Raw genomic sequence first — 110,000 nt, forward strand, 5'->3', positions numbered from 1 at the left:
TTTCTCTAATTTTAATTTAATTTCTAGTTTACTTTTTTGGTAAATTATCTATTATAGTATGTTATTGGGTTACCCGAGTTTATTATAAGCAAATACCCCGTATAGCTAAAATTATTCATGGTTAATCAATGGGTAGAATTATTATAAAAATTCATAAAAATTGAATTATTATTGATAATTTTTTCTAAATCAAATCATGCTATTTAATCAAATTAAATTGGGACACATAGGAATATATATTGACCATGTTTTTCGAATACCAACTAACATTTCCCTCCAAATAACCGTAATTTTCCCCGGACATTCCTTCCTCAGTTTTTTCTGTACCTTTTTCACCAACACAAAGGAGTTGGTCTGTGGATCATGATTCTTCAAAAAACCCGAGGATGAGAAATGCTGTTGAATGCACCTTAAATCTCACTCGAAACAATTTCATTCACAAACTAGATTTCAGGGCATTAGCCAACAACTACGCTAAACAACTCCAACTATGCTGCCCACCAAACCCCGATTCCCATTCTCTTGCTCGAGTCATCCATGCCAACATGATCACTTTTGGGTTCAAACCTCGTGGCCATATTTTGGATCGTTTGATTGATATTTACTGTAAATCCAACAATCTTGTTTACGCACACCATCTGTTCGACGAAATTCCCCAACCAGATATTGTAGCAAGAACAACTATGATCTCTGCATATCGCAAGTTGGGTAATTTGAAGGAAGCAAGGAGGATTTTTGATGAAACCCCACTTCATATTCGTGATGTGGTGAGCTATAACGCGATGATTACAGGGTACAATCATGGTGGTGATGGTATTTCAGGGGTTAAATTGTTTGTAGAGATGTTGAGGAGTAGTTTTAAGCCTGATCATTTTACTTATACTAGTGTTCTTAGTTCTCTTAGTTTGATTGCTGATGATTCGAGGCAGTGTTATCAGTTGCATTGTGCGGTGGTTAAGTCTGGAACTGGGTGTTCTACATCGGTGTTGAATTCACTTATATCTCTTTATGTGAAGTGTTCGTCTTCGGCTTTTGTTGAGTCGAATGATATGTTGGGTGTTGCTCGTATTCTCTTTGATGAGATGGCAACAAAGGATGAGTTGACATGGACGACAATGATTACTGGGTATGCAAGGAATGATGACCTTGATTCAGCTCTAAACGTTTTTAACTCAGCAATGGAGAAGGTTGTGGCGGTATGGAATGCCATGATTTCAGGCTATGTGCACCATGGTTTATACTCAGAGGCATTGGAGCTGTTTAGAAGAATGAATGTCGAAGGTGTTCAGCATGATGAATATACATATACGAATGTTCTTGGTGCTTGTGCTGATTCGGGTATGCTTTCGTTTGGACGGGAGATACATGCTCGTATTTTGCGCAAAGAATCAAAAGTAAAACACAGTGATGATGTGAAATCGTCTATAAGCAATGCACTAGTCACATTGTATTCTAAATGTGGCAGAATGCATGAAGCTCGGAAAATTTTTGATGAGATGCCTGTAAGAGACATAGTTTCTTGGAATGCTATTTTGTCAGGTTACGTGACTTCTGGACTGATCTCTGAGGCGAAAGTTTTCTTCAACAAAATGCCTGAGAAGAACCTTCTATCGTGGGCTGTAATTATAGCCGCACATGCACAAAGTGGCTCGGCAGAAGAAGGCTTCAAGTTACTGAATCAGATGCGGATTGACGGGTTCAAGCCTTGTGATTATACATTTGCTGGAGCAATCACGGCTTGTTCGAACCTTGGAGTACTAGATCAGGGAAGGCAGCTTCATGCTCAGGTCACTCGGCTTGGATACGAATCAAGCCTTTCAGTGAGCAATGCTCTGATTACAATGTATGGAAGATGTGGTGTAGTTGAGGATGCTGAATTAATATTCAACACCATGTCTTCTGTAGATTCTGTCTCATGGAATGCCTTGATTGGAGCTTTCGGGCAGCATGGGCATGGTAGCCAAGCATTGACACTCTTTGATCAGATGGTTGAAGTCGGGATACTACCAGACCGGATCACGTATCTTACTATTCTTACTGCATGTACCCACTCTGGATTAGTCAATGAAGGGGAGAAATTTTTTCATTCTATGCATCAATACCATATTTCTCCCGGGGAAGATCATTTTGCCCGGATGATTGACTTGTTTTGTCGAGCAGGAAAGTTCCAGGAAGCCGAAGATCTGATTAACAAGATGCCTTTCGAGCCAAGAGCACCCGTTTGGCAAGCTTTGCTTGCTGGGTGTCGTATTCACGGGAACTTAGACCTTGGTATTAAAGCTGCCGAAAAGCTCTTGGAGTTAATCCCTCAATATGATGGTACCTACATACTTTTGTCGAACATGTACGCAGCAGCAGGCCAGTGGGTAGATGTAGCAAGGGTGAGGAAGTTGATGCGAGAGAGAGGGGTGAAAAAAGAGCCTGCGTGTAGTTGGATAGATATCGAAAATAAGGTCAACGTATTCTTAGTTGACGATACTTTACACCCAGAAGTACAACAAGTGTATGATTATCTAGAGCAATTGGGACCGAAATTGAGGGAACTGGGATACGTTCCTGATACTAAACACGTGCTGCACGATATGGAATCAGAACAAAAAGAGCACAGTTTGTCTACTCACAGTGAGAAGCTTGCAGTTGCTTATGGTCTCTTGAAACTTCCTGTTGGAGCCACAATTAGGGTGTTTAAGAACCTTAGAATATGTGGGGATTGCCATAATGCAATCAAGTACATATCTAAACTAGTACAGAGAGTAATAGTTGTGAGAGATCTCAAGCGATTTCATCATTTTAAAAATGGTGAATGCTCTTGTGGGGATTACTGGTAAAATATGTTTTGTGCGATTGAGTTTAAGGATGAATGTTATCGAATTTGGGGATGTCGTGGTGGCTTCCTGTTGTAACTATCCTAGTGCTACTCCACTAGCCGGGTTTTTAGAAATCCTCCAAAAATGGATTTCGTATCAGATTGGTGTAGGAAAAGCATCAACGGGACTGTACACTACAATCAGCGTTCGTGCTATTCTTTGGATTTGTCTGACCCACAATTTCTTCACATTATACACCACCTCAAGGCCTAGTCATATGAAGACTATATGATGGTGAGACGGCTTCTTGTTCACTTTCACAACATACAAGTGCACCACTTAATGGCGGCAAGTTCATAACTAGGTGGTGATCTTTCTTCCACCACCCTGATCTTCTTGTTGCTGATGGTATGAAATTGCTTCTTGTAATTTCTTTGCCAGAGTTTTACCGAAAGGCAGATTGGGTTAGTTTCTTTTATCATCATACAATAAGAGCTGGAGTTGGTTTAGGCACTTTAGGCTCTTAGATTATTTGCCAGAGTTACCAAAAGGCAGATTTATAGTTCTCTTTTATTCATTTTCTCCAGAATACTATTCAAGTGATGGTATTGTTTGGAAATTTTGACCCGAGTTCATTAATTTTGTTTCCTTGAAAAAAATTTATTCCAAAGATATATAGATTTTTAGTTTTGAATTATAATGGATTGTATTAAAATAGTTGTACTAAAAGGAGACAATGTAGGCAGAAATATGCTTTAATACAGGTTGTAGCATTTTGTCCAATGATAGCTGAACAATAAATGATGGAAATCTAGTTTTGAAGCATGTTGAACTGGTTTTAGGTTTTCTTTAGAGCCCCAAGTGAAAGATCTATCACAATGTCATTAAGTGGCACTTGATCGTGATTTGAAGTTTGTTGTATGCAAACTTACCCTTGTTAGTAATAACAAAAACTTGAATTCGGTTGACTCTAGTAACAATCATCGGTAACTTTATATGTTAACAAGTGCATATGATTAGTCTTCTAATATGTTATTTTATAGAAAATTTCATAAGAACCTTACTAATGCTGAAAACTCCAACTAATCAATAGTGTCATTGCAAGAATGAAATCTTTTTGGTCCCATATGTTCCTTCTTCAAAGCGACTATTTTTCGATTCTTTATTCTAAGAGGGTGAACATTGTTAAAAAATAATCTAAAAAATCTTATTAGAACATATCTCTAGAAAAATCTAAGAAAATAAAGTTTAGATATGTTGTGCGACAGCGGAAGCAAGTTCGTTGAACAATAATGAAACAATAAGAAAATTCAATGCAAAATAAGAAATTAACACGAGAGATTTAACGTGGTTCACTATCAATGTGATAGCCACATCCACCGGCACCAAGATCAAATAATTTCACTATTATCGCAAAGAATTACAAGATGAATCTCAATCAAACTCATAAATTAATGGCTCTCTTGTGATCTCTCTCAATTTTGTGAATCATCATATATTAATCTTAAAATGGGAGTTTATATACTAATGCCCAATAAAAGGAAGTTATTACATAATAAACACAAAGTAACCATCCCAAATGACACCTCCCGTGAAAAAAAACCGCCATTTTGCGAGCCGTGTACAACTACGCGAGCCGCGAAATGGAGACAGAACGCACTCCGCGCCCCGCAGACCTCCTCTTTGACCCATACTCATCTTCTTTAATGGTGCTTGCTAGTTTGAGTCACCATTAACAACAAGATAGTCCTAAAATGTATTCTTAAATAAGAAAAAAATGAAGTAGAATACTCCGGATACATTCCTTTTTGTGTAACCCACATAATTCTAGCTATAAATACAAGCTACAGCTATGATTAAAGATGTAGTTGTACGGAAACAATTTAAAAAAAAATAATTACATATTACTCTTTTGTTATTACTATTACTTTCTCTAAATATTAAAAAACCATAAATTTGTATTTCTTAGTTTCCAACAAATGACTAGGCTGTCCACAAGATTATGGTTTGACTAAGTAACATTTACACTTGATGCCATCACATTCTAATTTGGGCATTAATTACAAAAATTTTAAAGCAAGGACTAAGATTATTACTAAATAAATACCTTGGATATTATAAGTAGACTCAATAAGGAAGTTGGTGAGACAAAAACAACAGTCACAAAGCCAAAGTGTACGATTTGTTAAATGCTTTACCTCTTGTGTGGGCATGGAATCTCCCAACTTCAGGGCAGCACCTCATGTGTTTGGATTATTGTTAGAGTATATAATATATTTTTGAAATTCAATTAAAAACTTATGTACTCTAACACGTCCTATAGATACAACACTAATCTTCCTCATACTTACTCATTTTAATATTATGTTAAGAAATCAACTGAACAAAAAACTTAAGCAGATGGTTGAGACCTCAAGATATGTTACACACTCAAATACGTCCACGCATGGATAATGTTGATGTAGCACAGTAGCTCCTCATATTTCGTGCAAAATGCATCACTTGAATTTGAGGAATAATTAAGATTTGAACTCGTAACCTTTTTGTCACATTAGCTTCAAATATCATGTCACGAAATCAACTTAACCAAATGATTAAGGTGATGTTGAGTTACTAAAATATGTTATATATTCTAAATCAAAGATCAATTGAATGAAAATAAAATTCGCACCATGAACGTTAGAAATTTCTTCTCTTCTACTGGTACTATCACCCTCTATTCTCTTTGCCAATGTTCCTATCCATCACATAACTACACTCCTCCCGTAGTACCTTTAATTTTGCAACATTACGTAAATTAAAGTGAATTTTTGGTATATTGTATAACAAAATCAAAAGAATTCATTAATATTTAACAAAGAAAAATTATATATCAGAATATATTACTAAGTACTGAATCTCACTTTTCCCTCTTGAACACTCGGCTTTTGTGTGCATTTGAACGGGACGACAAAGATACTACTTTTATATACTTTGACTGCCCTGATTCTTCTATGTGGCGTCTGAAGACCACATCAGATCCACCTATTGACCTATATCTTTTTCGTTTTCTACTTCCCCGCCTTTGCTTTCACCCGACTAAAAATTAATCTGATCTGATCTGTAATTTGTTTGTTCGACCGTTTGATATGTAGATTTATATGTCATATTAAGCTATCTTACTTGTCTTATTTGGGATGTTTTTTTTCATCAATTTGATTATAGTGGTTACCTCATGTATATGCATATATGAACTGCAATTACAAATTAATAAATAAATCGGACTAATAATCTAAGAATTAATATTCTGTATAATTCGTAGGTGTACATATTTATTTTGGAATTGGTATCGCAATATCAATATCCGACCTTTGTGTTTACTTTTCTTGTGTTTGATTTATTCAATTTTTCCAGTGTGTTTACAAAGCGATTATTGTAATATCGCAAAAAAAATTATAGACATGCAATTTATTTATTACCGCTACTATTACACATTTAAATTTCTTGTTAACGAACACTACCAAAGTCTAGAAGTGTAATAGATATAGATTTTGAACTCATGAAAAGAAATGAAAAGTGGATGTAGTCAAAGAAATAGCAAAAAAGATGTGGGAGTAAGAAAAAAAAATAGTATACTTCTATATATAAACGTTATAAGCCTATGACAAAAGAGCAAAACCAAAAGAAGAAAAAGAAGCCTTGCTCAAAAAGTAAGATCTAGTCTAACTACTAAAATTGAGTACAATTATCCTTTTGCACCCTAGCTATTCTAATTAAAGTAATTTAAAGTAGAATATCAATTAATTTTTTTTAAAATATTAGAAAATAAAAAAATAATAATAAAGAAAAAAAATTGAATTTTTGTTGGATAATCCTAAAGTTATGAGGTTGGAAAATCACAACATCAGAATCAAATTCGCCAACAAAAATTAACAAACACACATTTTTTACTTGATGTTGTAGATAGATGTAGCTAAGCTGTATCTTTAATCTCGTCTCTTAATTTCTATGATCGATTGATTTGATTTACCGGGTGAAATCATGAACAAGACTAGTAGGTCTATCATGATTTAACCATGAGAGGAACTGAACACCAGGATCTGACCCATGGTCGTCTTCGATGAATCGGAACTCGTTCGGAGCTCCGTAAAATTGCGTCTTTTGTTGGGTGGTTTGAGTGTATTGGTTACCCCATGAATAAGATCCATTGTAGTATCCATATTGTGGGTCCATCATTCCGTTATTTGTGACTCCATTATTGGCCACGCTCGTGTTTGTCGTTGTCGCTGCCGCTGCTTTTGCTGCCCTTCTCTCTTCTTTCTTGTATCTTATCCCACAAGCATTACATAATGACTGCAAACCAAACATAAAAATCATAAATTTTCTATGAAATTTGATCTTATTGAAAATTCATATGTTTTAGCTTTTACACGTGGTAAAGGTACTTTTTTAATTAGCGTGATGAAATCGAGTTTTAAACTTTTTCATTTGGTAAACACAATGTTATATTTTTTGTTATTTTACGTACTTATTTCAAATATATTTTTAAAAAGTACCTCTAAAGATGATCAAGAATACATTTGTTTTTTAGGTAAAAAAGTTATAATTGATACTATCTTCGTTCCTATAAAAATGCACCTAAATTATTTTGAGCAAAATTTAGTAGAAACTGTAATTAGTTTGCAGAAAATAAGACAAAAAAAGAAACAGGTGGATAATAGAAATAAGTAGTTAAAATGAAAAAAATAATAATTTTGTGAATGAAATTTAACGAAAGAAAATAGGGTCATTGTGAAAAAGAAAAATGATGCAAAATGAGTGAGATAAACTAAAATGAAAAATGGTACAAATTGAAAGGTACAAAGATTAAAATATAAATCATGTAAATTTAATTAACAAAACCTTAATAAATTAAAAGAAAAACGTTTGGTCACTATGCGAAAAGGCAAAAAATTAAGATGATTTTCACTAATTTATAAATTAGTAAAAAGTATACCTTGGGACCGCGAGGACCATTACGCCATAGAGGGGTAGAAGTGGTATCACAATTAGCACAACGGCGAACGAACATAGGATCAGAAGAATGAGTATTAGCGGCGGTACGAATAGTTTTATTGGTAGAATTAGAATTAAGCAAATCCCAACAGAAAGAAGAGACACTATTACGTCGAGGAGTAGGTTTAGAATTATGATCATTATTACCACTTAAACGAGTGGAAGGAGTAGCAAGAGAAAGTGTACAATCAACCACAGATGAGTAAGAAGATGATGATGAAGATGAGTATATGTAATCATTTTCATCATCATTGTAATAATAATTTGGATACTCATTAAATGGACCAACCATTGTTGTTTAAGTTGGGTGATTAGCTATCAGAATTATCTTAATGGAAATACTTTGGGGTTTTGAGTGGAAACTAATTAAGGAAGGTGAAGAGGAGAAGAGGAGTATTTATAGATACTCCGAAGGTAAGGGAGAAAGAGAGAGAAAGAAAAGGGTAGTCAAAAGAAGGCACGTGACAAATGGGAACAGTCTCTTAGGGATATGCCTTCTCTAATCACGAGGATTTATTACACTTCTCCTCACAGACTCAAAAGCATATTCACTCTTAAGTATTTTTCATTTTTTTTCAAATTGGGTCTTATGACTTAAATTCAATAAGAGTAACCTAAAGTATTGTTTTACTTGGATAAGGTCTTTTTCATTTTCTTTCAATTTATCATATCATTTAAAAATACAATTTTTTTTCTCATTTTAAAACAATAGATTTATATTTAAAACTCAAATTAATATTAATTATTACTATTTTGAAATTGTTTAAACTGGGTTTATCTTGATTTTTTGATATGAAACTTGACACACAATATTAATTAATATATATTAGTATTTTAAAATGATTAGACTTCAAAAAAAAGATATATCTGCAAAATTTTGTTTTAAATTGGCTTTTTAAAGCCTTTTAAGCCACTAACTTACTTAAATTAGTTTAAACTGTATTTGTTTGACATGATATTTGAATAATATTTTAAAAAAAATGGACATCGCGATTATTCTTATGGGGTAACTTTTTCAAAAATCTTGTCGAAATAAGTACTTATTTGCCTATTTTTCGGAACGTAGACCGAAAAATGATGAGTAAAAAACAACGTCCGTTATTAAAAAAAATTATCATTCGGATCGGTAAAATATATTTTTCGTCTTACGTGCCAAAAAATAGGCGAATAAGTTTGTTTTGACCAGATTTTCAAAAGAGTTACCCAATGAGGATAATCGCGACGTCTTTTTTTAAAAAAAAGTAATCGTTATGATGGGTAAAAATGACGTTAAATATCTTTTTTCGGTTTACGTGTCAGAAAATAGGCGAATAATTACTTGTTTCGCTGGATTTTTGAAAAAGTTACCCCGGATAATCGCGACGTCTTTTTTTTGAAGACATATCGTTATAATGGATATGAATAATGTTAAAGTGCTAAAATACAAGGATACTATTGGTAATTAGAAAAGTCAAAGGTGATTAAGGATGGTTAACAAAAGTCAGAAGTGATTAGTGATGGTCAACCGTGATTTAGGCTGGTCAACGGTCACTTCGCCTGAATGGTATAGACTTCGATATTTTGGTGATAGTAATTCACATTAAAAAATGAATTTTGAGGCTGTAATTTCAAAAACTCTAAACTTAAAATTGTTATTGGCAATTACTCAATATAAATTAGATTTTTAAAAAATATAAATTTATACTTCCTTCGTTCCATAATACCCGCTACATTTTCTATTTTTGGCAATTTCATATTACTTGTTACATTTCCGTTTTTAGTAATAAAACAATCATTCAAAGTTCTACTTACTCCTATTTTTATCCTACTCTATACTCTATATTTTATAATAAAATATTATACGATACTCTATAAAGTAACCTAACAACCTATTTTTCCTTTTTCTTTTTCAATCAACGATAATAAAATACTATATTCTATAAAGTAAACAATCAGCTACAGTGTAGGTCAATCACTTTTCTTAATCCCCGTGCCCATGCAAATGTAGCGATTAAAACGGAACGGAGGAAGTATAAAAATAAAAACGAACTGTTATGATTGGTGTGACTTGAGTGGACATTTTGTGTGTGCATTCATGTGGTGACTCTTGGGATGGAATCCCATAAGTATGTCATGAATGGGTGTATTAAGATGAGTCTTGATGATTGTGGTTTATGATGATGATTAAAGTATGAATTAATGAGTTATTCATGGGAGTTATGGGACTTAACGAAGAAGTGCAAAGGTTTAGTTCAAGATGCTCTACAATGTAAGGTCGAGCAACTCTGTCAGAAGCTCTCTGAAGTACCGCTCGCCAGCTCACTCGACCAAGCGAGCTTCAAGATGGGTCGAGCGAGCAGACAGAATGCAGACAGAAACTTCCTATAGCTCGCTCGACCAGGCCGCTCGACCGAGCGAGCCTCTGCTTTGGTCGAGCGATGTTTCTGATACTCCTAAGATGCTGTTTTTTGACTCTTCAAGTTCTTGGAGATGTTTTATTATCATTTATTCATAGCTTTAATATACTTAATGTAACTTAGTATAACCTCTCCTATAAATAGAGAGCTCTCAATCACATTGTAATAATCCACAAAATACACCCCAAGTCAAACACTAGCCTATATCTCTTTTCTATTGTAAATCTCCATATTTGAGAGTTCTTTGAACTCCTTTGATAATATAAGAGATACTACACACCGGAGGACGTAGCCTAAGTTGGGTGAACCTCGTTAAATCTTTGTGGCGTTTTATTGCTTTACTTTCTCGTACAAACATCAATATCATTGATAGCGTAATTTGTTTCTCACAAAACCTCATACACTCGGTCTTGGCAATATTGAAGTTTAAAACACATCGTTCGAATTATTATACATCGTCGTTTCACGAACAAATTAATATCCAACTAACTTAAAACAAGTGTAATCTCTGCGAAAGAGATGGAGTACATAGGAGTAGTGGTAGGAGTAATGAGCTCTCAAATCCTAGAAAGAATCTAAGTAACCTGTGATGCTGTGTTTTGATAGCTTTTTCAAAAGTAATGATATTTAATGGGTTATTTAGATTTTAGAAGCAAGCAATAGAAGATCCCTTAGATCGGTTTTGATCCCATCGAGAAACAACAGACACAAATGATTAGAAAAAGAAAAATTGGATTCTCTGCAATCATCACCAAAGCAGAGTGATATTGACACCCTTCGATATTGCATAAACATTATACTTTTTATGTGAATTATACTTGTATTTAATTTATGGTACTTTTTTCGTGGACTGTACTTGTTATATTTGATTTTTTACCCTATTTAATGTATTATTTTGATAATTTATATATTGAACTATTCATATCTAAAAATTATAAAAAGTTAATATTATGAAAAGACGATGTAAACAAGATTCCACTTAACTATACTTTTTGTTATACATTAGCCGCAATATATAAAATAAGTTTGGACGATCAATAGTGTCAAAATCCGTTATGTAGCGAGTATTTCAGAACGGAGGAAGTAAAACGTGTGGATGAAAGTAAAAAGAAAGGATAAAAATAATTTTATACTTCATTTGTTCTAAAATACTTGTTATATTGGAGTTATAGGAATTATTTATCGTTCAATCTTATTTTATATGTTACAGTTAATGTGTAAGAAAAAATATAATTAAATATGATCGTATTTGAATTATAACAAAATAAAAATATTAGAAAAAATGTGACAAACTCATAAGGAGATAATAATTACTTTAGATATATATATATATATATATATATATATATATATATATATATTTATTTATTTATTTATTTATTTATTTATTTATATGAGTAATTGGAAGAAGTACCTTTTTTGAGTCGAACGACTCTTTGACTGCAGTCTTCTTATGGGTATAAGTTATCGTCTTCCTTCTTCCTCAGGCCCTGCTAATAGCTCCTATGAGCGGGATACATTGTGTATTCAATTTTGTTTTATGCTTATTCTACTTGGTGACTCCTTTCTTTTTTTTTGCTTTTTCTTTTTCTCTTATTATTTCCATTTGTTTATTGAGTCAAAGTTAACATAGTTCAAGATTAGAATAAGTGGTAATTGGATCATATCTATGCTAACTATTTGGAAAAGCAAAAAGGCTCACTATAATTTTTTTGTTACAATATGGAGTAATAGAACTATGAAGGAGTACTTTCATGCAAGTAATCCTCACTTCACACTTCACATTTAACTAGTGGATAAGCTTTTTTCTACATTAAGATTCAAATTTGATGGTACGATTTACTTAAGAGCTAGTTTTCTTTTGATGGAATTAAATTGCATTTATAAGTTTAGTTTTCCTATTTTTTGAAAAAAAAATGTTTCAAGACTGTTAGGTTTTATATATTTTCTTTGTTTTTTTTTTTTTTTACTTGAACATCTTTTATGCAGTCCAATGCGTTTGTCAGGTTGGTTATAAAATCCAGAATTATACTACCTCCTATTCAGCTGAATTGTCCCATTTTTTTTTGGCACTATTCACTTATCACTCTTAATTTGTATTTTACTCTTAATCTATAAGTTAAAACATAGTCATATGGGATCTTGTTTGATTTGTCTCAATACAAGGATTATTAATATCAACTTTTTATAATTTTTAATTAAGCATAATTTGAGATATTAAGAGTTAAAATGTTGCCTCGGCAAGTGTGAAAAGTCAAATGGGACAGTTCAGCTGAATAGGAGGGAGTACTAAACTAAAAATTATAAAAGTTATATAATAAAAATATCCGATAAGACGAATAAAACAAAATCCCATATGACGATGTTTTATTTTCTCATTTTATAGTCATAATATGTAAAATACTATCGAATGATGAATAGTGTAAAAAATGGTTTTTGTGCAACTAAAAAAACAGAGAAAATACTTGATTAGTAATTATAAAGTAACTAATAACATACTCCCTCTATCCCTACGATTTTACTTTGGTAAATATTTCTATATTATTTAATGCACTGATGTTATTGTTAACATTTTTTTTAATATAATAAAATATTATTCTCTCTTTTTTCATTTGTTTTTATCATTCACTTTATTGTGGATCCCAATGCAAATTTAATAGTTAAACAATTAATTGTTAATTTTTAGAAATTCTAAAAAGTTAATATTAAGAAAGTAATATATATTAAAACTAATATATCAAGATCCCACATGAATATTTTTTCTTATATATTGATGAAAAATCATAGTCAAATTTTGACACTAAAATTCGTAAATTCTATTTGAGAAGAACATATGAAAACGGAGGAAGTATAAAGAATTGATATTAATAATTCTTACATAGAGACTAATCAAATAAGATTTTATTTGACTATGTTTTAACTTATATATGAAAATAAAATAAAAATTAAAGTCAATAAATAAAAATGTTAAGGAAGGAGAGAGAGTAAAAAAACTAGTCAAATACAACCTCAAAAATTTATTAGGTCCCAAACAATATCCTTTCTATGTAAAACCCGTCTTGTATGAGACCATCTCACGGTGAGACGACCTTAAAACAAGAAGCCTATGAGTTAAAAGTTTATTATTGGGTTATTTAAGCCAAGTATGAGGCATGTCTCACGGTGAGACCGTCTCATATAAGAATTTGTGTTCTATGTATATAACATATTCTAGGGCATAAATCATTCATTAAAATTTTGATTTAGTTGGTTCTTTAACATAGTATCAAAACCAGCGAGACAAAAGGTCATAAGTTCTAATCTCAACTAGCTACCCCTCATTTAATACGGAATATTTAGCACCATGTATGAAGAATGTTTGTGTTGTACTCATATTTCTAGACAAAAGGACTCTCGTGTAAGGGACCATATATATATATATATATACATATATATATATATACATATATATATATATATACATATATATATATATATATATATATATATACATATATATATATATATATATATATATATATATATATAATTTGGCGCTACTCATTAACTTAAATTTTTAATTGAATTGTTTCTAATTGCCAAACTGCTTTTAACAACGAAGATTCAAAGTGTACAATTTACGTATGCACTTAAGGCATGTGAGAGAGATGTTGAGTCACATTAACATACAAGTAGGAAAATTAAGTTTTGTTTTACTTGAGCATGTACCAATTTTTCAATGTATAAAATTATATAGTTTTATTTAGTTTACCTTAAAAAAACTTATCATTAAAATTAATTTTTAATAAGTATAAATTAATTTATTATGCAAAAATTAGTCGTAATTAGTAAATATCAATTGTAATTAATTTTAATTAATCAATAAAAGTCAGTTTTAATCAGTAAAACTTAATTATAGTTCATAACTAAAAATCGGTTACAATCAATAAAAATCAATTTCAATAAGTAAAAATCAGTTACAATTTAATAAATTATATTTTAATCAGTAAAAATCAGTTACATTCATTATAAAAAATTAAATAGTAAAATTAAATGAACTAAACGAGACTTAAGTTTAATTGTCGATGTCTCTAATGTTACCTTGTATTAATATGATGTATTAATATAATGTATTAAAATAAAATAAAATAAAAACAGTAGTATAATCGGATCATCTTGATATTTGTGTTGTTTGCGATTTTACTCTACAAACGGGACGACCATCACCGCTTTCCAAAAGATGCTCTCTTCATCTCATTATTCCTTTACAAATGCTATCCTTAGCATCATTATGCCCAACAACACATCATTATTGAGCTTATAAAGCTCGGATTACTACCTCCATTCGGAGTTGAATAATACATACACTAATTTTGCTCCGATCGACTTGATTGTCAGACTTTGACGGAGTTTGAATTATTATCAAAATTTATTTTTAATAATATTATATTAATAATATAAAAGCATTAAAAAATTAATAAAGTTGTCTTTCAAATACAAGTTAACATAGAAAATATAACCTTGAAATTCAACTTAGGACATGTTTGGATTGGGTGTAAATATTTAAAGGGTAAAAAAGTCAAAATAAGAAAACAAAGTTAATAAATGAGAAATTAGTGAAATTTAATTGTTTTAGAGGTGAAAGAATGGTTGCAAAGTAATGAAAAATAAATGGAGCTCTCAATTTTGTGGGGCAAATATTTATCCTAGGGGAGGGTGGAGGAATATATTGCCTCCATAATAGGGGAAATCATCTTTTTTTTCTTTCATTATTTATATTTCATGCTCATTTTACCTTCTTCACAACTATCTCAACTACTTCAAATGTATCTCTATTTACTTTCATTTTATTAGTTTGACCTTATTTTCCCCCTTAAATATTTACCTTCAATTCAAGGATGCCCTTAAAAAGAAAAGAATAGTCCTACAATTATTATTAAACAAATTGTCCATCAAAAATAACTTCCCAAAGAAAAGACTCTAAAGTCTTATTAACAAGCATAAAAACTACATAGTTGATCAACTGGATTTAAGATAATTTAAATTTATTTCAATGTAAATTTTTTACAATTTAACTAGTTATATAAGTATATAGATAATTTGCTATAATATCTGCTATTTGGTCCTAGTTTAAAATCCTAGACTTTGTTCACTGTAAATCAGTAATTATAGTTGTCTGAATGCATGATGCTATACATACTAGTGGCGGACCACCCACCTTAAATAATAAAAAATTTTTGCTATACCCTAAGTTCGAACACGCAATCACATAGCCACAAATATTTACTCCAAGCGCTGCTACCGCTGAGCCAAATACTAATCGGATACAACAATTTATGATCAGTTGTTCTACGTGCATTCTAATCGGATACAACAATTAAGTTTCAAACCCTGATTCATTGATCATCCCCTCTCACGATAATTGAATAATTCTTTTTTACATGACTCTTAGTTAAATTTTTTAAGGGCATATGTGCATATGTATTTGTTTATTTATTGATTTCTGAACACTTGATAATAATGATTTTAAGTTGATAACACAATTAAGTTCATAAATTTGTGGATTAATTGACTTGATAATACTATCAATTTCACAAATTCGTTCGAGTTAAGATGTTTTCTTTAATTTGAGATACGGTAACAACTAATAAGTTAATGTAGTTTTATTTATTTTTTTGTATTTTATAATATGCATCATTCTATCTCATCTTGTGTGGAGTAATAAAAAAAATTATATTATGATTAAATTAGACTTTAAATTACATATGTAAAAATATTGTGCGGCCTTATTCCTAAAACTCTGAGTCAGCCTTTGTATACATCACGTTGGAGCCTTGATTATATTTTAATAAAATAAAATGGTAAATAAAACTACAAGGCACGTGCGGTACGTATAGGCATTAGATTGCATGCATGCAAGATTTAGGTTGGAAATGGTTAGCGTCTTGAAAAATGGTTGGTGATGATGATGATGTTACATTAAACCACTCCTGAAAAGAAACAATCCACGATTCCCAACTGTATGTTGATGGAATCTCCTCCTCTGTCTACTTTTATTGTTTCCTTCTAGAAAGGGAATTAGAGGGTTTGGTCTACTAGGCATTGATCTTGGTGTACGTTCAAGGATCTTCTTTGCCCACCTATATTCATTCTTCTAAGTTACTTGTTCTTGGTTTGAGGTAAAGTTGTGAAACATTCTAATCCATACATTCAAATTTAAAATGATGCAAGTGTTATATTGTGTTAAAATTTGTGAGATATTCGAGGCGATTACGAGAATGCATGTATGCGTTTGGCTATAGTAAAAATCGTAATTTTTTGTGTTTTAATTTTTTGAATTTTAATTTTGAAATATTACTGTTAAAAAATTCTAACTTTTGAAGACATCTAATCCTATAAATCTTAATTTTTAAATATTATTTAAAAATTCTAACTTTTTAGAAAAAAATTACAGAAAAGTTTTAATAGACCGATAAATGATGTCATATATTTGTTTTAGCTCTTATAATGATCACCAATAGCCAAATTTAGCTTGAAAAAGATTTGATAGACTACTCATTTCAACAAGATGTATCTTCTTTTCATAGGAGCCTATTTGCTAAGAACTCCACAGTTAAGCGTGCTTGGCGGGGAGTAATTTTAGGATGGGTGACCTCCTAAAAAGTTTTTCTAGGTCTGCACAAGTGAGGTCAAAGTGCGTGTGTTGGTCTATGGAACCGGTCTACGATGTCCATGAGTATTCACCAGTGATACGAGAAGCCGGGGTGTTACAAATAGAGCCTAACTATTGTACATTTTTATATATACCTCCTAATATATACTCAAGATTTCAATTTCTCTCCGTTTATCACTTAATGATTTTAAGAAGGTATGTCTCTAATTGTGTATTACTTTTTCAAACGTTTTGGACTATGTTTTAAATTTTGACCTAATTTGATAATATTTTGGACTAAATAAATCTTCAACACAAGGTTGAAAAATATGACAAAAATTTTCAAACGTTCCATATTTTATGGAAATTAAAGTTAATTATAAAAATTGTGTTATATCAACATCGCCTAACTTTAAAATCTAAATTTTGACCAATTTTAAAGTAAAATGAACATCGAACTGTATAGGAATAGTAACATGTCTTAATTAGAAATGATAGACTATATAGCATCATAAATTGTTGTGAGAGACATATTAGATATAAGAGTTCAATAGCAGAATTAATACAAATCAAAGAGAAAATAAAAATATGGGCTTTTGTTTTGAGGTCGTTTCTTTGTGAGCGGTCTCTCATAAGATAGCTGATATAACATTGAAGAATTGATGATTGAGTTTTTGTTCATGAAAATACAATTGTTTTCTCTTATTATTATTATAGAGTAACATCTCCTATTTATGCATTAGCATTCTTCTATATTGAAAACTAAAAGTATAAAATAACTACTTAATTTTAAGTAACTGTATATTAAGTAACTGCTATTTCAATAATAAGTAACTGATATTTCCTATACTCCCCCTCAAGTTAGATAGTGGGATCACCGATGCCTAACTTGTATAAAGAGCTATTGAAGACCTCTGATGAAACAGCTTTTGTGAGAATGTCAGCTAGTTGGTCTTTAGATCTAATAAACGGGAGACGAATGACTTTGCTTTCTAGTTTCTCCTTAATAAAATGTCGATCAATCTCTACATGTTTCGTTCGATCATGTTGGACTGGATTTTCAGAGATGCTTATCGCTGCTTTGTTATCACAATATAGAAGGCTTGCCTGTGTCTGGTGAAAGCCTAGCTGTCCTAGAAGTTTTCTGATCCACAGAATCTTTGTAACCCCTTTTGCTATCCCTCTGAATTCTGCTTCAGCACTAGACAGAGCAACCACCTTCTGTTTCTTACTCTTCCAAGTGACTAAATTACCTCCTACTAGAGTGAAGTAACCCGAGGTAGACTTCCTGTCGTCCCGATCACCAGCCCAATCTGCATTTGTGTCACCAATAAGATCAAGATTATCATTATTTGAGTAGAAAACTCCTTTATTACTGGTTCCCTTTAAGTATCTTAGGATCCTCAGGACTGCTGCCATGTGTTCCACTTGAGGTCGATGCATGAACTTACTTACAATTTCCACTGCGTAGGCAATATCTGGTCTCGTGTGGGATAAGTAGATCAGTTTTCCCACCATCCTTCTATAACGATCTTGATCTTCCGCTTCTGCCCCTTCAACGATTTGTAGACCATGATTAGCTACCATAGGAGTATTTGCTGGCTTGCAGTCTAACATGCCTGCTTCCGCTAGGAGATCTAAAATGTACTTTCTCTGATTGATGAATATCCCTTTCCTTGATCTTAGAACTTCTTTTCCAAGGAAGTATTTCAGTTGTCCCAAGTCCTTCATCTCAAACTCTTGGAATAATTTACTCCTGAGTCGATCAATCTCCTTGGAGTCGTTTCCGGTAATCACCATATCATCTACATAGATCACGAGGCATGTAATTTGGTTTCCACTTCTCTTGAGAAATAGAGTATGGTCTGAGTTACTCTGTTTGTAGCTAAATCTCTTCATTGCTGCAGTGAATCTCCCAAACCACGCCCTAGTGGATTGTTTCAAGCCGTAGAGTGCCCTTTTAAGTCGACACCCCTCTCCTTGGCTATACTTATTTGAGTACCCGAGTGGTGGCTTCATGTATACCTCTTCTTCAATCTCTTCATGTAGGAAGGCATTTTTTACATCAAATTAAAACAGAGGCCATTCTTTATTTGCTGCTATTGAAAAGAGAACTCGAATGGTATCGATTTTAGCCACAGGTGAGAATGTTTCCGAGTAGTCTACCCCATAAGTCTGTGTGTATCCTTTTGCAAAGAGCCTGGCTTTATACTTCCCAATGGTTCCATCAGCATGATACTTGACTGAAAAGACCCATTTACAGCCAACCGCCTTCTTATCACCTGGTAATCTACACTTCTCCCACGTTCCGTTTTTCTGGAGAGCCATGATCTCTTCGTCCATAGCTTGCTTCCACTTTGGTTCTTGGAGAGCTTCTTCAGTGGTTTTTGGGATAGTACTGGAATAAAGAGATGCATTAAAGGCAACAGCTTCTTGTGATAGTTATTCATCATCCGGTCTACCAATAGGATATCAGGATCTCTGGGATTCATACTCAGGGTCATACCTCTTAGGAGGCATACCTCTTGTACTTCGAGAGGGCAAGTTATATTTCCTGGGGACAACAACACTACTTGGCACAATGTAGTCAGTGGATATATCAATGAAAGGAGCAGTATGACTCGGTGTTACCTCTTGTTCGGCTGGATGCTCAGGGGCTGGAGTAGTAGTCTGAGGAGATGATTCAGTAACAATGTCAGTGGTAATATCGGTGGTAGTGCCTACTTGCTCTTTGGGAGCTCGATTGTCAGCCAAGGGATGAATCAACCAGCTGAGATCCTCACTCATAATCTCTCCCTGAGATTGAGGTTGGGTGTAGTAGGAAGATTGTTCAAAGAAGTCACAGTCCATGGTGGTATAAAGTTTATTATGGACAGGGTCATAACATCGATAGGCCTTTTGTGTAGTGCCATACCCAAGAAACACACATTTGACTGCCCGTGGTTCAAACTTTGTTCGGACTCTAGATGGAAGATGGACATACACAACGCACCCAAAGATGCGAGGAGGAAGGGAGTGAGAAGAGGGAACAGGAGTAAATGTATTGAGTGTGGCAAGAGGAGTCTGGAATTTGAGTATTGTCGTGGGGAGTCGGTTTGTGAGATAGGTAGCAATAGCAATGGCCTCAGGCCAAAAACGGACTGGGACATGAGTGTCAAACATGAGGGCTCGTGCTATTTCAAGGAGGATACGGTTTTTGCGTTCAGCAACCCCATTTTGTTGTGGAGTGTCGGGATAGGATGTTTGATGAATAAGACCATGGTCAAGTCAAAACTGTTCATTGCAAGGGAGATATATTCACCACCATCATTTGAACGAAGGATTTTAGGTTTTGCATGGAACTGAGTGAGAATCATGTTATAGTATTTTACAAAGACATCAAAAACCTCAGATTTGTGTTTCAAAAAATAAACCCAACACATTCGAGAATAATCATCAATAAATAACACAAAGTATGAAAAACCATGAGAGTCAGTATGTGGGGCTGGGCCCCATACATCAGAATGTACTACATCAAATGGTTTTGGAGCACGAGTATTACTGGGATAATAAGAATTTTTATGACTCTTAGCTAGTACACAAGTTTCACAATCTAGGGATTTATTACAACTATTAAGAGAAGGAAAAAGCTGTTTTAGATAACCTTAAGATGAATGACCTAAATGACGATGCCAGGTCCTCAATTGGTGAGCAGGAGATCCATGAGCAAGCATTGCACCACTATTTTGAATCACCTCATCGACATAGTATAATCCACCTCGTTCAGTACCACGCCCAATGATCGTCCCCATCTGAGCATCCTGTACAATACAATTTTCAGAGGTTAAAAGCACAGCACAGTTCAAGTCCTTGGTTAACTGACTATCGGACAATAATTTATGAGACAAATTGGGAATTAACAAGCAATTGTTAAGATGAAGAGAAGGAGAAATGTTGACTGCTCCAGCTTGGGCAACTGGTACACACTCCCCATTAGCCTTCTGGATATGAGTTCGGTTAGTAGGATATGTGGATGAAAAATCACTGGGGTCAAAGGTCATCGTATCGGTCGCCCCACAGTCAAATATCCATTGAGATTTAGTGTTATGACTAAGAAGGCTTTGGGAAGTAGTGTTTTGCGGGCTAGAAGAGGCATTGGGCTTGGAGGGTGATATTGGGCCGGAATAGTGTGGGTTGGGGTTTTGTGAGGTGGGTTTTAGGGTTTTTGTATTATAAAAAGGGGTGTTAGGGTATTCAATGGGTTCCATCCCTTTCCCTTCCCCCTGTTTGACGGCTGTGGTGTCTCTCTCTCTTTGTTTCTGTTTCTCACCATTTCTGTCTCCCTGTTCAATGGTGACTGTTGCCTTTTCTTCCTCTTTGCTCCGGCATCCTATTCCTCCTGATCTCTGACATGATGTTGACTGATCGGCAGTGCTGAGGTTAGCCTTGCCGCCGGTCCGGCTTGCCGGTGCCTTGGTGGCGGCTTTCCTTTTCTGTAGATCATCCCACCACTCGGGGTATCCCACAAGTTTGAAGCATCCCTCCTTTGTATGCCTGGATCCACCACAGTTGTGCACCGAAGTTTTCTCCGGTCATCCTCTTCTCGGCTTCTCTGGAAAGGTTTGTTTCTCGTGGCTAACCCCGATCCAATCTCTGAGGGACTGGTTCCCGGTGATGAGACGCCGTTCATAATTCTCCGGCGTGTGATTTCTCGCCTGATTGAGGCATAGGCCGTCTCTACCATTGGTAATGGTTCACTGTTAAGGATGTCCCTTCTTTCTTTGTCTAGGTTGTCGTTAATCCCAGTGAGGAATTGGTACAGTCTCTGTCTTTCAATGTATTTGTTGAACTCTGTTATATCCTTTGAACATGTCATTGGATTCGGCATTCTTCGATCAATTTCTTTCCATAGAATGTTTAGTTTACTGTAATACATTTTGATGGTGTCGTTTTCTTGCTTTAATGTGGCTGCCTTTGAACTGAGATCATATACTTGCAGTTCGTCTCTGCCACATCCTAAGAGACTTTCGATTCCTTGCCATAGGCTATGTGCAGTTGTGTAGTCTAAGAATTGATTGACAATGTCCCCATCTATGTTCTCAATTATCCATGATATGACCATGGCATCTCTTTGCTCCCATTGATTCAAGTTGGGATCTGATAGAGGTGGGGGTCCGGCAGTGATGTGGCTGAGCCGCCCCCAACCTCCAATTGCGACGTGCATTAACTTGCACCATTTTGTATAGTTGTGGTATGTGAGTTTTTCTGAAATTTTTATTGATGTTGGGTTTTCTGTGTGATCGTTCACTTTGTTGAGTTTCTGGAACATTTGGAACATCTGTTCCATCTGTTCTTTGGACATGAGGGTTTGCTGTGTTTGTTCCTCTGATACATCGGTCATTTGCAGGGTAAGATACGGTAGATGATGAGTTCTTCCCGGATCTAAACCCTAAAGCTCTGATACCATGAAGAATTGATGATTGAGTTTTTGTTCATGAAAATACAATTGTTTTCTCTTATTATTATTACAGAGTAACATCTCCTATTTATGCATTAGCACTCTTCTATATTGAAAACTGAAAGTATAAAATAACTACTTAATTTTAAGTAACTGTATATTAAGTAACTGCTATTTCAATAATAAGTAACTGATATTTCCTATAAACATATCCTACAATATCAACTATCAGTTTAAGCTTTCAATTGAGTTAATTTCTTGACATAGTATCAGATTCAACGTGACATAAAGGTCATAGGTTTGAATCACATTCACGATTGATTTCAAGTAGAAATTTAACACAGTGTATGAGCGAAGCTAAATGGAAGCCGTCAAGGGCTTGCGACCTACTTTCGCAGTTTATTCTCGCTTCCTATTTTCAATTCGACCCATGTAGGTTTTTCGATTATATATTGCTAATATTACTTTATATTTACGGACTTTATTACCTTAAAAGGTTCTCATATTAAAGCTTAATGACAAAGTATATAATATAATGAGATGTCAAATCAACTTAACTGTTTTGTTGAGAGAAATCCAATAAAATCATTACAAAAATTTATGGATACTACTTGCTAGAGATCATTTTCTCTCATCATTTTGATATAAATCATATTGATTTTAATACATTTTTATTTTTATGTGCAACATAAAATACATACATGATTTAACTATTGTATTCTCATTATTACTTTATTAGAATGTCATGTAAGATAAAAACTAGAAATTTTACTTATTTATTCTATTTATTTCACATTATTTTAAAATAAATGTAAATGACCGTGGACCAGCAATAAAGAAAAGAGATAGACAACGAGCAATACCTTGGACTTGTCCCCAATGAAATGAGTTTCCCAAAATAGTTTAGGTCTCACTTTTGTAGTACAATTGGTTATGGAAAGCAATACAAAATCAAACAATTTAAGCACCAAAAACAGAAAAAAGTGGTCAAGTCGACGGCACCTCGCAAGTAGTGCTCCAACTTCCTTGCGTATCTTGGTTTGGCTCATTCCCCAATGGCCTAATACTATGCCTAATTTGCCTAATTGCCTAATTCGATCTCCAAGCTGCTGGCTTTACACGTCTTACTACCTCAGTCGCATTACACACAATCATTGTCTATGCCTTTAACTTTACCTCTTTCCTTATACTTCTTCTGTTTTAACTTGTAACATTCGTTTTTCACTTTTGTATGGTAAAAAATTATAAAAATTAAATATTAGTAATTTTGCATTGAGCCATTAGAATTAAATAAAAGAGACAGTGAAAGATTTTTAAGAAAAGTGGTTAATGATAATAAATGAAGAGAGAAAATTAATTGTGTGGATGAAATTAAAAGAGAGTTAAAATTTATGAATGAGATTAAATGATATGGTGGACTATTGTCCGAAAATTGAAATGATATAAATTTACGTGGGATAGATCAAATGGCAAATAATGCAAATTGAATGGGACATAGAAAATGTGTTTTAACTTATAAATTAAAAACCAATCACAAATCACAGGTGATAAATGAATAGTGCAATATTTCTTGTTGTGTGACAGCGGAAGCAAAGATCGAAAACATAATATGGGCTTTAAATGGGCCAGGCCATGCCAGGCTTAAGTAAATATGGGTGGGGTTAGATAAGGGACCTTTAAACATAATATGGGCTTTAAATGGGCCGGACATTTTATCAATTTATAACAATCAAATATCATTTATAAAATTAAATTGAAAAAAATATTAATAACCCCCATTGACATTGTTATTTATAATATTTAAATTATATATTACTTATGCTATTTCCAAAGGCTCGTTTCTGACCCTTATTTAGCCCTTTTATAGCCCACTTCATTTTACTTATTGTAGATCCCGTTTTCGGACCGACCCATTTTCGCCCCGGCTCTTACAAAGCCCTTCTTAAAACGGACCGAATAAAGATTTAAAATGAGGCCCAGCCCATTAAACACCCCTACCGATAACGCATGGAAATAAGAAAATAACAAGGTGTACTTACAAAATAATTAGCCAAACTTTGGAGATTTAGGTACTGGTTGTCCCACGCCCACTTTCTAGTCTTCAAGCTGTACAACGTAACTGTTGTTTCAATGTGATCATAATGGATACGGTGTTTGTTTGTTTGTTTGATTTGAAATTTTTTTAGTTTATGTAGTTTGAAATATTATTGTTATAATTATACTTTAAAAATTAAAAAACTTATTAATATTTTGTTTTAATAACTTAAATGATGGAAAAATTTGTATATTTGATTTCTTATGTCGTACTCCAAAATATTATAAAATTCTTTTTAATTGAAAATGTTTAAATAATATTATATGAATGGAAAAAATTACATAAAATTTTTATTTTAAAAAATTTTTTAGAAAAAAAATGCTTTGGATCCAGATCTAAATCCTAGACTCTTCAAACCTAAGATTATGGGTTTGGATTTGAAATTTTCAGATCCTATAGATCTATGTTCGAATCTAAATCCAATTAAAAAATAGAGTCTAGATTTAGGTCAAGGTGGACTCGACCTAGATCCAATCCATGCACTTCCTTACCTTCATGCAATTGTAGTTCCTTAAAAATTTGATTGTAAATCCAATTCTATATAAACTTAGCAATGTAATAAGATAAAATTAATCCTTAAATTTTTGTCACCAATTTTTAATTAAAATATACAAAATTAATATAAAGTGTTTGATAAATGACTTCTAAACCAACTAAAAAAACTTGCTTTTAAGCTAATTAAAACCAATAATCTACTCTTTGAAGCTTTTTTGTTTGCCGTTTAACTTTAAGTTTACTTTTTCTTTAATAATTTACAAACATCTAACAAATAATTTTTATATAATATCTACATAATAACCAACTTAAATTATTAATTTATTCAACTAACTTATCACCCTTAACTGGTTAAATCAGTGAAGAACTTCGGTACTCACCTCTAACTAATGATCATTTTCCAAATATACCAAGAAATTGATAACATGTGCGCTTCCCACTAGCTAGGATATAATCGAATTTGCATAATTATGTGAGTAAATTCACTGTTGCGGTATTTTTTTTTCCCTTCAAATTTATTATTAATGATAGAGAAAATTATTGAAAATTACCTTAAAAAATATTATTTTTTGAAAAACTATCTAGAATAATTTCTTTTTGTCAAAAAGTACCTAGAATATTTATTTTGTTTGCCAAAAGGTACCTACTAACAGAACAATTGAGAGTTCCATTAGTTTTCAATGTACTGGTCACGTGGCTTTGTAAGAACACCAATAAAGCAGCTTTTTTATCCTCTTTCTCATTCAACAAACAAAAACCCTAGGTTTGGAAAGTACTTGTCCTTCACCATTAAAGTACGTCATTATTATAGGAGTCTTTGAAAATCAAGCCTTCAACATAAATAGTAAATCAAAATTTCAAAACAAATCAAAACTTATCTGAGAAATGAAAATTAATGGAATGGAAAGAGGATGGAATTCATGACAGCTTTGGGAAGATGAAGAACAGTTTCTTTTCTCTAATTGATTTGAGGAAAGTGGGTATTTGAGAACCCTAGTGCTATATTCTAACGTTTGCATTTATATATTTTTGTTAAAATTTGAAAAGCTAATAACGGAAATCATAACGGTTTTGTTAGTAGGTACTTTTTCACAAACACAATAAATTTTGTAGGTATTTTTGACAAAAGAATTTATTTTAGGTAGTTTTTCACAAAAGTGATATTTTTCTAAGTAGTTTTCAACAATTTTCCTTTAATAATAATATATTATGAAGAATCTCATTGGTGTGAAAAATTTTTGAGTGAAAATTTTTTTGTGAGGTTTTTACTTTATTAGTAAAAACCCACAAAAAAACATGCAAATGTTTCTAAAAAAACTCTAAGTGCATGAGAGAAAATTTTTGGAACTTTCTCACAAGGTCCCACCATCAAAATAAATTTTAAAATAAAAACTTAGAGAGTAAAAAGAAGGGGTAGAGTAAAAAAATAGGAGGAAAAAAAGTATAGAGAAATTTTTTTTGTTTTCTCATTGTTAGGATAAATTAAATTAATAAATATTTTCACATAAAAATAAATGTGGTAGACTAGAAAGTGTAAAGAAAAATTGATAAGAAAATTTATATTCTCACCATTTACGAGTGCTCGTAACAATCTCAAAATAACAGAGAAATAGTCGGCACTAACCTTACATGAATCCCAAACGAAGAAGCAAAACCACATAAAAGATTTCTAAAAAGTCAAATACATACAAAAAGCAAAAGACATTCAAAAAAGGCATATTATATATTTTGTCCGTTTCAAAAATTTGCCATATCTTTTTTAGTTCGGTATATTAAATTTGCTCTACTTTTATTTTTATCATAATTTATACTTTTTAAATTTTATTAACATATTTAACTTACAAATTCATCTCATTCACACATATAATATACTTTTTCATAAAAAATGACTTTTTTTTTTCTTAATTTTTCGTCAATTGTCATCAACAACACATAAGACAGACCTAAAAGTATCATTTTTCATTAAAATACATTTAATATTCCAATAAGTTGATGACAGTCGATAGAGTTATCAACATAAGATGGCATGAATATAGCAAAAGAAAAAAGAGCTTTAAATTACTGATGCCTTTTCTTGGTGTATAGTTTAATTAATCCTTGATACAAGACACGAGTCAACATGCAGATGGAGAGACGTGAATATATTCTATTTTTAGACATAATAATGTCAAATTTGATGCTGATAACATTGACTATACTTCAATTATGGAATAAGCCATTACTGCATTTGAAAAAGTTGGAAGCACCCATTAATATCATTGGGACCCCACTAATTATTAAGAGTCTACGTACAATGGTTATAGAAGTATAGTGTGTTGTGTATATATATAGTGCATGAGCTCCATGAACTAAATAATTTCATCAATGTGGTGATAGATGAGAAGAAGAGAAACCTTACATGAATAAAAGAGTCTGGTTAATTAGCCAAGGATGACTTGCCTAGACTAGTCATATTATAGGTGTGCATTTTGCATCTATTCGTTATGTATTAGGCAGTCATCTTTGGCTATATCGACTGACTCTTTTTATTTCATGTTAGATTTTTTTTTTCTTGTTTCTTCGATCTCTTCCTATTTACATTATTTTTAAAGTTATTTTACGAAACTATTAAGGTAAGAAAAACAGTTAGGTTTTGAATATATTCAAATGATATTATTATAAATCCCCAATTATAAGTTCATAATTATTTCCTTTTTATTGCTTTTGTGGTTACTTTTACTCTATGTTTTACAATAACTATATCAGTCGATCTCTTTAGAGACGTCTCTCAATCCCAACTCATTAAAGGTTAATGTCTACTTACTGTATTCTTAATGCCAATTTACATCATCCTTAATACCTACTTACACCATCCTTAATGATTACTTATCGTTTCCTTAATGTCTACTTACGTTATCCTTACACGCCTACTTACAATATCCTTAACACCTACTTTCATCATTCTTAATGCTTACTTACATAATCCTCAATGCCTACTTACCGTATCTTTAATGTCTACTTTCATTTCTTTCTACGTACTTACAATATCCTTAATGTTTACTTATAGTATCCTTAGTGCCTATTTACATCATCCTTAAATATCTACTTACCCTGTCTTTAGTGTCTACTTACAATATTTTAAATGCATATTTACAATATTGTTAATGCCCACTGAGTAAGCGCGTAGTACTTACAATATCTTAAGTGCCTATTTACAAGATCCTAATGCCCATCGAGTATAACTTACTCAACATCTTCCTTTATAGATCGGCTTAATTAGAGTTGATCTCTCAAAGATACTGTCTCTCACAAGAATATGAAAACTTGCAGATTCGGCTTTACTCAGTCCTTTTTGTTCCAAATCTTTCTTTCTAAGGATCTTTCTCAATCTGAAAAATTTTTTAGCCGCATCCTCCTTTATAGGTATGGATTGTCGATTTCTTTCTCTCCCTAAATCATGATAATAATTTATATGAGCGGAATAGACAATATAGTGATGGTGATCATGAAAAACTCAAAATGAACTTCACCACCAAGAATTGTTGACTTGCAGCCTGTCTGATCGTACAATTTGTTAGCCAAATAGATGAGGGGACGGATCTTCATATTCGTCTGAATTTTCTTCTCCCCCTATAAATTTTTGTATCATTGTATATAATTAAAATATTATTTAATTTACATTTAAATTATAGAGTTTAGTGGTTCATTAACAGTCTAATTTTTAAATTAGAGGTTGAGATTTTAATTTTTCCATTTTTTTACTTGGCATAACAATCTTATTCTGTTTTTTATGGAAATTGTAAAATATAAACTAAAATTTGCACACGATTCCTTGAAAATAAATCCAATTGTTGTTTATTTTTAAATAAACCCACTTATTTGGTATAATTGCTAAAAATGAACTTAACTATTATTTATTTCTAATTCTTGAGTTACAAAGAAGTTTTGAAGATTGTTATATAAACGTTAGGTTGATTTATTTTTAGCAAATATAACTAATAGGTGGTTTTGTTCAAAAATGAATAATAGATAGATTTATTTTCAACGGATTAAACATAAATTGATTTATTATTGACAATTTACTTTTTAAAAAAAATCTAAATAGCATAAAGTAACAAGATAAAAAAAAACAACACTACAAAACCGCATCCAAACCACCAAACAAAAACTAAATTTAAGAAAGTTAAAGGGGTGTTTGGTAAAATAGCGAGAAATTTTAGCTTTGGCAAAAATGATGGTCAAACTATCTTATGTTAGTTGTCAAATAGATAATAAAATCAATTGGTCCAACAAAATCATTTCAATTATTTATTAGTTATATAAGTTATAAGTTATCAACCATTTGTTAAACAACTCTAAGAGTATCTAAAGTAAATGGCACATAGGTCACAACAAAGCAGACAACTACTCTTGTAAAAAACTGTCTGTCCATGAGACGGCCTCAACACAAAAATCTATATGCTAATAATTGTATTTATTGAGTTATCTAACGATGTATCAAAATCGTCTAACGCAAAGACTGTCACACGCAAAAAATTTGTTAAGGGGTATACAAAATAAAATAAAAAGAGCAAAAACTTAATGCAGATCAACAAAGAAAGGTCCAAGCCACCGGTGTGCAGCAAGCCCCTTAAAAGTATGGCCCAAAATCGACCACATTTATAGATCCCCTTTTGGATGTCAAATCTATTAAACTAAATCTATGCAATCAAGTGGTCCAATGATTGAGCATAACTGAAAACTAGTTTTTTTTTCACATTAATTTTTTTTGCCCTAATGATCGATAATTACTAGAAAAATTAAAATATATAAGTAAAGTGGTATTTTATAAGAAAGTGAGAGAAATATATAAGTAAGATACAAAAATAAATTATATATGTGGATGATAATTAAAGAAGAATTATGATTTATACCAAAAAAAGTAAGATAAATTTAATAAGATAAACTGATACAAAATTTCATGCAAATTTAATAGGATAAACCGAATCAAAATTTCATGCCAAGTTGATTTGCCGATTTGGATGTCAAAGCTTAAGCTTAAGATTTGCTGGATTCAGAAATGATCATATAAAAAAGTCAAAAATTTTATCGCTTACTTTTTATATACACTATTAGAGAATTAAGAATATTTTGATTATATTTTACTACATTTTGAACTTTTCTAGAGTCAAATTTACGTATATGTATATCCAATAATACCATTATTCAAATTTTAATGGGCAAATATAACGCATATATCATCCTTGAAGGTGGGCTATATACCAATTACAATCTGATTCCAATAATTGAAAGTATACTTATTATTATTCTTTTGTTCTTGTATTTTAAGAGTTTTATAAAAGTGATTTTTGTAAACTTGACATCCTCATCCCAAAATCATTCAATCATTTGATAAAAGAGAGAAAAAGTTGTTTATATGATAATGGCGAATGATTCGGATGCAAATGAGTTGAGCCTTGAAGAGAATTATTTACATAGGGCTAAATAAAGTTTGGTCTAAATCGCAGATCAAACTGGATCAAACCGTAATCTTAATATTTGGTCTACTCTACAGTCTAAACGGTTTGGTTTATTTTCTCAAAAAAAATTACAATTTTCGATCTGGTCCCGATTTTTATTTTTCGGACCAGACCAAACCGCAAACCGTACTATGACTGAAAACCATAATTTATTTTAAAAAAATAAGTTACTACATAGATATTTTGAGATGTATTTATTTTACATAGTAATATATACTTAAATGATGTTGATGTAAACAACTAACTATAAATTATTATATCTGATGATTATAGGTACTAAATACTAGCATAAACATATACTTTGTTCAGCCCAAATGTAAATAAAATAGGGCTGATCGATATTTTATTTAAATTTATGTTCCATTATACCCTCACAAAAGGGTTGGTTTGTAGGTGTTATCTGTCTGCTGAAACCTTAATATTTGGTATCGTTGCTGAACTGCCGTACTGGTGTCCATTTCTATTGATGATGCTGTCGTCTTGGTTATCAACTATCAGATTAAAATTTTATTAATTTATTTTTCATATTTTCGTTTTATTAACTAAATTAATAAAGATTTTTAACTTGAAATTCATTAAGAATAAATTTAATTATGGATTCACAATTCTATATAACTAATTTCACAATAACATCAATCTATAATTTAATTGGATCAATTCCCTACCCTTGATAAAGAATCTACTCACCAAACATGACATACTTGAATAATAAAGAACATAAAATAAAATAAAGAACAACAAAGGAAAGATAAACTTACTTATGGAATCATAATAGAGGAAAGAATTAAAATCTTGATCAATTAAATGAGATTAATATTTTGATGTCAAGTATAAATATTATCTACGGGCTATTTATCTTAAACAAATACTATTTTGGATTTTTTATTTGATTAGATTAAGGTCAAAAAAACAAGTATCTTATTAACAATATCAAGTAAAAAAATATCATACGTATTATTTTCAAAACCTGATTAGGCAACTATGCCATTAATTATTTTAATAAAATTTATTAAGAAAGTTCAAATGCATATTTTCTTGTGTAATTAGTTGATAACTATTTATAATCATTTATCATTTAATATTTTTGAATTTATAAGACTAAGTTTTTGTGTATTTATATGCGTACTTAAATAAAAATTAGTGATTGAGAACTTAACTTTTGTGATATATAAACTCATATTGTTAAAAGCTTCTAATATAAGCATTCAATTGTGACACATTAAAGATTCATACAATTTCTAACTTTACAATTAAATTTATATAAATCGAAAGATCATTATATTTGTACATCGTACGAATACTAAATAATAACTATAACTGGAGAAAAATCGAATGCAAAATTAGATCCACAACGTCAAAACTAAACTTAATTCGACTCACATAGTCCATTTATTACCGAGAAAGTTACTAAAGCCGATTAGGAGATGACTTCAGATATAGAGGATACTTGGACAAAGATGAAATCTTGCGTCATATGAATAGCTTAGGAGATTTTAGGAGAAGTGTTAAGCATACTAATACTGAGAAACACAACAAAGCATGCCATTGCATTACACTGGATAATTGCTTCTTTACTGATCTTGCCATGACATAATTTGTTGTTACAGAATTCTGTTTCAATTTTGTTACCATTAGCCTGCTGCTTGTTTTGTTTTCATTCTTATTATCATTTTGTCCATGTATATATATACTTTTAGTCTTTAGCTTTTCTCTCTCATGTAGTAATAATAAAAGATGGCATTTTTTGTATTAGTCAGAGTCATCATTCAATAATACTAAACCTTCTTCTTCTTCCTAATTGTTCTTGATTGATTTTCTCTATTTTATCATGGTATCAGAGGGGAGTTAGATCCTACTCTTTCATTGCTTGTTTGGCTGATTTCTGTCTATATTTTTTGTTCTCTCTACAAATTTTCTGTTCAATCAAGAATGGCTACGCAAGATGCTACTAATTCTACTCAAATCTCCTTTGACCAAACATAAGATCATTCAACACTGAAACTTGTTAGTGTACCTTTTAATGGTATTGGATTTGCAGATTGGAAGAGATCCATTGTTATTGGACTTATTTTTAAAAATAAAAATGAGATTTGTAGATGAAAGTATGCCAAAGCCAGAAGCTAATTCAACAAACGTCAAAGCTTGGGAGAGATGTAATACTATGGTGATAGGATGGATCCATTATAACACTGCACGCGATGTTTGGCTCAATCTTGAAGAAAGGTTTGGTCACTTTTCTTCTACACAACTTTATCACATACAAGAAGATTTGGCTTCCCTTCCTCAATCTGGATCTACCATAGCAGAATACTATACTAAAGCAAAGGCTTTATGGGATGAGCTAGATAATGTAGATCCATTGTCTTTTTGCAGCTGTAATGGTTGCACTTGTGATACCACTAAAAGAAACCTAAAGCAAATGGTATACCTAATAAGTTATGAAGATACCTAGGGACGATTGGGGTGAATTGGCTAATTGATCTATTCAACAAGATTTAATGGACAAACAAGATGGTGAATGACTGGAGAAGAATTACTCCAATGCTTATTTATTTATAAGAACAAAGGAGAATGTTCAAGATTGATCTAATTATTAAGAAATAAAACTCATGATTCATACTATGAATTTATGGGAAAAAGATTAATAGAGATACGTATGAGGAGATATACCTCCATATAGAGAACCAATTTGGAATATGCTTGAGAGATCTATAATGAAAGCATTCCATCTTATGATACAAATGATGAAGTACTATAGGGCTAGAAAAAGAGATGTTGTACAAGGTTTTTATCGATTTGAAAAAAACATACAATAAGATATCAAGAGAAGTACTTTGGTGGGTAATGACAAAGGACACTCCAAAGAATACAATAATAAAGGAAGGCCTAGGATCTCCTAGGAGGAAAAAAAAATATTAATTTATTGTGAGGGAGAGTGAAAAAATGAAATCTAAAAATAGATTAAAAGGGTCCGAAGATGAAGATGACTTAGCACTAGTCAAGGAGTTTGAAAGAGGGAAGAATAAATGGAGACGTGAGAGCCACTTTAGTCAAGGTCTCGACTGAGAAACTGGAGTGATCGGGAATCCTAATATTGTCACAAAAAGGGTCATATACAACAAAATTGTATGATGGAGGAAGAGAATTTGAAGAATTTAACATAGTTAAAAGAAAATTTTGAGGTAGGTAATGTTGGATGAAGATGGGGCTCTTCCAATAATGTAGCCTAACAAGAAATATTATGAAGACACTTTCTTTACTCAAAATGATAAAGAGGTAGTCATCAAGAGAAGTATGTGTTAGATTTAACCGCCTCGATACATGTGTGTAGGGATCAAAGAATGTTCGATATACTAGAGCTAGAAGGTGATTTTGGCCACATTCAAACAATTGATAATCACAAGTCAAAGGTTGACGGTGTATACTGGCTGCTTACGGCTCGTTTGATTAACGGTACTAATTGGTGGTAATGGGAATGATTTATAGTGTAAATTTTCATAATATGTATCATGTCATTCCCATGGTAATGAAAGTTGAATCATTGAAAGGTTTTTTTATTCAGAATCTTCCTTTACCACCTAATACTACATGTTTAGATGGTAATGCATTGAAATGAATTTTTTAAGAAAATAAGATTGTTGAAGGAGAATAAATATAACCATTAAATTTATCAAGAGATATTTCTACCAAAATTACATTAACTTTTCATTACCATTCTCACTAATTAATACTGATTACCAAATCGGTCGTTAGTGATGCAAGGAAAAGCGATGAAAATTAATACTACTTGTTATCCTAACGAATGTATTATAGGAATGAAAAATTGACGAAATAAAATGTTCATTTTAATCTAACATTTAAGGTATTTGGATAATTGGGTCCAAGGCAGAAATAGTTGGGATACACCCCAAATAAATAAATAAATAAATAAATAAATTTTTAAAAAAATAGATACATTTTGAGAAAACGATTAAGGTTAAGAATTCAACATACCTTTGATAATTAGGAAGGGATGTCGGTACCTAATTAAGCTTTAGCCAACCTGTCTTTAGTAAGCTAAATTTGACTCTTGAATATGCTGCAGGTAACCATGCTTTGCCAATAGTAGAACTTGTAGCAAATTATCATCATTATCGTATTCAGTGTATTTCGCTCATAGTAATTAAACTATAATCAAAGTATAGATAAAAATGAAAGACAACAACATACATCCGCAAAGGAAAATACGACCAAAGAGAACATGCAACAGATGAATATGCTAAATCCTTGTATGAGTATCCAATTTCCTCTAAATTGGGTTTGTTTGTTGGGTTTCACAATAAAATTCAATCTTTGTTTGAGAAATTACATTTGTAAAAAATTGTAAATTCATCAAGTCCCAAATAATTAAGATAATAATGAGATTTTACTCTATAATTAATTATCTATATATCCTACAAATACACTAATTTTATTCACAAATAATCTCTTATATACATATATATTAACCAGATTGTTTCTTTTTCGTGGCTTGTTTATTATTGTGCATCCAAACTTTAAAAACTTGCCTTTTAACACCCACTTCACGGCAAAATCTCTGCACTTCTACTTCATCTTGCTTCTGCATTTTCCACCCAAGTTTCTCCGCAAATTCCATCATTTTATCTTTCTGTTCTTGAGAAAATTTCGTCCGAAACCTCTTCTTGGTTACTCCATATTGTTCAACAAACTCCAAATTTCCCGATCGGTACGCGTTTAGGTCATCGCTAGAGGATTCTGCTGCTACTCCCCCGCCTCCGAACGCCATCATTACTGGCGCTCGGAGGTGGGAGTTGTGCACCGGAGTAGCAGCACTAGTAGTAGTTACCGGTAAAAGGTTATTATTATGCTTGTGGTACTTGTTAAAAGAAATATAACAATTTGTTGTAGTTGGTGTGAGTGCACCGGGTCTTACTTGTAAAAGTGGTGTGGCCATAGACGTGGTAGTATCATTTTCTACCACTTGTCTATGAAAATTGCGATGACAATCGCAAGCCGCACACTTTAGGGCGAGGCGTGTTCCGTCCTCGCCCGAAGGCATAAACTCGCCACAACCATCTACCACGTGGTTTCCCAAATGAGCCGCGTGGTTTCTTTGGCATTCCCGATAACGGATCATTTTTAGATTTGGATTCGGATCTGAATCACTTGTTGGATGGGATGGATCTAGGGTTAGAGTTTTCTTTTGTGATGTTGGTGGTGGTGGAGATGGTGGAGATAAAGTGTTTTTGTAAATGAATGAATTATTGGGATGAATTGGAATCTCTTTATTTGGCTTCTTGACTTCCATTCAAAATCAAATCAAGAGAATTTGACTATGTAGAAAATATGAGTTCTAGAGGGAATGAATCAAGGGTGTTAATTAAATAATTAAGAGAAAATTAGTGTATAATTAGGGTATTTGTAGTCATTGGATATGAACTATAATTGACTAAGCAAACTTGATTTTGACATGGGTGGGCATGCTTTATCCACTAACCAAAAGCCCTAGATATATATATCAAAGGGGTAATTACTAATTAGATAGTGGGTTCGGAGTTGGATTTGATGGGATTGGGAAGGATAATAAATAGTAAAACCCTAAATAAGATAAGATTAAAAAGAAAATAATGAAGGGGAGAAAAATAATGTGGTTTAATTTAGCTAATATTAAACAATAAAAAGAGGTATAAAAAGTTTTAAAGTCTAGAAAGTAAAATTACTAAAAGAAGATGTGATTTGTAAGGAAAGAATAATAGAGGAATGAATACTCCTACTATAGAGCCAAAGGGGGAACACTAGTACAAGAAGGTGGTGTAGCACAGAACAACCGACAGTAACATGTTCTTCTTCCCCACGGCCTGCAATATGGTCCAATTTCCTAATTATTGCTCTCACAACTTGCACATTTTTTCATTGATCCAATACCAAAAAACCCTTTTTCATAATTTAAATTATTTATCATTTTTCTTTTAAATAAATATCCAAAAGCTTATGCTGATATTTGAGACTTCAGTTTATGTTATATTTTCTAACACACCCATCACACAACTCAGTTAGAATTGTAGATACAACATAGGTCATCTTCATACCTTGCGCGAAATATTCACTTGAATTTGAGGGATAATTTAGATTGAACCCGTAATGAATTTTTTGTCACATTGGCACTGATACCATATCAAGAACCAACTCGATCAATCAAAAGTTTTAAGCAGACGGTTGAACCATTAGGATTATATGTTCTAACACATCCCCTCACACGGGAGCCCTTTGAGCTAGAAATATGAATGCAGGAGATACCACTTTCATACCTTGAGGGCTGGGTATTTGAGATTCGAACTCGTGACCTTTTGTCACGTTGGCTTTGATACCATATCAAAAAACTAACTCAACAAAAAATTTTAAGCTGATGGTTGAGAATTCAAAATATTTTATATACTCTAATAATTAGTAATCATTGGAACAAAATCCTATGAAATATATTTCCTCTGTTCCATATTACTTGTACCAAATCAACTTTCGCATTATTCATCATTCTACGATAATTTGCACATTTTGGCTATTATATGAGAAAAAAATAGTCATGTGGTATCCTGTTTTCTTCATCTCGTCACTTATTTCCATAATATCAAATTTTTATAATTTTTAGTTATGTATAACTCTAGATATAAATAATCCGACAAACGTATCGAATTGCATAAACATTTGTTTGGTGTAAGTATTTTGAAACGGAGGAAGTATATCACTACATATAGAGTTGATCAAGGACAAATTTGAGATGTGACTGACAAGGAATTTATGTAAGTGATTTGCTTACAATAATGTTAGTGAAAAGATTAAAATCCTAAAAAGCACAAAATTAGGGCTAATTAAGCTAATAATCAGCAATTAAGCTAAAATAATAATTAGATTAAAAAAAGAGATTAAGATTTAAGAAAGAGTTGAATTAAAGGGAAGGCGAAGAAAAAGAGGGAAAGATTGGTTGGTCCACACATGCAGAGTGTCAGATTCTCTGATGGAATCATCTGTGACGAGTGTTGGCCCTCTCTTATTCTGTTATCTGTATGTTGCGCCTGGAGACTTGTTAATTTCCTGCAAACTCCCACTAATTATTTTTGACCTACTTTTTTTTTTTTTTACTTTTTTACTTTTTTTTTTTGTTTGTTTTTGTCAAGTGGTAGAATGATTATGATGATAACCATGATTGTCATGTATGAAGAAGTAGGCATGCTGTTTACTGTTCATACTTTGATAGATAACCAAATATCTATTGCTACGTAAATTGCAACACTTTTAGTTAACAATATCATGTATTAAGAAATGATGTGATTATTGGGGTTTAGCTTTGAATTTTCACATATTTAAATTTATAGTTCAAATTCAAAGAAATAAAAAAAAGTATAAAGTAAGTGTTTTATATTAACATACCCCTACAAACAAAAACATGCAATAGCCATGGATATTTTCATGGTCGAGAGAGATCAAAGAGAATGAAAGAAAGGATGAAAGCAATGAAGAAAATTAAAAACAAAAATGATGTAAAGGTGGAATCTTTAAAAAATAACGTAAAGATCGAACTTACAAAAGCAAAAAGAGTGAAAGGTCAAACCCTAAGAATTACTTTTCCCTCAATATTAAACAATAAATTCATCGTCATAATTATAAAAAAATTCATTATCGGTATATATTAAAATATAATTTTTTTGTTGTTTATTTTATAAATAAACTAACAATAACGATGTAATTAATTATTTATTTCGTGCAATTGGGAAGTTAAGCTAAACGACTGAATTTAAAGACCAATTTTGAAGAAACAAGACCTTATGGCTTGTTTGGTTAAAGGTATTAATTGGTGATAATGGAAATAATTTGTAGTGTAAATTTTATTCATGATAAATCATGTTATTATCATGGTAATGAAAGTTTGATATAAAAAAAAAATTTGTTCAAAAATTTTCATTACCATCTATAACTATATGTTAAAATGGTAATTTATTAGATTGAATTTTGTGAAAAAATTGAGCTTATTGAAAGAGAATAAGTATAAGGGGGCATAAGCATTTTGATAGTGATGATACTTTCACATTGCATTAGTTGAGAAGACAAAATTGGCATTCTCTTTCCTAATTTTATCCTCCACAAATTCATTTGTATCTTCACCTTTTTTATACATGTCGTTTATCAATTTATTATTTATCTTATCAGCAAGTTTTTTATGAGTATGTCTCTCCATAACACAAATTTATATAATTAATATTTCATAATTGATAAAAAATATGCCAAATTGAGTGGAAAATGGAATTATATATACAGTTAAAAATTGAGAAAAGGGAATTATATATTTATATATAGTTAGAAAATTGTTTCTTGCATAATAGTTTGATGCAGTTAAGTATTTAACATTGACTTCACTGTTAATTTTTCATGTAAAGTAAACATTCTCATGGGAAAAAAATTTTATCTTTTAAAAAGTTTTTTTTTTTTGACAGATAATATGATTATAAACCTGTATAAATGACCTTTCTATCAAAATTACATACACAAAAACTATCCCACAGTAAATGGTGCTTGAAAAACACATAAATAATGAAACTTTTTCCTCAAAATAGTTAATCAAAAAAATAAGATGATAATAATGTTGGGGTGACAAGAGAATACATTCACATTCCATGCAAAAAAAACGTGAAAAAAAAAAACAACATAAAACATATGGTTGAATATATATATATATATATATATATATATATATATATATATATATATATATATATATATATATATATATATATATATATATATATATATATATATTACTCGATGATATTTTTTAGGAGTTATATACGCAATTTTTTTATTTAACTTGGAATGTTTTTGTTTTCAACATATCTTGATATCTTAAATAGCAATATGTTGTAACATATCACTATTTGATAAAACAATATGTTTTTATTTTTTTAGTTTTCCCAACAAGGATGGTAAACAAAAAATTTTATTCCTTATAAGTCAATATCATTTATTTTTAAATAATTTTTAGGGAAAAAATTCCAAAAATTCTCATCTCATCCTTTATTTGATTACCAACTAAATGTAAGAAAATTGATCACTACTCAGTTTTTTATTTTACTTTTCTGCAAATTTGGGTAATTAAAACCCTTAACATTTATCAATTGTGAAATTAAAATCCTTAACTTAAAATTGATAAATAAAATAACCTAATAATTTTTCGACATCGTTAAATTAAAACATATTCATAATTTCTGGACATAATTGATATTAAATATTTCATCTCTATCCCAATCAATATATATAGGCCGCGCAAACAAATTAATTATCTTCCATGTCTAACTTTCCGTCATTAATAAAAAACAAACATTATTGAGAACCTTCCACAATAAATATACAGTAAATTTAACAATAATCATGACAATAATAGAAATATATTAATAGACAATTTTTTAAAAGAAATTAATAAATTTTAGAGAAAGAAGTAATGAGGAAGTAAAAATAAATGAAGAGTTTTAAAAAAGAGAAAATATTTTTTTTTTGATATGCATTGTTGATGTTTATTCATAAAGAAGAAAATTGAGAATTTTGATACATACTTTTCTGAGAAAAATTGAGTATATTGAGAAAATTAAAATTTAGCTTGAAAATTTGTGAAATATTCACGGTGCAATAAATTTTCCCAAAGTGACAGTCTATAAAAGGGTGAAAATGCATCTATTCATGTAGTTTCATGCCAAAATCTACCCATAAGATTGTTTTTTTTTTATTTACCCATCTCATGAGCAAATTCTTACCACCATTGGTAATTAAAATCAATAAATTTTCTTAAATATTTTATCATGAGATGGGCAAAATTCTCATAAGTGATAATGGTCTTACTATAATTAGTATCTTTAAAATCATACATATCATTTAAGTAAAACATATGTTGTTTTCATTATCTATAATTCATTATCCATCGGTTATATTAAAATATCTGGTGCTTATAAATATAGTTTTATATAAGATCAAATATAGTACAATATTAAATATATTTGAATAATTAAGCCTTGGCTTTGTATAACATTAAATATAGTACAATATTAAATATATTTGAATAATTAAGCCTTGGCTTTGTATAACATTAAATATAGTACAATATTAAATATATTTGAATAATTAAGCCTTGGCTTTGTATAACATTAAATATAGTACAATATTAAATTTATACAATAAAGCCTTCGCCTATATTAATAATTATATCACTATTATCTCTTTTGATTTCTTGTATACCTTAAAAATATAACAGAGTAGAGGTGTAGATGGCCAACTAGAGTATCTAAATAGCTATTAGGATTTAGGACCACATCTTGGAAGAGTAATGTTGACTACGGCTAAGCGCTTGATCAACGATAAGTATGAACTGGATCTTTTTTTGTCAATATTTTAGACTATATTTTAATGTTAAGTCAACTCATTATTATTCTTGTCCTTTAATAACCCAAAATTGTGTGATGAAGAAGGATGAACTAGCTATAATTTCTAGATCAATTTGGAAATCAACTAATAAGGATTAATAATTAATACTCTCTTAGGTTTAGATTTCAGAGTAATTGCCTCATTTGATTTTTTTGACATTATTTATTAATGACTCTTAATTTGTATTTTATTTTAATTTAGATTTAGATGTCAAATATAGTTAAGTAGGACTATATTTGATTCGTCTCAATGTGATTTTTTTAGTATTAATGTTTTATAATTTTTAATTGTACAATTAGATATATTTGTTATTGAATTAATGAATTAAATTTAGTGTAAAAATCACATGAAACAATTAATTTGAATTGGAGGGAGTAATAAATAAACCCTAAGGGAAATGATATTATACAGCAGTATGGGTTGTATATAAGAAGGAATTTAATACCACTTTAATATTACATTTGAATGCTTTGGGAGACTAATATAATTGATGATTTTTTTCTATTATCATTTATTTCTCTCATACTTATTAGTTTAAGGATTCTCTTAAAAGCTTATTGAATTGAAAAAGACGAAGAGACAAGCTGAAAATGCCTTATACATTAATTACTTATATTACTTAATTTAAGAGATTCTCCTAAAAATTTAATATAAATAATAATGAAATAAATTTTTTGATTTATATTTACAACCCTAAAGACTGTAAATATTATAACCCATAATAATAATAGATAATAATAATAGAAGACAACTTTTTTTGATACACAAATTGATCTTAAATGAGATGAGACATTTACAACTTTAAAATGATCACATAATTATTGCTCCTTTGTTGTATTCAACCTAGTTGTATGAACAACTAATTGTTTAGCCTTCTTTGCCTTCATATAAGGGCATTTGCAATGTAATTAAACCAAGCTCAAGTTATTGCTTCCATAATGTCTATGTATTTGTACACTTTTAAAACCACAATATATGATACAAATATATGATTCATATATGATTTGAATGATACAAATGCATGTCACCTTATTAAATAACAATATATGATTTGAAAAATACCAATGCATGTCCCCTTTATTTCAAAATAAGCTACACGCTTTAGTTCACACCGATTATTCTATTTGATTTTTATACTCTATTCTTGCACTAATATATTCAATCTTAAATATTTTTAATTATACAGAATTAAAATTATTAAAATTTATGTTATTAAAATTTATTTTAAAACCAATCAAAATAGATTCTATTAGACTATATTTTGACATCTAAATCAAGAATAAAATATACTTGCTTAGAATTAGAAGAAGTATGAAATAATCGTCTTACATGAGTTTCAATCATCAAGAACCAAAACAAAACCTGATAAGGAGTTAAAGGCTATGTTTTATAGCTTATTTTGGGTAAAACAAATATATTAGATAATTGATATAAAAAATTCTAATGAAGGTCAAGTAAAGTCAATAAAAGGAACATTTTGCTCAAATGTACCTTATTTCAACATTTTTGTTTAATAATTTCGAGAAAAAAGATAAATTCAATGAGAACTTAACTCATAACATTTTAGAAAAAAGTACTCCCTCCGTTCTTTTAAGTTCTTCCACCTTACTATACGGGTAGTTTTATAAGTTCTTCCACTTTAGAATACTTTCTATTTTTAGAAAATTTTTATCCCACTTTTACCCTTTAAAACCCCCTTTTTCTTTTTTTTGTACCCAGAATAATCTTTCTGATTCTTTAATTGTCTTGGGCGTTGGGTTTTCATTATTACCCCTACTAATTTCCTACTCTTCCTCCTCCTTTTGAACGGTCATTTCTCTCTCTTTTTGAAAACCATTTTCATGGCTTCAAGTGGCCTTTTCCCCTTGTTTGTTCTTTATTTTTAGTGCATTTTAACTGCATTAAAATGTAGATCGGTTTATTCTCATCATTTTGAGGTTCGTTTTGTTTGTTTTGGCAAAGTTTCGAAATTGCATGCCCCATGTTCTGGAATCCGTCATTATCTTCTTCTTGAACCTTTAAGTCTTTGCAATGGAAAATAACGAATCTAAAAGTGACTCTACAATTCATTCATATCTTTATGATGGTCTATGCGATTATGGAGAGTTGTGTTCTTGTTCCCCATGGTCGTTCCCATTCTTACTCAAATGAAATTTTAAAGTGGTCAAAAAAAGAGCTTGAGGCATATCACAAGTCTCTTGAAGATGATGTCGCATCTTTGTTTCATGAATCTCCACCAACTTCTCCTTCAATTGAAAAGGAACCAACACCGATAATTGTTGAATGGATGTGTGACTCCCCATGTGAATTAAATCCATTAACTCCAACTAATGTGAAAGAAAATCAAATCAATTTGGTTGTCCCTGACACTTCTGAAGATGTTATTGCTTCTAGGGCAAAATTGAACCCCAAAAAACGTGTCTGATGATTGTAAGGTTGTTCTGATTTTTCGTTTGTTTTTTTTTGTACATAAATTTGACATATTGGAGCTGGTTTTATGTGTTGTTGTTTGCTGCTGGATTATGATGATCTTTAATTTATGTTTGATGAAATTTTGTTGATATTGTGTTCTTGTGTTGATTTTCTTCTGATTTATGTTTAGGTTTATATTCTGGGGTTTTTTTGGTTCTTACTGTTGGTATTATATTGCTGTTTGCTGTATATTGCTGATTTTTTCCGATCTGATTTAAGGGTTGATGTTTGCTGCTGATTTCATGTGTACAAACCCCTGTGATGTCAATTTGTTGAACCTCTAAATTCTGAAAATTTTACTTTAATTACTTGGTTGAGTAGCATTTGGTAAACCAAAACCCATTACTTGATTTTTTAGCATGTTCAGTTACTTTATTTGTTGATGAACAATTATAATCTGAGAGGTTTCATAACCTCTATGAAGAATCAGGAGGCTTTTTCTTTCTGAAATTATGTAAAATAATGAAATGACTAATCAAAAACATGCACACTAATCATTAATATGGGTTGTGATTGACAAATTGTTGCTCCTAAGTTTTAAAGTTACAATTTTAATGATGATTAGAACAAAATAAACTGAGGGGCTTTGATGTTTGTCATTCTTGAGTTTCTTCAATTGCCTGATCATAAGCTTCTTTAATGATCTCTATTGTTTGTGCAGCATCCTCATTTTCTGTTAACGGTTGTGTTTGTTGCTGATCCCTGTTTGGGTTAAGAAAAGCTACAGCTTCTCTAACCAATTGTGTTGGGATTCTCACTTGAATCCTTAACCTGCCATTGTCTTCTTCAACATTCTTTCCAAAGTGTGGTTGTATGTAGTCATTACACCCCTTAACTTTTAGAATCTCATTTAAATGGTGTTGTAATGAGATCCACACATTAGTTAAAGTCTTTAGATGTAACTCTCCGAATGCATCCTCAACCGCTGTGATTAATTCTATCATGTTTTTAGGCATCTTTTTGCATAAGTGATTGTATGCTCCTAAAGAAACCCAAGTCTAGAATATTACAATTCGGACTATTTGAAGGTTGTTGAGTAAGAATGAAAGTTAAACCCCCTTGCCTATTGTATTGTTGCCATATTGGATCATCGTTTGTGATATTGATGCAAAACCAGGGCTGGTTAAGGCCTTGATTATGCAAGGGTGAATGTTTAGCGGAAGCCTTGATTGATTACACACACACAATCAACAAACGATGATGAACAAGACACTTAACACACAGAAACAGAGCCAAGAAATCCTTTCTTGGTTTTCTGATGATGATGCCCAGCGTCTGAATCAACGTTCTTATACCAATGATAGATGTACAATGCCTTCCAGGAATTGTACTTACGGTTTCCTTGCAGTGCCAATGATTGCTCCACAATCCTTGAACCCACAAAGATCATAGGATACTCCGTATACCTTTGATGAAGTCACTGTCAACTTCGAAAAAAGAAAACAGAAACAACTTTCTGAAATTCCTCTATGTATTGAATCAAATGAAACTGAATGCTTGAACGTTTATTACAAGGGGTGAGGCTCTCCTTATATAGAGCACTCAACTACCTTAACGGCTAAAACTAATCACACGTTTAATTAAAGAACACGTGCTAAATACAAGGCGCTTTTAAAACAGAAACACAAGACAAAATACTTAAGTACATTCTGATCTGGAGAATCTGTCAGACAACCCTCCTTTCACTCAACCTCTAGGATGCCACGTGGTCTATCAATGAGGTCCTGGGACCTAGATGGTTTGGCCCATGTGCAAAGGTGACATCCCAACCTTGATCAGGGTTTGGGTGATACAGGTCTGCGCTCAGGGGACTCAGCAAGGTCTGCTGGTCGACAGGAAATGCTTTGGTCTGGGATCTGATGTCTGTTCCCATTTCCAAGTGTATGCTGTTGTTCCTTGTTGTAGTCTTGGCTTCCTTGTTCCCAACATAGTATCTTGAGGTCATGCTTAGTCCTTGGCAAGCATCCTTGACCCAGTTCTGCTCTTCATGCACCATTAGCGTAGATGACAAGTTAGGAACACTGTCTTGTACTTGCGAGCTATTTGCAAAGTCCTGGTCCCTTGATGCATTTGCATCAGATATGAACCCCTGCATTATCTTGTTGAATAAAAATAATGAAAGGTCCTTCACTTGGTCATTTTCTTAGTATAGCCGGAATCAATTGTTGTATGAGCATACTCCTATAAACTTCTTGATTAACTGATTCGGTTGTTTTAATTTCTATTGAACCCCTTGGTCGATTCTTTGAATCTTTTTGTGCTGCCACCCTATTGATAAAAGGGAAAATTCTAATTTTCCCATCAAACGTACATTGGCCCAAACGATTCCATCTAGGCTTAGCAACAGCCCCTAAAAACATGGCCTTAGGTATGAACTTTGATGACTTTGCTGCCCTATATGGGACCTTTTCTTTGTGTATGTGCTAAATAAACCCTTTGCATTTTCTTGGTTAAATAAAACCACTTCTCGTCAATGTGAATATAATCGTACATTACTTTGTAAATCGGGTGTCTTCTTGGATAAGACTCAAAATCCACTTCACCTTCCTTATTTTGTTGGCATCGGTTAAAGCTGGGTGTAATGGATATGAATGAGCCTTTTATCTTGCCTCTTTTTATCAACCTCCACACCGTTGACGGTGCCAAATCTAAACATGTTGCAACATCTCTAATGCAAGTGCGTTCACCAATGGGTCTAGACTCAAGTAAGTTTGGTGGTACGACCACTCTTTTTTTTCCACAATTTTTGTACTTGGATTCCACAGTGTATGGTTTGTTTGCTTCCTTGGTTTGTATTGCTCATTTCCATAAATCTCAGATGGTTCTATGTGTGTAGCCGTATTTTTGAGCTATGCGTTTGAATGTACCATGAAGAAGTGAATCACTAACTTTTAGTGACAACATCTCTTGGAAAATAAGTTGCCTTAACTCATTTTTGAGTCTTGGCTTACGCTGATTTTGTTGTTGTGGTTCTATTTCTTCCATATTCTGTGGCTCTTCTTCTGATTTAGAACTGGACTCCAGAATGTATGAATTCTATCCAAAGTACCAAGCCCCCTGTTGCTCATCTTCACTTCCTGAAACCATTGAAGGCTAATGATGCGATGATCTTTTTCACAAACTGAAATTTTTGAAGCTACTAATCTTTGAAGCTACTGATTTTTGAAGCTTCTTACATATGTTTTGAGGTACTGTTTGAAGGTGAACAAACTGAAATTTGTTTTGATGGGTTACTTTGATGAAGATAATTGAAGATAATTAGTGAACAGCAGCCTTTATAGGCTAAACTGGAATTTGTAAGGTCATTTTTTCAGATTGTTTGATGTAACTTCTGATAGAGTACATGTAGTTGCTGATCCATGTTAGTTTAATTTGGCCAACGCTGGTTTTTGTATGTAATTTTTGATTTTCTGGTTTTTGTATGGAGGGATTAAGTTCCCTCCTTTTTTTTGATTGTAGAGCTCCAAACTTTCCCAATTTGAAAAATTGGTTAATTTATCTCCATGACTCCATTGTAAGGTTCTCTTTCATTTTTAATTAATTTAATAAAATCAGTTTCTTTTTTGTTTTACTTTTATTTATAATTATTTTCTATCTCATACTTTCAATACAATCATTACTTCACACTACTATTTAATTAAAATAATATCCGTTACAACCAAAGATTCTATCTTTCTTAATATGTGTGAAAAACCCAAAATAAAAGGACTTAAAAGAACGGAGAGAGTAATATTTACTTTCCGGTTAATAAAAATATCAATTCTCAAGTACATATAATAATTGAAAAATTCAAATTAATTAAATAATGTGCTCAGATAATAGCTATTAAGATAGGATTAGGTACCATGATACTATTTAGTATCTACGAGATAGCCACTAGCTACAATAAAAATTAGTATTACTTATTAAACAATAATTAAGCTTAAACAATGGAGTAATACATTGGTAAAGTCAAGATAAGGCTCACCACCGTTTCTGACAGACAATAATTTACCAAAATCTAAGAACATGTATCTTTCCCAAATTATTCCCTCATTTACCTATGATTTGTCAAATAAGGAAATAAACTCATCAACCAATCAAGATTGGCATTTTAAACTATGCGTTTGAGAACAAACATTTTATTTTAAATTGTAAATTTTAATTACGAAATTATTAATGAATAATTTAGAATGATAAGGTTAGGTTATAACAATGATGGATTCGACTCAATTTCAATTTAAAATATTTTTTTATTTGTCAAATACTAAATTTGAATCAAATCTATATTTTCAAATGAAATTATCAACCCCAAACGCAGTATAAGAGATTATAACAATATGACATTGCACGTAAATATTAAAAAATTTAAACAATTAAAATTCTTTAAATAAAATTAAGGGACTAATACCCATGAGTTTTGGCATTTTATCAATGGTACGCTTACGTTTTTTTTTTATTATCAATGGTATCCTTGTATTATTGAGTGTTTTACAATGATAATATTTTTTAACTTTTTCTATCCAAAATCGTTTTTAACCGTTAACTTTTTTTCATGTTTTAAATTGAAAAATAAAAGAAAAAAAAAGAAAGATTTTTGACGATTTTTGACCGATAAAGTTTAAAAAGATTACGGTTGTAAAACGTTCAATAGCAAGAGGGTACCATTGATAATAAAAAAATTTAGGGGTACCATTGATAATATCACTAAAATTAAAAGTAAGAAAAAATATATGAATAAAAATTTTACAAAATAATAAAATTGTTACTAAAATGAGAAAGATAGCAAAATTTAAAAGTCCGACTAAAATAAATCATATGGAGTAAGACTTAATTTAATCTAAAAGTTCAACTGGTTAGGTGTTAAACTTTATCATAATAAAAAATATATAATAATAATAATAATAATAATAATAATAATAATAATAATAATAATAATAATAATAATAATAATAATATTTATTATTATTATAATAATAATAATCATAATTGGAACGAAGAAAAAGGACAAATACTGCCCAAACTTTTGCTTTTTTGAAAAAACTAAATCCTACAAGGAATATTAAATAGGCATGGATGATAATAACACATCGTAACGATTAAAGAGGAATCAATCATTAAATTAATAAAATAAGTTTGACGAAAAAGTTTGTGGTTAATTATGGGCTGATTATGCGATCGTACTACGCGGCGAATTCGCATCCACAGCTAGGTGGACTATAACATCACTAAAAAAACATTTAATTTTTTTTAAAAACAAGTTGAGAACCGTACACTTTATTAAAAAAAATTAAAAAACTTTTTTGATTATTCAAAAAATAACCGTGAACAATCTAAATTTTCATTAATTGTATATAATAATACCGATTTTTAATTAATATGAATAATATCAATCTAAGAGGTGTTTGCCTAATATAATATTAATATTTGTTTATATAGCTTATTTCACAAAAAAAAAGGTAAATCAATAGTTTAATAAAAGTTGGTATTATTCTAAGAAAACATCCCTAAATTGGTATTATTTATAGTTAATTAAAAGTTGGTATTATTGTAAAAATAAAATTAGCAAACGTTATTTGCAATAATATTTTCTTGACAATGACAATTTACCATTATAATTTTGAGATGATTAGACTTGAAAAGTGGGTAATTTTGTAAAATTATGTGTTAAGTAGTCGTTTTAAGGGCTTTTAAGCTAATAACTTGCAAAATTTAGGTTAAACTTAATTTGCTTGACATGAAACTTGACATGCGATATTAATTAGTAACTAGTTTGTATTATTTACATTAAATCTAAAAAGTCTGTATTATATATCGTAATATTACTTAGTTTTGTAAATTATATTGTATATAATTTAGTTAATATACTTCATATTAATTGCAACATTACTAATATTATAATACATTATTTATATTAATTTTTATTGCTCGTTACGTAATATTCGGTGATGAAGATGATAGGTTGTTGTCAGATAACTATGAGGACTACTGTAATTATTATGTGAAAATAATAATAATAATAATAATAATAATAATAATAATAATAATAAGTAGTAGTAGTATTATAAAATGGCTCAATAATGGTTGAAAATAAGCTTTTGTAAATAGCATAATGGATGTATAATTTAAATATTATAAATTACAACGTCAATGTGGAGTATTAATATTTTTTTCATTTAATTATTATAAATGATAATTTGATTGTTATAGATTGATAAATGGAGATTAAAATATTTTTTAGTAATAAAATGGGTCTGGTTGGGCCTGACTGAGCTTTGAAAAGCCCATATTAAGTTTGAAGGGCCCTTTTCTAACCCTGTCCATATTTACATAAGCCCAAACTGATCATTATCCGTCCCATTAAACACCCCTACTACTAACAAAAGAAAGAACCAACTAAAAAAAAGGCTCCTCAAAGTAATTCATGAGATTATTCATGTTCTAAGGCTTCCAAAAACAATTTATTAAGTAAGGGAGTTGTTAAATATCGCCACCCCTTTTCATTTTATCGCCACCCCCCTCCAAATAAAATTACGAATTTGCCCCTGATTTTTAAAAAATTACAATTTTACCACTCCCTACAAATTTCTTATTTATAATAATAATAATAATAATAATAATAATAATAGTAATATCAATTGAATCGCCCGGTTTTGGACGATTCAATTTATTTTAAAATTTTTTTTTTCTTTTTGAATAATTATTATTATTTTTAATTTTATTATTGTTGTTATTATTATTATTATTATTATTACTATTATTATTATTATTAATTTTGTTTATATTCTTTTTTGAAGAATATAAAAAAGTTAATTATTATTATTATTGTTGTTACTGATATTATTATTATTATTATTATTATTATTATTATTATTATTATTATTATAAATAAGAAATTTGTAGAGAGTGGCAAAGTTGTAATTTTTTAAAAATTAGGGGTAAATTCGTAATTTCATTTGAAGGGGGGTGGCGATAAAATGAAAAAGGTGGCGAAGTTTAAGGATTGGGTTAAGTAATTGACATTAAAATTGCCACCAAAAAAAATTGGCATTATGCACATTTAAGATTCGAGCATGCAAATTTTAACTATAAAACTTTTAAAACAATAAGAAATGATGATTGGCTTATTATCAATTAACAATAGAAGAAAAATATGTGAGGGTTGCATATATGACAAAATGCAATATTTGTCATTACCAAAATGCATGGTATAAAAAAAACAATGCAACAATTGTCATTTCAATGCAAAAATTGAATCGATTAATGAATACAATATATACCCAAGAAACTTGAAGAAAATATACGCACTTTTGATGTCTTGTTAATAATATTTCGACTCAGTTCCACTATTTAAAGAGTCTTTATATTCTCATTTTCAGATCTTTGAGTGTTTTTATATCCTTAATTCCCTTCTGATAAAAATGACTACACCAAACTAAAACTTGAAAAATAAAAGTATATGACGACCAATAGCCCGAATTAATTAGCTCTAGTCCAGTCTTTACTGCAAATATATTTCAACTATGAAAACTCTAAAAAGTATATATAATATAATAGCTAAATAATATATAATACATTATAAAATCATAGTTGTAAGCGAATAGAAAAAGAAAGATGCATTTACACTATATTTGATTAGAGGAAATTAAAAGAAAAGGAAATAGAGAAAATCAAACGGTTGTATTTCCTATATTTAGATAATACTCTCTTTTATTTATAGAGAATATGGCATTTGGGTTTTGCATCAAAATCAAAGAGGGGTGGGGGATCACTTGAAAGTAGGTGAAAAGCTCTCTTTTTTCATAAAAGACATTGATATTTATGTGTTATTGTGTTGTTCTAATAAGAGTAAAAAGGTAAAAAATAATGAAAAAAATAAAAATAACACATTTTCAGTAATTGGCCCAATAAAAAAATTTCTCATTCTCTATGAATAGGAGGAAGTAATTTAGAAGAGCTAAGTATTTAAAAAATAAATTTGAAGAGATTTGATTTCTTAATTTTGTCTAATCTCTCCATAAGGAAAAAAATTAGAAGAAAAAACTTTTGTCTCCTCCTTTTCATTCTCTCCCTTCCTAAACAAATAAGAAAAGCTTTTCTCATAATTTTCTCCCTTTCATTTCTCTTTATTTGTTTTTCCTATTAGATTGTTATTCAAACAAAATGCTAATATTTCTATGTTGATTACAACTCTTTGCTTACATTCATTTAGAAAAAAAATTTTATTATAAATTTTTCAATGAGACGGCCTCTTGGTAAAACCATCTCTATTAGGCAGACTCACATACATATAGTGTGTAAAAGTGATTAATTACAATTTTAAAATAATAAATTACATAAATAGATTAATTATATGGTTCCATCCAATGATAAAACGGTCTCTTACAAAACGAAATGCTTATTCTTAATGCTTACAAAGAGGTAATGGATTACCACAAAGACCAGGATTACCCAAAAACGAAGAAACAGGAAAATCACCCTTATGAGATGGAATCTCCCCACTTAACATATTATACGAAACATCAAACTCTTGCAACCCTTCCAAATTCAATACTTTCCTTGGAATACTTCCAGTTAAGTAATTTCTCGACAGTTTAATCGACGACAATTCTTTATTACTTCCAATTTCTTTTGGAATTGGCCCTGAAAGCTTGTTACCCTCTAATTCCAAATCTTGGAACTGTACCAAATTAGCAAGTGATTTGGGTATGTTCCCCCCCAAAGGATTATTCGACAAAATTAAGGAAGTAATGAACTGTATAGCCGGCTTATTACCTATGTTCATGTCGATTGGACCCGTAAACATGTTACTTGACACGTCCAAGAAATCATACCACCCAAGAGTCTCATATGTAATCTTATCAAAAATAGACTCCAATGACCCGGTAAAATTGTTTGAGTGAAGATCAAGAGTCATAAGTAAAGAAAGATTCTTGAACTCATTTGGGATAGTAGAGTAAAATTTATTGTTGGATATGTTAAGGTGGTTTAAATTGGTCATGTTCCCTATCCATTTAGGCAACTTCCCTTCGATTTCATTGTTCGACAAATCAAGGTGGTCTATATTTGATGAAGATAGCCATTTTGGTAGGTACCCATTAATCCCAGTTTTGGCTAAATTTAATGATAAAAGTGAGCAATTCGACAACCAATCGGGTATGTTACCCAAAGAAAATGGGTTATTTGACAAATCTAGATATTGTAAATTCATTTGACATAATTGAGGAGGTAGTGGCCCTATGAATTGATTGTTTTGTAAGTATAAGTAGGATAATGTAGTTAAATTTCCGAGACTTGAAGGGATATATCCTGTTAGCATATTATCCTGTAAGAAAATTTGGGTAATATTTAAAAGATTACCAATGGAATCTGGTAAAATACCTGTTAATGAATTATTATTCAATTCCAAATCTCGCAAAGAAATAAGTTGACCTATTGTTGATGGGATTGGGCCATTAAGTCCATTGTTGTACATTCTTAAATATTGTAATTGGGATAGTTTACCTATGGAATTAGGTATATTACCACTAATTTGGTTATTATACAAAGATATAAAATAGAGACTCTCTAGTTTTCCAATATTTTTAGGAATGTTACCCGAAAATTTGTTCTCTCCTAGATCAAGATATGTAAGTGATCTCATATTGACGATTGAGGATGGAATCGGACCGCTAAACTCATTATTGGACAAAATCAAATATGTTAGAGATGTAAACGAATGAAAAATAGAGTCGGGTATGGTACCAGATAAAGTATTTGAACTAAGATCGAGTTGTTGTAACGTATTGACATAACCAATAGAGATGGGTATTGAACCATTTAGCTTATTGTTGTATAGAAAAAGAGTAGTTAAATGAGATAGCTTACCCAACTGAGTAGGAATTGCACCACTTAGTTCTTTACAGGTACTAAGGTCAAGTTGTTCGAGAAAGGTAAGGTTGCCAAGAAAAGGGGATAATGTACCCGAAAGATAAATGTGGTTAGGGTATTTAAAATCGTCAGGGTCGTGAAAAGAAAGTTTAACAACACGGCCGTGCATAGGGTCGCAGTAGACGCCATGCCATGTTGCGCAACAGTCGGTGTCGGGCAGCCATGTACTTAATAGGTTTGTTGGGTCATGTTTGATTCTGTGCTTGAAATCAAGTAAGGCTTCTTTGTCTATAGGATGACAAGGTTCCACTAATGAGGGATTATATGTGCTAATAAACAAGATTATGGAGTAGATATGGGGGATAATCTTTGTTAAGCTTAACATGAATGGCTTTGTATTTTGTAGGTGAAACATATGAATGGGATGTTTACAAGTTTAGAGAATCATGCTGCTAAGACTATAGTATATATAGTGATATGCATTATTGCATACCCATTGTTTTGTTTTTAAAAGCTTAGATATTTTGGGTTCGTTTATTGTGGTCTTTGTTGGTCATATTACAACTGCTATAGTCGTACATAGAGATATTTATTTGTTTGGGTACAGTTGGGAGTTTTCTACATTTAATAAAAGATACATTTGACCAATCTAAAATAAGCTTGCACGGTAGTGTTGTATACTTGTATGCAAAAGATAATGCAGTTGTATACATGGTAATAGTGGACTCATCTATGTATTAAAGTGATCAATTAGAGTAATAAACTAATTATATAGACATGTCTTTAGTATTACGATCTTATACAAGATGACCCAAATATAAAACAACAGCTCTTGTGGAATACAACCTGTTTCAATAATGAAATAAGGAAGTACAAAGGCACTTAAAATACCTGAATATGAAATGTTGTAGAAATCACTTGTCCACGACCTGGAGATGTGAAGTAGTTCTTTCACCAATGTGACCTAAATTCCTACACCACCACACGTTACCCTTGTCCGATGCGTGATCTCCCGGAAAACCCCTTCAATGCTCAAGTCAGATCGGTGATGAGATCAATGAGTAAGTAATATTAACTTGAATGCAAGGTAAATTAATGGAGAAGTTGGAGGATTGTATTCAAGTTTTCAGAGAGTAACAGTTTGGGCAGAGTTTTTGTTATAGAATCATGAGCCCCCCTTTAAAATGGAGTTGGTAGGTTTTATTTATAAGAATCAATGGGAAGTTATTCTAGAGAAGGGGGGATATCATGGGTCTTAGGGAGAGTGGTGGTAAATGATGGGCAGTTATTTTAGGGTCATGGAAGTTCTCTGCTTGGCAACCAAGCAAAACAGTTGAGAAGCTTAAAAAAAGCCCCTTGATTAAGAGTTAAGGTCAACGGGAACTCAAAGGGTATAAAGGTATCATTAATGATTAAATAAATAAATAAATGAGTAAAGGTTACCATAACACAACTTCTTTGAAAGACGTCTCTCACAAGCTCAACCCATTTATAACAAAATAAAAGAAAGAAAAAAAAAACTTATTGACTACTGCACAATACAAAAAGGTTCTGAACATGTTCAACTGCATAGGGCCCCGAAAATAAAGGTTCTTAATACTAAATTACTTAATATATGCTAGGTGTTTAAAGATACAAAACTAATAAAAAAATATAATAATTTTTAAAATTGCACAAGGTCTTCCTAAAATTTGTCAATATTTGCTCCACCCCTGGCACAATATTAAAAAACGGCCTCCCCACTTATTGTGAAACAACTGCCACTAATATCTCCAAATTTGAAAACTAAAAAGACGTTGAAGATTTTATGCTTGAATTTAATAATTTTATTTCAAAATATTTTTAAACACAATACAAATTAAAATATAAGAATAATAATTTGATGATCGAATTTGAGAATAAAAATATAATCGTTGTAGAAGACAATAATATATGAAAAAAATTTACATATTTATAAGCAAGTTCTTCTTACAATATATGAAAAAATTGAAAAGAATATAATTATTAAAAAAGTCTCAAAATAAGTTTCGAAAAATTTTAATTCCCAATATAAGCATCTTTATGTCTGAGCCTAAGCTTCGAAAACAGGTCAATTAAAGTCAAAATTCTTTGTTCTCTGTCACTTAACAACAAACAAAAGAGAAACAATATCATAACATAGGAAGGACAAAAGAAAATCAAACAAAGTTTGTTCGCTATTACTATGTTAGTAACAGGGAACAAACATGTTTTTCAAGGTTACAAACTCTCAAGCTTAGTTGAATACATCACTTACAATTTTAAAATAATAAATTACATAAATAGATTAATTATATGGTTCCATCCAATGATAAAACGGTCTCTTACAAAACGAAATGCTTATTCTTAATGCTTACAAAGAGGTAATGGATTACCACAAAGACCAGGATTACCCAAAAACGAAGAAACAGGAAAATCACCCTTGTGAGATGGAATCTCCCCACTTAACATATTATACGAAACATCAAACTCTTGCAACCCTTCCAAGTTCAATACTTTCCTTGGAATACTTCCAGTTAAGTAATTTCTCGACAGTTTAATCGACGACAATTCTTTATTACTTCCAATTTCTTTTGGAATTGGCCCTGAAAGCTTGTTACCCTCTAATTCCAAATCTTGGAACTGTACCAAATTAGCAAGTGATTTGGGTATGTTCCCTCCCAAAGGATTATTCGATAAAATTAAGGAAGTAATGAACTGTATAGCCGGCTTATTACCTATGTTCATGTCGATTGGACCCGTAAACATGTTACTTGACACATCCAAGAAATCATACCACCCAAGAGTCTCATATGTAATCTTATCAAAAATAGACTCCAATGACCCGGTAAAATTGTTTGAGTGAAGATCAAGAGTCATAAGTAAAGAAAGATTCTTGAACTCATTTGGGATAGTAGAGTAAAATCTATTATTGGATATGTTAAGGTGGCTTAAATTGGTCATGTTCCCTATCCATTTAGGCAACTTCCCTTCGATTTCATTGTTCGACAAATCAAGGTAGTTTATATTTGATAAAGATAGCCATTTTGGTAGGTACCCATTAATCCCAGTTTTTGCTAAATTTAATGATAAAAGTGAGCAATTTGACAACCAATTGGGTATTTTACCCATAGAAAATGGGTTATTTGACAAATCTAGATATTGTAAGTTCTTCATTTGACATAATTGAGGAGGTAGTGGCCCTATGAATTGATTGTTTTGCAAGTATAAGAAGGATAATGTAGTTAAATTTCCAAGACTTGAAGGGATATATCCTGTTAGCATATTATCCTGTAAGTAAATTTGGGTAATATTTAAAAGATTACCAATGGAATCTGGTAAAATACCTGTTAATGAATTATTATTCAATTCCAAACCTAGCAAAGAAATAAGTTGACCTATTGTTGATGGGATTGGGCCATTGAGTCTATTATTGTACATAGTTAAATATTGTAATTGGGATAGTTTGCCTATGGAATCAGGTATATTACCACTAATTTGGTTATTATACAAAGATATAAAATAGAGATTCTCTAGTTTTCCAATATTTTTAGGAATGTTACCTGAAAATTTGTTCTCTCCTAGATCAAGATATGCAAGTGATCTCATATTGATGATTGAGGATGGAATCGGACCGCTAAACTCATTATTGGACAAAATCAGATATGTTAGAGATGTAAATGAATGAAAAATAGAGTCGGGTATGGTACCAGATAAAGTATTTGAACTAAGATCAAGCTGGTTTAACGTACGGATACGACCAATAGAGATGGGTATTGAACCATTTAGCTTATTCTTGTTTAGACTAAGAGTAGTCAAATGAGATAGCTTACCCAATTGTGCAGGAATAGGACCACTTAGTTCTTTACAGTTACTAAGGTCAAGTTGTTCGAGAAAGGTAAGGTTTCCAAGGAAAGGGGATAATATACCTGAAAGATTAATGTCGTCAGGGTACGAGAAATCTTCAGGGTCGTAAAAAGAAAGTTTAACAACACGGCCGTGCACAGGGTCGCAATAGACGCCATTCCATGTCGCACAGCAGTCAGTGTCGGGCAGCCAATTACTTAGGAGCTTGTATGGATCATGCTTGATTCTGTGCTTGAAATCAAGTAAGGCTTCTTTATCTATAGGATTACAAGGTTGCACTAATGAGAGATTAAATGTGCTAATAAACAAGATTATGAAGAAGATATTGGGGATAATCTTTATTAAGCTTAACATGATTAGCTAGCTATTGAGTGTTTGTAAATGTATTATATGAATACGTTATTAAGTTTAGGGAATCATGACTATAGTATATATAACGATATTCAGGCCCATTGTTTTGTTTTGTAGACCTTAGATATTTTGGGTTCGTTTACTGTGGTCTCTATCGGTCAAATTACAACTCCTGCCGTCATATAGAAGTGTTTAAAAATGATTCGACGATTTGAAATTTACCTGACCTTGTAACCAAATTTGATTTAATCCGACTTCAAAAATGATTTATAATTATGTAAAAAAATAATATGGACACAAAACCCGATCTCAAATCGACCTAAAACACTTAATGTGAAATTAACTCGATAATTCGAATGAACAGCTTGAGATATTTATTTGTTAGGAGAAATTCATTGTTTGAGTACAGCTGGGATTTTCTACATTCAAAAGATATATTTGACCAATCTTAAAAAGCTTTGGTGATAGTGGTGTTGTACCCTGGTTTGCAAAACATAGTGGCGTTCTAGAGCCTATGTATAGTTAGTATATGAGTGATCATTTATAATTTTTGTAAGGCCGAACGGATCACTCGTGAGTGCTTATGAATACTGTAGATTGATCTTATAAATTAATACAAATCTTTTTACTACATTTTAGTCTTACTCGTGTGCAGCAAGGAAAACTTCCCAAGAGGTTATTCATTTATTGTGGAGTTCTAGCAAATGGGATCCCATGAAAAGAAGATACACCTTGCTGATATGAGTAGTTTATCAATTCTTTCTAAAGCTAAATCTGAGGTATTATAATTTTAAAGTGAACAATTAAAAAAATAAAGTAATTATATAGATTTGTCTAATAATAAAATAATTTTATATAAGAACTAAATAACAAAATAGCAGCTCTTGTAATAGACAGTACTATAATATCATCTTGATTGAGAATAACTGAATAAGTTGTATTGCCGGCCAATAGGATAATTTGGACTTTGAAGATAGTTCTTTACAAAACTGCATTTAACTAGACAGATAGCGATTCCATCCTAGTCACTCTCCGTGATCGTATCTAAATAACAAAATTGAAAATCCAATTTATCCCTTGGCTCAACGTTAATTTATCTCTCAAATTATTTTTTTAATTAATAATTGCACTATTTTTATGTGACATATAAACTTATACTTCCTCCGTTTCAAAATACTTGTATTATTTGACTTTTCACACAATCTAATAAACTAATTCAATATTTTAATATTTTTAATAATGAATAATAAAAAATTACAAAAATTTAATATTAATAATCTTTACATTGACGAATCAAACAAAATCTCAATCGACTATGTTTTAAGTTATAGATTAAAAACTAATCACAAATTTATTAGAGTATATATCATATCCTTGGGCTTCAACCATAAGCTTAAGCTTGTGGTTGAGTTGGTTTTTTGACATGGTATCAGAGCCAAATGTATGCACCTCGTGTTTCCCCGATAATATACTGTCATTCATGATAAATCAAGTTTAATTTGATATGGTATCAAAAGCCACGGTGATAAGATGTCACGGGTTTGACTCTCAACTGCCCTTCATTTAAAGTGAAACATTCAGCGCCTAAACACATCCACACTTCTGGCCCAATGGGCTTTTGTGCGAGGAGGCGTATTAGAATATATAACATATCCTAAAGTTTCAACCATAAGCTTAAGCTTTTAGTTAAGTTGGTTCCTTGAAACTCAAGAGCGAATAATAAATAGTGCTTTATCTTGTAACGTAGCAAGTAATATGGAACAAAGGAAGTAAATCTAAGGGATCAAGTATTGAGGTGCTTAGGGAATATCAGACAAGACCATTTCTATACAGCTGGTCAAGCCCAAGCCCTTAATTGTAACGGACTGTTCTTTTCTAAATATAGCTTTAATGAAAACGAAATAAAAAAAAAGTATTTAAAAAAAAAACAAACAAAACTTAAATCATTATAATATAATTTTACATATTACATCTTGCTTTAATACATAATTATCGTTATTACATACCCATTATATAAATTACATACATACTATATCCTAATATCCAAATTTTTAGAAAATAAAATTTTATTTTATTTAACTAATTTCTTAATAGCTTAGTTTTAGATTTAGCACATGAATAATTATTTTCCTTAAGATTAAAATCCAAACAAAATCTTTTAAAAATTAACTTATTATTAAATGAGTTGGTGTAGATTTTTATTCACCAAAATAAAATAATTTTAATTATTTTTTTTTCACTTTTCTTTCTTTTCTCCTATTATAACTATTTAGATTATTAATTTATTTCTATAAAATTTGAATATCACAAACTTCACAAAAATTATTTAAATGAAAAAAATTAATGTGCAGTAACAATAAATAAATTTTCTTTCCAGAATTATATATTTTTAACCCAATTTATGAATTTCCTTAATTTATGCGTTTTTTTAGCAAAAAATAATAATAATATTTATACTCAACTATAATTTACAAAATTAATACACAAATTATATTTAATATATTTACTTATGTACATAAAAATTTTCATTTAAAAATATTAATATTTACTATTTTAATTAAAATTATTTCAGATTATGCGGTTTTAGAAAATTAAAATGAATAAATCATATAAATTAATTAACAATGAATTAAATCACCAAAATTTATAGAAAATTTAATTTATATATTATAAACACATATAAAATTTATGGGCATAATTTTATGTAATTAAATATATGTAAGAATTTATACCTTTAATAATTTCACTATTAATCGATTTCCTTTGTTGTAGAATTTCTAACCACGAAATTAGCTTCCTTCCCTTGAATTTCTTCAATTAATACTAAATTCTATTATTAGGTAATTTTTGAGGATTTTAGGAATTTTTCTAGGATTTGTAGAGAATTTTAATGAGTTATTTTTAAAAAAGGTCTGTAACAACTCTTCTCCCCTTAACATAGTTTCGTCTCGAAACTTGAACCTAAAAGAACAACAGGGGATAGTGTTCTCTCATATCATCCTCGCTTTCCCAAGTTGCTTCTTCAACATGATGGTTCGACCATAGCACTTTAACTTGAGGTATTCTTTTATTCCTCAATTCTTTCACTTGACGATCTAAAATTCTAATTGGTCTTTCTTCATAAGCCAGGTTTTCATCAATGTGGAGGGGTTTGTGAACTAACACATGTAATGGGTCGTGGATATACTTTCTTAACTGAGAAGCATGGAATACATTATGAACTCTAGCTAAACTCGGGGGTAAAGCTAGTTTGTATGCCACTTCTTCTACTCTTTTCAAAATTTCAAAAGGTCTGATAAATTTAGGGCTTAATTTCCCCATTATCCCAAAGCGTTGGACTCCTTTCGTTGGTGAAATCTTTAGAAATACTTTATCACCTCCATCAAATTGAAAAGCTTTGGGAAGGTTGTCTGCATAACTTTTCTGTCTAATTTGTGCTGCCTTTATGTTCTCTTGTACCACCCTCAAACTATCAATAGAGTCTTGGATAAGATCTGTTCCTTCAGGCACATTTCGATCCATCTGATCCCAACACAACGGCACTCGACATTTTCTCCCGTATAAGGTTTCGTTTGGTGCCATCTTGATGCTGGTTTTGATAGCTGTTGTTATATGAAAACTCTATCAAGGGCAATTTCTGCTCCCATTAACCACCAAATTCAAGAATACAACATCTCAAAAGATCCTTTAATGTCTGGATGGTTCTTTTAGTTTGGTCATTAATAGCCGGCTAAAATGCGGTACTTAAACGTAGTTTAGATCCCAAATGCTTCTTGCAACTTTTCCCAAAATCATGACAAAAATTTTGGGTCTCTGTCAGACATAATGGTTCTCGGTACTCCATGTAATCTTATAATTTCTCGAACATAAGCGTCAGCCATTTGTTTTACTGGCCATGTTCCATTCATTGGCAGGAATATTGCAACTTTGGTCAATCTATCAACTATTACCCAAATTGTGTCATTTTTTCGTTGCGTTCTTGGTAATCCAACTACAAAATCCATGGATTCTAAATCATCCTCATATTGTCGTAATTAGAATTTGATATTATGATGGATAAAGGATGTTATTATTGAATAATTACGATATGTGTGCTGGTATCATGGCTGTGAACGTATAATTATTAACTATAGTAACTTGCTAAAATGTGTTATATATATAATTTGATTATATACTTGAAACATGTATTATGTTTTGAGTTATTAATTTGAGTTGCTAATCTAATCTACTAATCTAGTCATGATGAATGATTTAAAATGTTATAAAATGATTTGATCATATATGATTAATGAAAAGAGGATTTCATGTAAGTAAAAGGTTAGGATTATGTTATGATAAGTAAAGTTAGCGGTGAATCGATTTGGGAGTTGATAACCAACCAGTTTTGTAAGATTCAAGTATCCTCAGGCCTAGGGTGTCTAATTGTAATATGAGTTAAGTGTTGAGCAACTTCGTGCACTTTACTTTTAGGACTTTGTTGTTTTGATATTTTACCCCCATTCATGGTTTAAATTATTATAGTTAAACCTTCCGTACATTTCAAGATTATCAAAAATTACGACCTTAGGTGGTCACGTAGAAGTGGAAAGGTTGTTTGAAGAATTACATTAGATAACAGGACTTTTTGTGTTGTTACGAGTTCAAGTGATACACTTTTTAAAAGCCACATTTGCTAGATCTGTTACTTTTGTAAACATTGAGGAGAGTTGTCTTACTAAGAGAACATATTGAGACCTAGATACTAGGGTGTGTAGTACTGAGATCAAAGATATTAAATAATTAGAGTTCCATGGTCTAACCACACTATCCTTGTATATGTTACGAGGTTAGTGAGTTACGGGGTCGTAACTAAGTTTTAAGGGGGGGTAGAATGCGATAGAATTCCGCGCGTTTACACGCATTTCCTCCTGCGCTTTCACGCATTTTCACGTCTATGATAACAACCTATTACAAACTTACATGCTTTTGATTGATTGATTGAACCTATCTCTATGATATCTACATGCTTTGATTGATTGTGTGAATCAATTGGTGTGATATTTGCATGCTTCTGATGGATCATGTTGAGTCAATTGTATGATTTTTTTTTTTACATGTTTTGATTGGGTGTTGAGTTAATTTAGGTGATTATGAATACTCGAAATGAAATATGTATTAATATTCTGATAGATTGAGTATCTTTTTGTTAATAGTGTCAATAAAGTCACGATCTTTGAGTTAATTCCTTAGGCTTAAAATCATTAAGACACCTTCTTGAGTTATTAGAAATACAAATTTTCATGAATTGTACACTTGTTACTCTAGTTTCGGGGACGAAACTCCTTTTAAGGGGGGTAGTCTGTAACACCCCGAGATTTTCTGACGTCATTAATTAATATGTTAATAACTTTAGGGGATTTTATAATTATGTTAAATTAACTTAGAAGTAGTTTTAATAAACTCCTTTCATATTCGAATTTAAATATTAACATACATTTATATTAAAAATACAATCACAATTTGTGAGTACACGAAGGTTCCTTGCAAGAAGATGAATATAGATAGATAAATAACTAAATAAATAAATAAATAAATAAATAAATAAATAAATAAATAAATAATAATAATAATAATAATAATAATAATAATAATAATAATAATAATAATAATAATAATAATAGTAATAATAATAATAAATAATAATAATAATCATAATAATAAAAATAACCATGATAAAAAGGGCACGAAACCCTCGTTGCTTCCCCACAGCCGTCACTTTCTTCCCTCCTTCTCCTCCTTCTTTCTCTCCTTTCCCCCTTGCTGTGCCGCCAGCAGCTAGCCCCAATCAGCCACCCACGAGCAACCACCTGCACAGCCGTGTCACCTCCTCCCACAAGCAGCAAGCAACAGCCCAAACACCGACAATAGGTTGTGTCTCTTCTTCCCCCTCAGCGGTAGGCGCACCGAAGGACTCCATCAGCAGCAGCCGACTGTCCACCCTCCACCATCACCACAATAGCTACCCATACTCTAATTAATTTTCTAGTTTTAATTGAAGTTTTATTAACTATATTGAGTTTGATGTTGGTTTTTTGTTATTTTCATTGAATCTTTTTGTGGGTAAGAATTTAATTGATGAATTAAACATGTTTATGACTTAGGGTTTGAAGTGTGATTTGAAATTATGGGTTGTGTGGTTATTTTGTATTAGTTTCTTTAAATCTTAGTATGGGTAGTAATTAAATATGTTATCTTTGAACACAAAACAATTAGGGCTTGGATTTAGAGATGAAATTACTAATGATGTGTGTGTTTTACTATATTTTGGTGATGATTGATTAAATAACTTTAAAAGTTGTTTTAAGATTTGGTCGATTGGTTATTGTTGTGAATAATTAGTAATGGTGATGATGTTAGTTGACTATGAAAGTGATTTTGATTGATTAAATTGGGAATAATAGTTACTAATTGTTGTGATTTGATAGTTGTAAATTACAAATACTCTTATTAGGTTGTTATTGAAGTTATAGATACATGATATTTGTAAGCCAAGAGCATTATGTCAACTTATCTTCGATGGTTGCTAAAGTTAATTGTCGTGTTGTTTTGACTATAGTTCTTAATAGCTTTGGAGAATGTAACAAATGATATCCCGATATGATAACTCTAAGATTTGCCTTATCGTTATATTAATGTTATATTAAAATTGTAAGATTTAGTTCTGCTTAGTTATTTTTTGGGTAACGCGAGCCGATATGCTCAAAATTAGTTAATGTAAAGAAACGATTCACACATACTCCTACTTTAAATTGATGGAAAGACTTATGTTGTGTTGAGTTAATGATTTTGACTTGTATTGAATGAGTTGTGTGCATGCTAGAGTAATTGGAAACTCATGTTGAATGGGTGATAGCGGTTACTTTGGTATTTAGTTTGGTATGGCAAAGTAGTTAAGGAAAATTATTAGTTCTACTCATAACTTATATAGGTGCCCATTTTGTAAGAGGAAAGTAGAGCCTTAGTCGGGTGATTTTTTGACTTTTGATCGTGCAGTGACGCTTACAGGTACGTACACGCAGTAACTAACCCTTATATGCAATTTGCTTTAAGACATTATTGTTTATTGTGATAGTATGCATTGTATCGAAACTATGAGGTACTAGTGAGTACACTTTATATGAAGAGCTATCGACTATGAAATCCTTGAGCTTAGAATAGTTTAGAGAATGAGAATGTTAGTAGAAGGCGGGACCACCCCCTTATTTATTTAAGAATTAGATTATGCCTTAATTGGAGTTAGAATGACTCCTTTATAGGTGAATTTCATATTTTGTTGAGTGGCTCAGTGGGTTTTGGCGTGCTGCTACCCCAGGGCGCTCATTATTAGTCGAAAGTGGAAGTTATTCCCATCTGATAAAGTATTAGATTATGATTAGCTGGCGTGACTCAACTGGATTATGTCCGGTTGATTTAGTAGTCCCCTAGGGGAGGTTCGACGGGACCACCGTAAGGAGGGTATGAGCATGCTTGGGTCGCTGGGCGCTGGATGGCCGATACCGCCCCTTGACCGAGGTGTTACCATGCGGGCCTTGCAAACCCCAATATGGTGGCCTCTTCACTGGTTTAGTACCCCAGTGTGTTAGTCTTTCTCGAAGGTAGGACCCGGGAGGGTCAGCTGGAGGGGGCATGAGCTCATACTTTGCCATGGGCGCCGGATGGCCGATAACGCCCTTGGCCGTGTCACTATACCAGGAAGTAGAGAAAGATCCACTGATGAAAAGTTATTCAGTGAAAGAAAGTTTATTCATTGATCGAAAGTTATTTAATGATAGAAGGTTCATTCTTTGATAGAAAGCTTACACATTGATAGAATGTTTACTCTTTGATAGAATATTTACTCATTGATAAAACATCTACTTATTGATAGAATAGTTTATGCTAGTGAGAAGTGTGCCTAAGTTAAGTTACCTCAAGCGTATTACAGACTATGATCACACTTACCTTAAGATAGACAAGCTCTACAAGGTCATGTGTTAGGTATTCTGTATGCCTTGGTCGAGTTGATACTATACGTGTTTTGCAAGAGTTTATGTTTGAAAAGAGGAGCGTGAAGACCTGCATTCTACCCAAGAACACATGGTCCGGGTTGGAAATAACGTAATGAAATTAAGAAGTATAAGTGGCCGGTAAACCGTTACTATCTGTGCTTGCGTTTTATGAAATCATCTTATGTTCTTTTATGATATAATGCTATCTAGTAGTTGGTCTTATTATATTTGATGCTAGTTACTGACGTGTACGTGTTTGTGTTTATGTTTGATTATTGATGACTTTCTATTATTGTCCTGCTATGAGCCTATGACACATTGGCCTTTGGTCGAATGTCAAGCAGCAAGAGGATCATAGATAGGCGTAGCAGGTACTGGAGCTTCTTTTGCCTTGCATTGCATTTGGGGAGAGTGATAAGGGCGAAGCATAACCTGTGTCATACCGCTATCTTTTGATTTTGTAGCTCTTGTTATCTTTTGTAAACTTTGGTTGTATATGTTTTGTTATGAGGCCTTGTGTCCTCCCTCGTATATTTGTATTTCCGCTGCATAGTTTATAACTCTGTATGGTTTTAAGGAGTTAAGTCTTTTAAAACGCAAACGTCGACACTGAAACCACGATCCATGTTTGGCATGTTGATTTGAGAAGACGGCAACGAATCATTCCGCCGTGACATAGTTTTGATAGGCCTTTGGTGCCTTTACTTTATTAGCTTCTAAATAACTTTTGTTTTTCTACAAAGGCGCACAGTTTTAAGGCAGATGTTGCCGAAATTTCCACTCAACTTTTTAAAGTTAATATTTAAAATTTATCCAAATTCTTTTCCTTTTCTTATATGTAACACCCGAATTTCCTTCCGTCCTTTACGGTTTTGGTTTCATTAAGGGGTCGGAAATTAAGGGGTGTTACATGATATATATGATATATATTTTCAAAAAAAAAAACGATGATATAAGTTTTTGGAAATAAAATCATTACTTATTAGTTATTACCAATAACCAAAGAGATGAATATTACTTTTAATTACTCATTTTCCAATCTAACACAAAGAATGAGAGTTCTTTAGTTATTAAAGTTTTCACATGAATATTAACACAAAGAAATAGTTCAATCACAATAAATAGTGCGCCTATCAAGAAAAGTTTTCTTAAAGTAAGAAAATTATTAGAAGTCAAAATATATTGAAGATAAATTATTGTCAATATCGAAAACTATATGGGTATAATATTTGATTTTTATACACATTAGAGATTAATTATTATAAATAAAACTTGAAATCAACAATCAATTATAATTACCAAAGGATAAAAATATTATCAATGTTAAGAAGAATTATCTAGCGATCAAAGGTAAAAAATAACAACTAAATGAAGTTACAAAAATTTAGCAATTCAACATTATAGAATATTATCAATTCAGAATCAAAAAAAAAAAAGAAAAAATAAAAAAAGAAAGAGTATTAGCAATCTAAAGTAGAAATTAAAGTAATTAATCACAAGAAATTGCACGCGTGTAATCTTTTTTTAATCGATAAAAAAATAATAGTATCATATACAGTTCACTATTAATCAATTTTTATGGAATACTATCAATCAATAGCTATATTAAATTACACGATAGTCTAATATTCAAAAGTTTTGAAACATTCAAACAATGGTTTCCATAACAAATACTCCCTCTGTTTTCTAATGTTCTTCCCGTTTATTTTTTGCACAGTTTTCAAAGTAAATTTTGAGCCTTAATATCTTTAAATACGCATCATCAAAAATTATAAAAAATATAAAATAAAAAAGTATACATTAAGATGAATCTAACGAGATCTCATATAGATATATTTTATCATCTATTTATGTCCTAAAAATCTTAATTAAATTTCTTTCTTCAAAGTAGAATATTTTAAACGGGAAAAACATTAGAAAACAGAGAAAGTAATAGAATTGTACAAAAATCGCTATATCATAATTTTAGAATAACTGTGAAATATTTATCATAAATTTAACCCGTAATATTTACCATAAATTATTTTAAAATAAAATTAATATTTTAAAATCTATAATTTTTCTCAAATCTTATTTAAATTCCACATGATTTTATAAAATAAATTAATACTTAATTATTAATATCTTTTATAATTTTAAAATTTTAAATGTAGCTATGATTATAATGGACAGTGTACCTTATAACTAAGAACATTAAAATATATAACTAAAATCTTCTTTTTATTATTTGACACATGATATTGATTAACTCATTAAGATAAAAAAAATTATAAAACACTCTGTTTTAGTTTACTTAATTCACATGGTAAAATTATTAAAGAAAACTTTTAACAATGTTGTTTTAATTTCTTTTTAATGTTAGATATAATTTTATTTATTTTATTTTGTCCCCTAACAAATAAGATACAACTAATTTATTTAAATAAAAAAGCAATTAGTTTTTAAAAAATAAAATAATTAGTTTTTAAAAAATAAAATATTTTGTATAATTATATTTTCTGGGCTTGGCACGGGTTTCAAGCTAGTGGTTTATTATAAGTGCATTAAGCTATGTGTTACAAATAGCATGATTGCACATTAGATTTGTTAAGCTATTACTTCCTAATCTCTCTATTTCTCTTTGAAAAATTGTAATCATCCTAAACACTCTAATCCTCTCTTTTTCTCTAAACCTCAAACCAGAGACACCACTATAGATCACCTTAAAGCTTTAAGAAAGCTTTACTTTCATAATAAAATATCTAGGGTAGGTGTGGGCGTAGCCCACATTGGGTGAACCACGTTAATTCTTTTGTATCGTTTTATTATTGATTAATTTTTTATAATTATTAATTTTTGAATTAGATTTTCTGATATTGCTTTACTTTCGAATTAAATTGAAGGATCTAAGCATTGATCGTAAGGTAAATTAGATGTTCTAAGTCACTTTGATCATCATTCAAACAACACTCATAATTTTGGTTTATGTCCTTTTGAATATGGATATTTGCTTTGAACTTAATTAAGAGTGACGTTGAATGTTTAAGTTGATTTTATTTAAATAATTTATTGTAATTTTGTTTATCATAGTTTTGTCCTGCATTATGAAAAGAATCATTCATTGAAATATAGCTAGTCACCATAAATCCAAGCATTATAGTCAAATTGCAGATTTTCAGCGGCTTTGAACTAAGATTACTTGTTTGACTTAGATTTTACATACTTTGGTTAAAAATCAGTTTTAATCGGATGACGTTCAATCCATGCATATTTCGGGTCGAATATGACTCGCTTCGGTCATTACTAGGTTGGAGTAATCTTGATTAATGGTTAAATGCAGTTATGAGCACATTCGCAATCCGTGCTCGATATTCTCAATTCCAATTATCAACCAATCCGGATACAACTTCAATTCTGGTAATATTGCTTCGGTTAATTTTTTTAAAAAAACAATTTTAGATTCGGATTAACTTCTAATTTCGATTCAAATTTTCGCTCGAATCACATTTGAATAGCTCTATTCACACCTCAGAGTTCCGTTCCACCTCCAAATCCAATTGTGCTTGCCTAACAATTAGAAAAATAGAAGTAAAAATAGTGAGTGTTATCGTCTCACTGCTGGGCCTTCATTGTTCATCTTAAAAATGTATATTCTCATCCTGATTCTTCTCAGATGTCACCCAAAAGAAGTAAGAACAATCTTCTTTACACCTTTTCTTTTCTTACTTATCGCGTTAATGACGACTTTTATTTTTCCTTGAGTTTGAATTTTGATTGACGAAACTTGTATTTGAAACTCCTATATTCATTCATGTGAAAATGTTGGTAAAACGCAAACTTAATCATACTGTTCATTAATGCTTAATGAAATCATTACATAGATTCTTACCTTCTCAACAGAAAAAATAAACAAAATAACACAATTACATAACTCATTTGATGAAGATTACAGACTTGAAGGCTATTTGCCCTAAAAATGCACTTAAATTGACTGATAAAATGCCCGCAAAACTTCTTTGGAGTACATAAGATGGGTGTATTTTAGCCTTCATCTTCTTTCAGGGATAACATAATATGATATTACAGATTCATCTATGTTTTATGGCCATTGGGTATTTAGCCTGCATACCACAAACAAAAAAGAAATCTCAGAAGAGAAAATTATTCACCCATTGAAAAAACATATTGCATGGGTAATGAACTAAGAAGATACTCCCTCCGTCCCATAATTTTAGCCCCAATTTGTGTTTTGTTGCTTTAATAATAATGTTTTTTGTTTGCTTTTGACAGTATAATGAATGATTTAGATTATGAGAATAACAGAAAAAAAAATGAAATGAGTGGTTGAAGATGTGATTTAATGGTATGTACAAGGTGGGGTCCATGTTCCAAAAAGGAAATGTAGCTAAAATTTTAGGACAATTCAAAATGGAAAATGCAGCTAAAATTATGTGATAAAGGGAGTAGTAATGAACTATGAATGATTGGTATTAAGTAAGTTCAACTGGTGGGTATTTGAAAGGTCAAGTTAAGTGATGGGGATGTTTGTTGAGTTTTATTTTATATATGCCACAAGTTATAGTCAGAACTGATGCTTTGCAAAAAGTTTGATATGTTGGGTGGCTCCAAGTGAGGACAAAAAGTTAACTTTTTTTATCACTTTATGAAAAGGTTAGGAACTAGATAGCAAAAAGAAGAGAAAGCTTTGGATATGTGCTATTGGAGTATCATCATCCAATTTAGTCCATCTAAGTATTTGGAATCTTAAATTGATAAGTTGGCTGGACTAGCTAGCAAAAGAGATATAGTATTTATAATCCAAAATCTTAATGAATGTCAAATTGGGTTCCTTTTATTCTTTTTTGTTTTTCTTATCATTTTTATTAAGGTGATGAGGGAAAGGGTTGTGTGGAGGAATTGAGGAGAAGATAAGAGTTAGATGTATGTAATGTGGTCAGGAAGTCCTACAAGTTTCTTCAATAGAAATTGGAGTTTTGGGTTGTTTGCAATTTCTTAATGAAGATTTATTTAGGAAACACACTATTTGACACCCTAAAGTTCTCAACTTCCGGTATCAGCCTCTTTGATCCACCATAACTATTGAAGTGGATGTTTAAGTCACATGTTTCTGTGCTGAGCAATAGTTTTGCTTTTCATATGTGAACTTGATAGTGGAGAGTGCAGAGAATGAAGTAGTGAAAGGTAGTTGTTGATGTCATCTTAACTGGTGAAGAGACAAGAGTGAACTTAACGTCTTAAGCTTATGTATTGTTATTGTCTTAAGTCCTAACTACGATGTACTGAGTGTCATAACAATAACAGGAACCATCGTGAATACATCAAGTCATGGGCAGGATTAGGGGACTTAATTTCTCCTAGGATATGTATGATAATGGCTCATAGCTGCGCTGCATGGAAATATTCATTCTATGGTAGGATGTGAGTGCATGCTTGTTGATCATCAAGAATAAGATTAAATTACCTTCATTTCTTGCTTTGGACGTTTAGCCATTGCGTCCAGATGACCGGTAAGGGAATGGTACTTTCCCATCCTCAATCCTTTTAACATCTGCAACAAGGATGTCATAGTGCCTCTTTACTTCTTCCGGAGATTTCCCAACTTTCTCCGCAACCTTTTGCCAACGGTCTTCGGTGTCCTTATCATACAAAGCTAAGGCCTTTTCAAACTGTTTGTTTTGCTTGGATGTCCATGAGGAGTTAGAACTGTACGAAGAAGATGCCATTTATCTTTAGGGGTCAAGTAGTTGGTTCCGAAGCTTGTAGGATGAAAGGGGTCAAGGGAGCCAGGTATTTTTTTTCCGCTATAGAAAAGGCGAAGTGAAAAACTGAAAAAGATGTGTGACCAGAGAAAAGGACTGGTTGTTTAAGTCAGGGAAGACTCCTTAGAATAACAAGTTGGCATGGTTTTAGATTAACTGAGTTGCCTCCTTATAAACTGGAGAAAAAGTTGTTTGTGGGTTAATCCTAGCTAGGAGAATCCTGCAAAAGGTATTCCAAGCAGTGACCCTTCCCACTTTTCAAACCACAGATTGATTACGCGAAGGAAGAGAATCACTAGTGAAGGACATAAACTTCCCGCAGTCTGGTTTTTCTTGTTTATTATATCATTAGCAGACTAATTCCATTCACATTATATTCATTTACTAAGATTCCTATTTGATTTTGTTTCCTAAGGATAAATTAATACCCACTAATTTATGCTTCATTAGCCTGCGTCATTTCATTCCCTTGCTGTTCCTTTTTTGGTATGTTCCCTAGAGTGACACCCAACTCAAGTGCGCCTGACCTTTCGTTTTTTTTTAAGTAGAAACATAAACCCTTGCCTTAGCCACAGTGGCAGTATTTAAGTTATTGGTGTTGGGTTAATTTCACATATCTTTCCTCGATCAACTTGCCTTAACTTAAATGTGGCATTTCATCATTGGCATTATTCTAGATGCAGTCTAATAAAGAATATCCAACTAAAATACAATTTTTTCGTAATGATAGAGTTGCTTTGTGAAGGACAAATTATGCAACTTGTATGTGAATTGGCCTTTTGTTGATTCTTCTTGATCAAGCAGGGTGATGACCTCTAGCAAAAAAGTTTAAATAGACTTCTATTTGTAGTTCAAAAATACGGTAATGATCGCATTCGCGGTCACGACATGGTAAAGGTGTAAGAAAATCAAGTTTTGGGCCAAAGATATTTATTAAACTGGCCCAAAACGTGGTTTTCTTACACCTTTACAACGCGAGATTCTTTTTTTTTTTTTTAAAAAACTTTTACAATGCGACGCAACATGTTTTTGCACCATGCATCTAGCTTCAGATTCACCTAATATCTGACTAGGGAGCCAAATTTATTGCATTAGTAAGGTAATGGAGATTTAATTAAGACTCCATTTACTTATTTCGTGACGCACTTCTAGTATGCAGGATGGCTTTAGGAATGCAAGTCACCACTTCGTTTTGTAAAACTTTTCCTGAAATGTAACACTAGACAACCGACATGTTTCCGATTGTAGTTCAGGTTACCAGGGATTAACGAATCATGTAGTGGTGAGCTAAACGAGAAATCAATATCGTAGTACTTAATATTTCTATGAAATGCATGAGTATCTTCTTAGGAACCAAGCATCAATGTCTGGCCCAAGCTGACATAATCATGTGTAGTGGTAAAGTTGCTAAACTAAATGGGGAATCACTCCACTTTATTTACATTTTGGTGGTTTTAGTGGATGTGGAGAAAGCTTCAAAAAGGTTTCATCACCACTTTGTACGGATCAAACAACCATTTATACCTAGCTACATGATGCCTTTTAGGCTATATCATATATTGATACCAATTATAGGAACTAATAAACTTCAATTGGACTCCCATCACATCTTTCAAGATCTTCTCCCTAATGATTCTTATATCTCTGTGGATTATGATTCTTCCACTTGCTTTTATTCAATCAAGATATGGACTGCATTTTATTCATTTTTGTGTGACGAATATTTCAGGTTAAACATATGGCATATACCTCTAAACATATTGCATTGCAATTTTTTTTTCAAATTATTTGCTACTAAGCAACTTGCTTGTAGCATCTAACCCTTTTAGTTAGTGGGATGACTATTGTCCATTCATTTTGATCAAATTCAGGTACTTCTTTGTCGCTACTCGGACAGAGAACTTGAATAATTTCTCTTTTCTATTCAGATATTTAATTTTTGTGCATGTTTGAGTGTGTTGATGTGGAATAAAGATGCTTACATTTATGGTTTTGACATTTTAATGGTCCTTGCTTTGCATTTAGTAATTTATGACCTAGTGGATTCTTGAAATGCCTTTATTATAATATGCCAATGGTGAATATCATGTGTATATGTACATATACAAATATCATATATATGTTGACATTTACTGCCTTATGTATGTATAGATGTTTTAATGACCATGGCTTGATTTTCTTATTAGCTGACCACGTATTTAGCCTTCTGCCATTGGGCTTGTTCGCTAGGCTTTCTTGTTGATATACATCTTTTCAGTGTCGGCCCAAAGATTTGAAAGGCTCGGGGCGAAACATTAATTATGAGCCCTTATTAATATATATATATATATATATATAAATATATTAATGTTTTTTTGGATGGGCCCGGGCACAAGCCCTTCTTGCCCTCTTATCGGGTTGACCAACATCTTTTGAGCTAGGCATAAGATGGAAGAAACATTTTCCTTATTCCAAGTCTTCATAGAGACAATTTGACAGGAATTGGAAGTGGTCATGGTTAATGATAAAAAGCTACCCTTAGAAAAACCACTCTTTTTTACCTGACTATGGTGTAAATTTTAGGACTAGAAAAGTTAAATGTGTGTTGATGCTGGATTGAAAAATGATTTTTTTTTTTGTTATTTTGTTGAGTTTACAAATTTGCGGAGGAATAAATCTTTGATCAATTGACATTTGTTTTCCAGGAAGGAAAAGAATCAGCTGGTTGAACTTGTTCTGATATAGCATTGGAAGAAAGGGGATCTAGAAATGTGAAAATGATATCCACTCAAAATGGTCTCCAAGGTAAATCATGATGATGATGCTAATATCTCAAATCTCTTATCGTCTCATTCTGTCATATGCATGTTTTATAATCACCAATAGTTATCTCTACACTAGTGTTCTAGTTTATTACTGAATGTGATGGATGTGATGATCGAATTAATAGTGATATTTTCAGGGTAAAAGAAAAAATTCATTGAATATTAGACTTAAATCCTAGACTTAAGCCTGAAATTAAATTTTTCGTTGAATCGAATCATGTCTTCATCTTAAAGCACCTAATGAGAAATGTGCCCAAGGCCCCAAACACTTTGTGTGAGATAGATGTATTATTCTTTCTACTTTAAGGTAAAATATGAAAAACTTGAATAGACCCAAGTGATTATAAAGACATGAGGTTTGTGAACGAATCTTATCGAGGCATATTTTGGTAATTTCTTTTTTTGACAAGACTTGGGCCTATGAATGGGGTGTACTTGTCTAAGCCTAGGTGTCTAGGGCCTAAACCCCATAGAATGAGCATTTGAGCTCTCTCCATGGCTCCTCACTTGTACGAATGTATGAAGAGTTCAAATTGTAACCCCGAAATGATGAATGTATGCCTAACCACTTGACTACACCTTTAGGATCGACCCATCTTTTGATACTTCATAATTTGAATACTATGTATGATGTAAATCACAGACAATTTCCTACGCATGATATTGTTCTAAAGATGACAATATGATTTTCTTATAAGAATTCTTTATGTGATGTGTTTTCATGTTTCATTTGATTTGATGCAGAGGTCGACTAGCAAGGACAGGGCTGAGAATTGAAGGGTGCGTGATAATAGAGTTTACGGGCGATGCGACTGTGTATTCCAATACTCTGCAATATCGTACGACATTTGACAAACACTGGTATATGTTTTTTCCCTATTTACTGGTGTTTCGCTGTTTTTTACAGGATAGTTACTTTGAGTTATACCGACTAAGCTGGTAATTGTCTCGTTTATTATGCGCTTATGGCTCCTAATCGTAGCTACATGGAACGTGGGATGTAGCCACGTCTCGCGATCCGGGAACGTTCGATTCAATCACCTCAAAACGTGACCCAAATAGCTCAAGTGACGCCCTGTTGTAAAAAACCTTTTTCATAAACGTATGTTAGCCTTCATTTACAAATTAAAGACAAGTCACCTAAACACATTTCCTTAAAGAAAAAAATCAATTTCATTTTTTTTTTTCAAATATATATTGATGTTTGCAAATTTTAATAACCGCAAACGTATGGTGTACGTGTAGCAATACGGGTTGAACTCAGGGAAGCAAGTTAACTAATTTGTTAGATTTATGACTGTGAGACACGGATCAACAAGTACTTAGGTTGAGAAACTAATACTACAATGCAATTAAAACTAATAATTACAGCTAAGACAATGATTAATATGAAAATAATAATAATATGACATATTCTAGGGCGTCGGGAATCACCTAATTCTAACATGACAGTCAATTACTCTCATAATTGTATGAATTTGAGTCTTTGGCATAATTAAACATGATTTAATTAATCTCAAGTTTCCGCTTTATTGATCAATATCGATTTAAGACCTTACTAGTGTTAATCCTCAAACTTCCGTTTTATTGGCTAAACTAATAGGAATTTAACTTAAATATATCTCAATCCTAAATAAATCCTAATCTCAAACTTTCGTTTTATTGAAAAGGTTAAATAAAGATATTTAAACTAGGATTCATTAAGCGTAGGTTTAATCATAGACCCAAATTTCACACAATCAATCGATAAAATATCATCCCATGCTTCGAATTAGAGTTTATACTCTAACCCTAGAGAGGAAATCTACTCACTAGACATGATGATGAACATGCAATTAATGATGAATGAAACCCTAATTGAAATACTAAACATGAAAATGATGAATAATTTTAATGCACAAAGATAAATAATAAAAATTAAGAAAACTTACTAATGGAGAAGAACATAAATATAAATTGCAATGAAATTAAATTTAACAATGTAGTTCAACAATGAAAGCTTTCAAAGAAGAAGAATAAAAACAAAATTCTGAAAATAAAATGAAAATTGACTTAATAATAAAAATAACTACCACTATTTATAGTGCTTCATAAGGTAACCGTCAGAACGCATGAAAAAGGCACCTGACGTGATGGCGACGACTCGTGACATCAGGGGCGACGACTCGTCACTTTGCTACTGCCTAGGTATTTGACTTCAGTGAATTAGTGACGAGTCGTGGCAAGTTGGAGACGACTCGTCGCTATGCCTCTGGAATGCTCTGTTGACTTCAGTGGATGTGCGATGAGTCGTGGCAAATTGGGGACGACTCGTCGCTTTTTGACATTGCTTAGCTACGACTCGTTTCTTTCCCTTGGGGCTTGTTTGGCTTGATTTCTTCACTTCTTTTAGGGGTCTTAGGCTATTTCTCCAAGCCTTCACCCTCTTATCACCCCCGGGACCTAATAAAACTCTGATTTTTGCCTCAAAATTACATAAAATACACTATTAAACCCATGAGACAAAAATATCAAATAACACTATCAACACTACCTAAAATCCGCTAAAACGTCACATAAGGAGTATAAAAATAACAAGAATAAGTACAAATAATCGCATTTATCATATATACACATTTTTATATATATAATGTACCTCGTACTCAATCGTCTCCGAGTTAATCTAAGTTGCGTTTCTTGTTTCCGTTCTCGTTCCTCGTTCCAAATCAAATGTTGTTCTAGGTAACAATGCTTGTTCTAATTTAAGTATTTTAGATGTTAATTTGCGATTTTTTTAATAATTGAGATGAAAATAATGCTAATAGTTGTAGAATATGATTCCTGTGTTCATTATCAAAGGATAACGTGAGCATTTTCCCTAAACCAAGTCTTTAGTTTTGAATCCAAATCTCAAGTTCTTGGACCCATAGAAACTAAAAATAATCCAATTTGGTCTGTTTTAGAACAGCTTTTGAACATTTTGTTCTTTCCAAATCTCTTTTTGAATGTATGAAATGTCAAAATTTTCGTCTTGGACTATTTACCTATTTTATAATTTTCTATTGTGTTGTATAAGACCATCTCAACATGAGATGTGCCTATATACAATCAGTCCATTACTCTAATGAATCACTCTAATATTGTAAGTGGTCACTTTAATGTTATAAGTGATTATTTTAAAAGTTTAAAAAGTGATCACGTTAATTTTAAAGTGCACATTGGGTTGGTCAACCCAATACTGATGTTCTCAACATAGGTTCGTCTCATCTGAGACATAATTTGTACTTCAAGAATACGATTGTTGCTCGAAAGCATACTCGATAACCTTATAAACTCCTTCAATTGTCTTAGATATGCGGGTAAATCTCCTCTCGAGTCAAAGGTTTCATTGGGTGCAATCTTCTTATCTCCTTTGGCAGGATTATTGTATGCCGTCTTCCAACCCTCCACAAGCTTTAATCTTAACTTCTTTGAGCGGGATCTTCAGAGCGTGATGATGATGGTGGTAAATCTTTTCATATGTAGTTTTATGAGTCTTATTCATAACTTCATAGTATGGCTTATGAGTTTTTTCTTAGCAGTTGCAACAAAAATCTTGGGTATCTCATTTGTTCTTATATATTGGTATCGAAGTACTTCTTCTTCAGTTATTGGGCATCTTGTTTGTCCTTTGAATTTTGTTGAATAAGTCGGTCAAATAATTCCAAGTGACCTTACACATCTCTATACCACTATTGGTATAATTGCTATACCATTAACCTCTCTACTTTTTTCAGGTTCATTCAAAGCCGCTTTAACTTCTAGCTTCTTAATTCTTTGCACAAATTATGTTTTTCTTAGGAAGTAATGAATATCTCCTAAAAAATCCTTACTCTTTTTAAAATAACTCGTCAACGTACCCTCTAATCAAGGGGTTCAATCTCGTATGAAGGGAGTAGTAATTTGGTAAAATTAATTCATAATTATCAACTATTTACCAACAAAGAAAAGCTAGAGTTAACGTAAAAAACAAACATTAACTTTTGTAATTTTGACTGGAACGATACGGACCAAACATACTTTTGGCTTATTTATGTGGTTTGCCGTTTGGATAAGGTCATCAAATAGTTATGTAACTTGGATGACTTTAATTTTGTATTTTCTTTTCTCTCGAATAGAGAAAAGCAGTTGTTGGTGCAAGTTCTACTGGAACGGGTGGGGGACCCGATAAAATGACACCATTTTTAAACGAGTTAACCAAAATTGACTGCCCCTTATATCGAGTGGAGCGCCGAATATGATTTTGAGAAGGATGGTCATGGATCTGCTTCCATTTTTAGGGTCTGAACATATAATATTTTGACTCTGATCTGAGTTTGATTTTGAATCTAAAAAAAATAAATGGATTTAAGTTTAGGGTTTTCAGATTCAAATATAGACTCAAACCTAACTTAGACCCTCTATCTAAATTCATTTAAAATTCAAACTCGATAGTCCCATCTTAGGCCTGTGTACCGCCATACCCACACTAGACTTGATCTACTATACAATTTAAAATTAATTTTAAGTTTATATTTGTTTGAACTCAATTTAGATTAATATACAACTTATAGATTCATTTTAATATTTTTTTGAGCTCATATTTGTTTGAACTCAATTTAGATTAATATATAACTTATAGACTCATTTTAATACTAATAAAATCTTTAAAATGTAAAAAAGCATTATTATTAGTAATTAAATCAAAACTCATTTAAGATTTGTTTAGTGCTCTAAACCCATCTGACCCGAAGAGTTTTGGTTTAGGTCTAAAATTTTTGGATCGTAAGGATCCAAGTCTAGGTATGGGTCCACTAAACATTCATGGATATAGGTTTTGAATTCAAATGGGCTCGACCTAGATCCTGTCCATCATCATTCATAATTATGAGGAATCAATTATGTTCTCACTTCGCACGGTGAAAATTATAAGTAATAGTTTGTTGATAATTTCAATGATCTCGGACCGGGTTAATAGACAAGAAAACTTGTCGAGCGCTCGACACACATTTTGACGGACCATATATAGTAACAGTCGCACCATGGTGGGCCATATACAACAGCAGTCGTACAATGTCGTGTTTAGTTGCACGCCATAAGCTTATTATGATTTATGACTATGTAGCCTGCCTGTCGGCTTGCCTAACCCATGTCATCATTTATTGATTACTTTCTCCGTTTCAAATTAGTTGCAATATTGGCAAAAATGGCACTATTTATTCAAGTGAGATCTTGTTTGATTCGTCTTATTGCAAAGATCATTAATATTAAATTTTTATAATTTTTTATTATTGATTATTAGAGATATTAAGGATTTTGAATTAGTGCATTGAATTGCGTAAAAAAACAAATGTTACAAGTAAATTGAAACATAGGAAGTATTTACTTCTTTCTAACTTTATTGCACTTTCGGATCAAACTAATATAATTTAATTGAATTGTTTATTTCATTCAGCTCAATACAGTTCAAGTAAAAAAGAAAAAAAAATTGTTTCCGCAAAAGATATTATGATACCATTAATAATTCACTATATATTCTATTACAACACTAATAATTTAAAGAAAGTTTTATTTATCGACCATTAGCTATAAAAAAAAAATCACTATTTTTGAATAATCTAACATATAACTTTTATTGCTGATGGTGGAGTCACGTGATTCACTTTCGCAAATAAAATTCATAAATAGGTATATTTGTAACGAATAATGTCGTAAGTAGGTATATTTCAAATGTTAATTTCTTAAAAGTTACATTTTTATTGAAATTATGAATATTACTTATTTTTTTTCTTGATTCTCCGTCGAGATGGAGTAACAAGATTCGAGTCTCTTTCACTTGTTATATTCATCAGCCCCAGATCTTTTCCTTTCTGTTGTATGTGTGGATGAATTATAGTCAAAGTGCAAAACAAAAAAAATAATGCATATCCTAATCACAAACAAGATTCCAATAACAATTATTAATTATAAATACACAAAAACTTGGACAAGACCGTCTTATTATGAGACCATTAATTTGGGCCGGTCCAATTTACGCATGTAATAATATTTTAATTTTTTGGGCATTTATAAATTTTGATCTTAAAGGTATCAATTTTGAAAAATCGAAACCTTTAAGATCAAAATTGAAAAATGCATAGAAAATGAAAAATGCCTACAATGTTACATGCGCGAATTAAACCGGCTCAAATTAACGGTCTCATTATGAGATCATCTCGTCCAAGACCAGCTGTTTTAAATACTAGTACTAACGAAATATATTTATAAATTATAAAAATCGATTAACCTCGTTATAATTGGCCTGCGCATATGAGCCACAAAATTTTCAAGTTATTGGTCTAACCAATGAATAAGGCCTAAAATATTTTTTCTTTGGATAATACAATTGAAATACCTCACAATTGTTAAGGCTTATTCTTGAATTGGACTTTGATAGGAATTTAACATATGTAAATTAAAATAAGATGTTTATGAGAGAATTTTATTCAGATCTCAATTTTATTTAACGTCTCAAATTTAAAATTGTATATTTAAAAAATTTTCTTAATGCCAAATCAAAGATAAAATATTACACATTTATTATTTACCACACTAAAAATAAAAATGGGCATTTGTCATTACATGGACAAGGGAAGAGGCCGGAGAATTGATATTGTTAATCAATTACTTTTAATTTGTATTTTATTATTAATCTCTAAGTTAAATCATGATAGAATATGATGTTGCTTGATTCGTTTCTATGTAAACTTTATTAATAGTAACATTTTAGTCATGATAGGGTCAGTCTTAGGCACGATATAAACATAGGCAGCCGGGTCGGCGATATGAGGAGGCAAGAGGGGCCTGTACCTGGGCCCATTTCAAAAAAAATTAGAACAAGCCTAACCCAAATTCATATGTATTTAATCTTGATACTCCTACTTTCAGAGCCGTTTTGAAAAATTTGAAGGTCTCGTGCCTACTTTTTCACTTCTATATAATAATTAGGGGCCCAAAATAATAATCTTGCCTCGGACCTCTCAAAATTCAACGCGGGCCCTGATAGACAGTCTAAAAAGCAGATACAAGACAACATGATCACCCATATCCTCCTTTTCCTTCCCACTTGACACCATTGACGTCCAGTCGTCCACCGTTAAAATCAGTGACATTACTTGATCCCCATTGACCACTAGTTCACTACCATCCTCCTACTGTCCTAAATTAAAATGTTCATGGTTAAATAACTTTAACCTCAATAAAGTAAAAACTTCAAATAATTATCATCTTTAATGCACTAGCATGCACCAGCAAGTAAATCATCACACAGCCTGGCCTACCGGCCACCACCATCTTTAGATTTTCAAAATCCTATCCAATTGTTTTTTCAAAAAATTACGGTGAAAAAAAAATCTTAATAAATAATATTTATTTGTAAAGTTAATAAATCACCCTCATGTAGTAGGATGTGATAGGGTGAGAGTTTTGTTATTTTAATTTATCTTTTTCGATTTTATTTATTTTAATATTATTTTTTTTTCTTTTTGTAGTGATTTACTAATCACGGTTATTGATTATGAATTTTTGGTAAAAAAAACTACTCCCTTCGTTCTCTAATGTTCTTTCCATTTGGAATTTTCATCTTAAGAAGAGAGAAATTTAATTAATGATTTTGATACATATTTAAAAGATATAATAGTTCCATGTGAGATCTCGTAAGATTCATCTTAATGTATAATTTTTTATTATGTATTTTTAATAATTTTTTATTATGTGTGTTTAGAGATATTAAGATTTAAAATTTGCTTTAAAAATTATGCAAAAAGTATACAAGAACAACAAAAAGAAACAGAGGGAGTAATTTTTACTAATTTACTTATAACAATATCAATTTTTGTTTAGCTAGAATAATATCAGCTTAGGAGTATTTACCTAACTAGAATATACCAATATTTATTAAAAATTAGGTGGTTATTTGACAAAAAATTGAGATAAATTAATAACTAAACAAAAATTAATATTATTCTATATTAACAACCCCTTACTAGTATTATTAATGGTTGATCAAAAGTTTGTATTACTATAATGTATTGTTTGAAAACAAGTATTTCATTTCAACTCATGGATTTCAATTATGAAATCGTAAATGAAGAATTTGAGAATAATAAGGTTTGAATAGTTATTTTCAAATTCTCAACTTTATCTACTTTAAAAACAATGGTGCAATTTGAAATAAATTTAAATTTGAACATTTTTAATTTGCCAAACAATAAATTTGAATCAATTTCAAATTTCCAAATGAAATTATCATTCCCAAACATGACATAAAGAAATTAACAAATATTTGTACTATTTAGGTATTTTTTTTTCTTGTAGAACCACTATTAACTCATTAAGCTAAGATTCATCGATAATAAACCTATTTTAATTTTTAAATACAATATTTTTAAATATATTAGAATATGTTTTAAACATTTTATAATATAAACATTAATTGTATTATTTAATATAGCATAAAATTTGAAATTGATCCTCAAATAACGCATCAAAATATATGTTATATTTATCTTTTATCATTTCTAATTTATTTTTTTGAAATATATTGTTATTCTTATCAAAAAAATACCCCATAACATTCATTAGCTTTTGCCTTATAAAACTAAAAATACTTATGCATTTATAAGGGATATGGATGGGGCTAGACGCTAGTGTTAATGAATAGGTTTTTTTTTTTTTTTTTTTTTTTTTTTTTTTTTTTTTTGTTCCTGTTTTAGGAAAATCTAGAAAATTAATACTAATATACATCATCCGTTCTATATTAGTTGCAACATTAGAAAATATAACATTATTCATTCATTTCTTTTAATTTGTGATTAATTTTTAATCTATAAGTTAAACTATAGTCAAATAAAATCTTGTTTGATTTGTCTTATTGCAAAGATTATTAATATCAACTTTTTATAATTTTCTATTATGCCTTATTAAATATATTAAGGATTGAATTAGTATATTGAATTGCGTGAAAAAACAGATGTTGCAAGTATTTTAGAACGGAGAAAGTATTGAGAAGTTAAATAAATTCAAAAAATAATTGAAGAATAAGAATATAAGGAAATCTTTAAAAAAAGAATTTAGGGAATGGAAGAAAAAAATTTGAAATAGAATATAATTATCGTAAAATGTAAATGTAAACGTAAAAGTGTATTTTTGATTAATTTCGGGATAATAGTAACAAAAAATTGTATTTTTGAGTATATAGAAGTAGTATATTAATCCCACACAAAGTGTTGTCATTCATGGGGTTGTTTCATTTATTTTTGGGCCCTAGTGTAAAATATAAAAAGAAACACCTAAAAAGTTAAGGCGTACTAATAATATAATGCTTTTTATTTTGTATTATTGATATTTTAACTATTTATAAAAAAGTCATATAACTAATATTACATATATCAAAATTATAAATTATGTTTAAGTTTTTTTTGAAATTATAAATTATATTTAAGTTAATATAATCTTATATTAAAAATTTATTTTTTAGGGCAGAGCCGACCATGTTCATTGAATTGACTAATAAAGGAATGAAGGAATTGAAACAAAGAAAAGTTGTCGACTTCGAGTCTACTTAAAAGAAAAAAAAGGTTTAGTCGTTGAATTGACTAGTATTACAACAATATGACAAAGTATCATCAATTTTAATTGCAACTTTAGGATTTTTTACGTGGATCAATACCCTAATTTTATTTTTAATATTTCTAATTATGTATAATAAAAAATTATAAAAACTTGATGTTAATAATCTTTACACAAAGACGAATCAAACAAGATCCCACTTGACTATGTTTTAACTTATATATTAAAAATTAAGTGAATAGTGTATATACTTCCAATATTAAAAGTAAATTGAAACGGTGAAAGTAAGTAGCAGCCCTTTTATTATTTAAGTATTTAGCATTTGTTTTCTTTTTTCTTCAATCATTCTTTCTTAAACCTTAATACTTCTACCTTCTTTTTTTCATTATTACTTTATTGTTTATATATTAATTTGTTCCTAAAAAAACCCTGAATTAACCCAATTCTTCTTCTTCTTGCTCGTAACGTGCGTTGTGATTCTGAAGTGTTGTTGTAATTTTTCAAATACTTTTCTGGGTTGTTCTTTTGGTCATACATCTGGTATAATCTCTTTTTTTTTTTTTCTCTCTTTTAATTTTTTTACTGTTATTTTTTACTTAAAATTATATTTAGTTTGTGTTTTTTATTTTGCTTGTTGTACTCTTGCTAAGAAAAGGGAAAATGTTTATGTTTTTAGGAATATTTGATAAAACTTTTATTGATGTGAATAATGGATTAATAGGTTGAGATTCTTAGTTTCTTAGAGCATTCTTGAGAATGGCTATTTTTAAAGGATTTGACTATTTATTTCTTTTTTCTCTTTTTTAAATTTTTCGTTTTTTCACTTATTTTTTTCCTACACCGTATACCGTTAAATTTGAACTTTTTTGACCCCGAAGTTAAAATATGAGTTTTTTTAGGTATGAACATATATGTTTATTTTTAAAGTGACAATAATAAACCACTAATTTATTTCAGTTAAAATAAGTGTTGATTTGTTCAACTAATGTAATTAACGAATAAAAAACAACAAACTAAGAATAACACTACTAAGGAATCTAAGAATAACACTACTAAGGTACCTAGATTCAATTAATATCAATAATCAATAAAAAGTTAAAAAATATCAAACGATAACCCCTAACTAATAACCTAAAATCAATAATTAATACACAAGTACTCCTTATTAAGGTAATAAATCGTTATTGATTATGGAAAAAAAATATTTTTTTATTTTTAATTAAAAAATTCAAGTAAATAAAAAAAATTAAACTTTCAAAATAACAGGGTCTGAAGCAATCACTCATGCTACTAATGTGGTTGAGCCGGCCGTGACATCGTATTTCTCCTTTCATTTATCTACCATTATATTTATTTTCATAACTACTTATATTTTCATGTCAAGATAAATTTAAATTTGGTATTGAAACTAAATTATTTTTTTAGAAAAGTTAGATTATCTGAATCCATTTTTTTTTAATATTTGGAGAATTTTTGTGGGTTTTTAACAAATAAAAGAGGTAGAAAATTAGCATAAAAATATTTGTTTATGAAAATTTTTTAAAAATAGCAACATTCGTCTCATTTTAGATCTCAAAAATTATAATTGATATATATATATATATATATATATATATATATATATATATATATATATATATATATATATATATAATTAATTAATTAATTAATGAAGAAAATAGCCATTTTAGAAAATAACCAATCAAAATACAATTGTTATAATGTGTTAGCATGCCTTTTAAATCTCCAATTATAATACGCCATGTGGCAGTTTCTTTAAAGAATGACTTCGACTATGATCATGCCATTTTTTATGAGATGACCCAATATTAAGACATTGTTAACAATGTAATTTTAGAGGTTGAGGCTATTACCTCTAAAATAGGTCATTGTTAACTATGCTCGCTCTTACCATTTGAGGTTTTGGAACAAGTGAATATAAGCCATAGTGTTTCTATCCTTAATCCCATGATGTTTAGCTACTTATTGCCTTAGGTCATAAGGAAAGGAAATAGACTGGTGTCCATTGCTTTGACTTAAAGATATTCAAAACAGATTCGATAACTCGAAATTTACCCGACCTTGTTACTGAACCCGATTTCACCCGACGTTAAAAATATTTTACAATGATGCAAAAAAACAATATGAACACAAAACCTGATTTCAAACTAACCCGAATCACGTAATCTGAATGAATACCTCTACTTTGACTAGTGTGCTTAGAGGTGTTCATTTGGGTGATCGGGTCGGTTTCAGATGACTATCATTCGGTTTAGTTGTATTTCAGATTGATTATTTTCGGTTGCGTGTTACGTCGAGTCACACTCGAGTTGGGTCGGTTAGTCACGGTTCAGTTATTCGAGCTATCGAGTTAGCATCGGTTCGGTGTCGATTGAAGTTCGTGTCGAGTGTCAATCGGTTTCGGGTTGTCAGCGGTTAATAATTGGTTCGGTTTAACCGGATACAGATCGGGTTTAAGTTTTTTTTTAATAGAATTCAGCTACGTATTACTAATTACAACCGATCGAGTCAATATAAGATTAAGTTGTTAGTCATTTTAATTGATGACAAGATTGCCTTTAATTAATGCAAAATAGTTATTAGTGATTATTATTACTTTTACTTGTTTGATCGAAAATTAAAATTATAAAGTTTCTATTAATTTTCATCTAATTTGATTAAAAGTAGTTAAATAAACATTGACCATTAATTATTAACTCTAAATATATGAACCCATGTATTTATAAAATTTAATTTATTAAAATATCTAACACTTTATTAGATTAACTAATAAGATGATTGAATATGAGTATATCATACTTCATTGTTAAAAACTAGTTTAGGTTTACAGCAGTTCGATCTAAAATTTGTTCGGTTTAAGTCGGTTTTAGCCGGATCGAGTTCGGTTTCAAGCATGATTTGAGTCAGATAGAACTCGGGTCGGTTATTATTAGGTTCGGGTAATTTCGGTTAACGGTTATGTGTCGGTTACAGCTCGGGTTTAGCTTTCCTTCGGTTATCAACCGATTCGAGTACTATCGATTTGATAAACCTGAAAAAGAAATATATTTTTGAGTCTGTTTACTTTCGATTTTAATTCGAATTTCGGGGGATGTTGAATTTTTTCACTATTGTTTATGCCCTACTATTGACGCTCACGAGTTTGTTGTGTTCTGGATGGCCAGCCTGTTGTCTTACACAACTTGGCCTTACGTCACTTTCGGTGTTACTTTACTTTTTAATTTGATAAAGACAGATCATTTAGAGTTTAATTATTGTATATTCAGAATCTTACTCCCACGTTGTTGAAAATTATTTACTTATATTTTTAATTTATATTTTATTTTTAATTTATAAATTAAATATAATTAAGAGAAATTTTGTTTGATTCATATTAATATAAAGATTATTAATATTTATTTTATAATATTTTATTATATACAATAAAAAAATATTAAACATTAAATATGTACAATGACTAAAAAAGTAAATAAAATATTTTTAGTGAAGCAGAGGTAGTATTTTTGAACTAAAATTAGCTTAATTATGTAGTAGTATGTTTTTTCAGGGATATTGTTGATTTTATATGGGGACTGATGCTGCTGAAGTGCTGGACTCAACAATACATACTCCTGAAATAAAGGTACGCTTCGTTTCTTTGAGTTTGCATCTTAACTCGCTTCATTTCTGTGAGTTTGCATCTTAACTCTAATATCAATACTAAGGGTATTATTGTCCTTTTCTTCAAATATATGTATATAACTTGGCAAAAATAATTGATCCTTAATGTATCATGTGTGTCCTTTTAGGATATTTTTATATTTATAGTCCGTTTGGTTAGTAATACTAAATAGTAATAATGAAAATAATTTATAGTGTAAAATTTTATTAAAAATTCCAAATCATTCTCAGGGTGATAAAATTTTAATCACAAAAAAAATTTTTGTTTACAAGTTTTCATTACTACCTAATATCATTTCTCTCAACGGTAATACATTGGAATGCATTTTATGAAGAAATGAGATGATTAAAGTTGGACAAGTATAGCCATCAAAGTAGCCAAGAGATTTTTCAACCAAAATTACACTAGTCTGTTAAAAGTACTTATTTTTGAAAATATAGAAATATCTTCCGTAGAAATATATAATACTTCCTTTGTTCCATAATACTTGCACCAAATCAACTTTTGCACTATTTGTCATTCTATAGTAGTTTACATATTCAGCTATTATACGAGAAAGAAACATAGTCACGTGGGATCTTGTTTTATTCGTCTCGTCGCATATGTTATAATATCAAATTTTTATAATTTTTAATTATGTATAACTCTAAATATAAATGATCTGAAAAACACATTAGATTATATAAAAATGTATTTCGTGCAAGTATTTTAAACAAATTTTCAGCTTACTACAGATAAAGATATAGAAAATGAGTCCTTATATTGAATGCTGCAGGTGCATCTGTCAATGTGTAAATTACTCCTGGGACTTGTTGATAGAATCTTGAAAATAATTCCAGACATTGAAGCATCTCGACCTTGCTCGCAAGGAACGAAAGCACTTTGTGACTTGCATAATGCATTGAACGCAGCCAAAGTAGTTGTTCAAAATTGCCGCACATCGAGTAAACTCTATCTGGTACATAAAGTTTTTAGGGCCTAAAAGATATTTGGTTTATTTCATGCGGTAATATTAAGTTTTTGGTTTTTTCACAAATATTTTTTAAATTTGTTTGGTGACATTGAGCTTTTAATTTTTTCATGTGGTGGATAAAATGTTAAATTTTTAATTAAATTAAGTACTTGTTTCAATAAGATTTAGAAATGTCTGGTTAATTAGGGTGATAACGACGTTTGTTTTTTGAAAAAAGGTCATTGCGTTGGATAAAAATAGCGTAAAGTTAACAAAAAAACTTCCCTTTTGTCTACCACGTGGAAAAAATTAGAAGGTCAAGGTCATCACATTGATAAAAAAAAGTTCGTCTACCCGTGGAAAAGCCGAGAATTCGGGTTAATCAAAACGAATTTTTCAAAATATTTTTTCATATACAAGATTGATATTAACTTGAATTAAATTTAAATATAATTCATAATTTTTGTTATGTAATATGAATTATTAGGTTTTTTTTTAATATATTTAAATATGAAAAATAAAACTCAAAAGGAATAGTATATAATTTATTGCGCTTTAAGTTTTTAGGTGATCTTTTTCATTTGCTCTGGGCAAAAAAAAAATGTATGAGACGGTCCTTGGTTCTGGTAATTAATGTGTGTAGGACATATTATAGATACTGGTCATTTTAATAGAGTTTTGTTCAATTTACTTCAGGCAATGACAAGAGTGAACGTGAAAAAGTTTGAGAAAACAAAAACTGTTATGGACCAAAGTTTGAGCCTACTTCAGAATATGGTGCCAATTGCTTTGGGATTGCATGTAATTTCTTTTTCATATTATAATTTGTTATTAAATTTCATCTTATATCTGAAGAGTTAAATTTCATGTGGGTTTTCTTTGTCGTCACAACAAAAACAAAAAATTTGGCGTCAAAAAAAAATTAAACCTGTTTCCGAAATGCCAACAAAAATGGTGATGTACTTGTTTTTCACAAAGCAGCGACAAAGGGATTTTGTTGGCATTTTTGTTGTCAAAGTTGGCGACAAATATCGTCATTTTTGTCACCAACCTTATGGGCGGAAAAAAATTCAAATTCAAATTTCAAAGTAACTTTTTTGTCGCTAAATTCTAGGGAGCGGAAAAATAAAATTAAATTCGAATTTTTATAGAATAGAAATTGCGGTTATAAATGGGAATGAAACCCCACCGAAATAAGCACAATTGGCAATGTTTCTCAAATTTATTATTTTTGATTTTTTTCCTCAAAAACGAATATTTTTCCATAGGGGAAAAAAATCTATGAAAATATAAGGTACGTTTATCAATTTACTGTTGGTATATTTTTTGTTTTATTTAAGCTTCTAACCTAACTGGATGACATTTGGATTCTACAACACAAAGAAGTACATAGCGGGACTTGAATTGATCAGGGAGGATTGATTGTTGCATTAACGGGTGCATGATCTACTGGGGAGGATTGGCGCACCAGTTCAGGTGTCGCTATGTGACTAAAAGGTCACAAGTTTGAATCAGCCTCTTGCAAAGTTGCAAGGTAAGGTTTGCCCTCCATTACACCCATGTGGTGGGAGTGTGGGACCGTTCTAGTGACAAAAATTTATTTGTCACTCATATATGGGCCAAACATCTCAACACTTGCCACACTTTTGATTGTCGCCCAAAGTCATTTTTCTTGTAGTAAACCCCCTCTTTTAAAGGACACTTTGTGCACCCTTTTTCTTAACGGAATCTTGTGGCCAAATTAGTAAGCAGCTATGTTGTGTATTTGCAGATATCAGAGATACTTAATGATCTCAGGGCTTTAAAGTTCTTAATGGACGCATGTGAAGAATTGGCTGGCAAAGCATTACGTGCTATACTGCAACAAGACGAGCCTCAAGCTGACAATCTCGAGATAGACTTGTTTCTGTACGCAGCGTCACAGCTTGATCTTAAATCTGAAAAGGATCTTTTGATTGAGGAAAGATGCTTGAAAAAACTGCTCAATGATGTAAAACAAGGAAGCTTAACAAGAACTGCTCAATACTCGAAGTACCTTTTTAATCTCCTGAAGAAGCATCGTAAGCTGATTTTGCCGAACCAAACAAGGACTTCCTCGATCCAACTTGATCAAGCTTTAATCTCGGTAGAGTCAAATACTGATGACCATTGTCGTTCGGGTCATGAGATTTCAGACCAAAGTATCGTCACACCAATGTATGGCTCCTTGGATAATACGAATTCCATTCGTAACACTGCAAGTTCTATGAATGATATTGATATTCAGATAGATATGAGCAACTTATCCCTTGGATCTATTGATAGCAGTTACAATACGTTAGTTGCTAAACTCGAAAACAGCTTTGGTAGTAACAAGTCATCCAAGAATGAATCTCCTAGATTTCAATCCTAGCGTAGAAGAGATTAGAACACAGTTCTTGTCTAACATCAGGGGGTTCAGTTGGGAATTGCAGTGTGCTGCTATTCGAGATGTTCATACGTACTTGATAAGTCATAATCCGTCTTGGGGTTTTGTCACTTCTGAGAATTTTCTTGACCCGTTAGTGTCGTTCTTGTTAGATGCTCTCGACAAGGATGATAGACAAGCTCGACAAGATGGGAGTCAGCTGTTTTTAGTTTTTCTCCGAGCAGACAGGTAGTTTTCGTTTGTTGTTAATGTGATTTTTTGTTTTTTGTTCATTTGTAGCTTGAGATGAGGATTGATATGAATAGGTGTAACTAAACATGATTTTGTTATGCATTCTCTTCTTTAGGGCAATGGGGGAAGTTGATTAGGGCGTAATGGATTCTGTAAGAACAGCTTAAGGAACTTAACTCAACCAAAAGTTTAAGTTGATGGTTGAGGCCCCAAGATATGTTCTATACTCTAAGACTCCCCCTCACACGAGAGCCCTTTAATTTTGGCTAAAAGTGTGGATGCAACACAAACCTCTTCATACCTAGCGCTTGATTGAGATTTGAACCTGTGACCTCTTGTCACACTGGCTCTGATACCATGTCAAGGAACCAACTCACTCAAAAGCTTAAGCTTATAATTGAGGCCCTATGATATGTTAAGTACTTCTAAAGAACACTCACAATTGAAGCATGCTTAATTGAACAAGCTCTAGATAAAACAACTTTTAGAGTAGGGTCAAAAGATACATATAGTATGCTTACACTTACGGCCCGTTTGGTAGGTCGTAATAAACCATGGTAATAGTTTTGAAAACTAGTGTAATTTTGGTTGAAAAATCTCTTAGCTATCTTGATGGCCATGCTTGACAACCTTCAATCATCTCGTTTTGTTTATAAAATTCATTCCGATGCATTACCATTAAGAGAGATGGTATTAGGTGGTAATGGAAATTTGTAAACAAAAAAAAAATTTTGTGATCAAAGTTTTATCACCATGGGAATGACATAGAACTTTTGATGAAATTTTACACTATAAATTATTTTGATTACCACCATTTAGTACCACTAACGAAACGGGCCATTAGTATTCAGAAAGTCTAATAAGTGGAATGGCGTTTTACAGATGGGAACTACATATAAGTGTGCATGTATACACTTTCTTAGCTTCTGCTCTTGCAACAGAACCTGCTGCAGAAACCCTTGCCATCATGGAAGTGTTATCTTCTCGAGTTCCTTTGTCCAAATTTGCGGCTTCTGGTGCTCTTTGTGCTTCGATTTTAAAAATTCTCGAAAGCCATAGAAGGGATTTACAAGAATCAGCCCTTAAAGTACTGCATAATTTTTCCTCGAGTATCGACAATTCCTCTTGCAACTTAGCTTCTGATTGGGTACCTGTTCTTGTTCATCTATTGAAAGATAGCTCAGTTGCTGAAATTTGTTTAGGCATATTGGAAACGTTATGTAAATTTGGCGAGACTGGGCGATCAATTGGCGAGACTCAAGGCTTCATTCCATCTATCGTTAAGCTACTCGAGGATTGTGATCGCAAGGAACACGAATATGCAGTTAGTATTCTCCTCGCTCTGTGTTCTCAGGATGATTACTATTGTGATTTGGTTATGAACGAGGGTTGTACACATTTGATCGAAAATATATCAAATATTGGAAGTGATAAGGGGAAGGTCATCGCAATGGAATTGCTTCGGCAGTTGGATATTAATCATCATTACGAGCAAGAACACCCTAGATCGAATATTGAGCAAGAGCATGCTAGATCAAATATTGAGCTAGAACGCCCTAGATCAAATGTCGATGTATCCAAGGCTCGTATTGAAAACTCTAACGGAAAGTCAACCAAAACATCTGGTTTTTTCAGCAAGTTCAAAAAGAGGAGATGTAACATTATGAAGTGGAGAAGAATTATTTAGCTTTAGGGTTTAAGTATAAGTAGTTTGGTAAATGGTAAGATGTAAGAATGTATATAGCATTCATGATTTTGGGCATAACATAGATATACAAATGGCTTGTTTAGTATTAGGTGATAATTGGAGACAAGGTACTTTGTTTTTACTTCCATTAATTACCTTCTACCAAATAGACCATTAGGGTTTGTTAGATTAGTGTCTAATTTATCTTAGGTTTGGATGAATCCAATTTGGATCTTGTACTAATCCTCTTTTGCAGTGTTTTGTTACTGTGTCTGGCCCTTAAATTACCTTGTTATAGAATACTGTTTCAGAAAAGCGTATAAAAAGAAGTAGCAGTGAGGTTATTTGGTTCTTTATTGATTTTAGTTCAATCACAAGAAAATGTAGAGTCTTAGACATATGAACTAATTAAGCAGTTGTTCGAAATCTTAATTGTAAGGTGTCTCGGCTCTATATATTGTTATGATTAATGTTAGGTAGCGGAAGCAATAAATAAGTGATGGAACAGTCGAATATTGTAATGTCGTGTATGTTGCGATTAATTAATAAGCTAATTAATTAGTGCAAATTATTAGAATAAAATGCAATAATAAACAAACAAACATCAAATATTAATGCGTCAAAGTTCCTCCCTAAGAGTTAGTGTTTATAAAATGTGTTATAAGGAATTGATCTTAAAGCTCACCAATAAAGGTATTACAATGGCGGAGTATGAATTAGAATTATAGAAAATAATACGGGGTCAAAGAAATAGAGATTACAAAAGTGCATGCAAAAGTAGAATCAATTGAAGAAAGTTGGGAGAAACATCAAAAGGAGTAATAGCCTTGATTGCTCGTTTGTGCGGTGATTTTTTTATTTGAGCAATTGAATTTTTGAAATTCTATTTCTTTCCACAATTCATTCGAACCTCTAAAGTTATAAACTTTTGGTTATAGCCACGATAAATATATACTCTATCAAAGGAGGGGGTAGATTAGTCTTTTTTTTCAATTTTCAAACCTTTTTTTTTTTTTTTTACTTTTTCCTTGATTTTTACTTTTTTTGAGTTAATATCTATTGTAGCATATGTTTTAAGCAAACACACATGTGATGAAAATGGTTTATAGTTTTTCCTTTTATTTGAGAAATGCATACAAATAATTAGAAAAACAATCATGTCTCTATATCCTTTTTGTAATGATTTCCGCTTTTCATTTTAGTAGTTTTGCATCTTAAAAAAATATATATATAGAAGTGCAAAAATCTTCTGGCACTTTTCATTTCAGCGAAGCGAATTTTTATCTTATAAAATATAAATTTTAAAGTGCATTACAAATTACAATAGCTCTATTATACTTTAATCTCTTAAGTACGCTGTTTATCCTTTTGAGTTTATACCATATGACTCAAAAGTTATCACTTATTTAAGTTATATGGTAATAATTCAAAGGAACGGAAAAATATATTAGCTGGGTTTATTTGATATAGAAGTAGATTTTATTCTATTATATTCTATTATATGGCTAATACTTTCTATAAAAATCAACCTGATTTGGTTTTCGGTAAAAATTTACAAGTAATTTGCAGCCAATTTATTGTCCATTAAAATTTGTTCTTTTTTTAATTAGAAGGTAAAATGAAGAAAATGGGGGATAGCTAGTGAAAATCAAATCAATAACTTAAGTCGAGGAAAGTAATACTTACTCCAACTGAAACAAGACTATTCTCAATTTTGTATTTATTGAATTCCAAACTTCCAATACAATTCAAAGTTCAATTCAGTCCAGCTTGGTTTTAAAGTAGTAAACACCCCAAATGGGATGTGTAGATTGCCCATGCCCTACCACACAAACACAGCCTACCCATTGCATACAGCACATTATAATCTCTGGTGAATGTCAATATCAATTATCACTTAGGATGGTGGAAGAATCCAGTTGTTGGCTCCTACCATCTTCCAATAGGCACTTTTAGGCTTTAAGTTTATCTGTTCATCCACATCCTAAGCATCATCACAGGGAATTTAATGAGTAGGGCATGTTCCCATCCTAATTGGGCACTTTGCTAAATGGGGTTTGACCTTATGATAACATTGACAAGGACTTGAATCATTGTAACATAATTTGCCTATTAATTCACTTTTTGAATTCGCAATTCGTTCAAAATTACCGTAAAATAGTCCAAAACCAATTATAATTCGCTTATTAGGAGATCAGTGAATCATGTGATAGTGACTAGCACAAATTCCACATCAGACTGAAAAAGAAATTTTCAAATGTGTGGAACTAACAATTGCACTAAGCCATTCTTTAGGTTTAGGCAAAATTCTTAAGCAGATTAAACTAATCAAATGGAGTCGGATCTTGCACGATCGTACTACCGGTTTCTCTTTGAGGCACATACATGTAAACATTACCGAGATGAACGAAAATGAATTACAACATACGCTATTTTCTCTTCGAACCATAAATATACATACATTGTTATTCTGCAACAGAAACTTCCAAGATTTGCACAGTAGCTCAGGTTCACATGGGTCTAAGCACAGGTTTTCCGACAGTATCAGCATCTGCCAGGAAACGGGCAAGAAAATCTTTTCGAGGGGTAACCCGAGAGAATTCATTCACATGCCGGCTTTGTATCAAAGCTGCTAAGACAGATTGCAAAGGCCTGGAAGGCAGAGAGTGGGTATCGATAGTCCATCGTGAATATATCCTTCCCTATTTTTCCGAATTGCAGTATGACTTTTTCTTGCTCAGCCGCAGAAACATTGTGGTGCGGCTCAACAGCTGCCACGAGCTGAAAATTCTTGACCGAGGCGACAGTTACTCGGCCTCTGAAGTTCAAGCACCAACACTGCAGCTGCTCATGCCATCTTGGAGCTTTGTTTTTCAGTACAAGTCTGTCGTCTGAGTATCCGGGTGGTGGGTCTGAAAGACTGGTAGAACTAAACCCAATAATAGCTTGATCCTTCCCTTGTAAACTAGGCGTGGGCGGACATTGCTTTTCATCGGATAATTGTGGAAACGATTGAGGCGTTGGTGCTGAGCCTCCTTCTTGAATGGAAGCAAGAGGAATCGAGTGCATCACACAATGTAGTCTTCTGGGTCCCCGCGTACGAAGAACACTAAGCTCATAAGAGATAGTTGCTATGCTGTAATTGAAAGCAGAAACTTTCGGAGAAACCTGCTTAGAATGAAACCTACGGCTTGATCGGCTGTGTGTTTTAACGTTGGCATCAGGCGGTTGTTGGCTGTCATACATTGTGAACTTGGTACCCAAAAAATTCGACCTAATATAAATACAACCCGTGTTAGATCTTCAATTTTTACCGTGTGGGATATAATAAACTCGCTAGTGTGATTGCTAAGCTTGCCTGAGCTTTCCAACGTATGCATTGCTAGCTCTAGAGAAGTCGTCTGCAACCAATGATATTACGAAATCAGTGCTTGTTGCTCTTCTGATCTTCCTAGCAGCCAATAATAACTTATCGTGCTCGTCTTCAGCTGCGAATGAAAGATATTATTTTAGAAATATCGCTTACGGCTAAAAATCTTGTTCGATAGACCACTTATGCGGATGATACTAATCTTGATGCAATGTCCAATGCAACCAATACTAACTCTATGAAATAAGAACCTTACTTTACCTAGGTCCTGGGATAATATACCTAAAATCCCATCTAAGCAAGAATATGATTCCATATTTTATTCCAAAAGTTTTATAAACATGATATTAATGCAATTTCAATGCATAAAGTAGTGTTCTTTGAAGATAAGATATGCACTTCAAGCTGGAAAACAAACCAAAAGCTATCAAACAAAATAATGCAATACTAATTAGTAGAAAAGACTTACCAGGTGTCAATCCATAGAATAGTCGAAAAGTTGAAGTTCCTCTATCCCTTTTGATAAAACATTGAATTGGCAAATCACGAGACCCAGGCTACAATCAAACCACGCAAAATAGTAACTCGATATCAGATAACGTAACAAAAAGCTTAATTTGGGCTTGTACACAAGACCCACACAAGAGGAGAGTTGACTGCACACAAACCTGATGAGGTTCCATCCTAAAACCAATTGGTTTCAGGAGTAGTAGCCCATCAAGTACATATGTTAGTCAATCTCTCGCTAATTCTTCGATGTGGGATCCCATGTGAGTTATTTTCCAACAAAACCAGCCTAAAAACTCGGCATTTTTACCTGCTTCAAAGAGATTGGAAACGTGAGCTTTCCACATTGCTCTGGAGTTTGAACAATCTCCTTAGTAACATCTCTCCATGATCTACAAACAGCAGCACAAAAAACAACAGCACTCCTTGCAGGCCAAGATGTCTCACTAGTTTCAATCCTCCTAATGATATCCAAAAGCAATTCGGGAGGCAAATTCGCCCACCGACCTTGCTCAACTTCCTCGAGCTCGATACTAGGTGTTGCTTGATCAGGTGCTATATGTGACCTAGTTCTCCCCCTCCAAGGTCTACCCCCTTCGCCTCGTCTCGAGAGGTTTCCAATCCCCTCTCTCATTTCTCTAAGTTCCCTTACAATGCCCTTGAAGGACATCTTGTTTTAGACTATTTAGTCTTCCGCTATATCCACCTAATGGGAAATCAATAAACATTAAAAATGAATCATTTCTGAGATTATACATCTTTCTAGTCATCCACCTAATTAGTCTATGAAAACTTAAAAATCAAACAATTGACCTGTTGTTATAGAGTATTAGGGTCTTTAAACCCATCTACCTAATAAACAAACAGTTGTCTTCTTATAATGGAGAAGTGTTTTGTAGTGAGAAAATGACATTAAACCAAAACATGTCAAAATTTATAAATATGGTAACAATTTTCATCCTCTAGAAACAGCAACCGAATCAACACAAGACATCCAATCAAAACCCACCATACAAACCAAAATTGTTGGACCAGCTATGGAAAGGGTCTGTGCTGCATCCACCCTCCAAAGCCTCTCGTGTGAGGAAGCGTATTAAGTATATGTTAACATATACATACTATAACGCATATCGAGCATCAATCATTAGCTTAAGCTCTCGAATGAGTTAGTTCCTTCGCAATTTTGTCTATAAATAAATTCAAAAAAAGAACCACCAACAAAAATAAAAGTTATGCATGTATATTTATAGATCTAAAACACCCAATAAACCCCATCAAAATCCCAGTCAGAGCAGATAAAACTGAAATAATTTCAGTGAGCTAGTGAAATATAGTATGATTTTTCAAAAACCCCCAAATAATCAAACATGAACCAGAAAACTAAAAATTTTCAATAGCAAAATAAATCCATGATTAACCCACTAAGTATAAAAATCTAAATCAAAGAAATTTGCTAGCTTTTATAAAAAAAACATGAAGATCTGACACACATTTTAATCACAATCAAAACAGGAAATTACAACATTTTAAAAACATGTAATGAATTTACCCACTTATAATATTATTGAATATAAACTTTTAAAAATCCCAAAAATTAAGCAGAAAATTAAAAAAAAAAAAAAGAAAAATAAACAATTACAAACCTGAGGAGAAGCAAAAGCAGCTGCAATATCCAGGAGAGAGAAAGTAGGAATAATTTGAAGAGAGTTTTAAATAAACACTTTACAGCTTTTTGATATAATTGAAGATTAGATCAATCAATCAGAATAACATCATTTTAACAAATGATAAACAATATCACATCAAATCAACATTTCATCATCCCCTCTACAAATACCCACCGTCGGATCTTCTCCTCAGGCAGTTACGGTGGTCGACACCGCACAGAATAACTTCCCACAAAACTACCCGTTGCCCACCCACCCTCAGTAAGATTTTAGATCTCCATTATTATCTTCTCTTCTCTCTCTTCTTCTTCTTCCCCTTTTTCCGAAAATTTTCTTTTAAATTCTTTCTCTCTCCTATAAATTTGTGCAGTTGCTACCCATAAAATAACAAAGAATTTTTCTACTTAACTAGTAGTGGTAGTACAAAAATGGATACTTTCAAATTGCACTTATCCGTTATTTTTAATCATGGATTATGATTATATGTGTTGAATGTTTTTGTATGGTCGCGTTCTTTTCTACGTGGCTAATGGGTATTTGTTGATTTTAATCGTAGATGAATTGAACGGTTGGATTTTGTTGTGAAGTGTTGGTCTATCATAAGTACCATGGGTGTAAAACTGTAGATTGTAGATGTGGAGTATATTGTATATTTGTATATAAGTGGGAGTATTATTTATACTTCTTAATAATTTATAATAATTTATTTTGTTTGCGTATTGCCACATTGGATAAGGATATTAATTTCCTTAAAAAAATAAAAAGTTTAGTCTGACATTGCATAGAGTTTAGAAAGTTTATTCGTCATTTTTTAGATTTTAGTTGGCGTAATCCATAATCATATATTTTTTTTTATTTAATTTTTTTTTCAATTTACTTTTGCATATTTCTAATACTCCCTCCGAACCAAATAAATAGTCTCATTTTCTTATTTGGCAAAACCTTTTTAATAGTTTCATTTCTATTTTTGGCAATATTTTTTTGCTTAAATACCCTTAGTTCACACACGTAATTACGAATTTACCCCCGTAAACCCTACTAACCTAAAATAATTAACAATATAACCCAACATCAATCATCTTAATCATTCCCTCCCTTTTATAATTCCCCTATTTACTCTGAATCCCTACCTCTCCCTCCCTCTCTCTCATCTTCATCCTCAACCTCTGTATAACTCTTCCTCTTCTTCAATGATCTTCATCTTCATCCCCAAAAATACCTTGGTTTACGGTTTATTATCTTCATCTTCAATTTTTTTCCACCATCTTCGTCTTCTTTGAAACCCTAATACTTTTAGGGGTTTTTTAAATCTGGGTTTTTTCTTCACTTTTCTGGGTTTTTCGAACATGGCGTCACCAACGTCTTGTCTTTCTTGTTTGTCTTTGTCCCAAGAAAGTGATCCTACGATTGGATCTCCTAACCCATGGTTCGATTTCTACAATCGCCTACCTGCATCGTCTACGACTTCTGATGAAACGGATCCTAACTGGGGAAGAAGTATAACTTCTGAAGATGAAGAAATACAGGGTATGTTTGATTTACAACTGGATCTTCAAGATCTATACATTGAGAATTTGTTCCCTTCCTCAGATGAAGAATTATTGGATGATGATGAATTGCTGTCTGATATAGATGTTCGAGGCCCATTTTCTCGTATGGATACATCTTTCCTCTATAAGTGATGATGATTTTGTTTATGTGGTATGTATGGTATGCATGTCTTTCGTGTTCTGTTTTTGTTGCCCTATGATTTTTTTTTTATTTGAGGGTAAACAATTGATTATAGCTGCAAAATCCCTAAATCCATTCATTTTGCCACCAATCTAGGGTTTTCAGTTCATAAGCCACCAAACATTATATTTAGGAGGCTATTTTCTTACTAGATGTAGGAGGCAATTAGTATGGGATTTGGGTTATCTGTGATGAGTTCAAATTTTTTTCTGAGATATATAAGATATATAAAAAGTGAGTACAAAAGGTAACCCAAAAGTATACTCATGTGTGTCATATTTACATGTTCCTGGTGTTCATGCTGGTGCTGCTTCTGTTAATGTAGTTGTGTCTTTTGTTGGTGCTGTTGCTTCATTTCTTGCTGGAATATATGCTGCTGCTTCTGTTGTTGCTTCTGTTGTTGCTTCTGTGCTCGCTCTTGTTAAATGAAGTTGATGGAAAACTGCTTTGTCCTTGATCCCCAAGTAAAATAAAATGACCTCAAATGTAGTTTCATCCACCTTTGTGTCCAGATATCTTAGTGCCTCGTAAATTGTTTCCTGCTGTACCCCCAAACAATGTGGGAGTTTCCCTTCCCTTTCAAGTTTTGCTTTGCTCATGTGTGGAATGTCATAATCCATACCACCTAGTTTCTTAATAACCTCAATTTTACATGCTTGTAGTGTGATCCATACATTCTTCAGTGCATTTGGTGTCAGATTGTCAAATGCTGTAGTCACTGCATTAACTAATTGTGCATAGTTGTATGCTGATTTTTGATGCTGTAAAGATTGTATTGACCTAAAGAACCCTAAGTCAAGCACATTCATATCCGGTGAGTTAGGAGGTTGTTGCACTAAGTGGAAGTTAAATCCATCAAGTGTTGCCACCTCTCTAAACACCTCATCATCATCTAAAATGTGTGGTTTAGCATTGTCCTGTTGAATGAAAATTGTTTTGCTTAAATGTGGTGGCCATTTAATTCTAATTGCTGGTAGTATCTTGTGCACAATCATGTCTCTTGTGTGATCTTTAGTGATTGATTGTATTGGTTTGGTCTCTGGCTCTCCTCTCTTCCTGTTTTTTGAACTCCTTTGTGCTACCACTTCATGTGTGAAAAGAAAAATGCCTATCTTTCCATCAAAAATCATCTCATCTTCACTAGAAAAGATTGGTCTTGCAACGGCACACATAAACATGATCTTGGGGATAAATCTTTTAGATTGGATTTCTCTATGTGGCTCTATTTCATCTTGAGTTAGATAAAATGTTTGTTGTGTCCTTGTAATATAAAACAACTTTTCATCAATGTGGACTACATTTGACATTTCATTAAATGTGAAGTTGCTTGTTTGCTCATCTAAAATGCAACTACTAAGACAAAAAATTAAACCTGTCGAGTTTATTTTTGTCTGTAAGTAACGGTTTGATTGCCTTGGTGTGCTTTCGAAAGTACCTTTTTTTTTCCATCTGCATACTGTGGTGTGGCTAACTCCCATGGCCCTTGACAGTGATCTTAAAGTTGTCTTCTTCACTTTTTCAATTGATTTGAATTTGTTTTCATCAAAGGGGATTGATGCCCTTCCTTTGGTCCCTGTCTTCTTATTGTTGACATTAATTGGAACTTTAATTTTTTTTGATCCCGAATCTGTCTCCATATCCTTCCGATTGTCCTCCTATGCAAATCGTACTTCTTCGCAATTTCATTGATGAACCCGTGTTGTGGCTTCCCATTACTGTTTAGTGACGTTAAAAGCTCATGCATTATTTGAGTCTTAGTAAAATTATCTACATCTTTTTTTTACCCATTGTATATACTTAATTGAAGGTGGTGGAAATTAATTGAAGCTGCTGATATCTTCACTTAATGCTGTCTTATATACATTTACTGATGCTTGGTGGTTTTTGTTGTTGTATGGGCGCAATTTTTTTTAAGTTTGGCGCCATTCCACTTAATTTTTTGTTTTCCCTTTACTGTGTTACTAATTGTCAACTCATTGGATTGATGGCTTCTTTTCATTACTGTATTTATCTTCCAGTTTCATTGTTGGCTTCTTTTCATCAGTGTTACAATCTTCCAGTTTCATGGATGGCTTCTGTTGATCAGTTTATTTTTCTTCCAGTGTCATTGATGGCTTCTTTTCAAAATCAAATAAACATTTAGATTTTTTGTAGTTATTTAATTAATTTTGAACACTAAATGCATACCGTGTTTGTTTTTTTATAAATCTGAAGTCAACAAAAGATTTAATATCCGCATGCGCATGTGGCGAGAGGGTTGCTCGTTTTCAATTGTCGTTCAAAAAACGTTGAAGAAATCAAGGAAGAATTGAAGACTTAGTTTATTTTATGATTTTGACGGTTTTTGTAATTTATTTGATGTAATTTTCTGTAATTTAAATTAAGTAGTTTAATGGTTGTTTAATTATAAAAATTTCGGAAATGTATTAATTTCAATTAAGTCTCAAACAATGTGAAACCCAATTTTCCCTCCAAAATTCATTCTATCTACTTTATTAAGCAAAAGGAGGGAATCATTAACAATTAATCCAATTACTTAAAAATACCCAACTACCACCTTTTTAACGAACCCCACACAACCCTTAATATCCGTGCCCAAGGAAATGGGACTAATTATTTGGTTCGGAGGGAGTATTATTTTTTTAGTTTTTATTTTAAAACACATTATAATTTTTTTTAAAAAGTAAAATATATATTTCATAGTTTATAGGATATGACCTGATTCTCAATTTATATACTTTGTTGGTTTCATCTAAATCGAAAATTTTCTAATACAATGGTAAACGCATTATTTAAATTTTTCTGATCTAACTCGAAATGTAAAAGTTTAGGTGAGAATCAAATTCAATACCTTAATTGAAAAGGTGGTATTTGTTTTTTAACTTGAGTTCGCTTCAGCTGCATTTAGTCCCATTAGTTGCAGAAATTTATCTTATTCTTTCTCGAGTTGGGGGACTCTTTGGCCGCGCTCTACTTTATGGGTATAAGTTGTCGCCATCCTTCCCTCCCCAGACTCTGTCCATAACTGGGTGAAAACGATGATGTATTAGAGTTCGAACAATGTGTTTCAAACTCCAATATTGCCAAGATTGAGTGTATGAAGTTTAGTGATAAACAAATTACACTATCAATAATATCGATGTTTGTAGGAGAAAGTAAAGCAATAAAACGACACAAAGATTTAACGAGGTTCACCCAACTAAGGCTACGTCCACCGGTGTGTAGTATCTCTTATATTATCAAAGGAGTTCAAAGAACTCTCAAATATGGAGAATTACAATAGAGAAGAGATATATTGGCTTGGGGTGTATTTTGTGGATGATCATTACAATGTGAATGAGAGCTCTCTATTTATAGGAGAGATCACACAAAGTATTATTAAGTATATTAAAGTTATGAATAAATGATAATGAAACATCCCCAAGAACTTGAAGAGTCAAAAACAGCATCTTAGGAACATCAGAGACATCGCTCGACCAAAGCAGAGGCTCGCTCAGTCGAGCGGCCTGATCGAGCAGACTACAGGAAGTTTCTGGTTGCATTCTGTCTGCTCGCTCGACCCATTCTAAAGCTCGCTCGGTCGAGCGAGCTGGTCGAGCGGCACTTCAGAGGGCTTCTGACAGTATTGCTCGACTTGCATAGTTAAGCATCTTGAATTAAACCTTTGAACTTCTTCATTAAGTCCCATAACTCCCTTGATTAACTCATAATTCATACCTTAATCATCATCATAAACCACAAATATTAAGACTCATCTTAATACACCCATTCATGACAAACTTATGGGATTCCATCCCAAGAGTCACCACATGAATGCACACACTAAATGTGCACTCAAGTCACACCAATCATAACACTGGGTATGATGATGATGTTTTTCAACTATGATATGACTTGATTTTCGATTTATATTGTAACGGCCCGGTTAAAGTGACCCGGAAAAAAAATCATGTGAAAACATGAATCCGGTTCACAAGCGGACGCAAGAAAACTCATCCTTACTCGGATCGTCAACGTTCCAACGGTAAAGGAATATGGTCAACAAAGAAAAACAGCGCCAAACAAAACAAAACAAAACAAATCAACGGAAGTCTTTACATACAACTCGAGAGCCCACCGGCCTCTAGACTAGCTAAAAGATAAAAAGAAGACATCATAAACTTTGGTTACATAAACTAAGTTATTTCGACTCATTACAAAGTATGTCTAGACTTGATAGTTACGGGTTCTAAGCTGAATCCTCACTCCAGCCCCCTCCTGCAGTCAACCTGCTGCACGTCGTATGATAACACGTAGCAGGTTCCAAAGAACAACCAATACACGTCAGAGACTTCATACATATATTAAACAGGTTGAATACAAGCATTGTGTTTACCCTAGCATGCAAAGGCTCTAATACATATTCTTTATTCAATATTTCTAATCTTGTAACATTGCCCGTCCTGTTCGGGTCGCACAAGAATAATTTCAAATTTGTTTTGGTGGAATACACTTGGGAGAGCTAATCCCAAGGCAACCACCTACCTAAGACGTTGCCCGTCCTGTTCGGGTCGCCAAAGGCTAAAGTATGCATACCCCCATGGTGACCGTAATGATCCACAACTGCCATGGAAAAAATAATGGATAATATTCCAATTCATTTGTTAACCCTTTTGGGTAACATAACCATAAATTCTCAATTTCCACATAATTATTTCATATTATTTGAGGTGTCTAATCCTTATGTGATTACAATGCCTCGATTAGGAATAAAACAACATTACTTGCACAACCATATAAACAGTATGGTCTAAGCGTGTACCTTTGAACGCTGCAAACACACGTTGTTCAAGCACAATTAGAATTTCGCCCTCTTATGAAACGAGGTCCTAAATAACACACAAACAAAACGATCATGTATTAGACCGTGTTTAAACATTTAATCCACTCAATACCATTAAGATATCACTAAGACTTGCTAATTTCAAATGATTTCATCCAACTCCCAATAGCTCCAAATTTTACATTCTGACCAGAAACTTTTATGGCCATTTCGAACAGTTTAGAAAATTCAAATTAAAAATCTGACTTCACCGCTGCGTCCGGAACGCATCAATTACCTTGGGTACCAAATTTCATAATTTCTAGCATCCGATTACTATTTTTAATTATTTTAAGCGTTTTAACGAGTTTTAAAACGCATCGGTTAAATAAAACAACAACGAAACACACCCAACACTCGGATCGGGACGCCACTACCGAGGCAGCAGCTGCTGTCCATAAATTCCTTCTACTTTAATTATTTTTATTTTATGTATATTTTTTTTCCTATTTAAATTATTTAATCCTTTTTAAATCTCCATACCAAAATACACCTAACCAAAACCGAATTTACATTTTACTAAAATAAAACAAATAAAACCAAATCTCCTATCACACAACCACTTGATATTTCCACACATCTAACAATACATAAAATCCCATCAACAATCTAAACCATCATCAAAAACATAAAACTAGCAACTTAAGGACAATCCACAAGATCCTTGAATCAAAACTTAAGCAATTAAAGTTTCATAAACCATGATAATTAAATTAAATACTTGATTCTCTTATCAAATTAAAATTTTGTAGAGAATCATATATCATCATTTTTGAATCAAAACATATATATAAGGACAATCCTTTAAACAAATCAAATTTTGTTAAAGGATTTATAAACTCATGGATACCTACATTACTTAATCCATACACTTAAAATTTCTTCTAACAAACTAAAATCTTGCTAGAGAAATATAAATCATAAAATAAATCCATTTTTAACCTTTGAATAGACTTTATTCTTATAACAAATTTAAACTTTGTTAAAGAATGCAAATCAAGGAAAATTTTATATAATAGAAATAGGATTAGTAGAGAAAATTATATATAAAAGAATGTGTATTCAATCCTCCTAAAAATCATAGGATATCATCATACATAAAATATATTTCACCTTAGAAATCTTATGAATAAGATTTATAATAACAATTTAAATAAACTTACCCCTTGAACAAAAGATTGAATTGAACAAACCAAAAGAATTTTTTTTTTCTTTGAGGCAGCCGAAACCAAGAAGCAAGGAGGAGAAATTTTTCTGAATTTTTTTTATGTTCAAGGGATGTTTAAAATGGTGATTAAAGATGCTTGAAATGCCTTGAGGATTAATGAAGAAATTAAGGACCCATCTTAAAAGCCTAATACATCATTATGAGAGGAGTTACAAAAACTCCTCCCATACTCCCCAAGACCGGCAGCCCCTTCCAACTCCCCACATATTTTTTTTTAATTAATTAATTATTTAATTAATTGAGTAATTATTGTGTTATTATCACAATCGTAACAAAACGTCATGCGATAAAACTCGTTACCGTTAAAATTAACCTACTTTGTTACTTATAATTAACTATGTAAAATAATATAATTTAATATCACTTATTTATTTTATTTTGTTATATTTTATTTTATTATATTTTATTTATTTTTAAACCCGATAAATTACGGGGTGTTACATATATACTCTATTGGTTTCATCTTTCATGTAATTCGATGCACTATTTGATTATTAATATCTTTAATTATATATAATTTGAAATCATAAAAGTGTTGATATTATAAAAATATTTATACACTTTGTTGGTTTCATCTAAATTGAAAATCTAACTCAACACCTTACTTGGAAAGCCATCATATGACCTGATTCTCAATTTATATACGATTTGTTGATTTTATCTTTCATGTTATTCAATGCACTATTTGATTATTAATATTTGTCATACATAATTTAAAATTATAAAAATGTTAATATTATGAATATGCATTGTGATGAATTGAATAAAATTTTCTTAACTACTTTATTTTTTTATATGTAAAGAATAAGAAAGTAAAATAATATTAATTTTGTAGCTATTGTTTAGTTTTTTTTTTTTTTAACTATTAGTCATTAAGATTTTATTTATTAAAAAATGTTAATTTACCAGAGAATTAATTTATTATTTCTAACCCCCAACAAAATCTAAAAACAGCTTGAAAAGGTTATTGCTCAAGATAACCATAATTTTATCTAGAAATTAGAAGGCATGAAGTAGAAATACTTTTTCATATGGGACATATTAAAACACCTACCGTTGAGTACATAACAATTAACAAAGTGGAACAAAGTAAGAATATTGTAGGAAAAGTAGAACTCTTAAAAAGTAAGCGTTACACATAATTAATTATGATAAATTGTTGTTTTGATACATGAATCTCTTCTTGGAAAAATTAAGGGAATAATACAGTAATATTTTTAGATTTTAATTAACCATAAATATTACTAATTTTAAGAGTTTTTTCCTTTATAACATCAAAATATGTTATATTACCTACTATAGGATGTAATTGATCACCACAAAAAAATTTTAATATTCTCAAAATAGATTTAAAATAAAAGAAAATTGAAAAAAATTGCACCGACACCCTTCGCCCACCCACCTTATTCATCGATGCTACATATCGCTCCATTATATATCGCCTCCTCAGCCTTGCTTATTCCGGATGAGTCCTCACACCACCAGTCCTCCACTCTTATTCACTTACGCACAAAACCAACCAGTGGCCAGGGTTCAAGCGAATCAGAGTTTTGTCGCATTAGGATTATTTAGGCTTTAGAAAAACGGGTTAGAGTTCTGATGAGAACTGGATTATTTCAATGATCGGGGGGTTATGGGTTGGATTTGTGCTCGCTTGTTATGGTTTAGCTCCGGGTAAGCATTAGAAATATTTGGCCTGCCTCCCTTTCTCATTAATCAATCAATATATATACAAGTATTAACCTAGGGTTATTAAGGTAATTGTACAAGTTAGTTAATATACCTTATTCTATCACACCCTACTGTCAAAATGAGAGGTTTGTAAATGCTAAGACTAGAACAAATATCATTAGAAAGAATTTTAAGGAGTCCTTTGGTTGAGATGTTGGCTATTTGAAATTGAGATTGAGTATGAAGAATACGAACTTCATCACGTTGGACCTTTTTATAAATAAAAGGTTAATGTCCATTTTAATATGCTTTATGTATTTTTAATGGACATGATTTTTAGAAAGATAAACAACAACATTATCACAATAAACCATGGTAGCTTTCGTGGTAGGACAATAGAGCTCATGAAGTAAATTATGAAGCCAACATTTTTAATAGACAATATTAGCAACACCATGATATTCAACCTTGATTGGACTTACATAAAATAGGTTGGAAAGATTGAAAAAAATAAGATAAATAAACAATTTAATTCCGAATATAAGATTCGGGAAAACTTATGTCCCAAAATAAGCTTCCGTACATCCAAGCCTAGCCTCGGGTAAGTCGCTGTTAGTAACAGTGAATGAGGAGAAAAAAAAATGAAAATGCCCTAAGTCGCTGTTAGTAACAGCGACTTAAAAAATTTTTTATTTTTATTTTTAATAGTAGTGAACGTGGGAGTTGGGGTACAATTGAGGTACAATTCTCATACAACAGCAGCAGTAGAAAGAAGAGAAAAAGTGAAAAGAAAAAGGAGGTAGAAAAACTGAAAAAGAAGAAGAAGAAAGCATTGATGGGATTGAGAATTAAGAGGTGTAGAAGGATCTTGAAGACGAGCAAGAAGAAGATGAGTGAATAAAGAGTGGGCTAAAATTGCGAATGAAAGAGGGAAGATCAATGAAAGGGTGATTAGATAGAATGTACGAGGTGAAAGTTTAGGGATTGAAATTGATTCTTTGAGTATGTCGGTTAGGATTAGGAATTGAAGTTCTTCTGGTTGAAGATCCATTTCTGGATTAGGGTTTGGATTTGGATTTGATTTGAATTTCTGGGTTTGTTGGAATGAATTCTTGTTGAAGGAAGGAAGAACTGATGAAGGAAGGGATTGTGAGATCTGAGACTGGAAATGAAGGAAAGGAAGAAGAAGGTAACAGGTGGATGTACGGACTGACGCTACTCTTTATTAATCTTCGTTTAAAAAAAAAATTCTTTATTTTTTTTAGTCGCTGTTAGTAACAGCGACTTAAGGAATTGACTGGTCAACTCCTTAAGTCGCTGTTACTAACAGCGACTTTCAACTTTTTAATTTTTTTTTCCCCTTATTCGCTGTTAGTAACAGCGACTTACCCGAGGCTAGGCTTGGACGTACGGAAGTTTATTTTGGGACATAAGTTTTCCCGAATCTTATATTTGGAATTAAGTAGATAAATAATCTCATTTATTTCAAATTTTCAAATAGGTTGTTGCTTTAAGGACCGAGAAAGTAAATGGTTACCCAAGATGACAACAACAAAAAGTATTGGAGCACTCGCCCACGTCTGCATTTGTATAAGATATATAACAATGAAGGAAGAGAGGACTTGACAACTGCAAATCATAGTCTAGTGTACCTTGAACATAACTAAGAATGGGATGGATAGAAATATTCATATGTTTTACGTATGGTTCATGTATGAAAAACAAACCTGTTCAACAACATAAGACATATTTGGACGAGTAAAGATGAAATACTGCAAAGAGCTACCTAAACATCGATATAAAGTGGGATTTTCAAAAGGAGCATCAGACTTAGCACTGAGTTTGCCAGTAGTAGTGACAAGAGTAAGGGCACACTTACAAGTCAACATTATGGCTTTGTTTAGAATTTTAGCAACATACTTTTTTTGAGAGTGAAATAAGCTAGTAGTAGTGCCAGCGACAATAATACCCAAGAAATAGATGAGAGGACCAAGATCCTTTATACAAATTTCAGAAGCCAATTTAGCCATGATAGACTGGCGAAGGGAGTCAATAAAGGTAGTGAGAACAATATCATCAACATAGAGAAATTAAATAAATAAGCAACATCATAGCCATTATGCATTTTGTGAAATAGGGGTCTTGAAGGATTAGCAAATAAGAGTTGACTTGCATGAGTTAAACCTCTCTGCGTACCTGACAAGGGATAGGAGCAGTTGGAGACGCCATATCTATGTCTTAGATTACTGATGTTCCTTTATTTACCTTTTAGTGTCCTTAACCTCTTGCTTTTATCGTTTCTTTTCTCTTAGTTCTTTGTTTTCTTTTTGTAGTGGTTCTACTTTTATTTTTATAGGCTTTTAAGTTATCTTTCACCTGTAACTATGTCTCTTTATCTTCCTTGAGCCGGGGGACTCCTT

The 110,000-nt window shown here is 31.6% G+C and overlaps 8 protein-coding genes, 1 long non-coding RNA gene and 1 pseudogene across 10 annotated transcripts; 3 read left to right on the top strand and 7 right to left on the bottom strand.

Moving 5' to 3' along the window:
• Window positions 1-290: 290 nt before the first annotated feature.
• On the top strand, window positions 291-3,684 carry LOC130821285 (pentatricopeptide repeat-containing protein At1g25360). Its single transcript, XM_057686978.1, has one exon. It carries the CDS (start codon window positions 387-389, stop codon window positions 2,826-2,828), a length of 2,442 nt encoding a protein of 813 aa, XP_057542961.1. The 5' UTR covers window positions 291-386; the 3' UTR covers window positions 2,829-3,684.
• Window positions 3,685-6,440: 2,756 nt separating this feature from the next.
• On the bottom strand, window positions 6,441-8,197 carry LOC130820914 (GATA transcription factor 19). The gene is made up of 2 exons (XM_057686462.1): window positions 7,783-8,197; window positions 6,441-7,139 (listed from the first exon to the last, which is right to left on the bottom strand). Exons 1-2 carry the CDS (start codon window positions 8,131-8,133, stop codon window positions 6,813-6,815), a joined length of 678 nt encoding a protein of 225 aa, XP_057542445.1. The 5' UTR covers window positions 8,134-8,197; the 3' UTR covers window positions 6,441-6,812.
• Window positions 8,198-32,972: 24,775 nt separating this feature from the next.
• LOC130821350 (zinc-finger homeodomain protein 6) lies at window positions 32,973-36,290 on the bottom strand. Its single transcript, XM_057687066.1, has one exon. It carries the CDS (start codon window positions 35,699-35,701, stop codon window positions 34,877-34,879), a length of 825 nt encoding a protein of 274 aa, XP_057543049.1. The 5' UTR covers window positions 35,702-36,290; the 3' UTR covers window positions 32,973-34,876.
• A 14,163-nt stretch (window positions 36,291-50,453) lies between these two features.
• On the bottom strand, window positions 50,454-54,954 carry LOC130821351 (LRR receptor-like serine/threonine-protein kinase FLS2). The gene has a single exon (XM_057687067.1). The coding sequence runs from the start codon at window positions 53,588-53,590 to the stop codon at window positions 51,710-51,712; it is 1,881 nt and encodes a 626-aa protein (XP_057543050.1). The 5' UTR covers window positions 53,591-54,954; the 3' UTR covers window positions 50,454-51,709.
• LOC130821592 (probable leucine-rich repeat receptor-like protein kinase At1g35710) lies at window positions 53,965-60,972 on the bottom strand. The gene is made up of 4 exons (XM_057687380.1): window positions 60,768-60,972; window positions 55,551-57,296; window positions 54,067-54,104; window positions 53,965-54,021 (listed from the first exon to the last, which is right to left on the bottom strand). The coding sequence occupies exons 1-4, from the start codon at window positions 60,970-60,972 to the stop codon at window positions 53,965-53,967; spliced, it is 2,046 nt and encodes a 681-aa protein (XP_057543363.1).
• Window positions 60,973-69,191: 8,219 nt separating this feature from the next.
• LOC130821211 (protein RADIALIS-like 5) lies at window positions 69,192-71,316 on the bottom strand. Its single transcript, XM_057686892.1, has 2 exons — window positions 70,879-71,316; window positions 69,192-69,517 (listed from the first exon to the last, which is right to left on the bottom strand). The coding sequence occupies exon 1, from the start codon at window positions 71,138-71,140 to the stop codon at window positions 70,901-70,903; it is 240 nt and encodes a 79-aa protein (XP_057542875.1). The 5' UTR covers window positions 71,141-71,316; the 3' UTR covers window positions 69,192-69,517; window positions 70,879-70,900.
• Window positions 71,317-72,050: 734 nt separating this feature from the next.
• On the top strand, window positions 72,051-79,187 carry LOC130821212 (uncharacterized). 2 transcript variants are annotated; one of them, XR_009045313.1, is made up of 3 exons: window positions 72,051-73,960; window positions 74,725-74,841; window positions 77,311-79,187. It is a non-coding gene; the product is annotated as an uncharacterized LOC130821212 (long non-coding RNA). The 2 variants fall into 2 exon arrangements; XR_009045312.1 differs by having other exon boundaries at window positions 77,379-79,187.
• Window positions 79,188-83,943: 4,756 nt separating this feature from the next.
• LOC130821213 (U-box domain-containing protein 5-like) lies at window positions 83,944-92,898 on the top strand (annotated as a pseudogene).
• A 1,413-nt stretch (window positions 92,899-94,311) lies between these two features.
• On the bottom strand, window positions 94,312-98,799 carry LOC130821214 (tubby-like F-box protein 5). The gene is made up of 5 exons (XM_057686893.1): window positions 98,066-98,799; window positions 96,733-97,128; window positions 96,385-96,472; window positions 95,904-96,033; window positions 94,312-95,819 (listed from the first exon to the last, which is right to left on the bottom strand). The coding sequence occupies exons 2-5, from the start codon at window positions 97,090-97,092 to the stop codon at window positions 95,147-95,149; spliced, it is 1,251 nt and encodes a 416-aa protein (XP_057542876.1). The 5' UTR covers window positions 97,093-97,128; window positions 98,066-98,799; the 3' UTR covers window positions 94,312-95,146.
• Window positions 98,800-109,073: 10,274 nt separating this feature from the next.
• LOC130821593 (uncharacterized mitochondrial protein AtMg00810-like) lies at window positions 109,074-109,809 on the bottom strand. Its single transcript, XM_057687381.1, has 3 exons — window positions 109,777-109,809; window positions 109,308-109,616; window positions 109,074-109,160 (listed from the first exon to the last, which is right to left on the bottom strand). Exons 1-3 carry the CDS (start codon window positions 109,807-109,809, stop codon window positions 109,074-109,076), a joined length of 429 nt encoding a protein of 142 aa, XP_057543364.1.
• Window positions 109,810-110,000: the final 191 nt, after the last annotated feature.

The sequence above is a fragment of the Amaranthus tricolor genome, chromosome 8 (assembly GCF_026212465.1).
Source record: "Amaranthus tricolor cultivar Red isolate AtriRed21 chromosome 8, ASM2621246v1, whole genome shotgun sequence".
NCBI classification, from domain to species: domain Eukaryota; kingdom Viridiplantae; phylum Streptophyta; class Magnoliopsida; order Caryophyllales; family Amaranthaceae; genus Amaranthus; species Amaranthus tricolor.

Bases quoted from the DNA above. Each gene is read 5' to 3' on its own strand.
- LOC130821285 (XM_057686978.1), top strand. From the start codon at position 387: ATGAGAAATGCTGTTGAATGCACCTTAAATCTCACTCGAAACAATTTC.
- LOC130820914 (XM_057686462.1), bottom strand. From the start codon at position 8,133: ATGGTTGGTCCATTTAATGAGTATCCAAATTATTATTACAATGATGAT. The intron at 7,140-7,782 runs GTATACTTTTTA...TTTGGTTTGCAG, and splicing joins ATGGTCCTCGCGGTCCCAAG to TCATTATGTAATGCTTGTGG.
- LOC130821350 (XM_057687066.1), bottom strand. From the start codon at position 35,701: ATGGAAGTCAAGAAGCCAAATAAAGAGATTCCAATTCATCCCAATAAT.
- LOC130821351 (XM_057687067.1), bottom strand. From the start codon at position 53,590: ATGTTTCACCTACAAAATACAAAGCCATTCATGTTAAGCTTAACAAAG.
- LOC130821592 (XM_057687380.1), bottom strand. From the start codon at position 60,972: ATGGCACCAAACGAAACCTTATACGGGAGAAAATGTCGAGTGCCGTTG. The intron at 57,297-60,767 runs GTGATAAAGTAT...GTAATCCTATAG, and splicing joins AGCTTTTCAATTTGATGGAG to ATAAAGAAGCCTTACTTGAT. The intron at 54,105-55,550 runs GTAAGCATTAAG...TCACATCTCCAG, and splicing joins TGGTAATCCATTACCTCTTT to GTCGTGGACAAGTGATTTCT.
- LOC130821211 (XM_057686892.1), bottom strand. From the start codon at position 71,140: ATGGCATCTTCTTCGTACAGTTCTAACTCCTCATGGACATCCAAGCAA.
- LOC130821214 (XM_057686893.1), bottom strand. From the start codon at position 97,092: ATGTCCTTCAAGGGCATTGTAAGGGAACTTAGAGAAATGAGAGAGGGG. The intron at 96,473-96,732 runs GTAAAAATGCCG...GTTTGATTGTAG, and splicing joins TTCCAATCTCTTTGAAGCAG to CCTGGGTCTCGTGATTTGCC. The intron at 95,820-95,903 runs GCAAGCTTAGCA...TATTTATATTAG, and splicing joins GCATACGTTGGAAAGCTCAG to GTCGAATTTTTTGGGTACCA.
- LOC130821593 (XM_057687381.1), bottom strand. From the start codon at position 109,809: ATGGCGTCTCCAACTGCTCCTATCCCTTGTCAG. The intron at 109,617-109,776 runs GTACGCAGAGAG...TCCCTTCGCCAG, and splicing joins CTGCTCCTATCCCTTGTCAG to TCTATCATGGCTAAATTGGC. The intron at 109,161-109,307 runs GTTTGTTTTTCA...ATACAAATGCAG, and splicing joins TGTCTTATGTTGTTGAACAG to ACGTGGGCGAGTGCTCCAAT.